The sequence below is a fragment of the Cavia porcellus genome, unplaced genomic scaffold (assembly GCF_034190915.1).
Source record: "Cavia porcellus strain 051 isolate PalLab524CR breed Dunkin Hartley unplaced genomic scaffold, mCavPor4.1 scaffold_2, whole genome shotgun sequence".
NCBI lineage: Eukaryota > Metazoa > Chordata > Mammalia > Rodentia > Caviidae > Cavia > Cavia porcellus.
The window spans coordinates 145,276,859-145,421,037 of NW_026947485.1; the positions used below are offsets into that span (position 1 = coordinate 145,276,859).

The 144,179-nt window shown below is 34.3% G+C and overlaps 1 long non-coding RNA gene across 1 annotated transcript; it reads right to left on the reverse strand.

Annotated features, from left to right (window-relative positions):
* Positions 1-19,040: 19,040 nt before the first annotated feature.
* On the reverse strand, positions 19,041-91,918 carry LOC134472938 (uncharacterized). The gene is made up of 3 exons (XR_010042972.1): positions 91,869-91,918; positions 91,352-91,416; positions 19,041-19,069 (listed from the first exon to the last, which is right to left on the reverse strand). It is a non-coding gene; the product is annotated as an uncharacterized LOC134472938 (long non-coding RNA).
* Positions 91,919-144,179: the final 52,261 nt, after the last annotated feature.

The following is a 144,179-nucleotide window of genomic DNA, read 5'->3' on the forward strand; positions in this document are numbered from 1 at the left end:
CCTTATCTTTGATAAAGAGCCAAGCCCGTTCACTGGAAGAATGATAGTCTCTTTAATAACTGGTGTTGGAAAAACTGGCTCTCCATATGCTGAAAATTAAAGCTAGACCCATGCCTATCACCATAGAAATGCTAAATCTATTGGAAGATAAATTGGGTAGAAACCTAGAAGACATAGGGATAGGTAGAGAATTCATGAACAGGACTCAAACCGCACGGGAAATACTTCCCAGAATCAATAACTGGGACCACTTCTTATTAAAAAGTTTCTGCATGTCAAAAGAAATCTCCAGCATAGTGAAAAGAAAACCCACAACTGGGAAAAGATCTTAGTGAATTCCCCCTCAGACAAGGGACTTTTGTCAAAAACATATAAAGAATTAAAAAAATTCAGACCCCCAAAATTCAAAGATCCAATCCAAAAATGGGCATCTGAGATGAATACACAATTCTCAGATGAAGAAATACAAATGGCAAATAAATGCATTAAAAATGTTCATCATCATTGATCATTAGAGAAATGCAAATTAAAACCACACTGAGGTTCCATCACACTCCTGAAAGAATGGCCAACAACAACAAATGCTGGAGAGGCTGTGGGGAAAAAGGAACTCTCCTACACTGTTGGTGGGAATGTAGATTGGTACAACCTTTGTGGAGGTTAGTCTGGAGAATTCTCAAAACTTGGGATTGGAAGTCCCATTTTTTCCAGCTATTCCACTTCTAGGCATATTCCCAGAAAAATAATAGCATCATACCACAGTGATATATGTGCACCTATGTTAATAGCAACACAATTTGTAGTTGCCCGATCTTGGAAACAACCCAAGTGTCCATCAACTGAGGAATGGATAAAAAAGTTGTGGTATTTCTATACAATGGAGTATTACTCAGCTATAAAGAAGGATCACATTGAGATATTTATCAATAAATGGGCGCTGCTTGAGACCATACTCATAAGTAAAATAAATCAATCTTGCATGTGTGAAAACCGAATAGTTCCCCTAAAGTAAGTAATGATTCAAATATATAAAAGTATGTGGTAATCATGATTTCCCATTATGCGGCCTTGAAGCCTTATAAAGTTTTCACCTATTAATTGGAAAGGCTTTATTCTGGACTGATTGATATTATGGCCTGTGATGAAATGAACAGCAATTTTGAAGAAAATAAGTCATCATAATAGCTAGTGCTGATTTACTATCATCTTGTTTTGAAGCCCCACCAAACTATGGCTCTTCTGTCTCCATTGGTTTTATCATGATGAGTCTTGCTGGATTTTATTATATGTGATAGTATAAACAAAAATTGTTATAGGCAAAGAGATAATATAGAAGCCATTTTTCATTTTCTGTTGGTTGGTTCTAAAACCCTACAATCCTTTTATCCACTTGAATGGTTTTACGCTGACTTGATATGTTTGAAGCTATAGTATATGAAGTTATATTCAAATACTATTTTTTATGATTTTTTTAATGAAGGGGAAAATAAAAAATTAGCAGGATATGTTATAGTAACTTATTTGATTTCCTATTAACTTGATTTGAAGTCCTGTAATACTCTCACTATCTTGTTTTGACTGATTAGATGCTGTTCCGTTCTGTATGATAGTATCAAGTTTGAGGGTATAGGCAACTACTTTGAAGGCAATAAGATTCACTAAGATGCCCATTCTGATTTGACTATTATCTTCTTTGGAAGTCCTGTAGTGTTTACAAAGTTTAGGTTTTATTGGTCTTGTTCTCTACTGTTTTGTTCAACTTTATAATACCTTATGAGTTAGACAATTCTTTTTAAGGAAGCAAGAGGCATTATGGTAACCATTGTTGATAACCTTTTACTCTGTTTTTACATCATGTGCTATGTCTATTCTTGGTTTGGACAGACAGATTTGTTTTGTCATATTTGACTTTATTCTCTTCCAAAAAAAAGTAATAAGAACTAAGCAGTAATAAAAACCCAAATTGTGTAAATTTTGTTGTACAAAAGGACAGGAAAAAAAAGTGCTGTAAAGTATACAACTGCAAGTGTGTTTAGGGGTGTTAAATAAATGACCATATTAATGTTTTTGGTTGTATCATTGAACACAACTGTTAGCAGTCTCACTGTTTGAATGTCCACTTTGTATGTTTTGATACTGTGACTTGAGTAACTATCTCTAAGATGATAATTGTAATCTATTAACTTGTGATTTCTTACTGTTTTTTTTGTAGCTGTGTATTAATTGTACTCTTACACTTCTTTGTTTTGTTTTGTTTTTCTTCTTTTTCCCTTTAAACGAAAAAAAAGAACAATGGTATAAAATCATAAGTCATAAGTGAATATATTTTCAGTAAGATAAAATCATAATTCTGGAGAGCTAATAATTTGCCTTGAATATTCTACTTTCTCCAAAATAAAGAGTATCTAAAAGAATGCAGTCTTTCCAGAGGTGAAAAGAACAGTGGAGAAAGGCATAAGCCACATTTTACATGCTGGAAGAATTTGCAGTTTACATTATCTAATAATTAAATTATAAAAATATGCTATCATGTTTTGTTGATGTTATATGTAAAATACAATATAATCGTAGTATATAAATGCCATATTATTGAGAAAATTACCATAAATTTTAAAAAGACACATTTAACATAATGATAGAGAAGTCTTCATTAAAATAAAATATTTCCCTAAAAAATGACCAAGACTTTTACACAGAAATCTACCAACATATTGGCATTTGCTTTTGGATAGTTGGATGACCTGAAATATATATAGTAGTACCTATATTGTCTCTTTAGTATGAATTAAATATTTACCTTATAAAAGAATTTCTATTAATCCAATGTTATTTGTATTTCAATTGTCTGTTCAAGAGTAATATTGCTTTAATTGTTTTCAGCCTACACTACTTAAAAAGTTACCCTGCACAGGCACTGTAGGGCATGCTCTTCGGAAGAGTTTTGCAAGCTATAAAACAAAAGGGTGCTGAATAACTGTAAGTGTGGAACAGCAAAATAATTATTCGAAATCTAAGTAGTAAGACATATCTTACAGCTCAGTGACGACTAGAGTGTCACAAGATTAGTTTCCCCAACAAATATCTGCTAAATTTGACTTGTTTTCTTTCTCTCTTGCCCGTTTCTTCTTTATTTCCTTGATTTAGATTTAAACTGTATTTTGCAAGTTGGGAATTTTTATCAAATGCAGTTTAATTTCTTTTATATTCTGCAAGTGAAAGTCTTATGAAAGACAGTACTGTCCCCTAGACTCAACATTTCTTCTTGATTACTATAGAAAACTCCGAAAGTTTGTTGAGATGTTGAAAATACTAATTAAAAAATAACCATGACAACATAAAGTAGATCAGTAATTATGGTACATCTGAAGATGGCTCTTGGCTGTCTAGAACTCACAAGCAGAGTTCTCTGTGGAATTAAAGGCCAACAAAATTATTAAAATGTGTGCAAAAATAATTTTCTGTTACATACTAATTAGTTTTCTGCCCTCCAAGTGTAGATATTCAGAAGTCAATAAAAAACACAAAAGTGAATATCTGGAAGGCTTTGGAGAGCAAGCTAGTGAAGAATTACTGGCCAATCACTAAGGAAAAATAGAAATGTTCTGTTGCCTTTTGCTTCTAAATGAACTGCCCCAAATTTAGCAACTTACCCACTTATCAGTCCAATTATTTAAATACAGGATGACCAAAAGTTACATATTTTCTCATTAATTTTATAAGGTCCTCTAAAAGCAATTATAAAAATTATATTTTATCGAATTTATTCAAAAACAAGAATTGACTGGCTAAAATGACACCTGACCCAGTAACACTTGGAATTGTTAATATGTAAACAAATACATTTCCTAGCCCAAGAAATGCTTAAGGTAAATCGTTAAATGACTAAAACAACAACCTTTTTATTATGTCTCTTCATTATGTGAATCAGGAATTTTAGCCCACTAATCGTTCTTCTCTGTGTGGCAGGAAACAGGAGTATGGCTGGGTGATTAATTTGTTTCACTTGGCCTTGGAAGATGTCACCTGGTGATATTTATTTTTTTTATAGCATACTCTTGAGGAACCAAGAAAATCACCTGAGATCACCTAGTAACTATTCTCCTGGGGTTGTCAAGAAGGCTGGAGCTGCTGGAGAGACCATGGTAGACTTTTTTTTCAGAGTGGCCTTAATATACTTATTATATTTGCTTTAAATTGCCTTTCTTGTAATTCCATTTCAACACATATTGTGTTCTCTATTTCCTTCACAAGTTAAAAAAAAATCTTGTTGAGGCTTTAGGGGTGGAGATGTAGATCTGTTCTCGCTTGCTCTGTCTCTCCATTTTCCTATGATGTCACCTGAGGCTCATGAAATAATTTAGTATGGCTCACTTAATTATCTCCTCTCTTCTTGTCCATAGTATTTATGTATTTCTTCCAACTGGTAATTGTTCCCTTCTAACTTTTAGCCTAGAGTTCTGCCAGACATCCCCGTTGTTATTAACAATGAAAATATTTCATTTCAGGGACACAGCTTCAATTTTAGTAAATGCTGGGTGAGTTACAAGAAAACAAGAGAACACTAATGAGAAAAACTAGTGCAGTAACTTCTAAAATACATGTTAGGACATGATAAAGTCCTAATGATAGCAAAATTCTCTCAGCTTAATTATAAGAGAATTGGAGCCTGCAAGGAATAATTTGCTTTTCCAAATATTATACCAAAAATATCTTTTTTCTTTTTTTACTTCCTAACATTATTACTTGTCTGTAAATGTACATCTACCCAGAAAATGTAAGGACTACACGTTTGGGAGACTTTCTGCATCTACAAAATGAAATAGACACTGCCAAAATGTTTAAAAGTATTCTGCTTGTAAGACACTTTGATAGAACACGGTTGGTTTACTTGTTTGTGTTTGTGGATCCAGTTGATGAAATTTAAGAACAAAATGATTGCTGATTAGGTAGCCTGTGACATATATATATATATATATATATATATATATATATATACATACATATATATATATATAATGCATACATAAATATATAGTATACACAAATATATACCATATATATACATATATATATATGTGTGTGTGTGTGTGTATATATATATGTCTTTTTATATTTTGCTTTCATTTCAATGAAATCGTTTCTTTTGGATAGGGAAGAATGGTTTTAAAAGCATTATGGACATTGGACATACTTTGTTAACTGAGGTATGAGACATACAGTAGGCTTCATAATGAGTAACAATTGATGTCAAAGTAACTCCTAATTTTATTTAAAGATAGTAAATAAGCAAGTTATGCTTAATTCAAATAAAGTTAAATTAGATTCTAGACATTCAATTTTTGAGGATATTATTTTTCTTCTATTCAGGGAAAAAAAAGATTTAAGTTTATTTGAAGCAGTGATTTGCATTTAGATACCATTTTGTTTACCTTCTCTGCTTCTTCAGCTACACAAGATCACCTACTTAAGAATGAAAATGTGTTTGTGTGTGTGATTATGCATGTGTTTTCTTGTCCATTAGATTGTAAGCCACAATGGCAGAATATTGCCGTATTTTTTTCTCTCATAAATTTGTGAAGAAACTGCAAAAAACAAAATAGCTATAAGCATGTAAATTATTCAAGTGGCTAAATTTGACAGATGACTTTTAAGAACAAGTTTTAAAAAACGAAAAATTCCTTTCCAAAAGGACAGAGTCTGTGTCTTGTTCATCTTGTTTTCTGTTCAAGGCTCAGTGAAATAGTACTGAGAGAATATATCAAGAAATTAAACCAGAGAATATGAACAAATAAAGAGCTATTTTGTCTTGCAAATTCAGATTATATAAAAATGGACTAGGCATTAACCATTCATTACACATTTTCACCTTGTATTTTAGAAAGCGCTATGAGAAGTAAAAGTAATTAGCTTACGAGTCAGTCGTCTTTATTACGTTTTATTTTCTCCATTGGGATTTCTACAATTAGTGTACATTTCAGGAACAAGTTTTCTTTAAAAATAATAAGAGAAAGAATATGACTCTTAAATTTTAATATTTTATGATTTTTATGTTCATCATTTATCTGAGCAGAATATTACTGTATTCTACTTATTTTTTGAAACTTCCTATGTAATTAAAATCCTTGCTTAGTAGGGCTGAATGTTTTTTTAAAAATCTACCTTATTTTTCTACCCTTGATAAACAAACCAAAGCACAGATTCAACTTTTAAACAAATATGTGAAGTCACATTGAGGTAACTATCACAATTTAGGACTTTAAGATAAAAGTGCCACGTGAGGTGGAAATTTGTAAATTAGGGAAATAATTATGTCTTTTGTCCTCAGTTTTTTGAAAGAAATGCAATGAAAATATTTCACTGTCCTGACCTTTCATTAGTAAAATCTGCGTGTATTTCCTTTTAGTCTCAGAAAATGGGACATAAATCACTCTCCTTGGCATTTTGCGTGGTATGCCATGCAGGCAGCCAACTTTTACAGATGTCCCTCCTGGCTTCAAAAAGCAGAAGCCTGCAGGTAGCAGAAAATGCCAGGTTTCTTCTCACGCCTGAGGAGGTTCTGTTTGCCGCAGATGAAGCCTGTGCACTGTGATAAATGCCACTGTGCCGAGTCAGCATGGTGGACAGTTTAACTCTGTGACCTTCTGCAGGTAGACAGCCTCCCCCATAGATTGTCTTTGACACAACCTATAACATAGAATGTCAACACCAGTCTAGCGAGTGGGATCTGTATTCACTTCGTGTGTTTCTCAGTGTGGAGCCCAGGAGCCTCACATTCTCCACGCTTACTGCTTAAATTTTATTCTTTTTGTTCACTAGTTATGTATGCATGAAAACTACACTGGTAAAGACTTTACCAGGGTGTCCTCATTCTGTTCTTTTATATATCAAGTGTAAAGTACACTTTTCATAGAATAAGTTTACGAAAAAATATTAAAAGCCGGGCTGCCAGTACATTTCTTGTCCAAACAACCTCTTTTGAACGGGTGAATTCTCAGTTCCATTGCTGTGGCTGCTCCTTATCCAGTTAGAATGACTGAATCTTATCCCAGCCAAGTATCAACAGCTGACCTGTTAAAAGAAAGAAGACCACACTTGTGGGAAGTTGACAAGTGAAAGGAAACCTGTGTAAGACAAATTTCATTTTAGTTTTCTCTTTATATTAAAAAAAAATTCTCAAGGTATTTCATGCTCACATGTTTTTTCTTTTTTTTTTTTTTTTTTTTTTCCATTGACCTGGTTCCTCTGGAATGATTTAGGCCAAAATTTACTGTCTTTTAAAATCATAGAATATTCTATGTATTTCTAAAGTTTCAAATTTAAGATGTTAAATTAAAACAAATACTGATACCTTTCTTATTGATGTATATTTTAAAGTGTGGCTTTAAATGTCAATCTTTGGTCTGAATATGATGACATTCTGAACTGGAAACTCAGGTTGAAAATTTCTTTGTATATACTCTAAAATAGCCGCTCAGGAAGCCAACAAGCAGGTGTGGCACATTCTCCCATCTAACTCTGCCACTTTTTTGCTGTTAGTGAGTGTATTGCTAGGTTGGTTTACTGCATCTGCAGAGCATGCTATTGTGTGTGTATTAGGAAGGATGAAAGTTCCCTGTCTCATGCCAAAAGTCAAGATTTGTCTAATTAATCTATGATCCACCTTCAGTGTGCCGCTTGATTTTGTGAATAAAATGTTGTAATAAAGCCATACTGTTCATTAACAGATTACCTGTCACTCTGTTATTCCACCATGAGTGAGTTGGGCAGACACAGAAGACAGCAAGAGCTACAATGCCTAAAAGGCCATCTCCTCAAAAAGTTTGCCTACTTTGAGGTAAGAGTTTTCTCTTCATAACAAACTACTTGAATGTCCTTGGTGATGCAGTTAATCTTTCTTGACTTTGAAAAATGAAGAAATAGGATTAGTCAGTGTTTACAAAGTAGAAAGTGTCCTCCAAGTTTGTGTACTTGATACATACATCCAGGCTAAACTCAGGTCTCCTGCTTTCGGGGGTGTAGTCTCTCAGGCATTCTGTGTGCTAATTTATATTTCACCGTGTACCTTATGTATATAACTAATTTGGTTTAACTTAATTCATGTTTATTATCTAGGTATTGGAGATGTTTAGAGGAAATATAAATAAACTGAATCATTAATGATGAAGTATTGTATATGTAATTGTTTTGCAAAAAGAGATCATATAAGCAAAGGCTTTTTGTATTTTGTATTTTTTGCTTTTTGTGTTTTTGTATAAACATAACTTTTAGTATTACTACAGGACATACCTTTTAAATGCTCTGCTGTTTTATAAATATTTAAGAAAAATAAATAATTATCATTCATTTGTTATATGTTCATGATTATGAAATTCAGGCAGATTAAAGAATGTATAAAAAAGCTCATTTTATTTTTGATAACATATAACAAACCACATAGCACATTGAAAGAAAGCCATTGTGGACACATCATTAAAACTGAAGGATCCCTAATGTGGACAAAGATAAGAAGTTGATCTGTGCAGAATGTCTAAATTTTGGACATTTCAATCAAGCAAACCATGAGAATTAAAAAAAAAAAAAAAAAAAAAAACTTGACCTCAGATAAGAATGTATGTACTTCATGTAGCCTAAAAGGAATGTTAGTCCAGCTTCAACCACTCCCTACAGTTAGTAGAAAACATTTGAGTTATAGGGGACACTCTTTTTGAGGTTTCTCCAGTAAATCCAAGTTCTATTCTCCTACTTATTTCCCATAAAAACTCCTAAGTTCCAAAAACATAAACATTATGTGCCAGAACGTATATCAAGTCAACTGAGTATTTTGGGGTTACATATCTAGTAGTATTTCCTCACCCAGATTTACTTGGTCATTTGTGAATCGGTATAGATCTGTATATTGGGTGCAGTGTGAATACAAAAATCTAATGTAAGTAGAACGAAAGCTGTATTATGATTTTTGTATTTAAGGGTGTTACATATACTGCTTTACATTGTCTGAGAAGGAAGCAAACATCTTTGTTACAAACAGTGCTGAATTCTAGACTCTCTATGAAGGCTTTGCAAAGAATGTGGTAGTGATATTTAAGATCCTAACAGAATATCAATTGACATTAGAAATAAAATACGATTGTCAATATAAAATGAAAGAGAAGGCAGGAGAAATGAAAAAAAAAGGAAGAAGGAAGGAAAAGTGAGAGAGAGGAATGGAGGGAGAGAATGTGGGAGAAGGACTTCAATGGGAGACTACGGAGCTAGAAGGAAAGAAACCATTCTAAGGAGAATGAGAAGAGTATATGCACCTATCTCAAGGATAAGGTCACTGCCTCTCCTTGAACCCATTCAGACTGCTTCTAATGAGCCTTTGGAGAGCTATGCATGTGGTCATATGATTGAGGAAAAAGAGCTTTACAGAAAACAAATAAGTTGTCATTCATATTGTTTAATATCTGTCACATCCTGTGCAGCTCTCAGGGTTCCCAGGTTGAGGATAATGAGAGGATGGAGAAAAAGGACAAGAAATCAAATACAGAAAACTGAGGCCGTATGGAGCACTCTCTCCTGATGGGAAGGAAGGAAGGAAGGAAGGAAGGAAGGAAGGAAGGAAGGAAGGAAGAAAGGAAGGAAGCAAGGAGAACAAGCAGGAGAAGGAGCTGGAGCTCCGTGGCTGCAGCATGTTTACTTATACCCTGAGGAGGCTGTGAAACCTCTCCACCCAATGGCCACATGGCTTATCTTAGGCCCTCAGGGTTCTTGGGACTACTGCAACTTATTCATGTGACGTGTCTCAGATGCTCTGTGGTCCTGAGGCTGGCCTTGCTCGGCCCACACATGAATGATCTCCAGCTTCAGCTGACGTCTGCATCACCTGCTTCCCATTTTACACTTGTAGGCAATGGGCAGTTAGTTGAAGTTGGAGGGGCTGTGCTTGCGAGACTCTGTGGAAGACCTTCTCCTTCTTGAATGCTCTTCATTCTAGATGTTTAATTTAGGCTTAAGATTCCCAGTCCAGGTATTTTAAATTCCTGTTGTACAATTTAATCCTATGCACTGCATTATTCCAGAACAGTGATCAGTTACTAGTGTAGGTGGCAGCAGTTTTATACCTCTTATGCTTATACTTTTCTGCTGAATGTTCAAGATCAAATTAAGGGAGGAGCTGTGTTAACAAAGTTTTGTAATTTTCACAGTCAGTTAAGGTTCTTCAGGATTTACCTTGGAGCCATGTGTAGTCTTTAGTTCTTCAGCCAGTGTCAGTCATCTTGGTGAGTCATAGTCATTGCTTGACCAAGATGCTTTCTGTGAAACCTTGGAAAATATTTTTCTCCTACAGATTCTCCTTAGGCACACTATACCCTGCAGATCTTTATCCTCTGTGGTCCTACCATCTCCTTGGTCAAGAGATTGTTGAATTAAAAAGGCTGCAGGATATAGCTGAAAAGGTTTCCCCTTGTTCTGGGTCCTCATTGAACTCTCAGGCTGAGGACAAAATATTGGCTGTCCTGTTAGACTGCCTCTATTTCTAGATCTTTGTCTCCATACCTCGGTTGTTGAACATGTGGAAGAGAAGGTTAATGACAGAACATTTTGTAATGAGTATCAATATCTGAACATTGAACACCATAGAGTAGAACTGTTTTTTTCTAACAACCATGGATGGTCTAAAAGTTGAATTTTTCTAGAATGCTAATAGGCAACAGTTATAATTTTACATTGAAAGTTTTAAATTAAACTGTATATAATATTTTAGCATGACAACCATGGTGATATTTTTGTGATGTACTTAAATTTCCATTTTGACATAGTATAGCTCTTTTAATCAGTCATTTCTATCTAATACATAAGAAGCTTTTGACTAACACACTGAGCTTTTATGGGATGTCACTGAAGAAATTTGTGACATTGTTTGAAACTCTTAATGTTTAAGCATCTCTATAAAGAACATATACTATGTGTGTGTGTGTGTGTGTGTTATTATTACTGACTGGTGACCTCATTTTGGCTTGAAAAGAACATCCTATCAAAATTAGTTGGAGCACAAAATAAAGGCAAATGTCTGAATCCAAAAGAAAAGGACTATCACCATAAACAATTCCTGTTTTACATTTTGGAAAACCTGTACATCTGGAGGCATGAGTAAATTATCACAGTCATATGAACACTTTTTGATTTTCAAATTTAGTTTTACCAAAGCATTTATAAAGTATAAAACCTTATTTTCTTATTGTTAGAAACCTAATCTTTTGATGATGAACACATTATATCACAATAGTATATTCATTAACATTTATTGGAGTATCTTCCACAAAGTTATGGAGAGCATCATAGCTTCCTATTTGTGAATAAAGGCCAGAAGAATTTTTTCCCAGGCGGCTGCTACGTTAGTCACGAAAAGAAAACTTGACCAATACTTTTCCTATCATGAAGGGTCCCCATTTAATTAGCATAACAAATATCTGATTACCTATGAGAAAACCAAATATGACATAGTGACCAGATTGAAACTCAGCCGGAAACATACCTCTAAGTCAAATTAAGCTATTAACAAGTGATCAAAAAAAAAAAAAAAAAAAAAAAAGGAAAAAGAGAAAAAAAAATATTGAGCTTAAATTAAAGAAAAAGAAAGCTTCTCACAGATAGGACAAATGAATAAGCAATATATACAGACAATCTGCTCACAATATCTAATAGCAACCGATTATATTTCTGGGCAATTTAAATTTAATAAATCTTTTATTACTTTAGAAGTTCATAATTATAAATTTATAGACTAGTCAGAAATTTTTTGTAGGTCTATTAACAAAGATCTCTTACAAGAAAATTTGGAAGGAATAAAAACTTACCTATAAATAATATATACATTTGTGTTTAATTTTGTTTTAAGAAACCTTACAATTTTCACGTCCCCTTTTATGTAACATTCAACACAGTTGTCTCTGTTTACTCCGTCACTTACTTAGATCTTCTTTTTCCATTTTTGGATACCATTTTTGGGGTATCCTGGGTCAATTTCTTTAATTAACCTTATGTGGGATCTGGTCCTGTCTTTGTCTATTGACTATGGAGTGGTCTCTGAAGCATCACTACCTTAGGACTGAGCATCACCTTTTTGAAAGGTGGAACCTACTCCTTCTCTGTGTCAGGATTCATGGTACAGTTAAATAGCACACTCTGTCACCCAGATCAGTCAGCATTTTCTGGAAAAATACAAGCATATCATCAAATTAAGCACTGGACAAGGTCCCTTCCATTGTCCACTATGATGGACCCTTCTTAACTTTCCAAAGGACTCTTCCTGACCTTCCAAAAGATGATTTCTAACTTTCCAAAGGATCCTCCCCATCTTGTTTTCCTTTAACTAACTGAATTTAATTTCTGCTGTTCAAGTCTATCCATTATATGATTTAAAAAGTTAATAGTATATAATGCCAAGTGAAGTCTATTATGAGATGTAAATTTTGTAGAGAAGGATTCCCCTTTTTGTTTTTATATTTGAATTTTGAGTGTACTATGAGCATATTCAAATATTCCTTGACATTGTGGGTATAAGCAATTCTTGTGGTAAGGGAAATGTGAAAATTTCACAAAACATTTGCAAAGCAGCACTCATATAAGCTGGGCCACTGTCAGTCTAGTGTCTCTGTGCAGCCAAGGGTACTAAAGGCATCCAAGCAATGAGCTATGATATGTTTAGCTACTTCATCAGTGTGGGCAGAAGCAAAAATAAATGCCAAGGAAGTAACCACTGAAAAGTGGAACCAGGATAGAGAGCCAAACTCAGGAATGTGAATTCCATAGATTTGCACAGATGATCTAGGTATAATCTTCAAGGTATAATCTCCCATAGGGAGTAAAAGAAGATGAATTATGCATAGGAACATGTTTAACAATTTGTCAGGAGTATACAGTGACAGTGGGCACAAACTGACAATAGTGGCATTTCCCTTAATAAGAGGCTCTGGCAATTGGGAATGAGAACATAAATACTGATTAAATGGGGACATGGTGCGATTCAATAGCAAGCTGGAGAATGTGAGGCAGATGAAAAGGATTATCCTGATAAGAGTGAATGATGACAGTTTCAATGTGGTATATCATACCACAAACATAAGCACTGTCTGAATAAAGGTTAATTGGAATTGATGAATAATCTCTTAAGGTCCATATAACAGCCTGCAATTTAGTCTTTTTTATAGAATAAGAATCCATATCCTGTATTCAGAAAGAGAAAGCTGTACCTCTTGAGCTTGATGCAGAGCCACCTGTGAAAACAGACACCTGCCACTACAGAAACGGAGCTTTTTCTAGAAGGAATGATAAAAAATGTGTGAGGGGAGGGGCTGGAGATTTAGCTCAGCGGCATAAGTGCCTGCCTTGCAAGCAGGCAGTTGTGAGTTCGATCCCTGGTACCGATAAAAAACAAAAAAGACAAAAAAAAAATGTGTGAGGGAAGCAAATTGAATTAATATCCTGGAGGATAATAATAATCAGTAACACTAGGGAGGTTAGCTAATGTGGTTTGCCAAGAGGATGAGAATTGCCATAACCATTGCTCTTGAACAGAAGAAAAGGAAACAATGATATTTTGAACTGTCACAGATAAAATGCTGAGCACATATTTGCCCTTGTTCAACCAGTCCTGCCACACATACAAGCTGTATAACTATACCGCTATCTCTATTAGTTCATCAAAAAGAAGTTTGTGCTTTCATTGTTCGATTGCTTGATCATTTTTTTCATGCCTATATCTTGTAACATGAACAACTACTTTGAAAATAACAACAAACAATATACTAACCAGTGTTAATCTCCTATTACTTTGTTTTGAAATTTTCTATCATTGTTTTTATTCTTTTTTTGTTTTTAAAATAAAAAAAAAATTGAAAAAGGAGTTTTATGTAGACCATATGGCAAACGTAGCCATTGTAAAGGGCCTTGAGACTGCCAAAGGACCTCAGTGAATATATACTGAGCTGGTAGAATAATTAAAAATATTGACAAAGATGGGTCAACTCTAGAGAAATGAGCATTAAAGAGAACCAGATTAACGTTGTCAAAGGAAGTTTTAGCCTCCGAAATACATGCTGTTGAGAAGTGGAGAACAGATTCCCCTTAAGGATATCAAAGAGAGTAGCTAATTCATGAGTTGTGAGCTTAAGAGCTGGGTGGAGCCAGTGAATATTATCAAGTAGAGGCTGAAAATCAGATAGGGCTGCAAGATGATTAACCTGATTCTTAACAATTTGGAGCACAATATGTCTCTGTTGGATAAGGTGACCCAAATATGAAAAAGGTGCCATAGTTTACATGTTTTGGGGGCTGACTATGAGGCCTGAATTATATGAAGGACATCATTCAATTTGAGAACTATCCGGTGCATAGTGGATGAGGATTTATCTGCTAGAATAATGTCATCCATGTAATGAACAAAATAAGCAAATGGGTGAGCTTGATGGACTGGTAAAATGGCTGCACTCACAAACTCTTGACCTAGGATCAGACTATTTGTCATTACTATGGCAGACAGTGCCATTGGTAATCGCACATAATGGTAGGTAAACTAAAGGTAAAATACTTTTTATCTTGAATATGGAGAAATACTGTAAATAAGCAGTCTTTTAAATCAAACACCTTGAGGGAAAAGTGCAGAGAAATAGCTACAGTACTAGGCAATTCTGTTTGAAGTATTCCCATAAGTTCCATGGTTTGATTAATGACTGCACATTCTGTAATAATCTCCACCATCCGGACTTACTTTTTATCACAAAAATTCGAGTATTTCAAGGGCTATTGGAGGATTCCAGATGTCTTTCCATTGTCTGTTTATTAACTAGTGAATGAGTTGCTGTAAGCTTCTCCTGAATGAGAGGCCATTGATCAACTCAAACAGGGTCATCAGGTATCCAAGGCACCTTACACAACATCCATGGTGTCAGAGAAGAAGTCAAGGTCCCTCCTGAAAATGTGAGTGAGTAGTCTATACCAAGATGTCCCTTTTAGGGATACCTGGAAGAGCTTCTCTCTTTCCTTGATTGTTTTTAACATGCCATTGAGTGGGAAGGAAACCTTGTTATAACATCTGATGAGTCAACAAAGAGTTAGGATTTACCAAATATGCTCCCTTAACCTGCAATTCTTCATGGCCTTATAGATTGACTGATGCATGGAGAAGAATATAGGTGGAAAATGTCTAAAATGAACTTATGCATCCCTCCACGTTAACAATTTAGCACTTCTGTAGTGTGAGGAATACTGGGTTCCCACGTAAATCTGCAGTTGCTATAACCAGGGGCCATAATACAGGCCAGTGGTGTTGGGTACTAACTGAACCTCTGCACCTGTATCTAAAAACCCTTTAAATATTTTCCTGCAATAATCAACTCCTCCTCACGATGATCCTATTTAATCTGTTGGACTCAAAAGGCATGTGAAGATCCAAAACCCTTAAATCCTTTCTCCTTATTTATAGAATTTTCTTTGTCCAAAGAATAATGACCAATTGAGCAATATGAGAGTCTGGAGAATTTCAGTAGTGTTTTGAATAGTTTGAACTATAACTTTGATTTCCCCTGTATAATCAGCATGAATGACACAAAGTAAAATCTTGAAATCTTTTGAAGTGAGATGCTGAGGCCTAGCAGGAGGCCCACTGTTCACTGAGGCAGAGGTCCCAGGACTCTTATATGAATAGCCTCCAGTAGGAATAGGGTCCCATTTCAAATGTTAGTATGGATCTGGGTGAGGAACTAAGGTCCAAGACTTCACTGTCTTTTGTCACTCAACAGAGATCAGAAACATGCTTGAGGTGGAACGTAAGGATGGTGAGAAATTAGGGGAAGTGCTGTCACTGTTTGGTGGGCCAGCATAGGCCCTGCTGGACATTTCCCAGAATGACTCTGTCTTCCACATCATTTTTGAAACTAAATTCACTTACCCCGTGTTTATTTTGTCTACTTTTTATACATATACAAGAAGGTTTTGTTGAAGGGACACACAATGGCTATGTTGCCCTTTCCTGGGCAACAGAGCAATTATAGGCAAAATGTCCCCCACATGCATAGCTGAAACAAATCATTTTGTTGCTTCTTTTCCTCCAGACTGTGGGTGAATAGCCTGAGTCCTAGCTGCTGCCAAGGCAGCCCCATGTACATACGAGGGCTCCATGTCCAGAAATCCAAATCATCTCAGACAGTGGCCCATTTTTATGGGTTTGTAACATCTCTTAAACCATTTATTTGCATTTCAAAAGGCCACTTATTGAACAGCTAATTTGTTAACCTCTGAATTATTGATAATCCTCTCACTAGCCTGCCATAGGTTTGCCACAAAATCCTGCAAGTGTTCATCAGGACCCTGCCAGATGGAGGTCAGATTAAGAGATGTCTCAGCCCTTGAAAGATGTTCCCTCAAAGCCCTTATGGTAGCTATTTTAGCTTGTTCATATACTTGTAATTTAAAAGTAAGTTTATTATTTGTGACAACAAAGGCACCTTCTCCAGTTAACATATCTTTTTAATTGCTATACTGTGAGTAGCATTGCAAATAGTCTGATTTGCACACAATTCAAAAACTATTTTCCTTCTACAATAAATAATCCTCAGACATAAACGTGCTTTAGTTATTTCATTCTAATTGTTTTGGTGTCATAACTTGTTCTATAAGTTCTATTATACCTAAGGCAAAAGAGGCCGTGGCACTTATGTAGCAGCAGCTTGTTTGAAGGCCTAAAGGGCCTTTATGAAGATGTGTGACTTATCCTAGATTATTAGAGACTTGGAGTTCAGCAACAGGATAGACATGTTGACATCCGTCCTTAGACTCCCTCACCAGTGTGGCTTCTTTTAATACTATTTGCAAAGGAGAAAAAGAGAATTATTCTACTCCTTAAGAGGTAGAAGTTTCAACTTGTGATGTAACAAGGTTTCTCTGAGCAGAAGAGGCAGAAGCTGCCACTCATGGTAGTTAATGTTAGGAGTTTTATCTTGGGCAGCTGTGAAACTCAGGCTGTAGTGAAACACTCCTCTAAGGAGGAACGCTCTTTTGCCCCGATCATTCTTTGCGTCTCTGACTGAGCAAACACAGATGGTTCCAGCTCTAACAATGGGGCTGTTACCTTCTTATTCCTTTTTTTCTCTGGAATTGGTTTTAAAATTCTCTATGTTCATCTCAACATATGCACCACAATTGAGACAGTCCCTGATCCAGGTCCACAAAAGAAAAATAAGTATGTGAATTAATAATAGAACAAAGATTTGTGTATACATTTGTTGTTCTTGAAAACTTACTTGCCTAATATCTGATAAAATCAATATACCACTCTCTCTTTGGCTTTTCTTAAGCTTGCTTCTCTCTATACCTTCTCTTAGCCTGTCTCTCTCCTGTGTGCACACATCTGGATGTCTCCTTGTTATGGTTTGAAAACTGGTGGTCAACTTAATGCCAGCTGGATTACATCAGCATGCATTGAGAGAAGATTCTCCACCTGAGGAGGGTTGCCAGGATAAATAGGTGGAGAAGAAGAGAGGTGTTGAGAGGGTTGAGACGTTAAGGAGGCATTGTGGATTCTCCTACGAGTTGCTGTCTGAGCTGTTGGTTAAGCAATGTTGAGCATTGCTTCCTGGCTCCGGAGGGGAAGACATGTGCTGCCTGGTCTCCAGGATGAACTCATCACGCTGCTTCCTGGCATGTACCCAACTGTGCTTGTTGTCGGAGGAGCTCAGGGCCTCCATGTTGCTGAGGACGGCTGTGGTGCCTTTCAGGACAGCCCCGCTCTTTGTTGTGAGTGTGAATTCTCAGCTCCAGTTCATCCCAGTCCCAGCTCCCTCATCCCACTAGCACAGCTCCTTCATCCTGCTGGCATAGACTTTCTGGCTTCCACCGCTGGCCCTTGGGTCTTCCCGGCACAGATCTGTAAAAGAGACTGGCATGAGTCCTTCTTGTGGGCTCTGGACCTCCAGTTGGACTCATGGGAGGCACTGTCCTGAGCTCTGGGTTTTTATCTGGACTCATGTGGGACATTGCCGTGGGGTTTAGGCTCTTGACTAAATAATCTATGTCTTTGGTGTTGTGGATAGATTTCCTGCATTTTCTTGTGTTAACTTCCAGTGACCATTATAAAAATATTATGAACTCCATGTCCTAATCCTAGTTGTTCTCTGTGTACAACCCCTGACCACAACACTCCTCTTACCTGCTATCCACTGTGTTTCATTGTTCCATGGGTTCCCATCCAGGCACCAAATGCCATGTATGTGTAGCTCTCAGTATTCTCAGGGTGAAGCTGGTGAAAGGATGGAGGAAAAAAAAAAGAGTCAGAAAACTGATGCCATGTGGAGCCCTCTCTCCTGGGAAATAAGAAGAGGGAGGAGGAGGAGGAGAAGGAGCAATGGATCCAGGGGCTGCAGCATGTTTACTTATACACTGAGAGGCTGAGTATCACATGAAACCTCACTGTCTAATAGTTTATCCTCATGGCTTACTTCTGGTGCCCAGTGTTCTTGAGACTAGAGCACGTGACTTGCCTCAGATTCTTTGTGTTCTTGAGGCTGGCCTTGCTCCAGCCCAGCACACATGCAGATATCACTGCTAAGAATACACTTACCGTGGATATATAAACATGCCAACAATTTAATAACTGAATCAAATAACTGCGAGATATATAGCAAACTGATCTGGAGCCAAAATGAGCCAATCTGGTACACTGTTGCGTATGCCCGCTGTATTTTAAGAAAGGGGGCACTGCAGTCTCATGATCAATTTAGCACCTGATAATGTTTATAAAAAAACAAGACTTGCAAGACATACCTGAGGAGATGACGAGATGCACAAGAGGGCAGCTTTGCAGAAATGGTGGGAGAGTAAATCTCTGCTTCCATCACTAGAGTCCAGCTTCTTTACTAACTCAATATATTCATTGTATACAGTCAAACCTAATCTCCTTTGCACTTCAGCCACCGTCATTGCCAAGAACATCGGTCTTCCCATTATATACTACTCCCTTTCATAGTAGGAGTATTTTGTGATAAGTTGAGCAAAGAATGGCAACTAAATCCATCTGTAAAGGATTTGGGTTCTAGACAACAGAAGTTATTATTTCAGAAAATCCATGCACTAAAACCTATAACTTTTTTCTCATTGATATAATTAGTTCGTCATTAAAGACTGCTGTCAATATTGAGTAAAATACAAAATGAAAGCATAAGATAAAAGAAAAGTCTTACTTCGGAGAGCTTTTAGGAGTCTGTCATAATTTTGCTCCAAGCCCTGTTTACTCTTTTGTGTAGTTTTGTTTAGTTTTGTTTCCTTTTTTGCCCTTAAAAATGACCAGCAGTTATTAGAATAAATGAAGAGATTACTATGACCACATTTAAACCTCATCATTTGTCTTGATTTCCCCAGTTAGCAGAGTTTCTAACAAAAGGTGGAAATTTTCACTTTCAGAGAAAAAAGCAATTAAGAAAGTGCTGAAATTACTTTTTAAGATTCTAAATTTATTGCAAATAAGACATTAACATCATTATCTATCAGAAGTCAAGTGTCTAGGATCTGCCAACCATTTGAGTGGCTAGGCTACCTCAAATTAACCACTTAAATTAGTATACCATTATTTATTTAATGGTCCTCTGTATTCTTTAACATCATTAATCAAACCCAAGTGAACTAGTCAATTTCTTGTCTAAAATATGGGACAGAAAGAGGATTGATTTGCTTTTCAATATTGCTGTATTTGTAATACATGAAATGAGAATTTGCAGTTCAGCTATTCTAAATTCACATGAGAAAGAAACATGAAAACTAATCATAGGAAACATGATATGCAATTTGGGGAGATAATACTCTAGTCTCCTGTTATGAGTTGTATCTAGCTCTTCCCCCAAAAGCCTCAAGGGTGCATAATGGAGTTTTATAGAGCATGCGAATATAGACGAAGGGTGTGTGATCGCTAAACCCATCAGTTTAGCACTCTTCTGGGTGACATAGTGGGAAGCCCCACTCTGAGTGTGGGGGGCACCAACCAAAAGACTTAGAGCCTGGGTAGAATATAAAGGGAAGTGGAGGCTGCTTCTGCTCCCTGCTTACCTTGCTGTGGACTGTTTCTCCTCTGAAAAACCTCTCTGCCTTGCTGCCAGAGGACTATGCACAGAAACCTCTAAAAATATGGGCTAAAATAAACTTTTCTTCCTTTAATTTGTTGGTGTGCATTATTTTGTCAAGAAAGGAGGAAAGTAATCATTGTTTTTGATTTTCTCAGATACGTCTTGAGCCATGTATACTTTTATTGTGTAAATTAAAAGCACAGATGTCTAAAATTTGTTGTATTTAATCTCCCAAGTGATTCTACTTTTTTTAACTTTTCAAATCATGTATTGCATAATCATTTAATGTTGACACATCTCATACATACTATTTTTTTTTAAAAAAAGAAGGGAAAAGTAAATCAATTTCAAAATAAGATAACAGGACAATAACAAAAATTAATACACTGCATATTGTTATCTTCAGAGTAGTTACTCGGGGTACAAAACAGAGACATGAGTTATTGTCCAGACAATACTATCCCAAACATTTCTTTTCAATTAACTAAGAGAAACTAGCAGTGTAACTACCTTAACTCTCTTGTGTTTTATACATATATATGTATGTATATATAACTATCTTGTTATATATTATATATAACATATGTTATTATATATGTGATATATATGTTAAGTATCTTGTTATACATATGTATATGACTATAAATATATATGAGGTTTACCCTAAATCAATGTCAGTTGTTTAATAATTTAAGAACATTTCTATTAAATATTAAGTTAAAAAATGTAGACATTGTAGATGTAAAGCTTACCAAAAATGGTCAAAGAATATTTTCTCAATAAGTTATTTATCTCAGAAATATAAATAAATGCACCATTAGTTACCATAGTAATCAACTTTGTTTATATTTCTGATGCAAATGAAAAGAACAAAAATTAACTACATGTTAAAATATTACAATATATTTATTATAAACTCTTCCCTTTGTTTATTGTAAAGTCAAAACTTTGCTTTTAAATAAGCATCACAGAAAAATGAAGTTTCCAATGAAAGAAAACATAAGGCCTTTCTTCTGTGCTTTTGGAATCACAGGAGGAAGGTGATACCCTTGAGAAAACAATAAAGGTAAGATTATTTTATTCCATCAAACTCTTCTCTTTTTGGAAGAGGCTAAAACATCATGGTACAAGTAAATCAGAGTGGACACAGTATAAAAACCATTCTGCTGTAAAAGTCTTGTCTGTAATATAGCTTAGGTTTATACTTAGGTTTACACAAATGTAAAAGAAATTCTTTTGGAAATTTTTCAAGCAGAAGAGTTAAGTAGGATTCATTTAACAAAAATTTTTGAAGGATGTATAAATGTTTATGAAGGAAAAGAGAAGAAAAAATATTAGTTAGGTGGTAAATATCAGACATAAAATGGCAAGTTTGGAAATTCCCTCTCTGTTGGTATATTCCAGGAAACATGTAAAAGAAAGAAAGAAAGCATAGAAAGCCCTGCAGAGGAGGAGCTGGGCAGATCTGGGGTGCCCTCACCGGCCTCTCTGCGTGTCTGGAGGACTCTGGATATCTGCGCCCAGACTGCTGGAGTTCCCTCAGGCTTCCAGGTGCAGTGAAGGAGAGAGGTGGGTTTGAGGCTTCCACATCAGCCTCCCCATTCCCGGCTTCATTTGGAGACCTGCTGAGCTCCCGATAGGTGGGCTGGCCCACACTACCAGCCTAGCCCAGCCTGTTTAGCTGCCGCGCCTGGCCATAGGTCTGCAGAGGAGGAGCTGGGCAGATCTGGGGTGCCCTCACTGGCCTCTCTGCGTGTCTGGAGGACTCTGGATATCTGTGCCCAGACTGCTGGAGTTCCCTCAGGCTTCCAGGTGCAGTGAAGGAGAGAGGTGGGTTTGAGGCTTCCATATCAGCCTCCCCATTCCCGGCTTCACTTGGAGACCTGCTGAGCTCCCCATAGGTGGGCTGGCCCACACTACCAGCCTAGCCCAGCCTGTTTAGCTGCCGCGCCTGGCCATTGGTCTGCAGAGGAGGAGCTGGGCAGATTTGGGGTGCCTGCATCGGCCTCTCCATGTGTCTGGAGGACAGTGGATATCTCTGCAACCAGGGAGGGTCCACAGGTTCCTGAAGCACTGTGGCCTGTGGTGAGTACCCTAACCCGGGTGCGATTGAAGAACTGTGGAGCTTCCAAGGGGCAGGTGGGCGCACAGTGTCCCTGAGGCCCAGCTTGTCTGGAACTGCGGAGTTCTGAGCAGGCAGAGGAGGGCCACTGGTTCTGTAGGCCTAATGGCTTGGGGTAGTGCGGTGCCAGAGTCTCAGTAGCTCCAAACATAGAAGGGGATTTTCAACAGATCCTGAGGAAGCTTTCAAATAACACTTGAAACACAGAAATATAGGAAAATGACAAAACGAAAGACCAAATTACAACCTCAAACCTCCAGCCCATCTCAAGAAACCCTAGGAGCGATGTATATAGAAGAAAATATATCCCATCCACCTCATATATCGGACACAATAGACACTGAAATTGACAAGCAACTCCAGGAAGCTTTAAAGAAATTCAAACTCGAAATAATCTCCCAGATAAAAGAAGAAATGATAAAAGAAATGAAAGAGATTCTAAATATATCTAAAGAAAACACAGATAAAAAATTGGAGGAACTAAACAAAAAGATAGAATCCCTAGACGAGCAATATAAGAAACAAACAGAATACATAATGCAGATGCACAGAGATATACAGGAAATAAAAAACTCCACTGAAAGTTGTAAAAACCGCCTTAATGAAAGTGAAGATAGAATTTCAGACCTTGAAGACAGGATTGCAGCTAGTGAACAGGAAAGGAAAGATCTTTTGAAAATAACAAGGAACCAGGAAACAACAATTCAACAACTGCAAGACGATGCAAAGAAGAATAACATAAGAATGATAGGGATTAATGAAAGAGAGGGAGACAACATGAAGGATGTCAGGAGGATATTTAGAGAAGTAATAACTGAAAATTTCCCAAGCATGAGATCAGAAACTGACATCAGGATCAGTGAAACATATAGAACTCCAAACAGTCATAACCAAAATAAAACTACACCCAGACATATAATAATCACCATCCCAGAAATCCAACACAAGAATAGATTATTAAAAGCTGTCAGAGAGAAAAGACAGATCACTTATAAAGGAAAACCTATCAGAATCACAGCAGACTTCTCAGCACAAACGATAAAGTCAAGAAGAGCATGGAGTGAAGTATTCCAGATCCTAAAGCAAAATGATTTCCAACCAAGACTGATATATCCTGCAAAACTATCATTCAAAATAGATGGTGCAATACGATACTTCCATGACAAAGAACAGCTGAAGAACTTCATGAACACCAAACCAACCCTGCAAAAAATATTGAAAGACAGTTTAGATACACAAAGGAAAAAACCACTAAGCAAAGCAAATAATTAAACAGAACCAAAAGATAAAGATGCAACAGCAGAGAGATAACATTCCTACAATTAACCAGCATTTAACAGTAATAACCATTAATGTAAATGGTCTCAATGCACCAATCAAAAGAAACAGACTAGCAGAATGGATCAAGAAACAAAATCCAACCATATGCTGTTTACAGGAAACCCATCTAACCCAGAAAGATACTCACAGACTGAAAGTCAAAGGATGGTAAACAATTCTTCATGCAGCAGGAATCCAAAAAAAGGCAGGAGTAGCCATTCTGTTTGCAGACAACATGAACTTTAAACCAACAATGACCATAAAGGACAAAGAAGGTCACTACATACTCGTAAGGGGAAAACTCCAAGAGGAAGAGATAACTATCTTAAATATATACGCACCAAACTCCAGAGCACCCAGTTATATAAAACAATTATTAACAGAAATGAAAACTCAAATTGTCAGTAACACAATTGTAACAGGAGACCTTAATACACCACTGACACCAAGGGACAGATCAACCAGACAGAAAATGAGCAAAGAAATAACAGAACTGAATCACACCTGTGAACAAATGGGTATGATAGACATATACAGAATATTCCACCCAACAACATCAGAATACACATTCTTCTCAGCAGTACATGGATCATTTTCTAAAATAGACCATATATTAGCTCACAGAACATATTTAAGCAAATGCAAAAGAGTTGAAATCATCCCTTGCATATTATCGGATCATAGCGCTCTGAAATTAGAAATTAATGACAAAGGATACTGCAAAAACTCCGCAAACACATGGAAACTAAATAACACACTCTTGAGTAATCAGTGGGTCACAGAAGAAATTAAAGAAGAAATTAAACAATACCTGAAAGAAAATGAAAATGCAGATACACTTACCGGAATCTGTGGGATGCAATGAAAGCCGTTCTGAGAGGAAAATTTATTGCACTGAGTTCCCACATCAGGAAAACAGAACGAATACAAATAAATAACTTGATGTTACACCTCAAACAGCTAGAAAAAGAAGAGCAAGTCAAGCCCAAAGCCAAAAGAAGAGAGGAAATTATAAAAATCAGAGCAGAAATCAATGCAATAGAGACTAAGAAAACAATCCAAAGAATCAACGAATCAAAGAGTTGGTTCTTTGAAAGAATAAATAAAATCGATAAGCCCCTAGCCAACCTTATTAAAAAAAGGAAAGAAAAAGCTCAAATTCATGCAATAAGAAATGAAAAAGGAGAAATCACTACAGACCCAATAGAAATACAGAAGATCATCAACACCTATTTCGAAAACTTCTACTCTCAAAAGTTTGATAACACAGAAGAAATAGACAGATTCTTAGAAGCATATGAAGTACCAAAGCTAGATCAAGAGGATATAAAACTGTTGAATAACCCAATCTCTGCTAATGAAATTGAGAATGTAATTGGGTCCTTGCCCACCAAGAAGAGCCCAGGCCCAGATGGATTCACTGCAGAATTCTACAAGAAATATAAAGAAGACCTAATGCCAACACTCCTCAAACTATTCAATGAAATTGAAAGGGAAGCAATCCTTCCTAAGTCATTCCTGGAGGCAAATATTACTCTAGTACCAAAACCTGAGAAAGACCCAACTATAAAAGAGAACTATAGACCGATCTCCCTAATGAACACAGATGCAAAAATCCTCAATAAAATATTGGCAAATAGGATCCAGCAAATCATCAAGAAGATTATACACCATGACCAAGTGGGATTCATCCCAGGAATGCAAGGATGGTTCAACATACGCAAATCAATAAATGTAATCCACCATATCAATAAAGCCAAAAATAAGAATCACATGGTCATCTCTATAGATGCAGAAAAAGCCTTCGATAAGGTCCAACACTTATTCATGATAAGAACTTTACAGAAAATTGGAATAAATGGTCTTTACCTCAATATAATAAAGGCCATTTATGACAAACCAACAGCCAGCATCATACTAAATGGCCAAAAATTGAAAGCCTTTACTTTAAAATCGGGTACAAGACAAGGATGTCCTTTATCACCACTCCTATTTAAAATAGTACTGGAAGTACTAGCCAGAGCAATTAGGCAAGAAAGAGAAATAAAAGGGGTAAAGATAGGAAAAGAAGAAGTTAAATTATCATTGTTTGCAGATGACATGATACTCTACATAGAAGACCCCCTAAACTCCATTGAAATACTCTTAGATACAATAAATAAATTCAGTAATGTGGCTGGATACAAAATCAATACTCAGAAATCAATAGCATTCCTATACACGAACAACAAAATTACAGAGAGGGAAATAAGAGAAACTGGACTATTCACATTAGCAAGCAAAAAAATGAAATATTTAGGAATTACTCTTACGAAAGAAGTGAAAGACTTATACAGTGAAAATTATAATACACTGAAAAAGGAAATTGAAGATGATCTCAGAAAATGGAAAGACATCCCTTGCTCATGGATAGGAAGAACAAACATTGTGAAAATGGCCATTCTCCCAAAACTGTTATACAGATTCAATGCAATCCCAATAGAAATACCATCAACATACCTTATAGATCTAGAGAAATCACTCCTAAATTTCATCTGGAACCAGAAGAGACCTAGAATCGCAAAGGCAATTCTAAGAAGCAAAGACAAAGCAGGAGGCATCACAATCCCTGACTTGAAGTTATACTACAAAGCAACAGTAGTAAAATCAACATGGTATTGGAATCAAAACAGAGCTGAAGATCAGTGGAATAGATTAGAAGATACAACCACAACTACGAACACACTCAACCACATTATTTTTGATAAAGGAGCCAAGCAGGTTCACTGGAAGAACGACAGTCTCTTTAATAAATGGTGCTGGAAAAACTGGCTCTCCATTTGCCGAAAACTAAAGCTAGACCCATATCTATCACCATGTACTAAATTAAAATCTAAATGGGTCAAAGATCTGAATATTAAAACAGAAACACTAAATCTATTGGAAGACAAAATAGGTAGAAACCTTGGAGACATAGGAGTAGGTAAAGAATTCATGAACAGGACTCAAACCGCACGGGAAATACTTCCCAGAATCAATAACTGGGACCACTTCTTATTAAAAAGTTTCTGCATGTCAAAAGAAATCTCCAGCATAGTGAAAAGAAAACCCACAAACTGGGAAAAGATTTTAGTGAACTCTCTCTCAGACAAGGGCCTCTTGTCTAAAACATATAAAGAATTAAAGAAACTCAGACCTCCGAAATTCAAAGATCCAATCCAAAAATGGGCATCTGAGATGAATATGCAATTCTCAGATGAAGAAATGCAAATGGCAAATAAATACATGAAAAAATGCTCATCATCATTGGTCATTAGAGAAATGCAAATTAAAACCACACTGAGATACCATCTCCCTCCTGAAAGAATGGCCAGGATCAAGAAAACCGACAACAAATGCTGGAGAGGCTGTGGGGAAAAAGGAACTCTCCTGCACTGCTGGTGGGAGTGTAGACTGGTACAGCCTTTGTGGAGATCTGTCTGGAGATTTCTCAAAAAGTTGGGACTGGAAATCCCATTTATTCCAGCTATTCCACTTCTAGGCATATTCCCAGAAGAACTGAAAGCATCATACCACAGTGATATATGTGCACCTATGTTTATAGCAGCACAATTTGTAATCGCCAGATCTTGGAAACAACCCAAGTGCCCATCAACTGAGGAATGGATAAAAAAGTTGTGGTATTTCTATACAATGGAGTATTATTCAGCTATAAAGAAGGATCACATTGAGATATTTATCAATAAATGGGCGCAGCTTGAGACCATACTCATTAGTGAAATAAATCAATCTCGCATGTGTGAATACCGAATAGTTTCCCTAATGTAAATAATGATTCAAATATATAAAAATATTTGGTAATCATGATTCCCCATTAGGTGGCCTTGAAGCCTTATAAAGTTTTCACTCATTAATTAGAAAGGCTTTATTCTGGGCTTCTTGATATGAAAATATTTGAAGCTAGAGTATATGAAGTTTTATCCAAATATTTCAAGGAAAAAGACACTATGGTAACTACTATTAAGTCAGGTTATAAGGTGGTGAAGTACTAGGTTGTTGAAACAGTCATGCTGTGACCTCTATTGTTATATTGTTATGTCCTGTTTTATCTCAATCTCCCCCTTATTGTTCCAAAAAAAATATTTAGTCATTTCTTATGTTTGTCTTAATTAAAGAAAAAATTCAAAAAAATTAGGATATATAAATAGTAACTCTTTTCGATTTCCTATTAACTTGTTTTGAAGTCCTGTAGTACTCCCACGATCTTGTTTTGACTGATTAGACTCTGTTCCATTCTATATGATAGTATCAAGTTTGAAGAAATAGGCAACTACTTTGAAGACAATAAGATTCACTAAGATACCCATTCTGGTTTGACTATTGTCTTCTTTGGAAGTCCTGTAATGTTTACAATGCCTAAGTTTTATTGGTCTTGTTCTCTACTGTTTTGTCCAACTTTATAATATCTAATAAGATAGACAATTCTTTTTAAGGAAACAAGGGACAACGTTGATAACCATTGTTGATAAACTTGTACTCTGTTCTACACCATGTACTATGTCTATCCTTGGTATTGACTGATAGCTTTGTTTTGCCATATTTGACTGTATTCTCCCCCCCCCCAAAGAAAGTAATAAGCCCTAAGGAGTAATAAAATCCAAGATGTGTAAATTTTGTTGTAAAAAAGAGAGGAAAAAAAAAAAAAGAAAAAGAGCTCTAACGGATATAACAGCAAGTGTGTTTGGGGGTGTTAAATAGCTGACTTTATCAATGTTTTTGGAACATTGAACACAGCTGTTTGCAGTCTCCCTGTTTGAATGTCCACCTTGTGTTCTTTGATACTGTGATTTGAGGAACTATTTTCAAGAAGATAGTGTGTAATCTACTAGCAGGTAATTTCTTACTGTTATGTTTTTTTGTTTTGTTTTGTTTTGTTTTGTTTTGTTTTGTTTTGTTTTGTAGTTCTGTATTGCGTGTACCCTTACGCCGCTTTGGTTTGTTTTGTGTTTTTCTCTTTTTCCTCTTAAATAAAAAAAAAAAAAAAAGCATAGAAAGCCAAGAGTGGAATAATAATACATCAGATAACATATCTAATCTAATAAAACAGAGTTGGGGTAAATAAAAGTGTGACCACGTTTAAACTCTCTTGGAAAGTTGTGGTAATGATATGAATCACATTGTTAACATTTTTGTTAAATGATTTATTTTTTATTAGATTAAATTTTGTTCTTTTGAATGTGAAACCATAAAGGAATCCACCACAGCTGACCCTTTGTTATTTGGGTTACATTCAGTTGCTTCAATACAAACTTTTCGTTCATAGCACAAATTTCTGCCATGATACATAATCATCTTTTACCCATTTTGACATTCTATTTGCTTTCTCATTTGTTTTTTGAAATACAGAGCTTCATATATTTCTCAATTAAACCTCAACTTTGGAAACAGTCAATGTGTAACATTTGCTAATTGAGATTTTTTGCCTCTGGTTCTACCATCCAAACTACTAAGTTAAATTCTATTTGCATGTCTCCTGAAAATTCTTTAAACATGAAGTCTGTATTCTTTCTCCAATGAAAAATGTAATGAAAATTTGAATAGATCAATTTATACAATAGTCAGGAAGCAATTCCTCAAAACTCATGTTCAAGGTACAATGGAGTTAATTATTATGTCACCCAAAATATTATAAATTCCTAGTAATGCCATTCAAGTCATTTCTTCATTTTAGTTACAAGAAGATTGGGTAAAACTTTTCCAAATAAATTTTTTGAAATCAAAGAGACTTTGATAAAGAAAGCCTGAAAAAACTATTCATATTAAAACCATAATGACTCTCGGTGAAAAATGATTTTTTTCTCTTAAATGTTCTCCAAAGCCAATGATCTATCAATGGTATATCAGTTTATTTCCCTTGAAACTTTTATATATCTTTCTAATTTTTTCAAAACTTACTATATTTAATTCAGTGATTTATCTTACTCTTATACAAAATAACATTATAAAATGTAAAATGGGATTTGTTCAATTATTTGACACTATTTAAAAAGCTAACTTAAAAATTTGCCTACTTAATCACTTGTTCTATGGTATCCAGGCTAATCTTACCTATGTCAGTATAAAAATTATCTTGAAAATATATTGAAAGGAATAGTAAATAAACTTGACCAAAAGTGAAAGTTTTATTATAAAAATACAGATTTTAAAAATCGAAAAATAAAATTAATGCATATAGCATGGCATGATTGTCATAAGACTGTGAATTTAAGTAATATACACTACAGAATTTTTCTAAAAAGATCATTTCTATTTCTATACTGTATACTACATAGATTTATATACTACAGTACATATATAGACTATACTGTAAGCAGCAAAGTTAAATCAATCCACAAATCTATGAAAGATGATAAGTCCCATTACATGGAAGGGTTACTTATTAAAACATAACCAGAAGTGTTCTCTCTCTGTCTTTCTAGAACTCTCAAATTCTTTCTTGGTTATGTTCCATACAATAATAATTATTTGAAAAGGTGATGTACAATTATATATGCATAAAACAACTTTATAAGCAGTTATCTATTAATGCACAAAAGATCAAATTTTGAGCATTCTGGTTAATGCTTTCTTAAAATATTGATGTTTTGATACATTAAAAAGAATTACTGTTAAAGATAAAATTTCAAGTTTGTATTTTAAATGTTCTTCAAATGTGCATACACATTTTAAAATACTTATGTTTACATATGAAAGCCACTTGTATAAGAAACATATTATTTCCGAGTCCTGTTCTCGCCCTGGGCTTCTCCTGTATTGCAGCACTTTTCCAAGCTCATATGACTCCAGTTTGGGTTTGGCAGAAAATATGAGTTAGTGAAAAGTAGAACCGCATTGGAGAAGTAACACGCTGTCACCTTGCTTGAAACTCAGGTAGTCATGTGAAGATCAAAGTTCCAATTTTTCTTAGTATATCTTTGATCTTTAAACAGACTCATTTAGGCTGTGTTTTCATGGATCTAGGAGGTCGACAATTTTGATTCCATTGGTGATAGTTTCTTTCATTTTTCCTAAAACTTAGTAGAGTCTCTGCTGACTAGTTAAGTCTCTGACAAATATGATAATATCATGGTTTGTTTATGCCCTACAGATATCAAAAAGTCTCACATGTCATCACTAATTTTTTCTTGTTTTCCTTTTATTTTGTTAAGGCGGATTTATTTATAATTACTATAAAGCTTTTATTCTAGTAAATTCAAGTTTTAGTTACCTGTGATGTACCCTTTCCTTAATGAAAGGATATAAATATATATATTTTTTAAAATTTTCACTTCGAGATAAACACCACTTAAATCACTAGTAAGATTTCCAAAAAATGAAATATTTTTGTCTCAATATTGCACATGAGTGAAAAGGAAAATATTATTCAACCAACATAGATTTTCACAAAAATTTTCGAATGAAAATGTTAGTTTCCTCCTCTTACTGTCATCAAGAAAAGATCAAAGTACTTGGGGGTAAAAATAATGCAGCTCACATTTATGGTAGCTTGTGATCAGAGGTATCCCGAAATCCATTTCTATCAGGCTGCAAAATGCTCTATTGTATATGGCTAGGGATAGAATTCTGCTTTCATCATACTGTCAGAAAATCTCAGTGACAAGATTAAAGTTTGACCATTTAAAAAAGTTTTACTGGTAACAATATATCATATATAAGTCATTTATAAAAGTATATCGTTGGAGTAATGTAGCAATTTAATCCTCAAGGAGATGAACAAAAATTTACACATATTTTTTCATATTCCTTATATTCATTCATAACATAATATTATTGTTTTATAAATGTAATTGGAGTATTCATTCATCTATTATTTAAAAATCATAATAAATGTTAATTATAAAAAATAAGAAATCCCTGATTCACAAAAGAAAGAAAGCTTTCCTAACTCATAACTTTATCACACAGATAAAAACGATATTACCACTGTAGGGTGTAGTTTTAGAATTTTTAGCTCCCTCTCTGGCTCATCTGTCATATATGTAATTTCTATTCCTTTTTTTGAAGATTATATTATCTTTGAATTTGAATTTTGGAATAAACTACATGTGAACATGCTTCATGTATCAAACTGTATTTTATCTGATTTCATCACAAGACTATGATATATTTTATATCACAGATTTATCTAATCATTCAAATATATTTTTGAAAATAATTTATTTTGAATGAACTAAAGCCATGGTATATTATGAGGAAACAATACAAATGAAGCATTAAAGAATTATAAATAGTTTCATTTTCTTACTATTTCTTAACTTGTTGATTTAGCAAATATTACATGAACACAAAGTCTTAGAAGAACTTAGTAAAATTTACTTTTCATTGTAAATATATAATCCTCTTTAATTCTATGAGTAAAGAGATTAGGGTAAAAGAGCAAAATTTTCTAAATAGGATACATCAAAGTTACTTTTAAAAGTACTGAAAGTCAGGGAAATAAATGCAGGTTGTTTTTATGTATTGCAACCACTGAAACTGAATCTGGTTTCTCCCCCAAAGTGTGTACACACGCTTTTAATGACTTTGCCTGATTGTGACACCATCCATATCCTGAAAAACACAACTTCTTCCATCTTAAATCATTACATCTTTCATTCAAAACTCTCAAAGTTTCATTGCAAGCAATCCCTTGCCTTTTCTCTCTGGGTTCTCCTAATCCTTCTGTGCAAGTTCAGATAAAGTTCTGCAATCATAATATTATTTGTATGTTCTCAGTTCTAAAAGCCCTGACTCATCTGGTTTACCCATCCTACAAGATCTTTTTTGAAAGCAGTTTTGAAATTCAGCCATGTGGGAAACTTTGGTTCACATCTTTTCTCTTTTCACACTCACATGACAGTCAAAAATAGATAATCAAAACTCATTTTCACTCTGTATTTCCATGTTCACAATTCTTTTACGGATGTGAGGGTTTAGACGGCCCCTGCAGTCTCATACGTGGGACCTTTAAGAAGGTGATAGGAATACATTGGTGTTGTAGCTGACTTGCTTAGGAGACCTGGCCAGATTGGAAGAAGGAGGTCATTCTGGGCTTGACCTGGAGTGTCTCTCTCCTTTCCCAGTGCTCCATTGAGTCCTTTTATTCTGGGCTGCCATGTGGTGAGCAGTTTTCCTCTGCCTTGCCTCTGCCGTGCCATTCTGCCTGGCACTGACTGGTGAGGCATAATAATCCTCTCCTTCCTTAAACTGTGAGTGTTGAGTGTTTTGTCCCAAAACTCCGGAGGTAATTAAGATGATTGCCTTTTTAAAAGCAATACAGAGAATTGGAGGGAGACTTCTACCAATGTCCTTTACTGTGTCTAATTTTTAAAATAACATTATAACATTATAAACTAATTAATATTTTGCATGTCCTCACATTTTACCCATGACTCTATTTTTTTTTTAATTTGATCCCTGTTTTGAGATCAAAGGGGTAGAATTCTGAGATAGAATCTCTCTTATTTGCATCATTTAAAAACTAGAAGATGGAAACAATGTCTAAAAATACAACAAATATTTACTTGTAGTTTAGCATCCACATCTTTAATGATATAAAATTATCGATTTCAGCATAATTCTAAATTCTTTAAAGAATTTTCACCAAAAATGTTATTTTCATCACAAGACATAAATATTAAAAAATGTTTTATATTTTATACAAAGATATCAATAAAAGGTATGTCTGTTTACATTGATTTCTCCCGATGGTTTCTCTTCGTTTCTTCCAGGGATCTCAATGTGCTGTGAATTGACCAGGCTGCTACAGGGACCACTGCCTGCATGCACAGCATCTTATTGCTAATGGACATACAGAGGAAGAGGTCCATTGTCAGACAGAAAAGGACGTCAGTTCCTTCCACTTCATGTTCGATGCTTGTCATAGTGTATCTCACATAGGTCACTTTGCTGGTAAACAGTATTATATGCATGGAGCCTGGTATAGAGATCAAAATGTAGGTTTCACTATCAAAAAGGCCAAATAGATTACTATTACTTAGTACATGTTTTGGCATATCAATGACTCTCTCTTCATTTTCTGCTCTGTACAATTGTAGTGATAAGTGCACCCCTTTGGGCTTTCTTCTATGTACGCTGTGAGGCTGGCCTGATTAGAAGAGCTTCATGACTGAGATTGTGTATTCTTGTCCTTGGTCACTTGTCTCTCAGCTTCTTGGTCACCATGAGTTGAGAGTTTTCTTCTCCTCATCCTTCCACCATACCTTATCTTCCTTTGAGCTCTCCATTGGCTGAATTCTAAAACCATGAGTCAACATGAACATATCCTTAAATTGTGGGCATCAGGTATTTCCTTTCTAACAACAAAAAAGTGAAAAACGTATACTTGCTTTCGTTTACTGATTGTTTAGGGGTACGTATGTTCTAAATTTGCTTCACTTTTCATTGGAAAAATTTAAACTTTATCAAAATCTTGCTTTTTATTTTAAAAAGAAAAAAATCAATTTCAAAACAAGATTATACAAAAGTAACACTAATTAATACAATGAGTAATGTTATCTTCAGTGTAGTTAGCATATAAGATAGAGGCATGAAATATTGTCCAAACAGTATTAGGAAAAACTTTTCAATGAACTAACCAACTAGATACATTTATGTTAACTAATGCATATATTTCCTCTTTCTTCCTTTCACCTTTATTTTTATAATAATGTCATTTAACTATGTTTGGATAGCTGCCCAATGGATTTGTGTTTATAAATGTTGGTGGTTCCTGCATTCTTTTTCTCCATCTGTTTTATTGTTAATGTGGTCATAAGAAGCCATATAAATTACATTTTTATTTTTTACACATTGTAGTAGGAGTGAAACTTAGAGTTACTGTTACCATCCTTTTTTGTGTGTAGAATCAGGGGAGGCACTCTTGGCTCAGATCCAGAACAATTAAATGAGAATCTTTAAGTAGGATATGGAAACTATGCCATGTGTTTGTCTCCTCAGGCCATGCAAATGTCCTGTCAAAGGTGAGATTCACTGATGAAGGGGCTATTGAAAAGACTGCCTTTCCTCCCAAGAAATCAAAATTTTCAGCAAGGTTTAATTATGTAAAACCTTTGAGTTTAACAGGAGAGAAATTGGAACATTGAAGACTCACGAGAGTCTGGGTAGTTTTAAAACTATCCAAATGTGTGTAGTTCTCTAGTGATTAACATTTTAAAAAAATAAGTAATTTAAAGGGAAATATATATATGCATTCCAGTCAGACTGCAGCTAAAGAAGAAACACTGAAAGACAATACAAAAATTAGAATTATTATTAGATTATTTTACAACTTATACCTCATTCATGTGGTGAGACCTTTAAAGCAGTCTTCAATCATATATGTTGCAATTACCTTGTGACTGGTTTATGTCTGCTGTACAACTGTATATCATAAATAAGAAGAAATGGACAAACTGATTTTATAGGTATTATAGTTATCAACTTTAAGATCACCTGAAGCAGTAAAGGTGCTAAATTTACCTGACGTTCCCATTAATTTGGTACACAATCCTGAACAACTAAAGGCCACTGTACAAAAATATTAATTTCACCATATGTTCCAATGCTAATGGAATTGCCATTGATCATTAATTCACATTCTCATTGATAGATGATTAACAAATTATTACCCAATTGTCCCTAGTCCCGTGTCCAATGTGAAAAGTAATGCTTGAATATTGCTAAATAAAATTATATAATATTATGTGTTTTGTTAAGAGAAATGGAAAAGATTCTTTCTAAGGTTGTCTATGAATTATTTTCTGTGTTTGCTAAGAATATATTATTGCTAATATCTTGCTTATTTTAGTTTTGAGGAAATAGAATATTCCTTTGAATTTTCATAACCTAGTTTTACCTCGGGTTTAAAATATATTGGACACCTTACGAACATATTTCAGGTCACAACACCAATGGTATGAAACAATTCATCTCCAACTAAAGTGTTCTCCACTGCCTCAAATATATACTGATTGCTAATATACAGCCAAGATAATTTTATGAGTTTTCAATGTTTAAAACACATGATTCCTGGTTCTCTCCCCAAATATCTATCTATCTATCTATCTATCTACCTATCTACAATCTATCTATGATCTGTTTGACTATGATTTCTTCTGCCCTCCATGTTTCTATAAAAAAGTGAGTCTAGGGGAAGTTAGTACTTTTACAAAGTTCTAAAATGACATTTGGGAGAGCTAATCCTCTATGTGCCCTTCCACAGATTTTGTCTTAGCCTCTGTCATCAGCATATGCTAGTCAAGGAAGGCTATCAGCTGTATTGAAGGAGGGATAATTGGCAGCGTCATGTACGAGTGATCAGGGAGATTTTCCAAGCAAGTTTGCTCTTTGTGTGTCCAACTGAGAATTCTGCAGCTGTCTGTAGTTATCAAGTGAAGGTGCCCAAAGAGGACTGTATAAGGCTAGCTGGTTCATTGAATCACCCTGCGAAGGTAACACCAGCTAGAAAAAAAGAATCCCTGACTTAACCTCTGTTCTACAGCATTAAAAAGTGTCAGTGTTGGACTTTAAAAAGAAAAGAAGAAAAGGAATCTATCAGCCTCTTCATCTCACGGCTAACAGGGTGGGAAGACCTTTATGGGGTCACCAAATCCCAGAGCTATTCCTGGCTTTACAAGTAATGAAACTCAGTTTAGTCGCTTCAGTCAAGGATGATTTCATGTCTCCATTCCTCGCCTAAGAGTGGGTTCTCAGTTTCAGATTCCTGCACTTTCATTTTCTTGGTCCAGATTCCCACAGATTTGACCTAAATTATTGTGTAACAGTAGTGGCTTCCTTGCTTCGTAATTTTCTCCCACCAATTTATTTTATAGCCCTGTAATCATAACGGATAATCTGAATTGCAAATCTTATCATGACATTTGACTGCTTAAGTATTTGCTCCCCTCAATTTTCTTTTGGATAAAATCTTTGTTAGGAATGTTGGCAGGGCCCTTTGGATCTACCTTATCTCTTAACACTTCTCACCTTATCTATTTATCTAGATATATAGGAAATATTTTTTCATTCTTAAGTCACACCATGTCCTACCTTACTAAGTCTTCACAAATGTTCCCTCTTTACCTTTCTCTCTTCTTAGATGTGTAGCTCTTCCTAAACTTTTTCATTTTCTCAAATGTTACTGTTTGTGAGAACTTAGTTTCTCATGCTTTCCTGAGTGGTTCTACTTGCTCCCTCAGTGGGGATTCTATTTCAAGGCATAGTTCCCCTTTGGTTACAATTCTATGTTTGCACATTGAGCTATAAAGTACAGGTTCTTTGAGGGTCTGTATATGTATCACATCTCCATGACCCGGAATAGGCTATAAAATCTAATGAGTGTCTTGTAGAATCTGTTGAAAACACAACACAACATGAATTTGACAAGTCAGTAAGAATCAATATATCTTAAATTCTCTTTGCTAATATTATTTGGTGAAAGGAAGCTCAGATTATTTAATTCAAAGTATATATATATATATATATATATATATATATATATATAGTCAAGGTAGATGTTTAACAAATCAATAAAGGAAAATTTTATCTCATTGAATTAAATATAGCATTTTATCAAAGTAGGTATCATATGAAGATTATTTTTATTTATGAGACTTTTATGATTTCCATTAATTTTTAATCAAACCACTGATGGAAAAATAATTGATAATGAGTGGATAATATGCTGCCATATGGCAGCAACAAACATTTAATTTTTTCTCTATCAATATTAATCAGTCATTTTTAATTTTAGTATGTTAAATATAACATTGGATATTTACTTATTGCTTTATTAAGCATTAATTTGAATGTACTTAAAGGTTTTCTAGAAGCTAATGTAGTGAAGTATAACTTTAATTTCTATACAATGTTAAAATAGAAATTATGCTTTTAGCCAAGAAATATTTAGCTCTCTAAAATTATGCTTATACTACAGAGGCCAGAACATTTTCAAATATTCACATATAGTTTTCAGTTTTTTATTCAGTGTATGCATATTGCTCCATACTTCATGCATTTCTCTGTGCAAGTTTTAATCCATCCTTGTAATCTGCTGATGTTTCCTTTTAAGATCATGAGACTTCAAAAAACGAAATATATAGATCAGTATCATCTGAGTGATGTACTCAACTGGTGCTTAAGCTTTTACTCATTCTAATATATAGATACATGGCTATGAATATATTTTCACAGCTATTTTAATAAATGTTTTCACTTCTAAAGCTTGTATAGGAATTCATTCAAAAGACTTACAATTATCCTTTATATTTTCAAATGCTCAGTGATTTCAAGACAATTCAGTATTTTTCCAATAGTAAAACAGTTGTTTTTCTATTGTGGATTACAATTTCTGTTTTCTGAGCATGGCAGCACATGCTTCCCATTACTTTGAGCAGAACCTGAAAGGTATTCAAAAATCACAGTTTATTAGATCAATTAAATTGTACATAAGTCTTTAAGAAATCCAACATGTGTGTACTGGACCTGTGACCCTTAAGAAAATAAGATTAAATTTGCACCTTACTTTTAATATATTACATGCCTTATGCTTTAGTAATGACAAAAAGAAGCATTTGTGGATGAGTTGTGCTTGTGAAAATATTCTGATGCAGTTTCAGTTCACAGTAGCAATAATCACCTTATGCCTGTCGAACTAAACTGCTCTGACACATAGCAAATACTTCAATGAAAAGGTAAATTGTATGTCTTTAATCAATGCCCCCGAAAGGTGCCATCCTACTAAACACTGAATTTTGTTTTCATTAAGACTCAAAATGAGAAACATCATGACATTGTCTTAAAATTCTATGATCACATAAATGTTTGTGTTTAATTTTAGCTTGGGACACAGCAGATGAACTGCATTAAATTCCTCAAATGCTTTGTGTGCCTTTGCTGCCCCCTTAAGACAAGTAAACATAAATAAAAAGCTAGTCAGAACTGAGGTTCCTGAATCAGCTTCCACAGAAAACAGTTCCTGTGGCCCTTATACATTTGCATAAGCACTCATGCTCACATAGAGACTACCGAGATGAGAAACTAATTGATTAAATATTATTGGATAATTAAATCAGTGTTTTGCTTGATTCTGCTCCATAGTCAATTAAAATATTAGTTTTGTTTAATGACCTGAGAAAACCATGTTGTTCTAAAGGCAATTGATATACCAGTATATTTTAAATTCATAAAGACTGAAATTGAGTGGGGTTTATCTTGAAGAAAATCATTTAAAAAAGACAGCACTTTTTATATTTTTATATCTTGATTACAAAAATAGTTAAAAATCTTAGATATAATTTATAAACCATAGCAATTCAAACAAAACACATGTTCATAATTATTTTTACAAGGCTTTTCTTGAAAAGAAGAAATAACATACTGAAGTTCATGAAAGAAACAATGCAATCTAAGGTAAAGAATAAATTATGCTCATTCTTCATAATTTTTGAAAGAGTCTGGCTAAAATGTTATGTTTACTATTGTATTTGTTTTAATATAACAAATATTAGAATAATTACTAAAAATTTTTCTTGTAAACTAGGTTTTCTAGATAAAGTATATTAAGTTTTAATGAAAATAAATTTGCTTTTATTTTAAAGAACATTTCTAACCTATAAAAAGTGATCACAGCATAATAGTAGATACTGCTACTATAAAATATCCTTGTCTTTATTGGAGCCATTATGATTTTGGATAGATCTTTATTTATAAAACATATTGAAATGTTCAAATTCTGCAGTACATTATCATCAAACAACTTGTGTTATTTTCATTTAGATTCAAGGATTTATGCTATTTTTGATCAAAATGGTAATATTTGGTTGCTAACAACATTCCATTTTTCTAGTTACATTTTATTTTAGATGATACATATTTAAAGTAAACATAACACATTTAAAAATATATATAGCCCAGTACGTTAATGTGTAAATATAGTGTTTTACAAATGTATGCTTTATTTTTACATTCTTTATTTTTAAGCATAAAACTAATGCAACTTATACCTGCCAAAATATTTCCTTTGTCATTCCATTCTATCATTTAAATAATTATTGATAAATAAAAGAAATATAGTGGTTCATGTTTATTACATAAGAAGAAATGCATTTAAAATGATTTACTTTATTATTTCACACTGATGGTGAGTATAGTCATTTAAGAAAAATGTGTGTATGTGTGTGTGTGTGTGTGAGAGAGAGAGAGAGAGAGAGAGAGAGAGAGAGAGAGAGAGAGAGAGAGACCTGGGAGTTCAGACATATATTGAACAAGTATGGAGAGAGCAGTGTGGAAGTCCTCTCCGTGGAACACATCACCGTGAAGGAACACACTTTCATGTATCAGAAGGGTTGGCCCTGAAAGGTACCAAGAGGCCAGGGCAGGCCTGATTCACACGGATGATAGCAGTTGATGGTGGAAGTAAAACCAACTTGAAATTGTATTTGTCCTTAGCTTTTTGACTTTAAGTTGCAATCCCTGTGGTGAAACCAGTGTCTCCTAACTCCTGTCCTTGCTTCTCTCTTATCACATACCGAAGATTAAAAACAGCTGTCAGAGCTGGGCATGCCCAGTAGCCGCAGGCAGGCTTTGACTGCAAGCAAAAGGCTGTATCAATTCCCTTTTACATCTGCATCGACTACTAGCGGGCAATCAGATGTACCCCGGGAAGCCTCTCCTCACTGTGAATGGACTGACCGGTTCAGGCAGGACATTCCTGCAATCCCTCGCCAGGACATTCAGGGCAGCCAGCGGGCTTTTTAGTTCATCCACTAAATTGATAATCCCTTCAAATGGCCGGTCATTTCCTTCAACGCATGCTTTGCTTTCTACACAGGACTTTAATGATTCCATTGTAAAAGAATTTTGTTATTTTGTACAAAAATCTTATTTTGAGCCACAGTTATTCATATTCGTATTGTAACATTTATTCAGGTTTGTTTTAATGTGATAAGCATTTCAAAATATATTTTCTCATTTCTCATTATACTGATTCCTTTTTATGGCATAAAAAGTTGTTATTGTTTTAGTCCTATGAAGATAGAAAACAGAAATTTCTTACAATAAGAACACTGTATAAAATATATTCCACAACCTGAATCAATATTCTCTTCAGTAGAAACAACATCTCTTGGAGTTAACCACTGTATTGATCAGATTATGAAATGCAGTAAACTGTTGGTCATGGTGGTTGCTGACATATAATCTCAGTAATCTGCAGGAGGATCTCAGTTCAAACCAGGTTTGGACTACTGAAGGATTTAAAAACACATTGTACCAAAACTAATAATTTTTAAAAAATCACTCGTAACGTAGCTCAATGGATTGGACCCGGATTTAATTCACAGTAATGCAAAAGAAAAAATTTAAAAAAGAAAAGCAAGACAAAACAAAATGACAACCAATGGGCCTTACATGTTAGTGCCAGTCAGTGTTATATGATTTTTATTTTTATTTTTTTGTTGTTGTTTTTCTATTTTTGTACCGGGAATCGAACTTACGATTTTATGCTTACCATGCCACTAAGCTAAATCCCCAGCCCTATATTTTTCCTTTTTCATGTTATATAGTCATCATGGGTATCTTGATTATTCTTCTCCTTGCTGAGACAAAATATCTGACACCCAAAGTTAAAGGCAGATGAGTTTATTTAGCTCACAGTTTGTAGAGGCTTCAGGCCATAATTGGCTGACTCCAAGGCAAGGTGGCTTAGTAGACAGGCATCCCACAGGAAAAACAAACAATGCATGGCAGGCACAAGGTACTGAAACAGGCAAGATACAAAATAAAACAAGCAAGGGACAAAGAATTCTGGCTTCCACTATTAGAGCTGTACCAAACTGATTAGTGAACTAATTTAGTAACCACCCACACTTAATCCTAGTACTCTTAACCCTAGAATTATGCCATGAATCAGTACACTTTAGAGTCTGAAAAAGCCCCAATTATGACTGCACAAGCATTGAAAGAACATCTAGACACGATTCATATAAAATGGGTCGGCTGTTAGCTGTACCTTTTCCATATCTGTACTAAGCCCTTTAGAACAATCTTATCCACATTATTGCTGCAATAATGAAAATTATAGAAAAAAAACTGTATGGTTGATAAATGTCTTGTTCAGAATTGACAAATACTCTCTCATTTATACTTCACCACCCTAGTGAGGTACTTGGACAAAACTGCTATCCCTGGTGTACACTAAGTGTTATCTTCATGGGGAGAGGTGGTCACCCAAGTACCATAGTCACATAGTCAGCTTTGACCAGAGAGGAAAAGAACATTTTCCCAGAGAAAGAAGAAACATTTTACAATAATAACATGGTACTTAATAATTATGAATGTGTCAAGATAGTCTACAATTAATGTTTAAGCGGTGCATACCACATAATGCTCTGCATGTGAAGTAGGCTTAGACTTTGGGAGAAAATCATCTGAATAAAATGACTGTAAATTCTTGTTACAATTTCAAGCCAAATTCAGAAATATTTTAAGGGAATAAATTAAATATGGATAGCTTTTTGTACCCAGGAGCAAACTTAATAAGTTTCAATATCTTATTTTGGAAGCTTTACAAAGCCCATATATTTTTTCTTTACTGTTTTTAGTGAAGTCTTTGGGGCTTTCAGACATCTACGAAGCAAAAGAGCTTTGTGAACTACGCTGATGGAAAGTGTAAGGGTGACCGGAGCATGCTAGCCTTTCTGTTTGTTAACAGCAAAGACGATGAATGACAGAGATCAAGAGAAGATATTTTGGATGAACGAGTTAATGCCTCTTGCTCCTGGTACTTTATTTCTGGAAATCGTAATTCTGGGTTAAATAATAGAAAATGTCAGCTTTTTTATTAATAGAAGCAGTGTGCTCAGGTAAACAAATGACTCCATACACATAGGGTATATGCAATTTTATGAAGAGCATTTTGTGAGTCAATTTGCATTTTTAGAATGATTTTTATAGGAAGTTAGTAAAAGTGGACCTAGAATTTTTTGTTTTTGTAGTAATAATTAGAATATATGGGATACTTTTGACATATTTAATATCTGTGTATGCAAAACAATAAAAAGGTACAGGATAATAAAATTTAATATGCTGAATTAAAAGCAAATTAAAATTGAAGTCCATTTTTGTTACCTTGCTGTTATTTTTGTTTTGTTTTGTTTTGTTTTACGCAATTGATTGTAAATAATCACTTCAAAGTTCAAGGTTCCCAGAAAATCTGACAATCCTTTTTATCAGGCCAAATATTCTCAAGTGTTAGTGCTCAGAGAGCTCCCAAGCCCAGATCTGTTCCACTCTTGATATCTTCCAGGCTTTAATCCCCTCTGATCCAGTAACTGAAAAGAATGGAGCTCATAGAAATGAAACCTGGGGAGGTCTGCATATAACTCACACTGAGGAGTATAATTGAGCTTAGATTTTCACAGTGTTCTAATTATATGTATTCAATATTCTTACTGCTTGAATATCTGAGTCAAGGCTATTTTGCCAGAAAGATGGATGCTTCTCACCCATCCATCTCATGATGAGTAATTGAGTCTTTGTAGCTGGTATTGGAGGGAAAAGGATACGACCTTTAAAATAAGTATATGTGTTTTCTACTACTTGATATGGTTTGGGTATCCATTGATAAAATTAAACATTAATGACAAAAAATGTATTTTTTGCCAAGTAAAATCAAAGATGTCAACAAAGCCCATATGTAAATTAAATTAAATATTTCATTAAAATTAAGATTATTTTTTATTTTCTCTGGGATCACACAAACAAAAAATGTTAAACACTAAACAAAAAATGTTAAAGTATTGCTAATTAATATTTGTACTGTTTTTATTCCTCTGAGTGTGATGTTGTGATTTTATTAAGCTACACATATCAAGAAAACAATTATGATTAAAATTTGATATTAAAGAGAAAATGTTTGCATCACATTTATCAGCCTAAACTGCTGATTACGCACAGGAAAATAAAGTTTATTTTGGTAATAAAACTATAATAAAAAATTGCTGAGGTATAATTCAGAGCCTTTAATTCAGTAGTTACAATGTCAAAAAAGAGAGAAAAAAAGATGATCTATGTAATATTTCTAAAATTCTTTTGAATTTTTTTTATTTCAAGCATGACTTTGCCTACAGCCTTTGGTAAGCTCTACTCTGGGAGAACTTGGCAGTAACCTACATTCTGCATCCACACAGAGACGTGACTGCACAAACACCAGGAAGATGCTCCACATGTGGGAGGGAGGGGCGGAGGGAGGGGGCTCTGTGCAAGCTGCTCTTTCTCAGGCCACAGAATGTTGGAGTTGATTTAGGAACTCCAGGAAACTCTGGGTTTGAGCCAGCAAGGTACAACTAGACATTCTACTCTACTTTACAACAGACAAAACATTTTCATTCTTTTTCTTTGGAATCAGCCTACTTACTTCTTCAAAGGCAGATGTAAGCCTTCATGATCCAGCCTGACACTTCCTGGGTGGAAATGATGTCACTGTAGTATGAATGGACATTATTTTCTAATTTTCTCAATGTTTGTGCAGCACTCACTTTTGGTATGTTTATTTCTTAGGATTTATCATATGTAAATTGAATTAAATATTCCATTAAAATTAAGATTATTTTTTATTTTCTCTGTGATCACACAATATTTTTGTTAGTGCATGTTTGCAGGGCATGCTGTCTAGATTCCTTCTGTGGCTGTAGTACATATATGTAACACATGTTAATTCTGTTTCGTTCTCTTTCCTTTCTTTGTTGCTCTCATCTGCCCTTCTCTTGATCCCCTTTCCATTTGAGAAAGATCTACCTCGATACTTCCTAATAATTTTATTTGGTGCTTTATTTAAAATTTAAGTTTCTCATATAAGAGAAATCATGCCATTTTTTAAAAATTTGTGTATCTGATTTATTTCACTTAACATTATGTCTCCAAGGCGCATCCATTTTCCTCCAAAGAATCAAATTTATCACAGTGCAGTACTACAAATTATGAATTGTGCTGCTCTAAACATGAGTGTGCAAGAATAACACTAATGTGATGCCTTTAACTCTTTTAGGAAGATACCTAGAAGGGAAATAACTGTGTCAGGTGAATTTCTATTTGTGGTGTTCTGGGGAATCTCCACACTGTTTTCCTTAGTGGTTGTCTAATTTATCTTTCCACAAACAATATAGAAGGATTCCTTCGTCTCCGCCCCCTCTCCAGTTATTTGTTATTTGATTTCTTGATGATGGTTTTTCTTTCTGATGTATGATGAAATTTCAGTGTTATTTTAATTTGCATTTCTTTAATTACCAATGATGCTGGGTATTTCTCCCTATTTTTATTGGCCAGTTGCGTTTCTTCTATGAAATCTTATTTCCATGTTTTATGAGTTGGGTAGTAGGTGTATTACATACTTTTTGAAACTCAATTTTCTTGTCTGTGAGATGAGCATGATCATTCGCAATATGAAAAATAGAATAGGTAATCATAATAGCTCCAGTAGTGTTTCATAAATTCTGAGACTGACAATACCGTTACAGATGATATGGACTTTGAACGGTGGCTTCAAGTATGGCTTGATTCAGGTCTCAAGCAAATTTACAAATTTCTGTCTCTCAAATTGTGTTATGTCTGTGTAATCTACATCCTGTGTCTGTGTGTTATACCCTAATTTATTGTGTTTATCTATCCTTAGCCTCAAGATTTCATACTGACAACATACCAAAATACCAAATATAAAATGTCTGATGACATAACGGATGCATGCCGCAGGAATCTATCTTTTGGGGCTAAATGAGTTAATATTTTAACTAATAAGGAATTACTAACTACTTTATGCCTGAGTCTCAGGGTCATTTCTGAGATTAAAACTATGCTAAAATACAGAGATAAGAGAGCGAGAGAATGATGCTCTTAAAGAAAAGGCAAAACACTGTCCTGTGTTAGTCTCTTTCATGTTACATCTCGTTGAGGATTGTCAGGATTACTTTCTAGGCAATCGACAATGATAATGGGGAGTTGACCAATAATCTATGAATGCTACAGTTTTATCCAACAGACAATTATTTTTGCAAAGATAAACATAATTCAAACAGCTGTTTTTCTTTTGAGTATTTAGGATGTTTTGAAAGTAATTAAATATAACTTTCGTTATAATGTTTTAATTACCTCAAAGTTCAAAATAAAATAAAACTAGTATGTAGCAACCACAAAAAGACTAGTATTTTATGGTATCAAAAGTTGTATTAAAATAATTGCATTTTAATATTTATTTGCTGTATAAATAATTTGCAAACTAATGATCAGCACTGTTTCTCCATGATATATGGATAATGTAACTCTCACATCTGGCTTTTTCACCATAGCAGCTACTGTTGCTAAATTTTCTGCTATTATTTTAAATATACATAAAACAAAAAAATAGGAAATTAAAAAGTCAGTAGATACTGCATTTATACAATATATATCAAAATTATGTGTGTATTAGGCTGTTAATAGAGCATATTTTAAAGAGACTAGAGTATAATAGTTGGAGGGGAAAATTCCAATTTAATAACTTTTGAGCAACAAATATTTTTCTATTATTATAATTAATACTGTGTATAATGATATTCTATTTAAAATATATATTCCATTGAAACAGTTGATCAACACAAAACAAGCTTGTGAATTCATAAAAATTGAAGAATAATATTATAAACCAAAAGAAAGAAGCTAGGAGACTTTTAATTGGAAATAAGGAGAAAAGAAAAAAGACTCCTGATTTTTCCATCCAAAAAAGTGTTTCCTACCAGTCCGGCAGTTCAGATCCTTTTATGGATGAGCAGAGCTCGGGAACTGCTCAGTTGTTTAGTGGTCACTTAGCACACAAGTGGCTTTGTGAATTTGAAATGACCATTTGGAACTCAGGCTCTTTCACTAGGTAATTAGCATGGGTGTTTAAAGAAAAATTATTGGTGTTTTTGGTTCCAAGAACATGGGATGGGCCGCATCCCCTTTAGCAGGGAAAGAACTGCCTTCCATATTGCCTGAGGAAGTTGGTTCTTGGTCCAAAGTCTTAGTTCACTACCTACTTTAATTTTAATTCTTTATCAATTTGGCCGATCGCCCATCTCTATGTTGGGGCCTTTTCCCTACCTAGCTGCCTAATCATAAACTAACAGAAGAAATTATCTTTTATACTTAAATAGCATAATTAGTTATGAAATACTTAAATACTTATGCTGGAATGTAGTAAAATTTTAAATAATTTGGGGGAAATGTTTGGTCAAACATGTTTTGAACAGAAGGATCAATAACAATATAAAGCAAGAGTCATTTGTAAAATTCATGCATTAATTTATATATTCACACGTGTAACCACATAAAGGGAAGTGGTGTACGGGAACAGTATGTGTGCCTGCAGGCAGCACCTGCCTAGGGGCAAAGTAGGATGAGGCTTTTTCCTTATATGGACATGGTCTCTTCAGGTGAAAGCTTGTGATTCGTTGAAGCTTGATTACTGTGACTAAGACTCAGTTTTTACATACAGGGTTATAGGTTTGGGTTATGCTTATATGTTAAGGTTAGTTTCAGTTTGGAAGTTGTCTGAAGCCAAAATTTTCAGTTGATAATTAACTCTAAACAGGAAAATTACTCAGGATGAACATAAGAGAAAATCCTTGACCACTGAAATGACTATGGGTTATAAAGAATTAATAAAAGTTCTTTAGGTAAAACAATTAATAAAATGTTTTAAGCACCAGGGCCAACACCAAAGAAATGTCAAATATTAACTCACATTATCAGGCGAGTTTCCTGTTTAACATTACTAGATTATGGAGCACAATAAAATGAATGGAAAAAAACGAAACCAAATCACTCAAACCAAAATGAAACAAAACCTTCCCAGTAATTCAAAGGGTTTTATTTTGAAGTTACAGTAAACCAATGATACCTTAAAACTGAGGAGCACTTTTACATATGAAAGACCATGCTGAGAATATTACACTAATGAATTGATATTAAGAGGGTACGAAAAGAAATACAATTACTTAATAGAAATATATATCAGCCATTTAGGTAATAAATAATGGGACTGAAGCAAAGTCAATAACTGGGGATAAGAATTAATCAAAAAAAAAAAATTCAAGTGTTCCTCAGTAAGGATTTAATTGTAGGAGGCCAGAAATAGAAAGAAGTTAATGGTGGTTTCTAATATGATAGAAATAATTCCTCTTGTATGGAGACTAAAGAAACACCCATGATCTTGTACATACTAATAAGGTTGGAACTTCAGACGACATACATTATTTACAAGACAGAAGCAGATTGAATAGCAACCAATTAGACTCGAAAGTTCTTCTGATCTTAATATTATGTCTTTAAAAATATTCATGGTATTTTTTATTTTTAAAGTATAATGATCAAAGGAATAACTTTAATAAATTACATTTCATAAAACAATATTGAACCATTTAGTATTTTTAATCAAAGCTAGGTGCCCTTGTTCAAGGTGTCTTCCTATTCATTGATCTGTTTAATTTTTATTTTTTGCATTCAATTGCATTTAACATGTACATACAGATGACTTTCTTTTTCTCCATGGTAATCACTATATTAAGACATGAAAGATAATTAGTCAGGACACAAGACAGTATCGTTTTAATCCATTTTGTTCTCAAGTCCCTGATTGGTGGTCATTGTCTGGCTGTTCTTAAACTTTAAGAAAATAGTTGGCTGGGAAAGGAACACTTGACAAAACTCAAAAGAAGTTGAGTAGCTTTGTGCATGTTTCTACCATCAGGCCTACAATGAGGGCCTCTAAAGCTGTGAGATGAAGTTAACCGAAAGTACGTAAAATCGTCTTTTATTTTTTAATAAGCATTTAGAGTAGATCTAGAATTATAGCAAAAATATGAGGAAAGCTTAGCAATTTCCCATTGATGGGATATATAAGTTTAACATTAATTTACCTCTGCAGTGGTTCCAGGATTAGAAATAATACCCACATTTCCAGTCACAGTGGTAAATTTGGTACATTTGATATATTTGGTACAGTTGCAGCATTTGTTACCATTGATAAACCTGCCCTCATACCCTATAATCACCCACATTCCAGAATTAACTCTTGATGTTGTGCATTCTTTGCCTGGACAAATGTGGGGGACATGTACCAGCCGTTTCATTTTGCATAGAGTAGTAGCTTAACTGCCCTAAAAATCCTGGGTTCCCTGCTTGTCCATCTCTCCCTCCTATCCACCACTGGCAACTACTGATCTGGTTATTGTTTAATGTCTCCCTTTTCCAGAATATCATAAAAATCGGGGTCATACAATACAGAGTCTTTGAAGAGAGGTTTCTTGCACTTAGTAATATACATTTAAGGGTCTTCCACGCCTTTTTATGGCTTGGTAGCTACTTTCTTTTTGGTACTAATAATTTCCCATTTTGAGGTACTATAGTTGATTTATTCACTCAGTTACTGGAGGACATCTTTATTGCTTTCCAGTTTTGACATTTTTTTTCTTTGCAAGAAAATAACAGCTGTTTCAGTTATTTGAAGATGTAAAAGTTCTCCTGCATGACAGCCAAGAAAGATTGTAAATTGAATAATGCATTGTAGAAAAGGTTATTTGGCAAGAGAAGCTGAAGTACAAATTTGTTCTGCTCATTGTTTCCATTGACTGTTGGATGGGATTCCTATTTGAAAAACAAATACTTGGACACAAGAACAAGGAGCACCTGCAGCTTAGTTATGTCAACGTAGCAAAATTATATATTCCCTTCGCTACCTGCGTGTGTCACAGGGACCTAAATCGCATGAGACTCATCATGTTCTCAGGAAGTAAAGTTTCATTCGTGGTCTGCTTAAGGAAACAAGAATAAATATATAGTGTTCTGGATGCCACAAAAATATCTAGTCATAAGAACACATTTATCCAGAGGAAGTAAATTTTATTTTGTTTTAGCAGGGGAAAAATGTGTGTCATATGAGAAAAATAAAATGTAAATCCCTAGCGACTGACTGCCTCTTGTTTATACTGTGAATACTCGTAGCAGGCACATGCAACTTGACTAAGGACCATGGCAGGTAGGTAATTGCTCAAGTAACAGAAATTTTATCAGAATGAAAACACTGGAAATAGCGCAAAAGATTTAAAAATCTATTAAACATCATCATTGTTCAATTAAAACACAGTGTTCAAAGCGTAATTTTATTTACTTGGCATATTTCCTTTTCTAGTGTTCATATATTTTAAAATATACCAAATTCTAAGATGACTCACAAGTTTCCTGTATTTCTGTTCATGAAACTATGTGAATTCTGTGCACTCTACTTGGAGTAGCAAGTTTAGCATGATTAAATCGGTATGAGTTCTAGATGATATTAATTTTCAGCTGTGAATATGGTTAGATTTCCTACAGCTTCACACCCAGGAAATCTTGCCTCTTGTCTTCAGTAATTAATCTGCTCCATAAGTAGTATTCTCAAAGTTCGTGAGATCAGAATGCTTTCTCACATTATGCTACCACTTTGAATAGTCTTGAGGGTTTAATATTTTTAACCCAATTTATAGTTCTTTTGTAAACATCGCTACATTCTGGGAAAAATCCAGGTTTGTAGTATTTGGCATTCAGAAACTTTAATTAATTACAAACAACCCCAAAGCAAGCATCATTTTTATCTTGACATGTTTTATTGTGGTAAATATAAGTTCTGTTTCTTTATTTGGCAGCGTTACAGGCTGAAACTAGGGAGGGCCTCAGGCAGACAGTTGAGCCCTCTATTCCCGAGCTCTGTTCCATGCTTTACATATTTATCTCTATTTAGAAATACTCCTCATTCCATCTGCCATTTCTATTACAGTATCTTACCATTTCAAAATTAATTTCAGTAAGATTAACAGAATCGGACAAAAACACTTAAACTAATCAATGGCAAATGAGTAAAACTGTTAAAATATAATATATTTGCATAAAACAATTATTTTTCACACTTGGGCAGGCTCTTCCTGTAAGATCTTCAGAGTTTAAAGATACAATTCAACAAGCAATTTACTCCTCTTCTAAATGCTTGATGAAATTATTTTATCAGCTTAATTTATTTATGACATTAGCAGTTTTTGTTTTCCAGGTTTCTTATTACTTTAGTTGTCTTTCCTTTTATAGAGTTCCTAGTTACTCATCATCCCAAATACAATCACAAAAATAACTTGTTAATCAAGAACAATAGAGTTCCAAGTAAACAATGAAGAATTTCTTTAAATTTTTCAACCATAATTCCTTCAATGTTTTATCACCTTAAAAGGCTTAGACAGGCTGCCCTAGTTTGTTTATTTTTAAAGCTTACAGTTCTGTTATTCACTTCTGAATTGAGGCTAATTGATATTGATCTCTAAGCCTTGTAGATTATCATTGTCTAGGGAGGAAGTTATTCTAAGGATGGTATATCTGAAATAAATAGCATTCTTGGCAGAAAAAAAATCAATATCTAAACCTAGGATGAACCTTTATTCTGTCTTGTTATTCTTAAAATGGTTGAAGTGAGGAGAGCATAATTTGGGCTGTTACTGTATGTGAAGCTTTTAAGAGGCTCAGAGTACTTTGGACGTGAGACAGAGTAAAAAACAGAAAAAAGTGCAAAGGAAAGCGTAGCCATTTCAGCAGGTGAGTTCTTGACATGGAAACGAACTGATGTAAAGTAGCTTGAGCCCGAGGACATTTTCAAAATCATTTTCAACATGTAATGTGGCAAAGCAAGCTTACATTTTACAAATATAAATGAAAACTTTGGTCTTTTTCAAAATTTATTGGACATTTTGCTAAAATGTGGCTCTAGCCGGGGATGTACCTCATTAGCACCACACCTGCCTAACAAGAACAAAGTCCTGAGTTCAATTCCCAACACCCACCCAAAATAAAAAATAAGAGAAAAAGCAAAAATGTGGCTCTTTTTTCACTTTTAATAAAATTATTGTTTTTCATGTTTCTTTTTCAAAATACAATGATGAAATCTTCAGTCGTTAAATCCCCATTAAATACCAATAGTTTTGTATACTTGGATACGTGAATATATGCATAAACAAGTAAAATGTTTAGATATGCAATTCTGGGATGTACTTAATTCTCTATGAAAATAGAAATATCATACTGGAATCCACAGTGATTGCTGCCAGGATATCATAAGTAACCTACAATTTAAACAATTACAGCAGTTAGCTTGGCAACGAGTTTCAAAAATCTGTTTCTTGGTCTCAGATAAATGTCATCGGAAGTGTTTCTTACCATTTATATGTGACATATATTCGGTTTGTATAGTTTGGCTGCCTTTGCTCTGTCTGGGAAAGCTAATGCATTTGAGAAATTTTGGAAGAAGTTAACTCAAAGATCCATTGCATTTGGGTTCAGAAGGCTTCATAAAGACCATCTATTCCTACAACCAATTTACAGAGGGGATTAGGAGTCCCCGGAGACATCACATTGATACTGTTGCATAAATGGTAGAGGTGGCATTTTAACATGATGCATTGAATTGATATGTACATATTGTCTAAAGCATTTTTTAGCCTAGATTTAAATCATGAGAAAAAAATATTGAAGTGATACTGCAACTTGACTTCCTTGAATAAATTTGTTTTTCCCAAATGTTTTCCATGCACAGTACATGTAATATCCTGGGTATTCTTTTTTTAATTCTTTCCAATAAAATTTACAAGGGGTGATCAAAAATATGGTAAATGTTTTAAGTGTTAAATAATTGTTGCACGCAGTAGAAGACACATTCCTATTACTCCCCATGAAAATATTCCCCCTCATTTCCAAAACATGTATTCTATCATTCTTGACACTTTCTGAAGACACTTTCTGGTAGTGAAAAACTTCTGACTTTTCTGCAAAGTCAAAAAAGTGATTTGGATTGATGCGGACATCTGGGCAGTTCAGAAAGCAATATACAGACACTCATGGAAGACTTCCCGGACTGCTTCAGAACATGACAAGAAAAATGACTAGCTATATTCAATCTGAGGGAACTCATTTGATGGGGATTAATAGCAACTGATCTTTTACAGTAATTTTAAAAATTACTGCAGATGTATGCTGTATTACTTTTCACTTACACCTCTTATTCTAAAGTAATACAACACTCAATTGCCACTGCTTAAAAATTCAGAACATTTACTTATTTATTTATTAGTACATATGCTCACTTTGGCAGCACATATACTATTTACTAGCACATGTTTGTGGTACATACTATTAACATTCTTTACGTGGAGTTGGTGCATATACATAATACATCTTCATTCTTTTTTTTTTCAATGTATCCCCAATTCTTGATCCTCTTACATTTTGAGAAAGACATCACTGTCTGTTGTGTATCTTTCATTTCGCACTTTATTTACACATTGGGTTTCTCGTGTGAGAGAAACCATACCTTATTGAAGGTAAAGTATCTGCCTTATGTCACTTAGCGTTATGATCTTAAGGTGCATTACTTTCCTACAGATGTCTCAAGTTTATGTTTCTCATGGCGTAGTAATACTCCATTGTGTGTAAATACATTTTCTTTATCCTTGACTACACGGGTGGAATATAGGCTGAGTCCAAGAATTTTCTCATACAAGATGTGCCGCTGTGAGCCTGGGTGTACTGCGCATGTAGCACCATAATATGATATGTTTAACTCTTCTGGAAGGTGTCTGGAAAATATCTATGTTGGATGGAATTTCTAGTTTCAGTTTTTTGAGCTATCTCCACATGCTCCTTTCCATAGTGGTTGTACTATTTTATATTTCCAGCAGCAATGTGACCCCTCAAACCTGCAGCCTTGCCAACATCTGTTATTATTTAATTTCTTCATAATAACCATTCTTTCTAGGTTAAGATGGAATCCCTGTGTTGTTTTAATTTGCCTTTCTCTAATTGTCAGTGATGTTGAACATTTCTTCGTGTATTTAGGGACCATTTGAACTTCTGGAAGCATGTGTTTATTTTACCTGCCCATTTTTTGATTTGGTCTTTTATTTGGAGGGTCTAATATTTTTGAGTTCCATATGCATTCTAATAGTCCTCTCTCTGAGGAGCAGCTGGCAAATTCTTTTTCCTATCATGTAGGCTGTCTTTCCACTCTTGCCTGTTGCTTTGCAAAAGCTTTTTAATTGCGTATGATCCCATTTGTTGATTCTGGACACTCTTCCCTGTTCAGAAAGTCCTTAGCTATGCCTATGATTTCAAGAGTTTTAGCTATTTCAGCTGGTTAATAGTTTGTTTTAACATTTAGTGTTCTAATTTATTTTAATTTGAGTTTAGTACACGGTGAGAGGATATGGGTCTGAAATCAATATTCTGCACGTGGATAGCCAGCTTTCTGAATGCTGCTTATTAAAATGGCTGTCATAATTCCAGTGCATGTTTTGTTTTCCTTTGTCATTGGTAAAATTTGGTTGTTCCTGAAATCCAAATTTGAACTGTTTCAAATTAAACATTTTATTTTTATACACTTTCACATTGCCTTGCAATTGTAAGTAAGATCCCATGTACCCTTAACAAAGTTTTCAGTGATTATATAATGTAAATCAACAACAACAGCAACTACAAACATGTTGTGGCTCTTATCTAGATGGTCCCCCAAGGCCTCAGGCAGTCCTAGGTTTTTTTTTTTTTTTTTTTAATTTTTTATAGGTGGCTGTAGCTAAGTGTGTAGTGCTGGAATTGATTCATGATACTATGCTAGGCTCAGGGAGGTGAGCACTACCCTCCCTAAGTAGTCTGAATAGGATGAAAGGGGCTAAAAGATACTTGTAGCTTTGCTACCTACCTTCTGCCCACATGAACTGCTCTCCTCTGCTAAGCCATCCTGCCTTGGAGCCAGCCAATTATGGCCTGAAACCTCTACAAACTGTGAGCCAAATAAACCTTTCCTCTTTTCATTTTGGGCATCAGATATTTTGTCACAATGAGAAAAGTAACTAAGATACATGTATTAATTGTATATATTAAGGGAATTAAATGTGCTATCACCATGCAGACATATTGATTGCACTAATCAATTCCAACATCCCTTTAATCATCTCCCCAACATCTCTTTTAATCTCTGATAATCATGTTTCTAAGTTTAAATCAATCTTTTTTTAGGTTCTATATAAGAGAAAATATATGCTATACTTATCTGCCTCTCTCCGGTGTATTTCACTTAACGTAATTTCCTCCAGCTTCATGCATTTCACTTTAAAAAACATAGTTTTACTTTTCTGTATAAAAGAATAATACTCCATTATGGATCTATACCGTATCTTCTTTATCAGTTCATCAGTTGATAGGCAGCCAGGCTACTGTGAATACCTCTGAAATACAGATGTTCAGGCATCTGTGTAGTATATGGATTTAATTTTATTTGAGTGAGCATCCAGACATTGTGTCTCTTTTAGTTTTCTGAAAATTCTCCATGTGCTTTCTATGATGGCTATAATAATTTACATTCTGACCAACACTGAAACTTTCCCAAGTCAAGAATTTTATATTACAGTTAATACATTTAGAATAGCACCATGACCACTAAGAATCCTACTTTTACCATTCAAAGCAACCATCTCCTCTTCCTCACCGTGTCTCTTTGCTGTTCTTTGACTCCTGGCCCAAGTTCAGCACCAGGTGAGCTAATAATCGTTGATTGGTTGAATGAACTAATCTGAGCAATGGGGATCAGTGTAGGGAGAACTGTCAAGGGCACTCTGAGCTCCTCAAAGTCAGCCCACAGCCTAGAACAGGCCCTGACATCAACCTTGGCCGCCACTAATGTGTTCTTCATTTCTGTGATTTTTAAAGTAAATTTAACAAAAGACATGCATGGAATGAACCACTAGAGTTCTAAAGCAGTAGATAGAAGATTTAATAATGAACATAAAATTGGGTTCTCCTAAATGTCATTTTAACTGAAAATTTATTGTTTTAGGTCAATATATATTCATCAATTGATATCTTTTTAAAATCTTTACATGTCACCTCCCTTCTGTATTCTTTATATAACTTGGTAAAATTTCCAGAACTTAAGAAAAATAATATGAAGTATAAAAACACTAATCTGAAGTTTAGAAGCCTGATGGTGTTATTTCTCAGTGAAGGTCGTTGGGAAAAACAAATGCTCTTGTTTTTTCTCATGTTGTACATTTTAGAAATGACAATGATCTTTAAAATCTAAAACATGATTACATTTAGAGTAAGGTAAAGTAATTCACAAAGAGGTTATTCTAATCTTTTCTTTGGTAAGTTCAGGGTTTTTTTTTTTAAGCAGTAGAATGGCATAGGAATAAATATTAAATGTAGTTTGCACACTTCAACTGCATATTTGATTTGCACTCATTAGTGATATTTACCGGAATTCAAACTAGTGGGATGTTATCTGGCCAGTTACTATAAGAGCTCACCTGTGATTAATTCACCTTTTCAAGAGTAAAATTTCCAGAAAGAAACTTTAGGTCATAAAAACAGTCAACAACTGCCTTCATGATAGAGTCATTCCAAAATGCCAAATTTCAGAGTCTAAATCTTATGATGTGTCTCACTCAAACATGGGTGTTTCTCACTACACTCTCTTATCTTCCCTTCACTGCCATGGACTAGTATTTAGACCGAGAGTGAAAAGGCATGCTATGAGTGAAAATGTAAAAGAGTTTAACATTATGCATGATAGTCACTCATTCATTCAAACATCGGGCAGAGTACATACAAGATTTTTTTTTTTTAACATGGTGAAATTATAGCAGTGAAAAAAGCAACGAAAAATCCCTTGCAAAGTTACCATTCATAGGACCACAAAAGCAGCCATACTATGGCAATGCAAAAGTTGCCTAAGAAGGAACAGAAAGATTTTTCAATATTTTCAGTTCTACAGGAAACACAAATTGCTTTTAATTCTTTGTAGATTGTATGCAGCCAAAATCTGTTACTAGGATGAATGTTGTTTTGTTAGAAATTGCCTGACACTTAGTGAATGTGTGACCCTACCAGGCACTAGTTCCTTATTAACTAAGAAAAATCTAAGGGAAGTACCTAACTAGGGCATCATAAGCAGATGCGACTAAAATGACTCAGATGCTTCCAGTATACAATCAAGTAATCAGAGTAGTAATTTAATACAGCTAAGATAGATTTTTTTTTATCTTTTTCTCTTTTATTGGTGTGGAACTCATGACCACACACTTGCAAGGCAAGGCACTTATGCCACTGAGCTAAATCCCCAGCCCCTTAAAAGAAGTCAGGTTCTATGTAATAATAAATACATGTGAAACACACCTTTTAGGAATCCCCAATATTGCCTAGGAAAGCTTTAATTAGATTTCAACGTTCTTGATAGTTACAGTATGTCTCCTTGACACCATGCTCAGCCTAACTAAAGCTGCCCTGAATAATTCCTGCGATTGCTTACAGCATTTTGATTACATCACCTACATCATTCAGGTTTCTCTGCCTTTTGGCCTTGTAATGCCTGGGAGCTTTCTCAACCTTGTTTTAAGATTTGATGTTGAAAGCCCCAAAGCCCTTTCCAACCCATAAAAGATGTGTGGTGGTATGTGAATGTTTCAGACTAACTTTTCAGAAGGACCTTTCTAAGTGCATCCTCATCATGATAGATACCTCATTGCCAAGTGTGGTATATAAAAGTAGTGTATGTTATTATTTACTGTTTCTTTCCCGACATATCTCCTTATGCCTTCATGTCATCATCTTGAGATTATCTTCCAGTAAGTGCTCTAAGGAACTAAGTAAAAAGGAAAATTCCTCATTGGAATAACAAAACAATGAATGAAATACTAGCTCTGTATGCATATATTTGGCCCATCATTGTTCTGCTTTGATATCATAAAGATACAAAAGTCTAGGTAAGAAATCCAATAGTACATCTACTTTTACCTATTTTTGATAAAGAAAGGTAAAGTTAATTATGAGTGAATTAGTAATCTTAAGCAAAGTTAGTCAAAACATATAGTTAATAAATTCATATAAAATTTCTCTGCAAGTTAATTGCCTAATATAGAGTACATGGAGTGTTCTCTTGATCATAAAATCATTATGTGGTTGGAATTCAACTAACAAAAGTGGAAGTATTATCTAAATTTGCAACTGATAATATATCACTTGTTATTCGCTGAGGACATTTTTATTTAGGACAGTCTACATAGAAAAACAAGATGGAAATTAAAAGGAGGATGCCTGTTTTACACAGCAGAAACATCAATAAAACATCAATAAAAACATGGAATGATTTATAACATAGAGGTTATATCTAGACTTGTGAAAATTTAGTGTCAAAAATGCGACTTTATAATGACCACAGAAGAAATAATGAAGTGATATTACCTGTGACAGAGCTTATCCAAAGCTACTTGTAGGCATGGAAAAGAATATGAATAAAAGCACCATTTACAATGAATTTTGAGGAAATTATTAACCATTCAAGTTAACTAGAAAAAGATACTCTCTTGAAAGTGATTAAAAATAACTGAGCTCAATACGGAGAAATCCTTAAAAATAATGGTTGTGTTACCTTTTTTAAAAGCAATGTAAAACCATTAAATAGATTTTATTAGATAAATTTACCAGCATATATTATCCTTATATAGCTTGTCATGTATCAGTGGGGAGAGTGAATTGAGGTAGGAAATTTTATTCATGCAAATCACAAGAGAAACAATACTAAGACAAGACATAGTAATCTAAGCCTAGGAGTAAAAATTGAAAATAAAAATAGTGGGTGAATGAATGTAAGAGAATTGATTCGCATGAAACCATGAGTGCCTTTCACGTTTACATGCAAGTCACACATAGGCTTGTCTCAGTCATGGCTCATCTGTGTATTGGATGAATGTCCCATGAGCTTCCTCACAAGATTTTATCTTGTAGAAAGTTGTCACAAGGATAGCCTCTTTCCACTGACCCTCCTTTCCTCACCTTTTATTGACTGAGTATCACTGTAGCTCAAAGAAAGACTTGGCTTTAATTTAGAGCTGACTCCCCAGTAGCAAAATAAGCCATGACCACTGTTGCCTGTCACCTGGTCCACCCTCCCAACTTGACATTAACATGTAGGGCAAAGGAAGCAAGGGTTTCATACTGTGGTGAGCTCCCTTTTCTGCATTTGTTATGAGGAATTAAAAGTCATTAAGTGGATGAAACTTCTCTCAATGTATGGAGCTTATTGTCTTGAGAACAAGAATGGGAAAAGCTGATGATAGAGATAACTCAAGATTGGTGGTCTTAAACTAAGAACTATGGTACAATTGTTGGCGTAATTTGAGTGGAGTTGTCAGAATGTCTATTTATATCTCCAGTCTTGGAAAATTGAAGTTGACATTCTGAAGTACAAAATATCTAGGAGACAGAGTGAACAAAGAGCAGAATCGAATTGCTCCTTAGTGTGTTGAGGTTCAAGAAAAACAAACAAAGTGAGAAAGATTAGAAAACCAAGAAAATTGTGGTGTGAAAAGGAATTCCATTCTGAGAAAACCTAAACAGTGAGCTGCTAGAGTGTGTTAAACATCTTAGTTATTGCTTCATGCATGATTGATGTAGTTTGATGTTCCTTATTAGCTAAGGGAAAAATAAAGTATATAAATAGTTGAAAAAAATGAATTCTTCACACAGCTGCTACAAGTACCTGCTTAAAAATGTAAGATAGAGACTGCATTTCTTCTCATCAAATCTCTACAACTTTCCACATTGCAAAGAACGAAATTCTGAATTCATACATGAGGCTTCATTGTCCCAACCTCTAGCTCCAAATTTCCTCTCTGGTCTCCTCTTTTGATCCCTTTCTCACTCAACTCTCCATCTGAACTGTGCTCATAGTACTTTTACTCAAATACAGTAGCTGGGTCCTATCTCCAGGCCTCGGCCTTTACTAGTTTTCTACTGGCAATGGTCCTCCACAGAGATCTTCCTGTCTTATTTTCTTACTGTATTCAAGAATCAACTTTAGGTTAGTGTATCACAATTTCCCTGGCCAAGTACACATACATAACATCACACTCAGTGAACCATGTATTATGTTTTCCTTCATGTCAGTTATTTCTACCAAATACATATTATAGGTTCCTTGGTTTTCAGTTACCTATCATCCAAAGAATGTGCTCTTCATGATATGGAGACTTTGTATACTTACATAATTTCTACCAGGATATTCTCCATTTATGATAATATTTCATTTACAATAATTAATTAATGCATGTATTAACTTAATAAAATATATATGTCTTATATAGAAAAAGAAATTGATCATTCTAGTGATGCTAACATTTTTATACTGCACTTAGACTATGATGGAGTCCATTCAATAGAAACTCAGCATTGCAGCTGGGTATGGTGTTACTTGAATGTAATCCTAACATTTGGGAGGCTGAGGCAAGAGAATGCCCATGAGTTCAAGGCCAGCCTAAACTACAGGCCACACCAAACTATGTAAGGAGAACCTGTCTTAAAAACCACAAAATAAAACAAGAAAAAAAACTAGGCCAAACATGATGGTGAAATTACTTTCAGAAGTGAATCAAATTAGTGTGATGACTGACATCTGATACTTCCAATGTATTCTATGAGGGAAAGAGAAATAATGCAGTAAAAACCTGAGCTGTTCAAAATAAATTTCAAAACTAAAGTTTCAATACTAAAAGTTGAGCCTGAAACAATTCAGCTATCCTTAGTGAGAAGTGACTCAGTTGTCCTTAATGATCAAAATAATGGTTCCTAGAATTTGAAAATCTCCTCAAATTCTTATAGAAAAAAATAAGACTTCACTTGTTTTTTTATTGTTCTTCTTCTTTATCTTTGCTACATCATAGAAGAAAATTAACAGTAGTAGAAAATGCAGTGAATATGAATAAGACGGAGCACCAAGACAAAAAACGTGTTCCAGGAACACACAATTCCCAGGAAAGAAAAATGAATAAAAAAAAAATCTAAGAAACTTAAAATACCTTCAAAATCAGGTGAAAAATAAAATGAGAATACACTGAATCCAAAGTAAAATAAATTAGTTACCTCGTTAAACTTTAAATTTGATAAAATTATGCAATTAATTTGACAAGATTCTGTGGTTCAAACTAGACATCTACTAGCTAGTATATCATATTCCAGGTTTTACCTTCTTTCTTCACTTGTTAAAGATCAAAGTGGTAGATTAAATTGGTGGTCAACTTGAAGAACAGCTTAACTCAATCAGCACAGTGCTGAGCACAGAGGCACCTGAGGGCTGTTCCAGCATAGAAAGGGGACCTGGGGAAGGAAGAGTAGTGGTGTGGGTTCTCCTAAGTGGTGGTGATGTTTGGAGCTATTGGTTCTCCTGGGGGAGCTTGTCATGCCAGTTCCCCTGATATGAACTCAGCTGTTATGACTGGAGTAGTTCAGGACCTTGTTTCCGAGACAGACTGATACTTTGAGGAGTGCTGGTTCTTACTTTGTGCATTGCTTCCTAGCTCTGGAGAGGAAGCTGTGCATTCTTTAATCTCCAGGAGAAGCTTGTCAGTCTGGCTTCCTGATATGTACTCAGCTGTTATCATCAGAGGAGCTCAGGACCTCCCAAGGATGTCCCTGAGGATGGCTGTGTACTTTTGGGGGGAGCCCTGTTTCTTATTTTGAGTGTCACTTTCTTGCTCCAATGCAGAACCCTTAGCCTACTGACACAGTTCCTTCACCCCACTTGCACAGACTTTCTAGCTTCCACCACTGGAACCTTCCCACCTGAGAGCTTCCCAACACAAATCTGTGAAACAGACTTCATGAGTCATTGTTGTGGGATCTAAAACTTCAATTTGACTTGTCGGGGGAGCATCGTCATAGGTTCTAGATCTTATCTGTACTCATGCAGGACATTCCGTGGGATCCAGGCCCTCAGTAGGATTCGCTAGGTCTTTAGTGTGTGAACAGATTTCCTGCAATTTCTTTGTAGTTTACTTTGGGTGATTATCATAAATAATCCTATGAATTATTTGTCCTGTATTGGCTTGTTCTCCTTGTAACTCCTGACTGAAACAATCAACATCAATAAAATAGGCTTGTTTTAATAATCTTTCATCTGTAAGACATTTACAGTACTGCTTTGAGAAATAACAAGCTATCAATAAATTAGTTATTTCCTCAGCAACATTGAAAAATCACATATCAGTAGTATTACGATTTTTGTATGAAGTATGTGTTCTCAAATACTTCCTTAATCCTTGCAGATATTTTTGTTTCCCAATTCCCTTTCAAATCAAATTTTGCAAAGTATAACTTATTTTATGTTATAGAATATTTTCTGTATTTTGATTATTTCATGAAGAAATCAGTAATTATAGATAAATAAGTACATGGAATATTAATAACATGAAATTCTGTCTTACTATAAATACATTTTATGAACATTGTCTAAATCAAATCCTATAGGCAGACCTCTTTCTCAAACCTCACTTTTCAGAGTTACTCAGAATTTAACGTGGATTTATAAACATAAGTACTGGCAAAATATTTGATTGACATTATTCATTATCACCAGTTAATCAATAAAACTGAACCAAGAAGTACTTTGATGACTTTCTTGGTGATGAAAATGAGCGACCAATTAAAAATGAATGGATGTAGAAATTTTTATTTATTTATTTAAATATTTACTACATTTTAATTATCATTGACCCCTAAACCCATTAGTGTGATCAAGGCTGTGGAAATCTTTCCCAAAAATCCTCACATTCAAGTACAGTAGGAGAAAGCAAAGAGAAGTCAATAACAAATTCTAGAACAAGACAGCACAGTCCAGTAGGTGAGGACTTCCATTTCTTCTTCAAGGAGAAAAGGTTTTTTTCACTTCATAGAATATCAACATAATCAAAACAAAAATCCTTTTAGGGGAGCTGTAAACATAAGAACACAGAAAGTTGTATATTTACCACACTGTAGTGAAATATTTTGTCATAACCCGCATTTCAAAGCATTCCCAAGGCTTTTGTAAGAAGTAGTAGAAATACTACTTAGTATGAATAAGAAACAGTGATTCTTTCTAGCAGAAAGATGAAGGATAGAATTCTTTAATACCGTTGCCAGAAAATTTCTGTGGACAAGTATAGCCATATAATTCACAGTATGACATAGCACATTGTATTGCCTTGTCAAATAAGGAAGCATTTTAATTTAAGACTGCAAACTGGTGCAGTCTACATAGATCATTGATCAAAGTTCTAATCGTTAAGAATATTTTTTAAGTTAAAAATGAAGTCTCAAATATTATGGTATTAAAAAAGTGTTAATGGTAGTCATTTCCTTAAGAAAATAACCTGGAAAGTTAAATAAGTAAGATTCTTTATGCAAAGAGGCATCTTTAGTAACATTTTCTAAAGATTTAGAAAGTCTCGTATGAGTGCTAGTTAATTTGTGCTAGTTAATTTCTTTTGAAAAACAATTTTGATATGCTCCACTTAGTAAAACTGTACATAAAATTATATACCATGGGGATATTTTAATCACTCTTATCTCAATCATGTAATAAGTGCTATCAATAGAAACTGAATAGTCTAACTCACATTTCAAGTTTGAATCAGTAAAGTGTGTGTTTAAAATTACCAAAATAAAAGGACACACACTGATTGTCATGTCTTTCCTCTAATAGAGCAATCGTAATGATAAACAATATCTTAGAGATAAATGCAGCTACTTATATCTCATTTCAGCGTAATAGAATTTATTTAGTGATGCACAGGAATCAGGAGCAAAAATAGTTTAAGGTGATAACAGAGCAACTGAAAAGTGCATTAATATGTAAGTTAGCAAAAAGGACAGTATTTATAATACTCTTAGATTTTAGCTTTACATTAAAAGGGTTAATTTACTTTTAAAGTTATTTGACTAATCTTGATTTTTATAATTTATGTGGATTTGATGTTCAAATTGAACAAGATATAAATTTGTATCATCTAATATAGCAAGAACTTTTATTAGACATAAAGCAATTTTTTTAAAGTAAGTTTGAGTATTTATGTGGTTGGTAAGTATGTCAATAAGAAAGACATAAGTGAAATAAAAAGAATAATGTAATAAATGAAAGGACTAAATAATTGAGTTTACCAAATCTAATAAAGTATCAAACATGCATCTTTTAGTAAATTCTATAGATATCCAAAATTTTACAGATAAATTTGTGTATGCATCAATTTAAATGTTAACTGTTATTGGTGAGAATAACTTTCAGATATTTAAGGCATCATGTGTAGTAGATGAAAAATGGGCCTAATAATTTTAATGTAAAAGTACATGAAACCTATGAATAACTTTGATTACATGTCAAAGAGATATAATCATGATTAAATGTACAAGTAGAATTATATAGTATTATAGCAGTCAACCATTTAAACTCCACATTGGGAGATTATATAGGACTGTACACTCTGGCTCATTGTAATCAGAAGAAGGTTTGGAAGTGGAGGTGGAGGCAAAACAAGTGTCACCACCAGAAAGATGAGAAATGAAACTCATCTTGTCTTTCATGGCTTTCCTGAGGGATGCAACCAAAACCAAAGAACATGGAGAATTTCCATAAGCGTCAAAAACACAGGACTGCTGATACCTTGGTTTTAGACCAGTGAGACCTCATTAGACCTCTTATCAAAGAATTTTCAGGTAATGTATTTGTTTTATTTAAAGATTTAAAGTTTTTTATAAAAATGTAAAATATTCAACACTATCAAAACAATACTGAGAAAGAGCTTGTTTGGAGATCTCAAATACTATAAAAGTATGCTCTGACCTATTTTCATTGGATTTGACCCAAATATGATTGATGCAGTAGGAGTTATGCAGTTTCCATTATTGGTTTATATTAATTTATGTAACACTGAATAATATTTAATATCATTATGTAGCCTTTGTGTATTTAACATCACTTTAAAATATGTATATATAATTTAAATACCATTAAATTAAAATGTAGAAAAATATTTAACAACTGTAGGAAAAATTTGATTAATAATCTAAGTGCAAATAAGTAAAACTCTAGAGACTTGTGATTAAAACATTTGATAATATTGATATTATTTGTATTATGTATCTATAGCATATCTACTGCACATTCAAAATAAATAAGCACAACTCTTCTGTTACATGTGGTATAAAATACTAATTAGAATTTGTGTTAGCTTTTCCCTTAATGAGACACCATAACGAATAACTACAATTTAAAGATGACATTTAAATAATTCAGTTCATGGTTGTCTGGATGCAAGGGAAAATTCCATGACTGCAAGAGTGCTGTGGAGTAAAGATGATTAGTTCATGTCTGACAGAGCAGACAGGGCTGCTGTGTCAGAGGGGGACAGGCGAGGCAGCAGAGTTCCTGAGATCAACGACACACCGAGAAGGATGTTGTGCTAATCCTAGGAGGCTTCCATGCCAAGGAAGTTGGTAATTAATCCTAACCATGATAGAAATAAACCTTGATAAGACAAAGATGACTTAAGAACATTGATTTGGAGAATCGAGATTATTGGGAAATTACAGATACAATTACAGAAGTAGTGGTCTATAATGTTTTATGCAACACGGGGGTTTCACACCAAGTGAAATGTAAGAACCTGAATGTCTGTTGGTTTTAGGAATAATTTCAAATGTGTTCCTTTACGTGGGACAGAGTATTAGTGACATCGTCATAATAAACCTTGTAATGTTCAGAGTGCTTCTGGTGATATTTTTTTTTTCTCAGCTCCAAATTACAGTTATAGGGAACTTTGCAGGAGACTGTACAAAATAAATAAAAGCATGTACATTGTGGTAAACAATGAATGTTAGTCCTTACAGCCATCTTTAGTATAATCATCAATCTATGTGCATGTAATATAAAAGAGTATATATAAGATACAAATCATTAAAACATACTAATTTAAAATATTCCCAAATGTATAAATTTATGTGTTTCTAAAAGAAAGAATAATTTATTTGAGACCTACATGCATGTTATTGGAAATAACACTACCATCAATTCAATTTCGTGAAAACAAGTTATCTCTTTCAGTTTTCATGTAAGAACTAAATATCCTATGGTTAAAATCGCAGGCATAAATTTGCAGGTCACATAAAAGAAATTTTTTCCAGAAAATTAGATTTTCTAAGATTTATTTGTTAGCAAATTAAAATTTTATTGACCGATTTTCTATGAATTAGATTTTTGAAGACTTCTAAAATCTATATAGAAAAGATAAAAAAATTCAACCCATGAATATTCAATGTTTTAACTGGTTCTGTCACTGAAAAGGACTCTCTTTCTCTCTCTCACTATATATATATATATATGCATGTTTTGCATCTGTGATGATTTGCATTCTATCCTTTAATGTACTGTTTCCAATATGTCCTCTCTCTGTTTCTATCTCTGTGTATCTCTTTGTGTCTCCTCTGTCTCTGTCTCTCTGTCTCTGTCTCTGTTTCTCTCTCTCTCTCTCCCCCGTTCTCTTTCCTCATTTATGTACTCTCTTCTCATCTCAATTAAATGAGCATATCTAAAATATTTTATGAAAACAGATTAGGTAGGAAATACCAATTGTTTCCACTTAAAGTTGATATCTGTTGAATATACATGAAATAATATAAAATGATGAAATTAAACAATGTATTTTTCTACAGAGAAATTTGAGTTGTTTAGGTGCATGTATGATCAGAAACTTATGCAGTCAGTCATACTATTCAAATGAGTTTTGTCTATATCTTTCTGTTTTCATTCCAATCCTCTGGTAGCGGGTAATTGAAATGTCATGTATTTAACTCTGCTCCCTATCACTTACCCTCCAAATAGAAAAATAAATTTTCCCTGTAATTAAATTCCTTTAATAATGTTGTTTCAGCTTAAAAATCAACTATATTTAATGATTAATTTTTATATTTTATATATCTTCATCATTGTGTGATGCATGTTTTTATAGTAGTGTATCCTAATTTTAAATGACCATTGTGTTTATAGAAATATAACAATCACACAAAGTTTATGTTTAATGAAATAGCTTACTTAAATAGCTTTTTTGATATGCTTTTCCCTTTAATAATATGCAAAAGTTGAACAAATAAATCTCAACAAATAAATCTCTTTGGAATTTATTTACCTTAAAGTGCACTTTAAAATGTATATTTTTGATTAAGATTAAATCACATTCAAAGAGACGGAGAGCAGTTAGAAAAAAATTTGAAATTTGGACATGACAAACTGTTCTAGCCATGAGATATATAGAGAGAAATTTAAGTACAGTATTAATGAAGTATGTGTATGAACCTAGGTACTAAGCTTATAAAACATGTTATATGGTCATACCACATTTTACAAAATGAAATTAATGCTCCAAAATGATAGGTAAGTACGTATAAAGATGACAATTGATTAAGAGGGGTTTTCCATCCTTTACAATGTTTTAGTATTATGAACTAGGAAAAATCAACCATTAAATTAAGAGTAAACATAATTTATTGTAAATGGATAACAATTTCCTGCCATAAAATTTGGATTTTTACATCAATAATTTGCTAGATTACCTTCAATTTACTAAACTTTCTAATTTAATTTATCTTTACAGTTTAAGATATAGAGAAATAAATAAGATGGTATTTTTATTACAAGACTGAGTTTAAATTGTTAAAAAAATATGCGTCAGGAAATCTGTGTCTTCATACTTTTGCTTTTAAGACTGTACAGAGTAAAATATAAAAGTTCTATGAATGCATAAATACAGGAATTATTCTCCAATAATGAGTAACAAATTTGAAACTAATTTATTGGTACCAACCTTAGTTTAAAGTCAAACTAAACTGAAAATCATTCTAGGGCATATATAAAATATGTATTCTCTTTTTTGGAGGGAAAAAAGTTCTATTAGTCATGTTAGATCATTTACTGTGAAATTTGCTCTGAAAAAATTAAAATAAAACTAGGATTTTAACCATTTTCATGACAGACTCAAAGACTAATCTAAGCAAATTAAAATGTCTTTGAAACTGTTTTTACCTAACATGCTTGCCACCCATTACCTCCTTTTCAGCCTTACATTTGGGAGGAGATTTGAGGTTTTGAGAGCTTTCACTTTGGAATTGCAGAGTGACTTAAGGCATGCATGTTTTTTGTTTTCATGTGTACTGATGGTATAAGAGTTCTAGATTGTCAACAAGCACGGCGAGATTCACTCTGTTCTATTTGACCTAATATAGATGGAAATTCGGTACTTAATAGGGTCAGAGATGACTGAATGTTAACATGAAAATCATCAGAAGTAGGTTACTATTGTCACATTGTTAGAGTCATACTAAAGCCTCAAATATGTATGATTAGAAAGGTAAATAAGAATTGGAAAATACACCTTTTTGGCTTGTATTAATGAATACAAAACTGATATCTGGCAGGAATATGAGTGTTTCATACTTATGTGGTAAAATTGCATTTCCATAGTAGGTTATTTTTAATACATGGATGTCTATGAAACTATGATTTGGCATTGCAAATAATGAAAAGAGATGAAAGTATAAACAGTCGCATTAATGAGAACCTGTTGCGTATCAGACCTTGTGCTAATACAGGAGAGAGAACTAGGTTCTAAGCTAGGTGTGTCGGGCTACATGGACACACTGTACCCTACCAATAATCCCTATATGAAGATAGGATTTTTGGTAAGTTATTTCTCTATTTTGCAGACACTGAAAATAGATAGTGAAAAGTTTAAATCTAAAGTAAAGGCTACTCAGAATGAAAGAAAATGTATGTTATTTACTTTAGATTAAAAATGTTTGGCTATGTAAAAAGAGTTCCAAATGACTGAGGGCCAGGTGTCACGAGGACTTCTATCATCTTAACAGCAGAAGAAAGACAGTCAGTTCTATTCACACAGCAAGAGAAATGGAATTCTGAAGGAAATCTTAATATAAAGAGATAAAATGGAATTCTGAAGGAAATCAATATAAAGAGATAAAATGGAATTCTGAAGGAAATCTTAATATAATCAGAGATGAGATAATAGGATATTGTGGTATATTTACTACTTTTATATTTAAGATTATAAAACTTCAATGGTGACTGTAGAACACTACTTCCTTACAAGTTTATAGAATAATTTCTTTACTGTCACTTACTCATAGTTTTGTTAAACTATTAGCTCATTAATAAAATAAATATGCTTCATTATTCACTGATATAATATCAAAAACATATTTTATCTAATTGTTAAGGTCTATACTGTTCTAACCTAAAGGTCAGACAATAAATAGATTTGGTAATTATGTCTAGCAAATACATATGTTTTTCCTTTTGATAAGTAAATCTGAATGTTTTTTGGAAATCAGAGTGATGGATTAAGCCTTACTTTTTATAGTATATGCTCAAAAGCAATATTATGACTATTTTTATTAAACCCTTATGTAGAAATGTTCTATCCTAATTATGAATGATAAATAGTACTTCAAATTTTGTACCTCAGTTTTAAGCTAGATTTGTTTTGGAAAATACATGGATGGTTTGGTGGGAGAAGTGACTTAATATATGTCGATGTTAAACTGACAAAGTTAACACTAGTGTTATTCTTTAAAATAGGGTCAGAGAAAGAAATGCTCACAAAGATTTTTTTACATCATTAAAATGTGAGAGATCGCCAATAACCTATTTCACAAATATTCTGAATATTCAAAGTTAGTTAGCATATGATCTAGAAAATGGAAGTGGACTTTCCTCTGAAATATGTTTTCAGCAATATGAATATTTCTGAGGGATTTGGAAATATTGGTGCAGTCTAAATACAAGACAAAATTACCTAAGTTCCTCTGAGTTTACTTGAACTCTAATGGTAAACACTTCTTTCTACAAATCTGAAGAATACATTTTAGAAAAATAACCACATAAATCACAATATCATTTCATATGCTTTGCTAAATAAAGAAGACACAGACGCTGAAGTCACACTGTTTTGTAAATAGCAACTGTACTAGTCTGGTACTTGCCTGTAGCATCCCTTAATTCATGAGCACTTAGAGGAGGCTGCAGTGATAGATGTGGGAGTGATGGATGTGATCATGAAGAATCTGATGAATCGTCCTAGGTGAAAAGAGTGGGTAAGCATTTTCATCACTGGACTGTAGGGAAAGTCAAACTCCTTGAAGCACTGAAATTACCAGGTTTATCTAATGTAGGTAACTAGATATATAGCTTGTGCAAGTGGCACCTAGATGAATTATTCATGTAGTGAGAAGCAGTATGAGTTTCCTTTTTTTCTCTCCAAGAAATTTTTAAATGCCACATTTATGGTTCTTGGTTTATAAAATATGATTTCAAAAATTACTTGATGATGAGAAAACAAGGAAATGTATAACTTTTTAGATGAGTGTATTAGCTTCTGTCTTGTTCCAAATTTGGGCCTTAAGACAGTTGGAAAGGTTTATTTTCAGTTTAGAGCACATTCTCTTATTTCCTCTAAATTTTCCGTATTAATTTAGATTCAACGATGAAGCACATTAACCCTTTTATCACACAGTGATGATATTTAATGGTATTTAACAAAGTTGTGCTGCATGAACTCACCCACATCATTGTTTTATATCTAGATATAAATGATTTAGTGATAAGAGTGTAAAGGGTTTTTAAAACAAAACAAATCATGAACTTTCGATTGCATCTATATATTCATAAAATTAAAGTAAAATATGACATCACTTTCTGACTACAATAACTCAGATTATAAAATTGATGCTTTTTATTGTGCAAAAGCCAAAGACAGCTCTGATTTTTTCCTTCTCTTTATAGTGTGCAGGCATTATTCCTGCTGCAAAAGGCCAAAGAGCTGCAAAGACAAATGGACTTTAAAGTAACCCATTGCAATGCTGAAGACAGAGTACCAGGGGAAATGGTGTATTCTTGGACAGTCATAACTATGGTATTAAAGAGACACCCCACAGCTGACCTGCTGTTAATATAACCATAGGCTGGCAAGTTCCTTAAGAGCTTCACAACCTTCCATCAGTCAAGATTCATGGGCAACATATGTTTTCCATCAGACTGATAGTATTTTTACACCACTTTCATTAAACTGTCATTTTTTAAGCTGCTTCAATTTCAGGCCCCTTTTATCGCTTTGTTAGTTCTAATGTGTGTCTCTTTACCTTGTGTGACAGGGAGGTAGCCCTAACTTTAACTGTGCGTGTGTTTGCCAAAGATTGAGCCATATGTGCTTATGGTAGCTCCTTCTAGAATTGTGCCCAATTGTGATGTGAAAGCAATATGGGAACAAACAGTAGCTTAAAGATCACTAGATATTCACAGCGTGGAGACTGAGAAGTTTTATGCATGTATTTAAGTGCTTTGAAGTGAAACATTTATGCAACACACTGGGGAAGAAACAATAGCTTTGATATATTAGTGCAATTGGAAATATTGTTCATTTCACACAAAATAGATGTGAGGATGAAATAAAATGGATGTTTAAAACTGACAGCTATCTGACAAGCTCAGAGATACCCTCACGAGCCATTTAACTAAATGATCCTTTCTAAAAGTTTCTCTTTAATGAAAAAGTTTCAAGATGTCCATTGTATATCATACTGATGACAATTTTAACTTGATTTTTCCTTCATTTAAATGCCTTTCTGTTTGTTTATTTTCCCTTTGGTTTGTTTGCATGTCTTATGAAGCACAACCACTAGGACCTTTTTTCATAGGCATTTTTCAAATGGTGAATGAATTCCTTTATCAATTTGAGAAGAGGGGCTTTATCACTTCTTCTGCACGCCAGCCAATCAGTTCCAGAAACTGTGCCACATTCGCTCATCCTAATTTTGTTCTAATTTTGCCCTCTACCCCCTGAGAATTATTAAGAATGAAGTTTCTGAGATGACTTCATTAGAATAAAGTGGAAATCCCTTGAATTTGTGATCTGAGTATATACATTTTAGAGAGCTATACAAAAAACTCAAAATTAAGAAGAAACTGTATTTAACTGTTAAATATCCACATTTAGAATTCTTAAAAATAATGCTAAATTACCCCAATGATCAGTGTGACAAATCAGTCGACTCTTCCTACCGACTCTCCATCTTTTTGGTAAGTCACACTTTTGCATTTTTATCAAAATAATGAGAGTAATCAATCAATGTAGTTTCCACTCTTCCTATAACAAATTTATATTCTATTAAAAGGAACAGACAGCAAATTACAGGTCAATTAGATATTGTCATAACATGAATAAGTATGTTTCATAGAAACTTGTTTTCTAGATAACATTTTTATTGCATTAAAAACATTATTTCTGTATGAAAATAGTTTATGACTTTTATGTATTTGTATTTTAAGTATCTTATCCACTATGATTATTTGAACTCTACATATGATACATCTAACATCATATACGTTTATGTAGCCCAATATTATATATATATATATATATATATATATATATATTTTACAAAAAACTCAGTATTCTAGTATTTTCTCTGTGGTATGATAAGAGCCGTTCTCTAGTATGACAGTATGTGAGCAGCAGATACAAGCTTTGACATATAATTGATATATACTGTAATTTAATACTACTCAGTTCCAAAGAAGGATAAACTGGAGACTTTTATAGCCAAATGTTTGCAACTTGAGAGCATACTCATGAGTGAAGCAAATTAGATTTGTATGTGTAAACAGCATATTGTCACTCTAGTGTAAGAAATTGAAAGAGTAAATAAGATCCAAAATCTACAACAGATATTTTGAAAGGGAAGGAAGCTGCTCAAATGGAACGAATAAAGGGAGAGAGGAATGGAGAAAAGAAGGAAGGGAAAAGGAAAACATATATATATATATATATATATATATATATATATATATCTCAAGATAATTATACTACTAGTTTGTTTTAGTTCATTGAAAATAAAAGTTTGTACTTGTAGTCTGATCAATTTTGAATGCCTGTACTTTGTATCTGAGCAACTAATTTGAAGGTAGTAATACACAATATATTAATCATTGTAGGTTACTTATTATCTTGTTATGAAAGTCTATCACTATTTTTATTGTTTTTTCTCCTTCAAATAAAAATAATCATTAACAATAAAATATAATAACTGTATTTGTGGGAAATTAATGAATAACCTATCTTGACAATAAAATGTTACATGTATTTAAATGAGACCTTAAATATTTTGAAACATCAAATAACAAAAAGAATATTTAGCTTTTCTTTGTGTTTATCTGAGTAAAGATATCATGCACCACTTTTTAAAAGAACATTTAGAAATGCATAAAGAGCAATAAGAATTAAGAGTTCAATAGTTAGCTGCAAAAGTCAGACACATCCATGTGTATCAACATAGCTCGACAAACAAGTTACTTATTCTCTTTCAGCCTCAGTTTCTCAGCAATGAAGTAGGAAGATTCAAATCTATTTTATGCGATAGTCATTTTTAAAATGCATTTGGAATAGTTCAGAGTTTCAATAAAGGTTAGAAGCATTAAATTGATAAAGTTCAGAAATGTGAAATACACAGCTATTCAGAAGATGGCATAAAACATAAGACTTTACAGAGGCAGTACAAATCTTTGTCTCTGTAGCACTGTTCTCTTTTTCATAGGTTATACAAATATAAAAATTCAAAGTAATAGCGGATATTATAACAAATATCTATATACTAAACATTTGTACATATTAAACAGTTAAATACATTACAAGTGAAATAATTACAGCTTTTAAATAACTTTCCTATTCCCTAAAATTGTTCCTTAATATGCTTATGGAAATCTACCACTAGAATTATGAATTTATCTTTCCATATGTGGTTTCACATATTCATTCCATGTATAAGTTTAAAATAATTAATACCATTATTTATCATTTTATCCATATTTTGTAAATGCTAATTGTCAATATTTTTATGTTCCTTGATTTTACTGTTGTATAGCATTTCAGCTTGGTAGAATCTAGTACTAACTGAACACTGCCAGGCTTCTATCAATGTATCCACTAACTAATATGTTTTAATTCACTGGGTGCTCACAAATCTGCTCTGAATGTCTGTTGTTAATTTTATGCTTTCATATGTATACTATGTTTTTATAATATTTATAATATTTGTATTTTACATATAAGCAAACTACATCATTCGAGAAGTGAAGTTACCTATTTATTGCTACAGGAATAGGAAGCTGTAGGGTTGAAATTTACACTCAGGTTGTATCTATCCAGAGTTCACACATGTGTCACGTGAACCCATGAGTTTACTTTTGTATAACTGGACAAATAAATTATTTCCATTTTTCCCCTTTATAAGCGAAGCTACAATAAATATCCTTGAATGTGTGGTCTGTTTCCCACTCTAGAGCTCCCTCAGAGAAAAGGCTCAGGCTGATGATCCCGGAGTGGCTGTGTATCCCTTAGAGGCCTGGCACGCCAGCTTTTCTAAGTCTAACACGTTGGGCCACAAGAAAGAGAGAAAACTAATAATATTCCTTTTAATTAAGTATTTATAAGGAATAAACTACCGTCTATGCCAAATATGTCTGATGTCTTTCACTTGTATTTGTCATGTTTTCAAAATAGGAAAAATATCTGTTTAGTAAAGAAACTTGTGATACCCCAGTAACAATTATAGGTGCTGTTTGCATAAAATATGGAAAATTTCAAGACAGATTACATAAAATATAGGAAATTTAAATTATCTTCTTTAGAAACAATAAACCTAAAGTGTATCTTTGCCTAATATTTCCTGAGAATCAAATTTTAGTTCACTGTTATATAAATTGCACTTGCTAACCAATGGAAGAACCAACCATTCCTGGTTAGTGGTAGATGTTAAACAGATGATCTAGCCCTACATAATCTAGTTACATATTGGGTGAGAGTAGCTTCCTTCTAATTGAATTCCATTAAAGTACATATTGACAGAGGATATTTTACTCGACTCTATCTCATAACAATTCTATAAAAATGTTTCCACTTTTACATATGTGATATAACCTCTTCCTCAATTCAAGACACATCGTGATTCTCTTTTTTTCATGGAGACCTAGTAAGATACTTCTTTTATCCTTTATATATATTTTGTTTCCAAGGACAACAGCTAGAAATATCGTTAGCTTCTGTCCACTTTTCCTGGTTTGCCTCCTCTATCCTACACCCAAATTTATTTCCTCTCTTTTCTATGCCACCCAAATGCACTCTGCTGGAATAAAACTGAGTAACATGAAAGAATGGTCTTTGTGGGTAAACTAAACTGACATCACAATAAACGATGAGGGATTTGCAAGTAGGAGAACCCTATATGATCCCACCAACACCTTATTTTAGGATGAAAAAAGTGAAAGGAATTTAACACAATTTGAATCCTTCTCTTTAGGAAATGAGGCTCCAGGCATAAGCAGAAACAAGGACAGCTAGTGGGTAATAGGCATTGCAGCTGCCAACCATGGGATTTCTGCTCTAGGGCATATTCATTTCACTAGTTAAGTGCTACTTGAACTAATAGCAATTTCTTAGGTGAAAAGAATTTTGATCCTTTTATTATTTTTCCATTATAGAGCTTTGGCATTTCATCAATTGGCATATCCTACCATACAGTACTGAAATGTTTTGGAGGTTTAACACAAAATACAGAGTGATTCCTTTGTCTATAAAATAGACCATCAGTTCAATCTGTGATTTTTAAATTTTTTCAAAAGACCTGGAGTTGATTACTTGGCATCAGTCCCTCTATCACAAATACCACTGAAGAAACAATGGATTGTAAAAAAATAAAACTGAAGGACACCGAAACCTGTGGGGAAATAATGAAGTACAAGTGTTACGGAGAGCAGACAGAAATGGAATAATATTTCTTCTGTGAGGACCTCAGAAATAACAACTCACAAGTGATGGGACTTATTGCAAATGGCAACAGTGCCATAGAAGAAGAATGAAAAATACTACATTGCAAAGCACAGTTTCACATGCCCTATTTTCTTCCCTTTCTTCACAGATCATTTGAGCTCTCCTTTTTATTATTCTTCTTTTCAGACAACAATAAATATTCATGCAAGGCCAAATATGTGCCAAGGACTAAAAGGCACTGCTATGGAAATGACATGGTGTCTGATTTTAGAAAGATCCGAATTTGTTGTAAAGTTGAGTAAGAGCAGCAGTTACAATACAAGTAAGAAACAGTGTTAATGTGGTATGCAAGAGATCAACAAACAAAGGGAAAATGACGCTAGCTTGAAGTTCGCTAGGAAAAAGTCACATGTTAAGTGACATGAAATATGTTGGGATAGAAGAGTGGGATTTTGTCAGGGGAAAGAAAATTCCAAGATTTAGGTCAGCCAAAGCGACATATGTATGACTGCAACTAGAAAGACGCTGTCACAAGATTCTGAGGAATATATATTTTGTATGAATATAGGGAATGGAAAGTAAATGAGACTCTAAAGAAAAGAGTGTGACATGATTTTTTGGTGCACTGTGAAGCATAAGAATTCAGAGGTAACTATAGCTGAAAATTTTAATTCTCCAAACAAAAGAGATAGTGAACGTTCAGATATCACATTGGCCACAGAGACAAAGTGTAGGAAGTAGACAAAGCAGTAAAACTGACAGACTTGAGTGTCAGGTTGGGTAAAGTAGGAGCCAGGGCTGGAGCTGGAGCCTGATGTTGCTGTGGGAGGAATGGATACATTGATTCCTTGCAAATGAAAGGAAGATAAATACTCAAGTTGGAATCCAGCTGAAAATCACATCTATCCTGCACTCAGCAAATTTGCTACAGATTTGAGTCCATGTACCTCCTAAAAGAATAAAATGAGCGATGATTGCAAAATCAGTTAAATAGATTTTTTCTATTTATTTTTCTGAGCTGTAAGTTTGGGTCCAGGTATCCTGGAATTGTAAGATATTTCAGGTCAATCATTAGAACTACATAGCTAAGTCTACAATATACGTAATCAAATTGAACTATTTAAGTTCCTGGAAGGTGTCTCACAGGGAATTATGTATCAACTTTATTAAACACAAAGAATTATGTATATATATATATATATATATATATATATGTGTGTGTGTGTGTGTGTGTGTGTGTAAAAGTTTAAGTTAATTTCAAATAAGTAATTGTTAAAATATAATTTAAATTATGCAAAAATTAATCTGCTTCAATTTTCTGCATCCAACTTTATATTTATGTAAGCATAATAATTAACATATTGAAAATTGTAATATAGGAAGTGCTATTAAAAATAAGTTATTTTCCAATTTTTTATTGAACTTTATACAAAGCTGAAAGTATCCCTATGAGAGAAAGTAGAAATTAAGAATATTATGGTCTCAGACATAAGAGTTCATTTTATCAAAGGTAATATTGCTTAAGAAAATGTAGTTAATATATAAACCTCATTGTATGACTCCAACACTTTCAAAGCACTGATAACAGCAGTTGAAAGCAACTCTGAACAGGTATTTAGTAAGTTCCTCTTGCATCCTATTTTTGTCTTTCAATGAATGAACTTTTTCTCTAAATTACACAAAATAAAGGACAGAATGCAAAACAGCTATGCAAAATAAAGTTATTTGAGAACTACATAAAAAAGGGCTCCAAAGAGTTGGGGAAGGGCACTGAAAGAGACAGCATGTTTTAGGGACAGTGGGAGATCAGAGACACATGGGACTGGGACTGGCATGTAAATGTTGATGTCAAATCTGGTAAGATTTCATAAAATAAGAGTATTACATACGTATCTGTCAGAAGAAAGGAGAAATGAAAGGATACAAGAAGAATGGGTCATGAAAGATGAAGAGGAAATATGACTCATTTTCATGGCATAGACTTCTATTTATGGATATGCACAAATATGATTTGTTTTTAAACTCTAGCGATTTTAATTTCTGGTTAATAAAATGAGTCCGTGGTTTTCCAGTTATAAATACTTTACCAATCAAACTATGGTTTCTAAACAAAATCTTGTATGAAAGCCTGAAATATATGAGTATGTTAAATTAGAGAATCATTGAAGTTGAAACAAGGAGATAATGTATAGCTCTCCTTATTATAATAAGTATAATTACATAAAAATAACGTTTATACCACAAAAAATCCCTACAGAAAGAAAATTCCTGGCTAAAATAAAAAATATTAAAAAATTGCATAAATATGACAGGCTTACATCTTTAACACAGAAACATAATATGAATTTACAAGAAAAAGAAACCTCATAACTTTAATGAATAAAGCACATAGAGTAAGAACTTTATAAATAACACATACATTCTTGAATATTATCTAACATAACCAAATTTAAATTAGAACTCAGAAAGATTTTCCCTATTACAGTAACGACTGCTAAAAATTTACAAAGCATGGTATTAATATCAAAGTGAGGAAACAGCTCCTGTAATATACAAATGAGAAAGAAAAAATCACTGACATTTGAAAGGCCAAATGAGAAAACACTATTTTTGTATGTGCATGAATAGACCACAACTTTTCTTAGATATTATATCTCAGTATATTCAAAATATAGTCTTTAAAGAAAAGTTACTAATTAGTATAAATAGCAGCAGTTTTATCTTATAGAATAAAAATAATTATCTGGTTAGCAAATTTTGAACCTACATGAAGAACTGCAAATGAATATATATGTGTAGAAATATTTCATGTTGTTTGAGTGTCAAGTATTTATTCTCTAAATTTCTCTTAGTTCATTCATGGAATACATATTGTTTACATACTTTGTGAGGAGTTGGTACACGTGCATAATATATCTTGATTCCTTTTTCATTCTCTTCTCTTCTGTTTTATTTCTTGATTCCTTTCCTTTTTGGTTTTAAAGGTTTTTTTTTTTTTTTTTAAGTTTCTAACTGATACATTAAAAATAAAAAAATTATAGATATCAAGGAGTACCAAATAGTACTTTGATACATATATGCAGGCACTTGTCATTAAATGACCAGATTCTGTTCCTGTGAATAAGTTGTTGCATGAATTGGGAGCTATGAGGAATTTTATGTACTATGCACTTTACAGTGTTCAGAACAAAAAAGAAATGGCCAAAGGAAACTCACTGGTAACTTTGCTTTTATTTGTGTAATTCTTACATGCAGTACTTCAGTGTTTAATAGAACATAAAACTATAATACTATACCATATAGTAAAATCAGTAAAAATTACGGTACTGTATAAACAAGGTGTACTGTGCAAACAAAACCCAAGCAGTGGGTCCTAAATCTGAACAGTCATTAAAGCAGTGGTCCTTAAAAGCAGAATAAGTGTGCTTTATTTAATGGTTACACCAAACTAAACACATCTATCTCTTCCAATGTGTATCATTTCTAAAAGCTTTCAAATATATCCTTCTTTGAATTGTAAAGTGTATCATTTGAATCCACACTGACTTACAGTGCATGTAGACAGTTTTTTTGTATGAAAACCATAAAGAAACGGAACATCACCATGTCAGGTAAACAGAACTGAAGAGCTGGATGGGAGCTTATTCGAACCACAGGCAGGCTGTAATGTGAATTTCTGTTTCTAGGTAGTTAACTGAGCGGTTTCAGGTTTGTTTGTTTGTTTGTTTGTTTGTTTTTTTTGAGAAACTGAAGAAATTGTTTACTTGTGTTTCATCCTTGTTCTAAAATGTACAGTTGACTTATTTGTATATCCATTACTTATAATAAACTATGTTTGTAAGACTTTTTAACGCATAAATGAATTGGATTATTCCAACAAAATGTGAGGAGTTTGCCTCTGGATCATTGAAAGTTGATGCATGTGATTTATTGATACTTGATAAAAATAAAGCAGCTAGTTTGGAAGTTCTGTCTGATTGTGATCTAGATAAAATCTAGATAAAGAAGAAAATCTTTCTTTACTTTCTCGCAGACAACTTCTACTTCCATTAATGATAAGGCATCTGGTACAGGCTGAGTCTCCCCGTAAATAAAACTCAGTAATAATCATGCATTGTTACCTTTGCTTCATTAGGACAAAACACTTAACACCCACAACTTGAAGGAACAGACGTTTACTTGGCTTATGGTTTCAGAGCTTTCAGCCAGGAGTTGACCGTCTTCCCAGGCAGAAATGCATTGACAGAAAGGTGTGGCTGAAAAATGTTATTTGCTATGCAGTAGCCAGGAAGCACAGCAGGAGAAAGAGTAGGAAGGAGCAGTGGGCAAAAAAGTCACCCTTTCAGTCACTTCCAGTGAAATGACCTGCCCATTCTAATGGGGCCCTCCTTCCTAGCACCCACTTCAGCGAAGAGCTCAGTAGTGAATTAACCCATTGAAGAGGATAACATGTGCCCCATTCACCTTCCAAAATCCCCTCTGAATAGGTGAAAATTTGGGGTACATATTAGATCTAAATCTTTTAAAAAATTATCCTTAATGTAGAAAGCAATTCTGTTTATGCATTGCATAATAATAAATTTAACTTTATAATAAATGAGAGATCAGCACAGAAGATGAGGCAAACATTCACCATCCTTCTCTTTGAAAAAATTGCCCAAAAAATAGCAATGTGTAGAAAAAGCTCAAGAAGAAAGAAGAGATGAGAACTGACTGGATAAAAGTGAAAGATGTTGAATAATGACACTGTGCAAGTCTGTAATATTCAGTAGCACAGGTCCTGGGAGAAGACACCAGAGAAGCAAAGCTGTGCTGTCTTCATATTCTCAGTAGAATATAGGTATTTCAAGACCAGAGAGAGTACAAAGATTTGAGAAACAAAATAAATCTAAAAGATATAGTCTGGAGATGAAGCCCAGCCAGAATAAAAGGACATTAGTGCCTATCTTGGAGTTCTTCCCTGGTAAAACATCAGAAAGATTATGAACATGAATGAAAATCACACACAAGGAGTAATATTCTCAATTTAGGAATATAGAAGTAGACCTACATTGGCAAATATCAGTTTTTATTTTGTCAACATACCTAGGAATTTTAAGTACATGACAGGAAATAAGGTAATAAATTTTAGATCTCAGTAACACTTCCAGGCCTTGCGTGATGGTGCACGCCTGTAATCCCAGCACTTGGGAGGCTGAGGAAGGAGGATCCTTGCAAGTTCGAGATTAGCCTGAGCTACAAAGTGAGTTCAAGGCCAGCCTGAACTGCCTATGGAGACCCTGTCTCAAAAAAACAAAATAAATAAATGAATAAATAACATTTCCATGACTTTGTAATACATAATATATAAAATGAATGAGTAAATAATTATTGGTTATTTTAAGGCAATAGCACCTGGACAAGAACAAATCTGCATATCGGTTTCAGCAGACAAAAATGTCCTAAAGTAAAGGTTAACACATTTTTTAAAAATATGAAAAAAATGGAAACTATTTCAAAATATATTTGAAACCAGTGAAAATAAGAATCCAAATTCATTCCTTATATTCAACCTACGACTGGCTGAAATTAAGGACTTTATCAATAAATTAAATCAAAACTTCAATTCAAGAGAAAATAGAATAAAACAAATATTGGTTGATCTCAATAGCAAGAATAGTTTGTTAGATAATGTAATGCATAAAATAAAAGAAACTATTAGAATACCTAAATTTGGAGAGTATGTGGAGTTTGAGTATAGCATCACTTTGAAGTGGGTAACACATTGCTTCACAAAAAGATCTGTTAATAAGAGTACTTTGATCCAATAAAAGCAATAACTAATGGAGTAAAAAAAGGAAATAGGAGCAAACATTCTGTTAGTTACTGTCATTCTGTAGACCAAAGTGCACTTATTAATCCACAAGATAGATACTTATACCACTAATCTCTGTTAGTTCTTCAAAGAGAAGGATATTTGGCTTTTGTTTATTTTTCCATGCCTGTATCTTATAATCTGTGCAACTACTGTGAAGATATATAATATACAATATATTAACAATTGTTAATCTATTATTTTGTTTTGCAATTATACAACATCTAAAAATGATGTAAAATTCAATAGATATCAAATAGAAAACAAGAGAGAACTTGTTGGGCAAATTGAAAATAACTACAATGTGGAATACAACTTTAACCTCTAATAATATTAAAACTAAATTGTACAAAATCCATTTAGAATAAACATTACCAGATTGGCTAGAGATAATAAGTGAATAGGTTTATAACTTAAATTGGTATTATATACACATATATGCATATAGACACAAAGAAATTACTTTTGTTGTCAGGCACATTTCAGCTAAAAGCAAATATATAGCATGAGGGCACTGCAGAGCTGAAGACAGGTCTGTTCATACTGCTCTCATTGAATATTACAGAAAATACTCTGAAGGCAAGAAGTTCACAGGACACAAAGAAGGTATTTCATCGAACTGAATGGCTTAATCAATAAGAGAATATCATTTGTATTGTCATGAAATTATATCAGTTCAAAATATACAAAGGAAGCCTAAAGAATTGCAAAGGGGGAGGAAGAGACCAAATCAATAATCCCATCTGGACATCCTGACAAATACATCTCTGGTAACAAAAAGGAATAAAATCATAAAAATACTCATTAAACAAAATGTGGACAATGTAATTATAATTTATTTTGATAGATACTTATGGGTGACTGTGCTCATAGTTTGTAGGGGAAAAAAGTTATTTTAAAAGCCCACATAGAACATTTACTAAAGTAGATCCTATGAGTAGCCATTAAAAACTTTAATTAAGGGTGAATAGTCACATTAAAATTCACTAGTAGAATGTTGATTTTGTATACCAGTGAAGATGTCTGCAAATTAAGGAAGCTACAAGTCAACTATAAGTTAATAAGAGAGAGAAAGACAGACAGAGAGACAGAGACAAGAGACGGAGACAGAGGAGGAAGTGGATAGAGATGGAGGAAGAGGAAAGCTGCACAAAGTAAGATGTATTTTAAGTAAGTAATAATAAATAATAGATGTAGCACCTAAAACATGTACAAGGTAGATAAAACAATATTTTTATGGAAACCTATAACTTCAAAATTATACAATCAGAGCAATAAATTGTTAAAATAAATTTGCAATTGATAAAAAACCAGTCGAAAGCAAAGATAAAGCAAAATAATTTGTGAAAGCCAAGAAAATATCAAAGAATAGAAATAAGCAGAGTTGAAAATCACATAAAACCAAAGGATAACTATTTGAAAAACTTGATGTAATTGATGAGCATAAGTGAGAACATCTAGATTATTTGTAGTAGAAAATTTTTTGTGAGTTTAATTATCAATACTGATACTGAAATGAATATAACAGGAACAAAGAATGATGATCACATTACATAGTTAATAACTGGTACTGAAGTGAGGTCTATTTAAGGACAAATATGCATTTTAACTTACTGCCTCGACACAACAGAAGAAATTATGCAGAAAAATTATTTGCTAAAAAATCAACATTATTTTAAATATTCTCATTTAATCTACAAATAGAACTTTCTTATTATGACTGAGATTCTGGAAAATTTTCTGTATATAAACTTTGCTGAAGAATAATTGAATATTGCTATCATGTTACTATTTAATTTGACTGACAATTCGAGCTACTAAATTGATGTAAGAAAAATTGTGATTGGAAGAAACGGAACTTGTTTTAGATGATGACATTTAAATTGTACACAAAGAATATAAGCATGTAATTAAAGAATATTGGTAATAATAAATGTAGAAAGTTTGCAAAACATACATAAAATGTACAAAATTATGTGTGTGCATATATGTGTGTGTGTATGTGTATGTGCAATATTTTATTTACAGTAATGAAAAATAAAGTGAAACTGAAATGTCAATTACAATTTTCTGAAAAGATACATAATGTCTGGAAAATATATAATGTAAAGTAAATAATACTTAAAAACTGGAAACTACACAGAATTACAGACAGAAATTCAAGATCAAGGTCAATGAGCAGTTAATCCACATTAGTGAATGGAAAAACAGGGTATGCACAGAAGTAAATGGGTGTGTAGATTCAGCACAACCCTACAAGACTGTTTGAATTTACACCAACCTTGTAAGAGCCACATGGAAATGCAAAGAACTTAGAATAACTCAGGCAATTAAAAAAAAACGAAGCAGAATGGTAGAGGACTTTCACTTTCGAAGTTGAAGGCACAACACTTTTGACAGTGTGATAGTGTGATAGTGTGATAGTGCTCCGGGGTGTCCAATATATTTACCTGTGCCACATATAATTGATTGAATGTGCAGACTTTGCTGCGATTTGCTGTGGGAAATGATCTTTTCAGTGAATTACATGAAAGACAAATTAATCTTAACTCCTTTACACCATAACACAAAAATTAATTAAGATAGAAAAGAAGACTAATTGTGCAAGCAAAACCATCTCTCTTCTAGAATACTACTCTGGAAAATTTATGATTTATTAAAAACAAAGTTTTACCGTACAGAACATAAAATTAAGAATTATAAAGGACTGATGAACATTGCTGAAGGAATTTATGAAGTTTAAATGATTCTGCTAACTCAAACTAGGGTTACCAACTGCTCTGGGCATCCCAGAACGTGGAACTTTCAGTGTTAACATCAGAAGAGCTTCGGCAAAACCATGATGAATGATCACAGTACATACTGATGGGATGTATATATTTATAATGGATTCAACCAAAAGGAAGGTAAAAATGAAGTCCTCTGCTTTCTAAAGCTGTGTTACATAAGGTCTTGCTCAGTCTTGCTTTTGAGAAAAGCTAGAGAAATCCCAGAAGGAGAGATCACATGGATAAACCCAAAAAGCACAAAAAGAGACGTCTGGCAAGCCTCTAGTATTATGTGAGCTCCCGTCATCTCACTGCAATTGTTTCTGTTTTGCTTGTTCTAGTATTGGGAATTGAACCCAAGGCCTTTGCACAAAACAACATCCCCAGAACTTTTGTTTTATTTATTTGTTTGATGTTGTTTGTTTTAATAATTAGTTGCCAAGATGGGGTTCAAATGTATAATTTTCCTGCCTGAGGCTCATAGTAGCTACATTTTTTTTTTTTTTTTTTTTTTTTTTGGTCTTTTTCCTTTTTATTGGTACCAGGGATCGAACTCACGACTGCCTGCTTGCAAGGCAGGCGCTTATGCCGCTGAGCTAAATCCCCAGGCCCAAGTAGCTACATTATTAAGGGACTTGATCTATCAGGACATTCCTAAATTCCTAACCCACAAAAAGCATAACAAAGAATAAATCTCCTGTTTTTGTGCAGCATTAGTAGGAACAATAACTTTTTATATACCTTTATTTTTTTTTATCATAGTTAACACTTAGCTTGTCCGAGTGATACATTATGTTAAAAACTTACAAGAAACTAGGTATTCCATTTATGTGGATACCATGTGTCATGTTCTTACACCAGTGAATAATATGTTCTGAGGATTTAAGACCATACTTTCAATCTATATATTTCTGCATTATGTTTAAAACATAATTTGATATGACTTAGATACTTTAGGGGAATTTATTTCAGAAGGAAACTTACTTAGGCAAACTAGAACGTGAAACGTGAAGTTAAGTAGGAACATCTGTAACTACAGAGGAGCTCCATGAAGAGAAGCTAAAACTGAATTCCCACTTATCCCCCACTGGGTGTGAAGTTCCTTGCCAGACCCAGTGTCAGTGTCTGGGTGTTGACTGGCCGGGTGGAAGACTGCAAACTCTGAGAAGCTGGGTCATTTTGAACAAGGGATGTTTTGCTCCAGCACAGATAGGCCTTATACAGACACAGGGAACCTTCCCAGAGAACAGTCAGATAAAAATGAATAATTTAGCCAAATTGTCACCATGCCTAGCTAACTTGAAGCAAACGCCTGTACTTGGCAGAATGCTTGCTTTTGTTCCTTAATAAATCTGGGTGTTAGTAGTCAGTTTGGGACTTCACTTCGCTGGAGTTCCCTGCAAAGTTACTCTCTGTCGTTTGTGTTTTCATCTCTCTCTTTGTTGGGTTTGCTGGCCCCAATCTGGAGGTGAATATGGTGTCTTGTGGTTTATCATTTTAATTCACAAGTTAAACCTCAACAATGATTTAAGGAATCCCAAATATTTTTTTTCTAATTCTTTAATTTTTAGGTCATAAATACACAAATTAAATGCCACATTATTTTATTTATTAAAGCCCTATTTCTTAAAATGTCATATGATTTTCAAGCTAAAGAAGTGTTAAAGTAGACAATAAAACTTACGCTTTTGAAATATAGATCTTCGATCATTGAACACAACTGTTTGCAGTCTCACTGTTTGAATATCCACTTTGTATGCCTTAATCCTGTAACTTGAACAACTATTTCTAAGATGACTATATGTAATCTATTAACTAGTGATTTCTTACCGAATTTTTTTGTAATTCTGTATTACTTATACCCTTATACTGGTTTTTTTCTTTTAAATAAAAAAAAGAAAGAAATATAAATTTTCAAATGCAACTCCTGAGTCTTCTCTGATAATACTAAATGTAATCATTTATGTAATTCATTTTTAGTGTTACACTGAATGCTTTGGTAAGGTGTCTTAGCATTGCTTTAAAAGCCCTTGTGCATTTTGAATACTCTTAAAGAATAACTGTATAATGTTTTAATAAAATGCCTATGTTGTTCATAAAACAAAGTAGAAGACTAGTACACCTGTTGAGTATACTCTTAAGGCAGGCTTCAGCCCTGATTTTCACTCACAGGCTGAGATATCTAGCACAGGGAAGGGAATCAGGTAAGAAAAGATGTGACACTCCATCAACCTTTCTTATGATCCAGGAAGAACAACCCAGAATGAGCTGCTCAGAATGAAATGACAGTTAAGGTAAGTGGAAAAAAAGATATTTTGGACATATTTATTAATGCATCAAAAAATAAAAATTAAAAAAAGAGAAACTAAGGTCTGGGATATAGCTCAGCGGCACAGTGCCTGCCTGGAAAGCGTGAAATCATGAGTTCAATTCCTGGTTTAAAAAACAAAACAAAACAAAACAAAAAACAGAATAGAAAAGAAACAAAATGAAGAAATGCAATCAGCTGAGTATGTTAGTCATGGCTTATATCTTCCTCTTTGTAAATTTTTGATTGGTTTAAGTCAAAACAAGACAAACACTAAGCTATCACTGCAAGTGATTTATACTCACCTGAATATTTTAATTATTTACAGCTAATGTAGAATGTCTTTCCCCTCCCATTTAAAACAAATTATAAATGACTGGAGAAAATAACATCATAGTTATGATTTCTAGATGTAACATATTTAAAACTTAAGCATTAAATTCATTGCCTCATTTTATAAAAATTTAAAATGCCTCATCATTGATAAAGATGACTTTGAAGTAAACTAGATTTCCACTGTACCAAGAAGAGATAAAATTACTCACTGACTCCTGAGGACACATGGCTGGATAGAAAATAATTTCTTTATTATATCAAATATATATATATATATATGTATATATATATATACATATGCTATATACAATATATATATATATACATATATATACAATATATATATATATTGTATATATGCTATATACAATATATATATATACAATGCTATATATACATATATATATATAAATAAATGAACAGAGTATGCACCTACATAATTATTTTATTAATATGATCATTTAATAGTTTTATAAAACAAAGTACTAGAACAAATTTTGTTCAAATGTTCAACAAAATTCTACAAAATATAGTGCATTAATAATAGAAGTGTATCAAAAATATTATTCAGTCCAAATAGTTTAGAGCTAGCTATTCTAACAATCTGAATTCTGTCATTTTTTTAGATAAAAAACAAGCAATTAAACATTGGGATATTTTTGTTCTAGCTCTGGCTTTATAGAAAACCTAAAGTCACCTGGAGATTCAAATACAAATGATCCCTTTTCATTTATTTTTTTCCTAAATTGTGAGTCACCTCAATTCTTCCAGGATTTTATCCTTCCTCTCTTTGGTTTTATAACATGTTTATTTTCTTTTCTTGTATAAAGCATTACATGAAATCTCAGAGCTATTAAGACTCAGAATTATTTTTCAGGACAGGCTTTGCTTATAAGAAACAGCTGTCAGAAATGACAGGCTACAATTGCCAAAATGTCTGAAATAAAGGCTAATAAGTGTCTACATATAAAGTGGTATTTTTCTGGTATGTCTAAACAAAGCATTTTTCTCTCCATTCACGTTGGGGGACAATCTGTGTCACCTGTATCTTTCTTCTTAAAATAAAGCAGCAGCGTAAAGTGACAGATTATCTGTGAAATCCTGGGGAGATTACCTATACTATCTAAGACATAGTATGGAATCATTATATACTTTTAGTGTTCTTAGGAATTATACAGTAATTTCACTGGTTGAACATATGTGCTTGTTTTTATAGAGATCATAAAATTATATTTTGAAATGTGTAGATACTTAATATAAAGTCCACATATCCCTGCTCAAAAATTCATAAATCATAAATCCAAGCATCATTTCATGAAGGATATTAATAAATAGAATTCAAAATGCATGAAATGCCATGTGTGATGGTGCGTGCCTGTAACCCCAGCGCTATGGAGGCAGAGGTAGAATTGCCACCAACTCAGGGCCAGCCTGAAATACACAGTGACACCTTGTCTCAAAAAAAGGAAAAAAAAAAAGTAAAGCAAACTAAAAAGAAGATGAAGAAAAAAAGAAAAAGAAAGGCCTGAGATTCAGACAGTTTTCTGCCCCAGAGCCAGGGTCTTACTGCATTAGGTCTCTGAAAAATGTCATTGTTATACTTGAACACAGTGATGCAGCACAAGAACATTATCTAAAGAGAAAGGAGAGGCAGGGACATAAACTTAGCTTAATTCTAGATACAGGGCAAAAGAAGAGAACGGACTGTGTTTTCCAAGGATTATAACTCCCACTGTAGAAAGCCCACATTATTTGTTTACAAAGTTTATATAGAGATGGATAACATGAGACCTTCCTACACACAGACGAGGTGAGAGATCTGTGTGTCTGTAGCTCTGTAGCTTTAGAACAATGTTCCCTTCTGCCTAAGCAATAAAGAAGGGCAGGAGCAATGCCAAGAGGAAGGGGTCCTTGGGTAACGGGGGAAATTTCCAAAATTACCTATTCAGTGCCCTAGTCAATGTCTGGTATTATATCTGTATGCCTACATGGATAAAATTTGGTAAGACAACATTTACTGAAGAAATGCAGTAATATACTAGGCTCAATAATTCTGTTTCAGTAAAATTTTTGCATACTATCTGTGGGATTGTGAGCTGTTTTCCTATCCTTTGCGTGTGATCCCATGCAGATTGGGTGTGAGGACTGAGTAAGTACACGTAATTTAAAACTAGCAACTCTCAGCACTCTTGGAGTCTGAGGAAGGAAAATTGGAAGTTTGAGCCAAACATGGGTTATTGAGGCATCTTAATGATTTCACAAATGCCTATCTTAAAAAATAAACAAATTAATAAATAATTAAAAAGAGGTGGACTGGAATGGGACTCCATACTAAAGTTTAATCCTGAGTAAAATTATATATACATATATATGAGAATTATACATATATATATATATCAGAATGAATCTCATTTTCTACTAGTTAGCATTATTATCGTCATTATTCTTCGTAATTAGTAACTAGCTCTTTTAGTTTCTAAATGTCTTCCCTTTTGAATTACCAACCACAGCTAAAAGTTCAACTAAGTTGATGTTCTGAAAAAGTGAGGAAACTATTTGTTAGCAAACTCACATCACTGTATTCAAACTAAGGAAACCTCAGCTTCAGAAGAGGTGCATCTCTTCATGATCTCATTTAGTTTACGTTTCAGCCAGAATACAGTCACAGGGAAGAAAAGGAAGAACAATTTTCCATTGAAGAATCAGTAGCTAGTTCACGTTAAAAAGAAATGAAAAACATACTCCACTGTAAAGGATTTTAGTGAGAGAAGTACTATTGCCACATTGAAAGAGCCTTTCCTCAATTGCTTTTCAGTTTATATCTGATCAATTACATGTCAAACAGGAGTAGATGAATCACTGGGTAACAACTACGTGTGTGTACTGAATTCCGTGCCACAGAATACTAGAGCCAGAGAAAACAATGCAGTAGTCTTTAATGTATTAACTGAACACATGACTTGCTTGTCACAGGAATTACTGGTTGCTGGAATAATACTTCCAGCTTCTTTGTACAGATAGAACCCTCCTATGGTGCTAACTGCTTTCCTCTTGCTGATGACGGACTTTGGAATCCTCAAGCTTGAGAGAGAAATAAATGTGGTTAAAGGCTGGAGGAGCCCCTTGGACCACAAGCCCTCCTTTCACGCGGGAGTCACAGGAGGGATGACAGTTCTGTTTTCATGTGAGCTTGTGATGTTTGAAAGGACAGCAATCATTGTGCAACCCAGAGAGGGCGGAACGAAGGTCAAATGCCAGCCTGCAGGGGATGACAGACAAGAAAAGTAGAAACATGGAAGACATAATTTGGGAAAAAATCTGGAGTAAATATTGATTCTCATAGGTTTTTTTTTTTTTTTTTTTTTTTTTAAACTGTGTCCAGTACATCAAGCAGCCGCGATGACTCTTCCCTCCAGCCTGACATTTATCACACCTGGGCTGCCGCTACGCTGGCATGAGCCTGTACCTAGTGTAAGGTGGTACTCATCATAATCTCCTTATTGCTTTCCTATTGTGCCTCCCTCTATGCTCATGTTAAACTCAACATCCACAGTAACTTTCTCAGTACATAAGCCAGATTTTCTCACCCTTCAAATTCAGCAGCATTTCCTTTCTTCACTAGGAATGAAAGACTAATTCATACAGCATCTATGTAATTAACTCGTCCCTGCCACCTATGGGGTCCTATAACCCTTCTTTTCTCCGTTGCTTATTCCATTTCAGCTCCAGTGGCCTCCTTTATTTCTGCGATAAATATTCTACAGAAAATCCCATGTTTTCAAAGTAGTTTTGAATAATAAATCAGAAGTAGTCCATTTAAAATTGTCATTTCCGGTGAAAATTCTTTACCATTGAATACTAAATGCAGGGGAAGAAATATCAGTGGAAAGCAGAATATTGGAGCATAGTCAAAATACTCAGATGTGGACAATAACTGTTATATGGGAGAAATTTACTTTTAAAATGAAGAAGTGAAGCCAAGTGAGGGCACACATCTGTAATTCCAGTGCTTGGGAGGCTCAGTCAGGAGAAGGGCTTCAAGTCTGAGGCCAAGCCAAGGTTACAATGTGAGTCCAAAGCCAGCTTGAACCACACAGTGGAGCCCCGTCTCATAAGACAAAAATAAGTAAATAAATAAATAAGATGGAGAAAAACAAATACAATAAGTGAAATAGATGAATGTTTGCTCATTTTGCTTTCTTTTTTCCTTTATTAGCTTTTTCCATGTTATATGTGTGAACATATCCACCTACGACATAAAATACTTGCAAGTTTTTAGATATCACCTGGGAAATTATTTTTCTATAAACAAAGTATCAATGATTTTAATCAAGTCCAAAATTCTACTTTAACCCTCATGCTCTGCTGAGGTTTTTACTCTCTGTTCATTTTCTTAGCTTTCTACTAAGTCATCACCTGCCACATTTTGAATAACAAAACAATATAATAAAACCCTTCATGTACCCCAAGAGGTGTATCACTTTTCCCATGCCACACTGGCCATTATTGCAACTCAACAGTCTATGGTTTTATTTAGTAACATCTCTCAGCAATTTCAGCTTGAAAGACTTGACAAACCACATAGATACAATCTATTGTGTCTACCTTGATGAATACTCATTTTGACAATGGCATTTATTGCACTGGGAATTAGAAGAGTACAGTTTTTAGCAGAGGCCATGGGAAGTAGGGGATGGAGGAAAGGTGGAGAGATCTTGTTCAGTGGTTACTGAAATATAAGCAGAGAGAAGCAAACTCTTACCTGGTATTGTGCAACGGACTGAACTAAGATACCGATAACGATAATGCACTGCATACTCCAAAGATCTAGAAAAATATTGAAACTTGTCTCTATAAAGACATGATGATATTTTGAGGAGATAGAAATATTCAACCCAAGTTAAACATTACACAGTGCATACATGTGTCAAAATATCACAGGTTAACCCATAAATACATGCTACTTTCATGTTTGCATGTATTAGTTAAAATAACATTTAAAAGGTTAAGAAAAATAACTAGAATAAACTCTTTCAATTAAGTGAAAAATATACTTTATAAAACTAGTTTGCAGTATAGTATTTAATAAAAATAGACTCAAAGGGAATTATTACTCATTTTTGAAAACATGGATTTTCACGAACTGTACTTGAAATGGAACATACCTATAGCTCAGTATAAAAAAGAACAATGGAAAAAGTACAGAGAAGAGTCTCCTCTTTCTGGGATCGTATCCTGGTGCTTTGGCCCCCTGTACCTTCCGACAATATTCCACCTACCGTATGAATCTGTGCTTATGATGTTTGTTCTTTAAAAGCTTTCTATGAACAGCTCTTCCTTTAGGTCTTTCATGATAGGACCTTTGGCAACCTTTCCAGGAACAGCTAAATAAATGAAAAGGTTTTCATTTCTTCTTTGGTCTGCAAAAATAGCTTTTGTTGATGATGAAAAGTGCAACCTCCCAAATTTCTCATTTTTCCATGAAGCAAAAGGTTTACTTTCTGAAGGTTTTCACAAGTACTATGAATCACTATATTTATCTTCTCTCTGGATGTTGAAAAAATGAGTGGCAATTTAAGTTCAGACCTTGCTTGTTTTTCAAAATACAGAGCCAAGGCCATGTCCAGGCTTTCTTGATTACTCACTAATGTTATTGTTTTATCCAAAATGCATCCTTAATTTTAGTTACAACTGTATATTTTTCTTGTCAAGAGATACAGTAGATGCTCTAGCTAAGCAAATTATTCAAACTTCATCTCCAGATTGGAAAAATCTAACAGTGGCAACTAAAATTAAGCCTATTACTTAAACAGGCAAGCTACACCTACAATTTTTAAAAATACTGTCTTTTATATCTAAGACAATAATACATTCAATGTTGATGGTCAATAATACATTCTCAACAAGTGAAATAATTATATATAACAGCAAGTTTTCAAATGGATATTTCTTTTTAAAGTATTGGGTGAATACCATGAAATAGCTTTGCATCTAATAATTTGTTGCAATTTCATTGATACACTTGCAGTTTTCTGAAATATCTGGAAGTACAGAGCTCTATAAAGGGAAAAACAATCTTACAAGTGGGTTTTTTCATTTTGAGGTTATACAAGTAAAGTTTTTTGAAATATTTAATGCTGTAACAATTCATTATTAGCTCTTAATATAGCTTTAAAATGACAGATAAGGTTTAAGTATTTGAAATTATCACGTACCTGCAATAAATCCTCTGATACTTGTTAAAGTTTGTAATTGTTATAAAATGTGCATATATTCATAATTCTATTTGTATAATGCATGTTTTAATAAAGTACAAATAAATATTCATAAAATACATTCTTTGCAAAACTATTTGTGTCCATAAAAGAATAATTAGCACATTAATTCATTACTTTGTTCTTATTTTAATTATGCAGGTAAATAGTTGTTCATATTCTGCTTGAATATATTTGCACCTTATGCAAGTGTTGTCTTACTTTTGTTTTAGAAATCGAGGATGTCTATAATTAAACATTGTGAAACCAATCACAAATTCAGTTCATCCAATGACTAAATTAAAGAAATTATGCATTAAATAAATCACAAAGAATGTTAGCACAAACCAAACCCCCGCATATTTGAACCTTGTTATTTATTGGGCTATTTCCATAGCCTCAAAGTGGTAGACTGTTGTATATGCTCAAATATGTGTTAGCTGAATTTACAAATGCACAGTGATTTGTTGTCAAGTAATTATCTTTCCATGTTAAGCTCTACATACTACTATTCTTTTTAAATGAATATTTTTAAATAAAGTTATAGGCTATCAGATTAGTTATTCATAAATTCAGTAACAAATTTCACTTCTGTTACTATCTCCCTAACTAAATCCTTTCCCCTCAGGGTCTATTCGAGCAGTGAACATGCACATTCATCTCAATTCACCATCTTAGCAAAGTCAGGCTCTAATATTTTAAGGCAATTTGAAATAGCTACTGATTTTAAACATGACATTTCAACAGAGCCAGGCATTATAATTCAGCCTTTCAGGCCTTTGTGAAGCACACACATTCACACACACACACACAAACACACACACACACACACACACACACACGTACACGTACACACCCAAATTAATTTTATATGATTTTCAGCTCTAGTTAGAGCTTTTGTCCCAAGGGCTTGTTAATCTTGTATCCCATTCCTGCCCTGTTACAATTTAAAGATTGTCACAAGAAGGATAAATTTCATGCCATTTTCTGTTCTCATTACAATCTTCAGATTGTTATGAGAACGGATTAATTTTGCTCAATTTTCTGCCCTCGTTACAGACTGTTATGAGAATGGATTAATTTTATGACATTTTCTTCTTTCATTATAATCTTTGTTATGGGAATGAGAATATGTAATGAGAATGAGAGCATATCAAGCATTAAAAGATCTGTGAGAGCTCATGACAAAGATTGTAACAAGAAGAGGAAACGGCACCCAATCCATTCTTGTGACAATTTTAAGATTGCCAAGTGAACCCAGAATGACACTGCATTTATCCACTCTGAAGACAAAGATTGTTGAGAAAATGGGAACGAGAGCAAAATTAATCAGTTCTCCTGACAATCTTGAGATTGTACTTAAGCTTACAGTATTTTTTTAGTGATTCAGTCCTTACATGGAAACATGTGCACTTCCATTAAGTGTTATTTACTCCAAAAACGATATTCCACATTTTCTCTAACTTTTTTTTCTTCCCTCTGAGTTTCTCTTCATTGTTATACTTGATATATACCATGAACTATATTTTATGACTATTATTTTATTTGAGTGAAGACATTATCATCAAGCATGTCAATTAAAAGCAAAGGTACACCCCGAGAGCCACGATAAAATAGGAGACAGGATGAGTCTTTGTCAGCCGTTGGTATTTCGCTTCATCTATAAAATCATCTCCATGAACCCAGGGGAGAAAACTCAATTTTACTTCTGCAAAATGTGCTGGGATATTTAAAATAGTTATTATCCTGCATCTGCAGATGTATATTATATAATAGTTTATTAGTAAGTATGTCATTGCTTGCTCTAAATTTGAATGAATTTTATTTACCACCGATTCTGAACAACATCAGCATTTCCATTTTATAACGAGAAACACAATAGTATGAAGGTAACTTCATTTCTCTTCACTCTGTTAGGAAATCAGCTCATGTGATACATTATAAAGCTTGTTCATGAGCACAATGATCCATAACTGTAATGCTAGTCTCTGGGAGACTAAAGCAGAAGGATCACAAGTTCAAGCCAACCCTGGCACATTGTGATTTTATGAGACTGTCTCAAAACTAAAACAAATGCAAATCAAACCAAATCAAAAGTAAAAGTGGGTCTAGTTAAGTAAGACAGGACATAAAAATTTTCATCTTTCCCACTTGAAAAAAACTACAAAAAGTCATTTGACTTCTGTATAGACACATGATAGCTGTCTGTCTGCTATCTGCCTGTCTATCTATCTATCTATCTATCTATCTATCTATCTATCTATCATCTATTTGCCATATATCTACACAGAGAAAGACTAATCTCAGTTTAGTATTGCCAGGTGATTCTGAAATCATAATTAAGATTTTAGTTACAATATTACTGAAGTCTAATTATTTTAATACATGAGATTTCTTAATCATTTTCCCCTAAGCCTCTAGATCATACCTTGAACATTGAAAATTTGATTGCTACATGATCTTCACTATTGAAAGCAGACATTACCTTTATTCTCCCCTTTTCTCCAAAAAGCTGCGCTCATATAAAATATTCAATGTACTACACTGCTAAACTAAATTGTTTGAATTGAATTTTTAATAGTTCTTAAAGAACTCTCTCTCTCTCTCTCTCTCTCTCTCTCTCTCTCTCTCTCTCTCTCTGTGTGTGTGTGTGTGTGTGTGTGTGTGTGTGATATGTTGGAGAATATTTTCCAGGGTACTATACTGAAAAACATTCTGGAAAAAGTTACTCTGGCACAATTTAATATGTGTTTTGTTTTTGTTTTTTTTGTACTGAGACTCAAACTCAGGACCTCACACTTACTAGACGGGTACTACGCCACAGATCTATATCCCCTGTCCTTTATATGTGTTTGAAAGTATTTCTCGTTTTAAATATTAATGAACTTAAAAATCTCCACACTATCAACTCTTCATCATAATTATGTTACTCTAATTTTATTAATTATGTATGACAAAATTCTTAACCATTTATTCTCTAGGTAGGACCATCAAATTCCATGCTCAGTTGTATGTGTGTGCATTTTTATATTTTTATGCATGTGTAACCTGTTTATAGTTAATGTTTCAAATTGACTCAAGTACTCAGGTTTAACTATAACAATGCCACTTATTCCATGCTTTAATTTTTTTGTTTTCTTTTCTTTCTTTCTTTTTTTTTTTTTTAAACCAGGGATCAAACTCATGACCTTGCCTGCCAAGCAGGCACTTATGCCACTAAGCTAAAACCCCAGCCCCTAAAAAATATTTTTCAAATACATTTTGTTCAGGAGAATTTATCGAAACAGTTACAACAGAGTTTATTTGAGGTGAAGTAGAAGTAGCATTTGATGAGTAAGAGCAGGTGTTTGTGAGTTCCTGTGTGTGATTTACATGAGAACAGGAAACTTGTATCAATCCCCTTCCAAAAACCTCTGCATCTAATTTATTAATTCAACACCTATATTTGATGAAGGTTTTTGACTTGAGACATCATATCCTAAGATGATTAAGAACTACTAGAGTTTGCAGTTTCTTGTTTCTTATGTGCAAAGGCGGGCCTTTGAGAAAGTGATGGGATCATGAAGGGACTCTGTTCATCTGTGAATCCATCCATTGATGAGTTCAGAGCTAAATGTCCTGCTGCAAGGTGAGGCCTGGTTAGAGGGTGCCACTAAGTATGTGGCTTTGGAGAGGACACTGCCCTCTCCAGCTCCTTCTTTCCTTACTTCTAGGTGGCACTCTTCGAGTACTTTGCCTCAACCATGCCTTTTTACCAAACCATTTCTGCCTTGAAGCTGTGGACCATGGAGTTAATCTTGAAGTCAAAATAAACCTCCTCCTTTAAGTTGCATGTGTTAGATATTTTATACCAGTGACTTATAATATGTACTGGAGAAATGTGGTCACTGTTGTGGCTGTACATAAGCAGCTGAATTTGGGACACATTACTAGGAGTTTGGAAAATTTAGGGCATGCAGACTTTAGAGGGTTGATCTCCCCCCTTTCTCGCTCTCCTTCTGCCTGCTATGGGTTGAGCAGATTTTCTCAAACTTTTGCCTTTCACCACCCTCATTTCTAACTTGGAAACAGACAAGGCATGAACTGAGCTCTCTGAAGCACTGAGTTCAGATAAACCTCTTCCTCCTTTACATTATAGGTATCAGGTATGTTGTTCTAGTGGCAGGAAAATGTTTCATATAAGAAAATAGCTAAAAGAGGTCATAGAGACCCTTGTGAACACATCCCTTCCACTATGACTGTAGTGATCTTTTTGCAGTGTAAGGTCATGCAGTGTTTGTCTCTCTATGTCTGGCTTATTTCACTTAACACTATATCCTCTGGGTTTATGCACATTGTCAAAAATGACAGAATTCCCACATTTTAAAAAGATTTATAATAATCCATCATACCTATATGCAATAAATATAGTTTAACCTATTCATTCATCAAAGAGCACCTAGTTTCATTCCATGCGTTGTGATTTAAATATGAAGTCTCTCTGCAGAGATCCATGTATTGAAGACTTTATAACAATGTTCTGAAGTGAGACCTGCTAGGCTTCTTGAACTATTAAAAGGATAACCTCATCAATAGTTGAGTGGGTTGATATGAGATGAAGCCTACTTGGAGAAGTAGGCCACTTACTGGATGATTAAAGACAATACGTTGCTTCCTTCCTCTCCTGGCTACTATATGGTAGGCAGTTTTCCTTTATGATGCCACCTTGGCCATGATAGTCTACTTCCCTGCAGACCCAGAAATGAAGGAAACCAGAGATCTTGGATTGAAAACTCTGAAACCATTAGCCAAATCAAGCTTTATCTTTTTCTTTAGATATTTTGTCACAATGATAAAAAGCCGACTAACATATCATATTCTGGCTATTTTATATAGTTCTACAATGCACTTGGAAATACAGCTACTCTTTCAACATATAGATATTATTTCCTTTGGAATTTTCCAGAATTGGGATTGCTAGATTGTATGATAATTAAATTTTTCTTTTCTGATTAAGGTAACATTTTCTATGTGGGATGCTAATTTACATTTGGAACCCTAGTTCCTGAGTATGTACTGGGATTCCTTTTCCTCCACATTCTCACCAACACTTGTCACCTCTTGTCTTATTGAAAATACTTATTCTCCCAGGTCTGGAGTAGTGTATCATCAGGGTTTTCGTTTGCATTTTCATGATCATTATAATGTTGAGTATGTATGCTCATATCTAACTGCAATATATAAGTCTTCATTCAAGAAATCTAACCAGATACCCTATTCTCTTAGCCAAGTGATTTTACATCATTTGAATATAAATCTTCATATGTAAATTATATACATGAAATAAACAGAATTACCTCTGAAAATGTAAAGCAATTTTAAAAAGACATAATAACAGGCCCTTGACACTACTTTGGGCAACAACTTTTTGCTACAACCCCAAAAGTACAGCTAACAAAAACAAAATCCATAAATTGGATTGCAATTAATGAAGATTAATGACAATCTTCTAAAAAAAGTATAATAAGGAAAGTTAAAAAAAAAACAACTGAAGTAAGGACAAAAACATTTTTAAGCCATATATGTGATAAAAAATTAAAAACTAAAATGTGTAAATCTTCCCAAAATTATTTATTTTAACAAAAATGGGATTTATCCACCTTTTAAATTTTTATTTCCAAGATAAATTTAAAAACCTTAACTGAAAATAATTTGGCTATTTAAATAACAGAACATTCTCAATATGTTTTAAGGGATATATACAGGGTTTTTAACAGTTCACATTAGCTAACCTCACTTATAGAATTGGTCAGTTAATCACTTGGATTCACAATTCACTTTATGGGCATAGGCATAGTAGATATATTTGCAAAATCAGTTTGTAGAGACACCTTGTCTTACTTACTTTTCTCTCATTGCTGTGACAGAGTACCTGACACCCAAACTTAAAGAGGCAGAGCTTTATTTAGCTTACAGTTTTTAAGAGTTCAGTCCGTAATTTGTTGACTCTAAGACAGGGTGGCATGGCAGAGGGGCACCACAGAGAAGACTGGCTCATGACAAGCACAACACAGCAAATAAAGAGCAAGTAAGGGACCTTAACAGCATCTGTCTGCCCCTTTTATTTTATCCACACTACTTAGGACAGGTGCGCTCGCACCCTTAATCCTAGTGTCCTTCAGCCTAGCATTGCGCCATGAATCAATCCTAGCATCCTACATTCCAGATACAGCCACCATTGAAAAAGCCTTTCCTATGAATTCATGAGGCTTTGGGGTGACGTCTAAACACAAGCCAAAACATACCTGTCATATGGGGATGCTTTCTCTGACTAAAATATTAATGTATTCAATATTATGCTAAGACACATTTAGCTTGATAAGTAAGTCTGGGGGCTTGATGCTTACATATGAGAAAGCGTGGAGGATATGAAGAATATTCTTTGGCATACGAGAGGCAAAGTCATGGGAAAGAGGAATGTATTCCAAAAATGCTCCTTGCAGACAGCTTTGCCTATTGACTACAAGTTTGTGTTTTATTAGGAGTGGAACATGTGTAGGAGAATGTCTGATTACCTGACACAGTTTCTTTCTTTCCTATCATATGCTCTGGTGTTATTTTTTTTTTTTTTTCTCTTTTGGGTTGTTTTGGGGCCTTGATTATTTCCTTTATTGCAATTCACAATAGTACTATCAACCTTGGCATTCTCTGCAACCTTTAAACAGAGAATATGGATAAATATTAAACACTTAAAGTAAAAACCATGAAAAATGTGTTCGGAGAATTATTATATTGTCTAACTTGGAAACTACTGAGAAGTAATAATGTTATTCCTTTGTTTGTAAAAATCGATTGGCTTAAGTGTTTAGAATTTCTTTGTTATGCCATAAACTATTGACTATATTGATATGAACACTCCAGAGTAGTGCTACGTATTAAAAATAACATCAGAAGAAGCATTCCCAACATGCCCTGGAAAAAAATCATGAGATTTACTCTGTTTCTCATGTCAGATGTAAAATGAATAGGTCTGTTCTGAGGTCAGAATGAGAAGAAAAATATCAACACGACCTCTGGGAAATAAAGGTTATATGACATCCTTGGAATTATCTGCTAAAGGCATTGGCCACATATCAGAGTGAAGTCTTGACAGGCTAAGGAAAGACTTCATTTTGACCGAAGTTAAATATAAAGCCAGAAGCTTAGCCTGCACCTCCCTTCAGTAAGAGCTGTTGCTCAAATCAGTAGCCATGATCGATGATGCATTTTCAAAATCAAAACAAGCATCCGTGTCTCCAATCTAATCACATCTCCTAAAGCGGCTGCTTCCTGTGGGAATTTAATTGCTGTGACATTAGACTCCAGACAACAGACACTTCTCAAGGCTACCCTTCAGGGCAGGGACAAGAATCAGTGTGATAGTGTCGAAGCTGTTAGACACAAACCTGTTTCAGACCCCATGAGTGTAATTTTCTCCCTCGGATTTCAGCAGTAAAATTTAATGGTCTTCTCCAACAAGTTTAAAAATGTCCCAGCATTATACTAACCATGAAAAGAACAAAATGCTTTTTATCTAGTAAAATCTCAGCTTCATTTTTTTCCTATGTTCTGAAATGCACTCTGACACACAAAACTCTATGGCTTTCCTTTGATCTGTTTTATCATCATTTTATGGGAAGCCATGGAAGCGGGAAGGTTAGACTTTTTTTAAGGCCTATTGAATTTTTAATCAAACTTTTTACATGAACTAACGTTTTTGGTTACTAATGAAATTGGGGGGAAAAGGGGGAATTTTCCCTAAGGAAAGCAACAAAAAAAAACAGAAAACAACTTTTTTGATTTAATTTCTATTATAGTTTTTTAAATAAACAACACTCTTTTTCACTCTTCTATCAAAGTGTTCTGCAAACTATTCACTTCCTTTCTGAAGCATAGGAAGACCTACAAGCTGAGTGTTTGTTTACCTAAGTTATCTTCCTTATGTGGCTCACGTCACAGAGCAAAAGAACGAAACAAGATAACTTGAAAATTTAAAATTAAAACAAAATAAATTTTGGAACTTAAAAATTTTGGAAGTAAAAAATCCATGGAAAAATGCAGTCTCATGTACAAAATATTTTTGTAAACGTAAAAGGATGTGTCTTGTGCTTCTATGAGGTACCTTAATGTATTCAAATAAGTTAAAATTGATGCTACATTTTTATTCCAGGAGTACACATCAAAAAAATTGTATTAAAATATATTATTAAAATCAAATGCAACATTTACCTTCTTCTTTGAGGAAATTTATATCCTAAACAAACATGTTGTTAAAATTAAAGACTAATAAAAGGATAATGATTGCTGATTTACCTTTGACACAGCAATTATTTTTTGTATTTTATGTAGGACTTCTTGGTTTAAAAGATTTTGTGTCTGCATTCCCTCTTTTGGCAAGTACTCAGATTTTATAAGGTATTATAATCTCTGATTTATTAAAGAAGTGAAATTGATTTGTTCAAAACTGCTCAGCTAGCAAATGAAGATCTACAGATGCAAATATGTGTAGTGACTGCAACTCCAGTACCTTCCCTGCATTCAAAGTTTAATATATATAGGAATCTATTTTTGCATACTTGCTTGTGACTCACTGCTTCCATTATATTGCTGCATTACAAATGATCACAAAAATGAAAAATTAGAGCGACAACCACAACTGCTTATCTCCCATGACTTGTGTGGAGTGACCCATGCTGTCGCTGTCCTTTACCTCCTGGAGAGTCATTTAAGGTACAGTATGGCTGAAAGTTCCCAAATGGTCTGTTTCCCAAGGCTGTAGGCTACCCACTAACTGGGAGCTTGGCTGGCGTTCTTGGCCAAGGCCCTTCCTCCTCTTACGCAGGGGTCTCCTAATGTGACTTCTTAGTTCTCACAACCCAGCAGGTAGATGTACAATGACGTCTAAGCTGTGAAGGCTCTCAAAGCACAAGCTTAGAAGTTAGCTTACTTTTGTCTTCTGTTTGTCAACTAAAGGAAAGAGAGGATTACCAACCTCTAGAGCCAAGATGTTTCTTGGGATTCTAAATGTTCATTGCGAAAAGAAGTTTGTTACTAGCAAATCAGCAATGTTCCATCATTCAAAAAGGCTCAAATTCAAGGGTAGGGTAAATAGATATCATCTTTGGGTAAAGAGAAGGAAAAACACATTGGAAAAAGCAGAGAGTGTGGATATAGTTGGTTATCTTTAGAAATACAACTTCTTGAAACTTTTTTTGTGTGGAAAAATATTGTTAGTTACACTTAAAGTTAGCCATTAAATCAAATAATCTAGACATAATAAATTACTATTTACCAGACTATTTTAAAGTAATTTTAAATTTACAAATTTGTAAAATATACTAATAAGTATATAAGGTCTTCTTGCCTTTGTCCAAAACTATTGCCAAAAAAATCTCATGGTCAAGAAGAATCTGGGTGTACTATTGCCAATTATTAACAAAGTCTGGTAAGGTGAGTGGAATGTCTGGATTAGACAGAACATCCACCAAACATCCATAACCTTTGATTTTGTCTTTGCAAAAATTAATTCCGAATTTTTAAAATTCAATTTAACTTTATTTATTTGGTACCACAGATTGAACTCAGGACCTTGCACTTGCCAGGGAGCTGTTTGTGCTGCTGAGCTATGTCTCTGGCTGACTCTGAATTTTTAACCATTGATGTAATATTATCTATTAATGCATGTTATTATTTTTTTTTGCTTACAAATAACCGGAAACTAACATAACCCAACATTTTAACATTTTAGCTGAATAAAAATATTTTCAGCTTAATGCTTTCCAAGACAAAATTGGTCAACAGAATTTTGTAGTTTACTTTTTACTTTAAATTTAAAATATAGATACCAGCACAGGCTGCACAGTGCCTTACATATGTTTGTTTGCATATTAGAGTTTACTTTGGGAAAAGCTTTAAATTTACACCAAAATTGGGCAAATAGTACAGAGAATTCTTATTTACCCCAGCTTTTACACAACCATAGCCTCTGTCTTTACCATTATTTTTGAACAGAATAAGGGAAGTGTTGTAATAGAACCTAATCTATTTATACACTATCATTATCCACAATTGATATTTTGCATTATAGTCAACTGTTAAGTTTTGAACAATCTAAAGGTCTGAACAATGACGTATGTCTACCATTATAGCACAACAGCATTTCACTGCCTGAAAACCTCTGTCCCTTATGTAGGAATCCCACTGTTCTTTTTACTGTCTCCATGGTATTAGTTTTGAAGAATGTAACGTTATTAGACTTTAAATGAATCTCACTCTTTCAGATTAAGGTTATCTTAATTATAAGCAATGTTGCATATTTTTATGGTGTGACAGCTCATTACTTTTATGTAATGAGTAATATATTTCATTGTCTGAATGTACTGCACTTCACTTATTCATTCACCTAATGAAAGATATCACATTTCCTTCAAATTTGGCAATTATGAATAAAATTGATACCGATTGTTATTAAATATGATGGTAGCCACAGAATTTTGCATGTATTCTTAATGAATTAAGAACATTTCATCTCTTTTCCTAGTTTAATGATAGTTTTCATCATGAATCGCTATTAGATTTCATCAAATGTGTTGGTAAATCCCACTGGTTGTGGATTCAACAATGATTCAATTTGCTGCTTAAGAATTTTTGCATCGAAGTTCATGAGAAACATTGATCTCTAGCTTTTTTGTTTTTACAGTGTCTTTTTTTGCATCTAAGTTCATGAGAAATATTGATCTCCAGTCTTTGTTCTTGCAATGTCTTTGTCTGATATGGTACTAGGGAAACGTTGGCCTCATAAAATGAATTATTTACTCTTTCTATATTCTGAAAGAGATTGAAGAAAATTGATGTAACTTACTCTTTAAAACCAAGGCATAATGCACCACTGAACCTACCTAGGCTTGGTGCTTTACATTTTAGACAATGACTATTTTTTATCCTGTTTCCTTAGTAAGTCCATTTAGCTTGTTTCTTGTGTCAGATGTACAAAGTTCACAATTCAAAGAGTTGATCAATTTCATACAGCTTTTCAAATTTCCTTCTTTAGAATTGCTCATAATATTCCTTTATTATCCTTGTAATATTTTTGGATTAAATACTTATGTTTCCACTTTCATTTGTGATATTAGCAAGTTGTGCCCTTTTCTTTATTCACCAATTAAATAATTATCAATTTTACTGATATTTATAAAACTCATACGTGATTTCCTTCAGTTTATTGTTTTCCTATTTTCAATTTCACTGATTTCTGTTCTAAATTTTATTTTGTATTTTTTCCCAAATGCTCTGAATTTAAGTCTATATTTATGGTTTCCTAATGTAGAAGCTTAAAATATTGATCTAAGATTTTCTTCCATTCTAGTAAATGTAACTAATACTGTGTATTTCTGAGCACGGCTATCACCATTTTGCACAAATTTTGACTATTTTTTTTTTTCGCTTTTTAGCAAATTTTTTAGAGTCTCTTGTTGGTTTTTCCATTACTTATATATTGTTTTAAGAGTGTTGTTTAATGTACAAGTAATTTGGAATTTGCCAATTATCTTTTTGTTATTGATTCCTTGTTTAATTTCATTCTGGTCTGAGGAGAGAAACCTTACAATTTCTATTCTTATAAAGGTCTAAAAGTAAGTTTCATAGCACTGTGTGCAGTCGTCCTGGGTAATGTTCTATTTAGAGTTAAGAAGAGCATGGATTCTGTGAAGAGGTTTACAGATGGCAGTCAAGTCCAACTGATCGATGAGTTTGAGTTTAGCTTTGTCCAGAATGATTTCTGCCTGCTGCTTCTGTCCATTTCTGATAAAGGGCTGTTGAACATTCCACTGACGATAGCAAATAAATCCTTCCAAATTTATTAGTTTTACTGCTCACATGTTTTGACACTGTGCTGTTGGGCAGGTGCACACAGCAAGTGTAGTATGTCTTCTTGGATGATCAAAATATTGATCATTATGTAAAGTCACTTTCTGTCTTGAAGACATATTTCTCTAAATTATGCTACATCCAAGATTAATAAAGTAACTCTCCCTGCACTTATTTTTAATCTGTGTGAGTCACTTTATTTAAAGTGTGTTTCCTATCCACAATAATTAGGTTTTTTTAGAGATTCACATTTAAATCTTTTTCATTGATTTTTCAAAGTGATTATTTAAAAAGAATGATATCAACTAAATCTGTTAGTATTATCTAATTTTTTATCCTTAGTATTTACTATTATTACTGTCTTCCACATTTATCTACTTCTGTTTTATACATTTTCTATTATTTTATTTTCTCACTTGTCAGGGTACTGATTATTGTAGAGTTGGATATAAGCTTTCACAATTGAAATCTACCTTTGGCTTAACTATACTACTTCACAAGCAGAGAGTTTTCCCCAGAAATTAATGATAATATAAAATAATTTTAACTCACTGCTCTTCAATTTTTTTTCTTTTTCAAAAACTTTATTTTTGACGACACATAAAAATACATGTTAATGTGACATTTCAATATATGCATACATTGGCTTATATCTGAATCAAAAATAGAGACATGCCGAGCTTTTCAAGCACTTACCATTTCTTTATGATGAAAACATTCAAAATTTTGTTATTTGTAAAATTTCTACCGTGTAATTCACTTATACTTAAGTATATATATAATCTTATATAATGCATTCTTGCTATGATTTTTAAATAAACTAGAATCTGTTACATTATGAAAAATGGTTTGTTTTATTTCCATTTTTCTTTCAACAACGTTTCTTTTTTTAATGGACAAAGTTTTTTTTTTAACCTACATTTATTTTTTTCCTCTACTCTAACGAAGCATTTTAATTAGAAGAAAACTCTAAAGAATTTATTACACACAGCTATGTTGACAAACAAATACCATGATTTTAGATATGAGAATATCTTTATTTCTACTTGATTTTTGAAGAACAATTGGTGAGGTACAGAATTCATTGTCAGTGGTTTTTTTTTTTTTTTTTTTTTCTTCAAAGCTTAGATTTTACTACTTTTTTTTCTTGTACACATTGATAGGAGAATTTCAATGTAATTTGCCTTTGCTTCTCTCCTGATGAGATGGTCTGTTGTTATGGTCTCATCTAGATCTTGAACTTTGTCTGTTATTTTCTGTAATTCTAAATAATATGGATATATATGTTTTCTGTTGCTGTTGCTGCCGTTGCTCCTTTGGAAGGAAGTTGGCATTTGGACAGCTTAGTAATTCGGGATCTGCGTTTTTGTGTCCTATATTAATTTGTAAAAGTATGTCATGATTATTTCAAATACTGTTTACTTTACTTTGTAAAATATTTTTACTATTTCCTTAACCATGTGTTATACCTTGCATATTTGACTCATATGTTGTGAGTATTCTGATTTATGTTTCAATTGTGTTTATATGTCTTCCAGTTTAGGAGGTTTCTATAGAGATATTCTCAGGCCAAGGGATTCCTTTCTTCACTATAAACAATAATTTTAAGTCCTTCAATGTATTCTTCATTTCTGATACAGCATTTTTCCCTCTTAACTTCTCTTTTTGTCTTCTTTTTTAAATTTTTGTTTGTGTTACTTCATGGATTTCCATTTCCTTATTTACCCTTCCCATCTGTTTCTGTATATGGCTTACTTTCTATCCCTTTTTTTCCGTTAGGATTCTAAGGACATGCATTTAGCGATTTTAAGGTCCTGATCTAATGATTCCAACTTATTTGCCTCATCTATGTTTGGTTTTGGTGTGTGTTTTTCTTTTTTCAACCTAATTCTGTCTTTGTCATTAAATATATCTTGTAGAACATTTTTGGTATATATATATATGGAATCATTGGATATTTACTTTTACTAAGTTGGTAAAAAACATGGAAAGAGAAATATATTTTCCTGTGATTCGATATCAGCCCTGTGTTGGTTACCTTTTTCACATTGCTGAGAATAAATTAAAGACAGGAAGTTTATTTTAATGTGTTTGTAGAGGTTTCAGTCCATATGCAGTTGGCTCCATGGCAGAGTGTGTGACAGCAGAAAACAGCAAAGCAACAAAAACAAACAGACAAGACTGAAAAGAAGACTGCCTCTGCCCCTTATATTGTGTGCAGGCCACCCACCTTAGCATGGTGTAGCACTCACACCTATAATACCAGCATCTGACCATGATCAATCACAAATTCAAGAAGCCTGCCCTCATAACTGCATGAGGCTTTGTGGGACATCAAGACACAAATCATAGCATCCCCCCCCACACACACACACAAAGACTCATGCACATCCTTTATGCAAATGGCATTTAGTCCATCTCCAAGAGAGGCCAAAGTCCTAACAGCATTAGCATTGCTGAAAAGTCCAGATCCAAGTGTCCTCCCAGATCTAAGGCAAACTCTTAGATGTGACCTCCTATACAAATAAAAATTAAACACTTCCAACATTGAACTGCACAAGATTAATCATTACTATTTCAAAGATTAGAAACAGAGGGATACAAAGCATTGAGACCAAAACAAGTCCAAAATCCAGTAGGGTAAATAGTAAATCTCACAGTTCCACATGAAACATCCCAAACAATCTGTGGTAAATTATGAGCTTCAAAGGGCTTGCATAACTCCATTGCTATGGCATTTCCAGTGGTTGCAGTTCCAAGTTTCTCTCTTAGGCCTTCTCTGCTCAGTTCTTGCAGCTTCCTTAGATCATCTACATTCCTGGCTTTCCAAAACTTCTGGGTTCTCCACTGAACCTTTGGCTTCACTCTCACAGTTTCACACATTGCCCTTTCAGGGGCACACTGCCTGGCCTCTCAGGCCTTCTAAAATTAGGGTGAAACCTTTTTAAATGTCAAAAATCTTGCATTCTGAATGCACCTAAAAGCAGGACAACTGTAGTAGTAGCCAGCTAGATCAGGCTTTCCTCTCTCTGGTCTGTAGGGGCCAAGTGCCTGGTTGCTGGGCATTCTGAACCTGCTTCTGGGAAACAAATTCTCTCCTCTGTTGCCATTTTGGAACATTAATGGATCACTGTCACCATTCTGAAATATAATGTGGCTGCTGCCATTCTGGAACATGATGTTGTGTGGCTTTCTCCTCAGAGCAGTCTTCCACTTTTACAGTTTTGAAGCTGCAAAGGGTAGAGGCATGCTTCCTCTTTTGATGCCTCAGGCCATGTTTTTACTTTCTTGTTCCTTCCCAGCAGTTAAAATCCAGCTCTATCTTTGCAGTCCACAACTGTATTGAGCATTCTTTCTGGTCAAACTCACTGTCATGATTTATATCAGTGGCCCCCAGGCCTCACACATTTGCATTGTGCATTTGTGATTGGTTCATTGTCTAGTGTTTGGATTGATGATGTCAGTGCTATACTCACCTAGGGGTGGAGCCAGCATACAATGTAATGGCAGAAGAAAGGTATGTCATGCTCTCTGGCTGGTTTCTGCCTTGCTGTTTGCAGCTATCATGAAATGCAGCTCTGCCATGCCACTCTGCTTTGGAGCCAACTGTATATGAACTGAAAAGTCCAAAAATTGTAATAAATAAACCTTTCCTTTCCCAACTTTGGAGATCAGGTATATTGTCTCAGCAAGGAGTAAAAAGTAACTAAGACACTCACAACGTTTTAAATCATTCTGCTGGGCTGTACACTCTTGATTTGTAGCATAAATCTGGCAAAAAAAAAAAAATAGTCTTGCCACTGTCTCAATATTAGATTGCCTTGAATTTCTTTTGCCTGATCGATTACTCCACCATCCTTAATCTCAGTGTTGAACAAAGTCTGCAGACATGAGCAAAATGCAGACAAACTTTCTGTCAAGCTATAGAATGTTCTATTTGAACTCCGAAAGCCACTCAAGATCTTCTACCCAGCAAAACCCTCCAAGCCTGCTCATTCCTGACAGGATTTCTATAATCTTTTTGGTCTTCTGAGTTCTGACCACAATCTCCTATGCAGAATATCCTAAGGTATCCCAGCTCTACTCTTTCAGGTGACATCTCAGAACCTTTCTAAAATTTTCCCACAAGCCATTCCCAAAGGTTACTGAATCACATTGTCAAGTAAATTCATTGCAACAGTCCCACTTGTCTGGTACCAAATTCTGTGTGGATTACTTTTCACTTATTGCTGAAACAAAACCTTTATGCCCAAAATTAAGGAGGAGTCATTTATTTTCACCCAGTTTTTGTACATTTCTATCTATAATCTACTGGTTCGAAGGCACATTCATGGCAGAGGGCAACAGTTCATGAGAGTGGGAGACTCAAAGCAAGAGCAAAAGGGAAGGAGCATGGAGAGAAGACTCTGTGTTCCTTATATTGTATATAAAGCATACCCACTTGAGTGTAGCACTCACACCCATAATCCCAACCTTGAACCATAAATCATTCACAAGCCTGCCCCATGCTTGCATCAGGCTTTGGGGACTATCTAGACACAAATCATAACAAGTCCTTTTAGTGAGTTGGTGCTTCTGAACTTAGGCTTCACATTTGCTACCCTTTTCTCCACCTCTTGGGGAAGAACAAGATGGCTAGAATGGAGTGAATTCAGGTACTGCATTTGTATTTTCTCCCTTGAGGAAGGTTGACAAAAACTGTAATCTGATATTTCTCTTCCAGAATGTCAGTTAGGCTCGAAGAAAAGAATATTCTGTCACAACTCAGAGTCATTCTAGTTCATTTCCTCTTGGCAATGAAGAATTTTTTTTTTATTATTTATTAACATCCTAATGAAATTTCAGAAATCACACTTTCAAACAATGGTGATATGTAATGACTGGGTCATTTTAATGTTTTAATCTCTTGGATTTATCCATACTGCACTTTGAGTAATTTATCAATTATAATTCAAATCGCATTTTCTGGCACTAGTTCCAAAAGAATTTTCCTTTTCATTACATTAATTTTTCTGTGTGGCCTGTTAGTCTTTTCAATTTGGGAGGACAAGTGGACAGTGGACTGTATGTCTTTGACAAATCTAACAAATGAACCTTTTTAACATTTTTTAAAAAATATTTTTATTTGCTCATAGGAGTACTGTTTTATAAACCCTTTAATGCCAAAATTAAACTGAAAATACCTAGAATCAGAGATTTGACATGATGATTCTTTTTAGTCAAAAGCAAAAAATGAAAACAAGTATTTAATATTATTTAATTGCATGGAATACACTTCACCAAGATGATGAAATAGAAGATTTCAGCTCTCAACCTTCCACAGAAAAATTGATTTCATAAAACATCCATGTCCATCAATAGATCTAAAGGATTCCAAGAATCCTGACACCTTTTAGGATCAAAATATCTTAAAAATATGTGTACTGAAATGATTTTTTTAGATTGACCTTATTATTGATTGCATTTTTTATGTATATTAGTAATACAGTGTAATGAATTCATTTCTGGTATATTGGTTTCTTTATACAGCATTTTTGTCACTTTAACCTCTAGTATTTCCTAGCCTTTTCCTGATCCCCTCTCCCAGCCTTAATTGCTATTACATTTTTAAACTGTATTAGTATATGTTTGCAGTACATAATAATTACATTTATCATAGAAAAGTCATATATGTACATAACATATCTTAGTTTTGTATCCTATTTTCCCCTCCCTCCTCAACAATAAGAAGCAGTGACAGATATTTTGCAAATGGGAAGTGGACCAAGATATATTGAAATAATAATAACAACTTCACTTTACCTGTAATTCCTCACCCAAACTAACTCAGTTTAGTGGTAAGGGAGACTCCCTTGACACACAATTTCATCCATTAAGGAAAATTAGACTGAGATCAGCACCTCACTTTCTTAGAAAGGCTTAAAAACATTATTCAAGAAATTTGCCTCATCTCACCAAAATCTGAAGGAATCATCACTATAAAAATTCCCTGGGACCAGTTAGAATCAAAGAATATTGGAAGGACTCTCTAGTAGCTACAGTATGAATCAAAACAATTGGCCTTACCTGCAAACTGGCAAACTTGTACAGTCACCCAGAGTGTGGCCCAAGAGCCACCAGTTACCAGCTTATACAAATGTCCTATGCTTTCTCCATGTTTTCAGATTGAACATTTTCCTGGTGATGTGCATTTTCCCACCAATGGTATATGTGAGCCTGGAAAGCACACAGATTTCAGCTTCCGGCTAAAGTGCAGAGAATAAAAAGAAGACAAAGGCTTACAACTTTGAATACTTTAGAGGCCTTTCACTGGGAAAATAAATAAAAGGCTCCCAGTGCCTGGATTGGACACGTATCAAGAGAAGGCACACTTGTCAAGCATCCATACTGTCCAGAGTGAGCAAGAGGACTATTACAAGAACATTCATAGCAATCCTGAGAGACTCTCAGAACCTCAGTCCCAACCAACTGATAAAAGCTTTTGTTTATTGCTAAGTAAAGATTATAAATGACCACTAGTTGTTGAAATGCAAAGACAGCAATATAAAGTCGCAATGAATCTTTTCAAAAGAGAAAGAAAACTAATGCCATGAAGAGACCAGAAGAAATCTCTATTGACTGACCTCAAAGAAATGGAGATTTCTGAATGGCCTGAAAAAATGTTAAACAATGGTAAGTTCAACAAACCTGATTCTCCAATAAGAGAACATAAGAAGATTACTAGAAGAAAAATGGAAAAAGTATATAAACAAAATCAAAAGCCTAAGTAGCGAAAATATGGAACAAAAATACAGAAATTTTGGAGCTGAGAAATTTTATAACTGTGTTAGAGTAAATTCAGAGCTACAACAAAAAGGTTTGATCAAGTAAAAAGAAACCGTCAGCAAATCTAAACAATTTATTTAAAATTACATAGCCAGTGGAAAAATAAGATGAAGAAAATCTATGAGACACATGAGTTACCATTGAGTGAACCAATATAAGCATTATAAAATTTCCAGAGGAAGCAAAGAAATGCAATCAGATAGAAAATGTATTTACAGAAGTAACAGCACAAAAATTCTCACATCTGGAACGGAAAATACCCATACCAGTGGGACCCAAATTATTGTAATTATACGTAAAGAAATCATTACTGAGGCATTTTATAGATCAATTGTCAAACACCCATGACAAAGATAATTTTGAAAGCGGGAAAAGAAATGTAATGAATGCTAAAACACATGTAGGAGGAACACACATTAGTATCCTTGTTCTATCAGACAGTAAAAGGACTAACATTTGCAACAAATTGTTACACATTTCATAATAAGATAAAGGAAGAGTTTTAAATTTCCTCACACACACAGAAATAAGTATTTGAGGGCAAGGAAATGCTATTTACTCTGATTTAATTATTATCTATTGTTTGTCTGTATAGAATTATCAAAAGGTATCCTATAAATACATAAAATTAAAACATGATTGACAAAATCCAAATCAGCTGTAATGGAATATTCACGAGATTATAAGTGATATTTAAGCAGAAATATTGCAGGCCAGGATGAATGACCAATATTCTAAATTTTGAGAGAAAGAAACAAAGAAGAAAAAAAAAACTAACAACACAGGACAAATCTATCCTTCAGAAAAGAGAAAGAAATGAGAATTTGCCTAGATAAACAGTACTGAGGGACTGCATCACCATTAGCTACTGCACACAAGGTCAACTAAAGAGCATTCTTTAAATTGAAATAAAAGAATATTCATCAGCAACATAATAAAAAAGAATGCACGGAAATCACTGCGAGGCAGGCATGGTTACGCACTTATGCAGTCCCACCACTCAGGAGGCTGAAGGAGGAGGACTGCTGCGTGTTTGAGGCCAGCACAGGCTGCAGGAATTCAAGACCAGCCTGCAGCTCACAGCAAGACCGTGACAAGACTGCCCAGGCAGAACACTACCAAAAAGAAAATAACCCCAAACAGTTCCTCACACGTGCAGCAATATCTACTCAAATTTGGAATATCTTAATGTGTGTGCATACTTAAATGTTAATAATCTACAATTCTTTAGAACATTAAAGTTAGAAGTTGATAACAGTAAAAGTAACTGTAGTTAAAACTTTTGATAATGAGAGGGCAGGGGATATAGCTCAGCAGCAAGGCAAACACAAGGTTATGAGTTTGATTCTCAGCGTCCCTTCAAAAAATCGAAAATGAATAAAGAGTTAAAAGATGCAAATTGTGTTATCAATAACAAAAAGGGAGAGCAAATGTGTAGAATACTTATATGTGATAAAACTTACTAGTTTAAAATAGATCATTACAATAAAAGATGTTTCATGTAAACCTAAAACAAAAGAATCCATATGTAAAAATAGAATAATAAAATATAAGGGATGGATTAAAAGTGTATAACTGTAAGTGATATGCTTCAATGGAAGACAGCCAGAGGGGAAAAGAGAAAAAGGCAACTACAAAACAATTGGAAAAAAATATTAAAATAATAATGGAAAGTTCTTAAATAGCAATAATTATTTTAAATATAAATGGAATAGCTTTCATCACCAAAATACACACAAAGCCAGACTAGAAAAATAAAATGGGTCCCAATTGTGTTTCCTGCCAGTGGCTCCCTCATCTATAAGGAAAATTGGAAAAGCAAGCTTCAAATGAAAAAGCAAAAACAGTTAATTTATGCAAGTTAGAATCAAAAGATAGCAGGACTAGTACTTAAAATAAGCAAAATAAACCTAAATCAAAACCTTGAAAAGCAAAAAATAAAATCATTATGCTACTAAGAATTCATTTCATCAGTGAGACACAGCAAATGTAAGTATTCACTTAACAGTGAAGTACCAGAATATGGAAAACAATAGTACCGGAACTGAGAGGAGAAATAGATAGAAAAACAAGATTTGTGAGGGATTTGTATAACTCCTTTCAACAATAAGTAGATCAAATAAAAGTAACAAAGAGTCAATTTGAACAAGATTGTGCACCATATATACTTAATAGGCATACATAGAACATTCACCAAGCAGCAATGAAATGCTCATTCTTCTCATATGTACACAGAATCATTTTGCCATTTAGGTCATATATTGGCTTATAAAATAAATCTTAAAAAATTCAACATGAGTGAATTTTTTTTGGGGGGGGGGTCTTTTTCCTTTTTATCGGTACCGGGGATCGAACCCACGACTGCCTGCTTGCACCACAGGCGCTTATGCCGCTGAGCTAAATCCCCAGCCCCTTACATTAATGAATTTTATACTTTTGCATACTTTCTGGTTTTTAAGAATAAGGGAAACAGGAGACATGGTAACTGATATGGAAGAAATTTAAAGGATTGAAAAAAACCTACTGTGAATAATTATATATAAGCAAACTGGTTAAACCTGTAGAAAGGGTAAATCTTTTAAAACACAACTTATTAAGATTGTCATACGAAAAAGCAGAAAACTTGAATAAACATCTATGGAGAATGAATTAGTAATCAAATACACCAAATAAAATCTAGGACCAGATATTTGCACTGGAAAATTGTACAAATCACCTAAGGAGGAATTAACAATCCTTTGAAAAAACTTTCCAAAAAATCAGATAGAAGGAATATTTCCTACTCTTTTTGAAAGGCTCCTATTATCTGAAGTGAAACCCAAAGAAGAAAATTACAGATTAATATCTGTGTTGATAGTAGAAGCAGTCTGTCTACCATCAAAAGCTGACCACTAGTAAATAACAAAAGCTGAAGTTCGCAGCATATCCAAAAGAGACTGTGCTTCAGACACAAAGTTCTTATAATCAATAATGCAATACAATAAATTAAGAGAATGAAGGATAAGCATCATAATTCCCTCAACAATTATAAGAAAATATATTTTACAGGACTCAACACTAATTCAGGATAAAGGTCAACAAATTTTGTAAAAATAACAAAATTCAGCTGGGCTTAATGACATGCATTTCTAATCTCACGTACTCAGGGAGCAGTAGGATCACAAATTCAAAGGAAGTCTATGTGACTTATCACATTTTGACTCAAAATGAGCTAATAAATAAAAAGATATAGAGATGTAGCTCAGTGGTAGAGTGCTTATCTAGCCCTGGCTTGAATCTTAGCACTGGAAAACAAGAAACAAACAAACAGAAAAAAAAAATAAAATAAAAAGAATGAACAATAGAAGAAGGAAGGAAGGCAGGATAAAAGGAAACAATCTAGATCAAGAGAAACAAGTTGGAGACATCACGGGGTCTGACTTTAAAATGCACTACACATCTATAATTAGCCAAACTGTATGGTACCGAAATAAACTAAGTCCCTTAGATGGGTAGAAGAGAATAAATAACTCAGTTGTACTAGGCACATATGGCAGATGGATCTTTTGCAGAGACCTAATTATAAACAATGGTGAAAGAATATTCTTCAATAAATGTTCTGGGAATAGGTACATGAAAAAGAATAAAGGCAGACACACACACACACACACACACACACACACACACACACACACACTAACCACAAAATGAGTTAAAAATATAAGCAATAGCCCAGAGTAAAACTACTAGAAATAAACATAAAAGCTGTTCTCTTGCTAATACAAGAGGCCACAACTGCATTATTTATGAAGAAAATCTTATGTCTTGCTGTTCTGAAGACTGAGAATACCAAAACGATCTCCTGGCAGTCATGATTTCAGGTGTTATTATTCAGATCTGAAATGTTCTTCCAAACTTTCATGTATCCAGGTGTGGGGCTTTGGAAGGTGATTGGATCACAAGGATGTTGCGTTCATCCGTGGATTAGTCCACTCATCAGTTCATAGCTGAATGTGCTGTGAGTGGTTGGAAGAGGTGAGTCTTTGTAGATGTCACCTGGAAATGTGTCTCTCTCTTCCAGGATGCCCCTTCACCCTCTCAGCTCCCTTTCTGGAATGAATTAAGTAAGATTTCCATCTCCATCTCCTTTTGCCATCCTCATGCTACTTGGAGTCAGTCAATGAAGGACTCAAAACATGAGGCAAAACAAACCTCTCCTCCTTAAGATGGGCATCAGGTGTTTCGCCTCAGTAACTAAGAGATCTGGGGAGGTGCAGTCTATCCCTCAAACAGTATTTTTTCATTACATTCTCTGCTGTGGAGGGGTAATGTGTCCTCACAAAGTAAAGAGGAAAGGTGTGAAAAGGAAATGAACTATCTCTGGTCACTATATATATATATATATGTGTGTGTGTGTGTGTGTGTGTGTGTGTGTGTGTGTGTGTGTATACATATATATATATATATATAGAGAGAGAGAGAGAGAGAGAGAGAGAGAAAGAGACAGTAACAAAAACACTGAAGCGTATCCAAATGCTGACTCATAATATTATTTCTAGAATAACTTAAATCAAGTTAAATAAGTGGGAATTTTTCCTCTTTTCTTTTTAGTAATTTCAATTTATTTTATTAACCAATATATATACACGAATTCACACATAAGGGTGACAAGGATTTTTGAAATTGATCTTGGCAATAATTTTAATAAAGAGCAGTATAACACAGTTAAACTCATATTACCGTAGACACTGCCATTAAACTGTTTCTTCCCCAACTACTGTGCATTTGCATATGATTTCTCTTTTTAATAATGTTAAATATTTTTTTTACGTATATCCATCTTTTGGGGATCTGCATTTTCATAGTAATTATCTCTTGCAACTGACTTCTTTTCAAACTAGTAAATTATGTCCCTGCCAAAACAGGCATTTAAATTCTTGAACTTTTGCTACATGTAACGAAAATTAAGTAAATGTCTTGATTTATAACTGCCAGGAATTATTAGACATGTACATTTATTCTATAACATCTGTCTTTCTAATGGTAATGGAAATCATTTATTATTGCAGGAAATTTCCCTGCACAGCAGTAAGCAGAAAGGAGTAACAATATTGTTTGTTTTAACTGATTCTATCTATTTGTCAAAGGTGAGATTAGTTGAAAAGTAAAGTATCTCAATTTAATTTTATTTAAAAGCACATATTTTTACTTCCATAATATATCAATGATATATTTTTAAAAGCTCTTGGATCACAAAATACTTTTGATGGTTGATTTTTTTTTCTTGTAAAGATAATATAATGGGAACTTGTTTAAATAGAAGTCTGCGGCTGACTAAGCCAAGAAAGACTTATAATTTTTTAGTTTCTTTTTTTGGCCCAGGATTAATGTACAAAAAGGAAATATTTTAGTGACTGAGGATTGGATAACATGTAGGAATTTTTACATGCCTTAAGAGAACAATTTCTAATTAAAAGAGCCTTCTATTTGGTCTCAAACTCTTTGTCGTAGGTGTCAAATGAGTCCCAGGAGAGTTACTGGGCATCTGTCATTTCTCACCTTTTTTACACTTTGAGGAGTTTTAGCTCCAAAAGTTGCTGAATTCACTTCCCTGCTTAACTGCTTGGAAATAAAAGATAAACAGGGCAGCAGAGATTCTTCTGCTCCCTGGTTCCAACCACGGAAACACGCTGCATGCACAGCTCTTGTAGAATTCAGAGGCACTGAGGATGTAGTCTCAATTCTTCAAACAAGAAATTTTCATCTATGCACTTACTCTTAATTAACCTAGAATAGCAGTGCTTCCTCTATTTCATTGGGTCAATTACTACTAAGTGTTATTTTTGACCCTGGAAGACATCTAATTCATCATGTTCTTCTCCCTTCCTCCAATTCCTTAATCTATTTTCAATTCCATGATCCAACACATCCACCACTATTGTACCAACAGTGTAAAACCCCCTCAGTATCTCCAAAAGCTAAAGGCTCAAAAACAACTTCACATCTAAACAGTCAATTTGTCTCCCTGGAAATTATGCATTCCAACTCCTATGTAAATTTTGCTGCTCAATCCTGGATATATACACATCTGTTTTTAAAGAAAGGAAATAGAATCTGTATCCTTGTTTCCATTTGTCCAAAAGACCCTTTCACATGGCTACCACAATGACAGCTTCCACTGTTTTTGATGAACTATTTAGTTACCTTAATTCCTGTATTAGTCACTTTCCTGTCCCTGGAATATAATGCTGACACCCAAAGTTTAAAGGAGGAAAGGCTTATTTTGACTTATGTTTTAGTTGAGACAGTAGATGCTGCCCCAAGGCAGCAATGCTATGATAGAAGGGTATGGAAGAGGAAGACTCCACAAACTCAGGCAGCCAGGAAGCAAAGAAAAGCAAAGAGCCCAGGACAATAATCCTCCCTTCAGTACTGTGCCCCCTTGACAGGCATTCTCTGACCAGACACCAACTCCTAACAGTCGGTTGAGCGGCTGAAATCATCAATGGAGGAATCCACTGATGAGCGCAGCATTCCCATGTTTCATTCACCCTCCCAACCCATGAGATATTCGGGGAACATTTTAGATATAAATATAATATTCTGCCACCAACCCCTAAGAGGGTCAATGCTCATCTCATTATTTAAAAAGTATTTAGTCCAGCTGCAAAAATCACAATAGTCTTTAAAAAATCCAGCATTCCTGAAAATAAATTCCAGTTCAAAGTTTCTTCAAGACTCAGTGCAAACTCTTACCTGATAGTCTCTGTTAAAAAGCAAAAAACAGAAGCAAACAAAAAAAAAAAAATAAAAAAAAAAACCCAACTAAACGGTAAATATTTCAATACACAATAGTACAGGGTGAATATTCCCTTTTCAAAATAGAGGAATAGGGAGCTAGAAAGGAGTTGGAACAAACAAGCCCAAACCCCAGCAGAAAATATATTAAATCCTGTGATTTCATGTTTAATGTACCTGGAGAATTTTGATGAGATGTGAGCTCCAGAGGGCTTGGGCAGCCCACCCTAATGGCCTTGCCAGTTGCAACCCACGTGGCCTTTCTTTGGCTGGTTCTACTGATTGCCTGTGAGTTTTCTTGGCAGACACCCATGTCCCTGGCATCTCCAAATTCCTGAGGTCTTCATTGCAGTCTCCACTTCACTATCACAGCTTCAAACACCACCCTCTCAGAGACTCCTTGCAGGGGCTATGACTCGGTCAAATACTTTTGCCTGGCATTCCTGACTTTATTCTGAAATGTGTATGAAAGCCTCTATTATTCCACAACTCTTGCATTCTGTATGCATTAAAAAACCAGCTGCAAGAGGATGACATGAAACTTGCCTGCTGGCCCAAGCAGTAGCCAGGTACCTTTGGGCCAGAGCTACAGCTGCCTCTGAGTGCCTGGGTAATGGAACTTTGGAACATAGTTCTTCAGGTGGCCATGAATAAGATTGAAATGTGAATGAGGATTTCACTGGGAAATCCTTCTCAAATCAACAGAGGGTTCTCTTCTCAGAACAAACTCAGTTAAAGAATTTTTCATTTTAAAACCATTAGCTTGTCAAGAATGGGGTCTGATCAGTTCTTAAGATGTGTTCAAATCATCTCTCTCATTTCACCTATGCCAGGAAATTTAATTCTTTTTAATTCTAACTCTTCCAACAACAATGCTCTGCTCAACCTAACTTTGTAGATGTTTCCTTTTGGGTGATACTGGTAACTTCTCAGAGTAGTGGAGCCTACCAGAGAGGAAAGTGTGAGAAACACATACAGAGATCAAGGTCAGGCCTCCATGACCCACTCAAACAGATCAATAGATGTGGTCCACTAATCATCAGCATGATCCCAAAACCAATCAGTTCAATTATCTACCTTCACCTTCACTTCTGCCACTAATCACACAAACATATCACCTTCCACCATATGTAATCCCCAAGTAAACCTAGCAAGATAGTGCTATCTTGTATACAACCAACAACAATAATCTCTACCCCAGTCTCAGACTTTACAACACTGTTCAAAGCTCAAGTTTCAACAGCATAGAGTAAGCGTAACCCTTTCAAAAAGGAAGAATGGGGCATAGAAAAAGATTTGGATCAAACAATAGCATATCCCACCAACAAAACCATTAGGACTGGACCTTCACCATCGGTATATATAGTCACAAAGTGGTGAAATTTTCATTCTAAAGGGTGGTTTGCTGCTATCTCCAGGGCTTTGTTGGATGCAGCCCATGGCCTCTCACTAGTGTTAACTCTACCCACAGCCTTTTGCATTCTTGGGTGTATGTTTTATGTTCTTGGCACTTCTGAGTTCCTGGGGACTCCTTAGCACCTTTGGTTTCATTCCAATAGCTTCTCACACTTTCCTCTCAGGAGTCCTTGCCTGACTTCCCAGATATTTGTTTGAAATCTGAGCAAATGCTTCCCCACAACACAACTCCTGTATCTCGAAGCTGATAAAACCAGCTGCCATGTGAACAACTTCATTGTCTGCAGTCGCTGAGGGCTGTAGCCAGACCCCCTCACAGTGAAATGAATTTCTTTTTGACTAGCTTTTGGAGAAAGGTGCTTTTCAAATGAGACATTTATATTTCTGTACTCTCAAGCATTTGATGGTTAGGGGCTTGCTGATTTCTGAGATGCCCTCATTACTCTCATCCCTTTAGACAAGACTTTTTGTTGTCCCCATATGACACTCACCTTTGCAGCAACCACACTACTTTTGACCTCAGCTTCATGCATGCATGCTCACATGGGCCAAAATTTAAGTTTTATAAAACATTTTACTCTGCTTTCCCTCACAAAGCTTACTCTAAATTTGTCTAAAATCATCAAGCAGTACTTATGCCATGGCTAAATGTTTGGAAGCCTTTTAATTTTATTTACCTGATAAATTAGCCCACCACCCTTAATTCCAGCTTCCCACAAAATCTCAGGACATGGACAAAATATAGACAAACTTATTTCCTGAGTACAGCACACAGTGAAAATTCCCAGTGAAATCCTCATTCACAATTGAAACCTTCACAAAAGTCTGTCCTTTGCTATCTATATTTCTGTCAGTATTCTGATTTTCTCAATTCCAACCAGAATCATTTACCAAATTCTTCAGTCCTAAGGTTTCTTTAACTCAATTCTCCAAATGCTTCCAAATTCCTCCCACAAACTAGCTTCAAGGCTTCTTAACCACATGATGCTGTATGGTCACAGAAATCACCATGTTCCAGATACCAATTTTCCATATTGGTCAAGTATTCTGTTGCTAGGACACAAAATCCAACATCTACAATTTAAAAGAAGAGATATTGAATTTACCTCAGTGTTCCAGGGGATTCCAAGAAAGAAATATCACATCAGAAGGGTGTGGGAGAATAAAACAGCTTAACATTTTGTGGCTGGGATGCAGAGCATGAATAGACACCAGAGAGGAGTGGGTAGGGAACAGATACATTCCCCAAGGTCAAGCCTTCATCTCCCACACAGACATTCCCAAAGCTCTACTACGTCAGTCCCCTAGGGAGATACCAATGCCAATCAAGTCGGCACTCCACCTCCACTCCACCTCAGCTGTCAGACCACTGGTACCTGAAATGCTCACACCTATCGTAACTTATTTTAGGTCACTTCAGAATTTCCAGGAGGAGCTGTATTTCAAGATTGCATACCAAATAGACATTTCCATATTTGTATTTATATGTATCATCCTGTTCATTTTCCAGAATCATAAGATTCCATTGTTATGTTTTGTGTTACAGTCTTGCCCTAAAATTTAGTCCGTGCTCTCTGTATAATCATTTAATTAATGAATTGTGACATTGGAGTTTGGCGAGAGATCATAATCTTTTGTCTTTCTATAATAAATATGAAAACTGAAAACAAAGCAGCTTTTGTATAGAGTTAAGAATACTCATCAATTAAGAAAATTACAAACATTTTGACTGAGTTGTATATATTTATTGCTTCTCTGCAACAAAATTGCTTGTTTTCAACAATATTTAGCACTGTTTGGCAGTCTACAAGAAAAGAAACCTATTGCTCCGTACAGTTCTTAAAGGCATTAGAGAAAACATATTCATGACTAGAAATCCTTTCTAAAGGTCTCCTTCTCCCATAAACATACTCAGCCACATAAACCTCCACACTGTGCTACATCTGTTTTCTAGGTGAGCAGAAGTGTGACCCAGAATCAATCCAGTCTTTCTGTGTTAATCCTTTTATAAATGTATCCCTAAGTTGCTCAGGGAGCACATTAATTTGAATTTTAAAGTCTTTTTCCTAGCAACTGAGCTTTGAATATGGAAGGTCACGATAATGTTATTTCAATTGAATTTTTTTCTTTGTAGCTTGGTGAGAACAATAGAAAAATCAGATTATCATAACCTCAAACATAATATTAATACAAGAGTCCTGATCCCTATTCAAATCTAGCCATTCTTCACAAGAAAGGTTAATGTGAAGAAATAAGGAATAAGAATGGCCAGTAACCAACCTATAACTATGGCAGACTTCTAAGCAATGAGTGAATAAACAGTTATGACAGTCATCAGTGTCTGAAGTGAGCAACCCTCATGAGTGCTAATTGTAGCCGATTCCTATTTAATGACCTAATAACAGAAGTGGAGAAATGGTCGCAATCTCAAGGAAGTTAGTCAACTGGTCACTTCCTCTCTCCCTCCACTGCCACCTCAACTGTATCAATGTGGTCTTATACCTTCTCATATCATGGCAACACAACACCTATAAAGAATACATCTTTTATAGACAATATTTTTACTGTAAATGCAAGTCAGGATCATTGCATTAAATATAACATATGACACTTGTTTTGTATATTATTTACTTGATTTACATTCAATTAACTTTCTATGCATACAAAGGTTTAGTTGAATTAGTTAAAGAAAAGTTCTGTTTTCCACATAAAACCTGAATCATACAGAATCTAAATTATATGAGGCCTTGCATAACATATGATCCAAACCAATATCGTAAATAGTGTGTAATATTTCTGATTAATTTTCTATCATAAAATATATGAAATATTATGCATAAAATTATTTCTTTTTGACTGTTGTATTCAGGAGAAGTATTAAACACTTACTTTGAAGTCTATTAAGGAGGAAAAATCTGATAACTTTTAAAATGCTTTCAGGTTTTATCGGAACAATAATTTAAATATTAATTTAGATTAAGATATGTACATGTATCAACTTCCAAAGTTAAGAAATTCATATGTACTGCAAACAAGTACTGATATAAATTAAAAGGACAGAAATAAAATAAAAAATAAAAGAAGGTAACTTTATAATACATCAGATGAAACAAAAAATATTTTCTATGTCCATTAATACCGGAAAATAATTATTCACATTTTTGTATCAGTACAAATACGATTACATTGTCACTTTAATGAATGTAGTTGGAATGAACATTAAATAGCTACTTGGAATTTCTGAAACAATGTTGTTTAGTAACCTCCAAGTTTTAGCAGTTTCATGGTAGCAGTGAACTGTGCTTATTCTTGTGTTGTCTTTGCTTAGCTTCAAGCTCCAGGTGAGGTTTTTGTCTTCTCTGTGTACCTTTCCTTCAGCAAACCAGTCACCATTTCTCAAGGAAGACGATGGTAGATGAACAAATAAAAGGACAAATGATCAACACCTACGCTCCTGGGAGAAAGTGATTAAAATTTGTGTTATATTAAAATCTTTCCAAATGAGCAGTATTGATAATATTTATTCTGATCTTATGCAATAAATAGTGTTTAAGAGGAAAAGACAGAGATACATGAATAACCTCTCTCATATATCAGGTCATTAAATAATGGTAGTATAGTCATCAAAGCAGACGATACAGAGGAGATATAATGTGTTACGGTTGGCTTATTGTGTCAACTAGAGTTTACAAGCTTAACTAAAGGATTTTGCAGTTCTACATGTTAAAGCATAGAGGATATGCCCTAGGGGTGCTAATTATGCCTTAGGATATTGTGATGATGATTCATTGCATCCACTTTAGAAGTTTAGAAGTTTAATTGACTTAACAATTCTACCTCCTAGGGAGAAAGGGACCTGCCCTCAGTGGCAATGTATAGCCCAGAATGAAGAGGATCCACTCTAGAGTGGTTTGTACCTACATGATATAAAAGGAAAATGAGGAAAGGAGTGCTTGCTGGTTTTTCGCGGAGCTCCAATCTTTGCCTTCAGCTGAAGGTCATCTTCTGGCTCCTAGCACAGACCGCTCAGCTTTTGTGTGGAACTCTTCAGCCTTCCAGCGTAGACTCTTTAGCCTTCTGGTGCAGATCCATCAGCCGCCTGACATGGACTTGCACGGAAGACTGCAGCGAGCTTCAGACTTTGAACCCTTCAGATTCCAGTGTGCAGACATCCTCTGCGTAATTCCTCAGGCTTCCTCATCCAATCTGTGGTTGATCATTGTGAGCCAGTCTTATAATTTCGTATGTATTTCTATATCTAGTGTTATGTCTGTAACCCTACTAAACCCTGAGTGATACAGAATTAGTTAGGTCAAAGTTTGTAAAGCTGTAGATGTGCAAGGCGAATCAATCTAGAAACCTGAAATAAATGTGAGGTTTTGTGTTATAACGTAGTAGATAGCTCTTGACAGACTAGGTTTTAAGCATTCTTACCACACATACATACACACAGCAAAACCTGTCTCTTGAAAGTTACTTACTTATTATAATCATTTAGCTCCATTTCTGCTTATAAAACATACTTTCGTATTATTAAATTTATATGATAATAAAATAAGTCATCTGGTTAAATAGATAGATTAAAGAATGGATGCAGAAGAACAGATCAGGTCAATTGAGACCTAGCAAAGCTCCTCCGTGAGCACAGAGAAAGGTGACACACAGAGATGGTGGCACATTGCAGGTTCTAGGGAAAAGTGAACACGGCTGAGATTCAGTTGTTTACCTGAGCATGTGCTACAGACATCGGGAGGTAGATGAATCCTGAGCTCCTCTGACTGCTTGTGCCCATGTCTGAGGGAATAAAAGCAAGGGGAGCCCGATGCCCGCGGCTCCTCTGCCCACTGGCTGTTGCATTCGAAATTAACTCTGTGGCTGTTTGTCTTTCATCCTCATTTGGCGCTGCATCAGGGGAACAAACTAGCAGAGTTCCTGTCAGTGGTGCCTGGGAGGAAGACCAGAGTAGGCTGCTTTGCCACAAATAGATATCAAATTAAAATTAAAAAATGGCTCATTAATTTTTTCACTCAATTGCTTAGGGATGATTGAAAAGTATGTGTAAAGCAGGTTTCAAATGATATGAATAAAATGGAGAGACATAATGGATACAGTCTTTATTATCCTAAAGCAGTCAGAGGAATAATACAATAATTTTTAAAATGAACACCCAGTTATGGACACAGATAAGGACTCTGAAGGGAATTAAGACAACTGTATGAGAATATGAGATTGCTACATGCAGACTGGAAACACTCTATACACCTTCCCAGAGAAGTGAATCTTTAGGCAAGAATTTATAACAGATTAATGAAGGGAGGGAGAGTTTTAAGCAGTACCAAAAGGCTGGTTGTGAAAGCAACAGAATAGCATATGATCAGGCTGTGGAGGAGCGAAGAAGAATGCTTAGTCTATGCATTTTGATGTTTGATGTCTTCTCAGTGTGATGTTACAGTCCCTCACGTGGGCCATAGTCTGAGGCTGCCCGAGTGTTTGTGTTGTAATATGGCTTCTCAGTCAAGTGTCCATCTTTATACACAGATAGCTGACATGCTTCACAGTAAATATAAAATAGCCATGGCATCTATAATATAGTTATTCTCATAACCTATATTCTAAATAATTTGAATGTATAAATATTTTGGGTAAAAAGTATTAGAAACATAATTTTAATTAAGTTTATTAGTATATTTAAGTGTGTTTAATAATCACACCCCTCATAGCAGATTTGTACATGTACATGATTTATCTTGTTTCTTTTTTCCCCAACTGCATACCGTTCCTTCAATCCACCTCCCCCACCACTGACAAAAACTTTGTTTCCATTTTTTCCTTTTCCTTCCTTCCTTTTTCTTAGCCTCCAACCCAGCTCCCTTTCCCATTTGAGCATTTTCTTTCTCCTTCACAGTATCTATTAAATGTTTTGGTCTTTATTTAAACTTTGTATTTCTCACATCAGAGAAACTATGCATTACTTACAAATATGTGTTATTTATTCACTTGACTATGTTCTGAAGGTGCATTCATCTATCTAGAAATGTCTCAAAATTATCCTTCTTTATGACTGAGTAGTACTCTGCTGTTAAAATTACCACATCTTTTTTATCCATGCATCATTTGATGGACTCTTGTTTTTGAGATTTAACTATTACATGCTGTGCCATAATAAACAGGGGTGAGCATATATTGCTGTGGTAGGTATGAAGCTTTTTAATTCTTTTAGGAAGATACCCTAAAGCTGCTCCAATGGGACTTCAGTCCGCATTCATTTCCACAGTGGTTGAACGAGGCTAAGTCCCACCAACACTGTAGTGTCCCTTTCTCCCCATAGCCCCGCCACCATGTGTTCTTGGCTTATATCTTAATGATAGCTATTTCCTGGAGTGAGACAGACTCTCAGCATAGTTTCAACTTGCATCTCGCAAATGACCAGTGATGTTGAACAATGTTTTCAAATACATATTCACTGTTTCTATTTCTTCATCTGAGACATGTCTCTTTATGTGAGATGTCCATTTTTGGATTGGGTCTTTAAATCTGGGGATCTGATTTTGTGTGTGTGTGTGTGTGTGTGTGTGTGTGTGTGTGGGTGTTATTTATATTTTCATTTGTTGAGGAACAATTGGCCAAAATTACTCATAAATCCTTGCCTGCACCAGTATCTTTAAGTCCATAATGCACTCCTGGAAGCAAGTGTTACCCTGATAGCAAACACAAGTTACCATCCCTTGCCTGATGCTGGGTGCAGTTGTCAGCCTGGTAATATGCGTCTATGTCTACAGTCTTGTGAGAGGTTAGTGGCTCCCGTGAACTCCACAGTGCCTGCCTAGGCAGGGAATGCTGCCGCCAGTGGAAATTCTGGGGTTTCTGGCATGGCAGATGCTCAACTGCTGCTCCAACAGAGCCGAAGGCTGTGGCTCCCAAAGCCCTATAAATTGGAGCCTTGTCTGCCAAGAGCCTCCATGTTATGGCAATCAGCAAACCCTGGGTGTCAGGGGACTTAAAGGACTGTGTACTGAAGCCTGGCAGGCAGCCACTTGGGTTTAGAACTGATGGTGTATTATTGCAGGATTAAAGAAATACCCACATGTTCCCATTGTGAAAGCCGTTTCATCAGCCATGTTTCTTTTCAAAATATGCTTTGTCAGAAAGGTTTAATAATAGAGATACCAAAGAACTAAGAATAGTTTGGTTTTTATAAAGACAGTTTAAAAAAAAAAAACTAGTTCAGTTCTCCTAAAAGTCATCTTTTTCTAAGAAAGAAAGAGAACTAAGGATAGAATCACAAATATAATTCCTATCTACAAAAATAGCAGTGAAACATGAACATATTATCACGGATTGAATCAATGCTATATACTACATGTTTGGCTTTGTGTTCTTTTAAAGATAACGTTTCTGTCTGTTCTTACTCAGTTTGACTTTCTCCCAAGAATTCCTTTGTGGCTAATTTCATACCTGTGAACTCACAGTGATGCTAAGTATAAATTTATTGCCTAATGGATGGATAATTTTATTTTACTTCAAAGTTATTGCATTAATTACTGACATTTCATAAAAGTGTTTTTGGTTTATATCTCTTTGTTCATTTTTTCCATCAGGAATTCATTAGAGGAAAATTGGTCACTGTTAAAAATAACCTCTCATTTTGTATGGAATTTAAAAGGTATGTTGGAAATATAATTATTTAACCACATCTTAAAAACTCAAAGTAGTACCCTGAGCATTTGGAGTTAAAATTAAAGACAACAGGAAGTTAAAATGTACTGTTTTTTTCCTTCTTTTTCACCTTTTATTCTCTTTTGAATTATCGGTAACATTTTGTGTAATATTGAGAAGGATTGAAATTATTGATCTAGCAGTTGTATAAGGCTACCAGGAGATATGTCTATGTAGAAATTTATTTCAAATTTTATAAGCTACATACTTTTATTTCTCCCTGTTATCTTACACTTGTACCATTTTGAAGACAGTGGAAATCACTGTGGGTAAACATGCTTACAGGCCAATAGAGTAAAATACAGCTGGGTAAAGCTAAATGCAACAGATGAACATGCAAATAATTCCGACTATGAAAATATAAGTGCGTTCAATGGATTTAAAAATATGCTTTTATTAAAAGCAAGCTAGAGCTAATAGATAAGTTCTAATTCATGTTTAACAAGTTGAAATCTTTAAGTGAGAAGTTTATTCTTATAAATTTAAAATACACTTTAAAATAAAGGATGAAAATTATTTAATATTGTGTTCAGTGACATAACATTTTACTTAACATATGTATCTCTGATTTTGGAATTCAATTCATATGATACTTTGTTTTAACTTTCTTGACTTGTAATAAAAATAAAGAAAATTGAATAGAAATTGCCCGTATTACTGAATTTTCCTCTGTTATGGATTCAGAACTGGTGGTCAACTTAACGCCAGCTGGATTATATCAGCATGGCACTGAGTGAAGATGCTCCACCTGAGGAAAGTTGCCAGCATAAATAGGTGGAGGAGAAGGTTGTTGAGGGGTTAATGAATTGTTGCATTGAGGCATTGTGGGTTCTCCTACGAGTTGCTGTTTGAGCTGTTGGTTCTTCTGGAGAAGCTTTAGTCCTCACATCAAGCATTGCTTCCTGGATCTGGAGGGAAAGACGTGTGCAGATTTGTCTCCAGGATGAACTCATTATGCTGGCTTCCTGGCGTGTACCCAACTGTGCTTGTCATTGGAGGAGTTCGGGCCTCTGAGGATGGCTGTGGTGCTTTTCAGGACAGCCCTGGTCTTTGTTGTGTGTGTGACTTCTCAGCTCCAGCATAGAACTCTCATCCCACCAGCACAACTTCTTCACCCCACTGGCATGGACTTTCTGGTTTCCACTGCTGACCTGGCACTCTCTTCCTGGCACGGATCCGTAAGAGAGACTGGCGTGAGTCCTTCTTGTGGGCTCTGGACCTCCAGTTGGACTTGTGGGAGGCGTTGTCATGAGCTCTGGGCTTTTATCTGGACTCGTGTGGGACATTGCTGTGGGATTTAGGCCCTTGACTAAATATTCTATGTCTTTGGTGTCACAGATAGATTTTCTGCATTTTTTTTGTGTTAACTCCTGGTGACCATTATAAAAATAATATTATAAAATGCATGTCCTGATTCTAATTGTTCTCTGTACAACCCCTGGCTACAAAATCCTCTATTTGTCAAATATTCTTTTTAGCTGAGCCTAATTAAGTATCATCTAAACTGAATTTGTGATCTCAAAAATCCAAGCATGTTTAAGTGAATAGAACAAGATTCCATAAAGGAAGAGTAAGTGGTAGGGACACTTCAGAAGAAAATAATACATTTAATTAAAAGCACTCAAGATTTACGCAAAGACACACAAATACAAACACAGAATCAGGATTAACACAACCATACTTCAAGACTTATATCTGGCAAGAAGATAGAAAAAATAATTCTTTTACCATTCAAGGAGAAAGTCATACAGTTACCAAGTTTCTCACTATGATAATAAAACGCAGTCATTCAAGACAGCATGTGTGGAATATTCAGTCAAACTTAGAAGCAAAGAGGGCAAATAGGTCATATATATTTTTCCATATTTTTTTTCTACAAATAAGTTTGCATGATTTCTATCACAATGATACATTTTGGTACACAATTGAATGGAAAAAGCAGTTCTGCGTCTCTGTACTTTAAACTGATAGTTAATCAACACCAGGGGTACAAGCACACGGCACCCACGTGGGGAAGTCATTCTGAAGGTCCATGACCATCCCTGTGTGCTCTGCGCCTGTGGTTATTACCTGGGGCACACCTTGCGGAAAGGTTAGGAACACGTTAAGCGTCTGGTTATCACAGTGAAATAATGTTTCTTGCACTGAGCCAGCCGGGTAGGAGACCTCCGTATCTGCAGTGAGCCGATGGGTTACTTACCTCTGGTGCACGGTTTTTCATTCCAATGTGTCTGTTTGCGAATCATTGCTCTGGATCTCTTCATTTTTAATGAGAGAACCATGCCCATAAATTTTTATTACAATCGTCCCACTGCTTGACCTCAGCTTTCTATTTGGTAAATCATTTAATGCCATTAGTGCATGTGAGCTTCAAAGGAGTCAGCATCTCAGCTTTATGATGCCATGGCTTTCTCTTTTCCTTCAAATGTTTCCCTGTGTGTTTTATTCTCTTTATCTTTACCACCTTTCATTTCAACACTGAAATCCATCCCTTCCATCCCTTCACTCCCTGTTTCGCTTCCTTAACCACATTCTGGAGGCAAAATGCAATCCTTTTTTAAACCGTTTCATCTTTTTTCAGATTCCCTGACTTCAGTGGAACCATTACATGTGGTATGTGTACAGAAGATAATGCAAATAAACTGTCACTTTTTATTCCACTCTCTCAGATTTCAAGTTGGTCTTCTGTACTGTGGTGCTGATAACACCACAACATTCCTGTAAGAAATAAATGATTTCAGGTGCTGGGAATTTAGCTCAGCGGCATAAGCGCCTGCCTTGCAAGCAGGTGGTCGAGAGTTCGATCCCCGGTACCAATTATAAAAATAAAAAATCAAAAAGAAATAAATGCACTCCCCAACAAGTGCATTTTAAGTGTGTTTTCTTGATAATTTTCAATGTCAGTAGACTTGTATCTCTCAGGTTATGTGTTTTGGCATGTATTTAGAAGGGAAAATGATCAGAAAAGATATTGCTTAATCTTTTTACCTAAAAGGTACATCTGTGTGCCTCTCTACATTAATCTATTTTCTCTGGTTTAATTTGACCGGTAGTTTTTGCTGTCTCCAAGCATAAATTCTACTTTATCCCAGGTCTGACTCCAGTTAATATAGGGTTACTTTGTTTAAAAAAAAAAAAAAAGTCAGAGTCTTTACGTTTATGTTTTACTCTCATTGTCTTATAACTTGTTCTTTACACAATAAGGAATTCATTACAAGAATGCTACCAAGCAAAATTCTTTAAAAATCTTTTTATCACGTTTAGAATGAAAGTTAAACTTTTACATTGATTTCTCGAAAGAACTGACCTAAAATGTTATGTCTTTACTATTACTTTCAATAACTGGAGTCAAGGTTATTCCAGTCCCAAAAATTAATTACAAAATGCTTTGTCTTTTTTTCCAACTTATTTAATTAATATTTTTTCTTACTGTTAATCCATAAGAAATGTCTTTGGGGCTTAGGCTTGTATTTTGAAAAAAACTACACTGGAAAAACATTTCTTTGCATTACAGATGTCTAACATGTATTCCATAACTCAAAATGAAAAAGACAAAAAAAAAAATAAAACATAACTCCAACAAGAAGAATAAGAAGTAAATTTTTAATTCCTATTTTGGTCTGTTGGGGAGATTCATTCAGGTATTTTCATTTTTCATATCTTGAGTTAATCCATGTAGCTTTCTCCACATTATTTCTGTCACGTGAAGGATCTATAAGGTGTCCACTTTTATACAGCACAGTTTATTATATTTTTGTTTAAAATAAAAATAATTTTAGACGTGGCATTGCCAATTCTCTGTTGTGTATACATTTCTAATCCTTTTGCTTTTATACTTATTTTTAATATTTCCTCCTATTTTGAAGGCAATATAGTTTATTTTTCCTAACTTCTTGAAATATAAGTTTAGATCATTTATTTTCAGGTTTTTAAATCAATGAATCCACTTAATATCCATATATGCCATATAGTGTATGTATATTGTAAGTATGATCTTGCTTTCATTTCATTAATTTTGATGTGTTGTGATACACAAGCACTGGGCCAATATACAACTATATTCCTAGCTGTATATTTATAAATTTATTACTTTTATAATATATAAAAATAAGTCACAATTCAAATTTCAATATATATTTGTATGTATATGTCTTATTCATATATATTTAAATTTTTATTAATTTTTAAACTTTAATTTCAGTATTTTGAAATATATTACTTAACATGGAAATATCTGTGGATTTTCAACACATACACTTTTTCAAATATCAGCATTTGATCAATGATTGTCATCTTTTGTAAAATCATAAAAACTTGAATATAATTCTTTATGTATATATGTATATGTATTTTTAAAGTGATGTTCTAACCTTCTGTATCTCTCTCATTATTTTTGCTGGTTCTATCAACTTTTAAAAGATGCATAAATTTTCTACTATTAAGCTAATTTTTTTTCTTACTAATTCCTAATTTTTGCTTCATAAAATTTGAAACTGCATTATGAATTGTTCTTGTCTTCTATATTATAGACTTCTAAAATTTTACAAGTGCAGTCTAACTTCATCATTCTTTGTAACCCTTATTGCTTTAATATGTAGTCTGTTTTATGTTTGTATAATGATAGTGCCTTAAATTTGTCTAATATTTCATGTTTGTCTTAGTAAGTTGTGAATCTCATAATTATGTTTTTCCTCTATTATAAACAATGTACTCTTTTTAGAAAATTATTAGAGTTTCTGTTTTATTGAAATACCTGGTGTACTTGTATTTGCCACTGAATAAGAAGTTTTACTGATATTAGATTGTTATTTGTTTTTGTTTTTATTTTTTTGTATCATATTTTCATTTTGTTTTTGTCTCTTGCATTTTTGATTCTATTGGATTAGCAAGATATTTCTGTTACCTTTTTTTTCATTTTTCTCATCTATCAGATTTTAGTTATATTTTAATATTCCCCCAGAAGTTACAAAGGAAATTGCAACCTACATTCTTGACATATTAACAATTACTATAATTTATGATTTGTAATATATCTAAAGATACAAAAGCCTTAGAATGATTAACAATTATTTGGCTTTTCAATAAGCAGTAAGCAAGTCAACTTGATTGTACATATTTCAGGCCTCACTAGATCTTTAAATTACTCTTTCATTTTGTAAACTTTAAAAATTTAATTCTTTAGTTTAATCTTTGTAAGAATGCTTATTTCCTTCTTTATTTTCGTGTTTTTTCTAAGATAATTTTCCTGTAAATACCCTTTTTTAATTTTTTTGTGGAGTGGAATATATTTTGTGGATTTTTGTTTTATTTTTACCCAAAAAAATTATATTTACTTCAGTTGTCACACAAAAGGCAGCTTTCACACATGACAACAGCATGTTCTACAATCGAATATTGTTGACACTGACATTATATGTTTTTTGCTTTCCTGGTCTTTTTGTAGGACACTTTTGATATTTTGCTGTTTTTGCTGTTTTGTCAGGAAGTTCTTATTATGCAGTATGCAGTAAGCAGGAGCATAAAATACCAGTAAAATAAAATCTTTCATCCTTAATATGTATTACACAGCTATGTACTTGCTTACAAAATCCAAGAGATACTATCAGAAATAAAAAGCTATGTGAACAAAAGTCTAACATAGAAGTAATCTTTGCCTTAAGTGTTGCACTAAGGGCAGAGAACTGTACTGTATAATTCTATTTTGAAATTGCAGCATCTCATATGGAATTTCTGCTTTGTATCCATGCGCAGTTCCTACACTGATGAACTTGTGCTCTGGTAGCAAGTATAATGTCAATTGGAAATTGACGAACCAGTTGCTGAATGTCACATTCTGATTAGTTTGAGAGGTAAGAGTAACAAGTCTGTTCACAACATCATTGTGTTCATTGCTATATGAATAAGGATTTGACAGCTGAGTTCTAGGGTAAGTTTCTAAACTGAAAACATCACAATTCTTCACATACACAAGGGCAGAAATTTTTATGTCATTCTTTGACCCATTACTTTTCCATAAGTCTTTTACGCTCCTACAATTATCATGAGAATGAATGCTTTCAGTTCAGTCATTGAGGTGTCATAATAAATACAGTTTTAAATATGGCTATTGGTCCACACAGAATATTTTGCTTGTGTTTCAGCCTCTGTTTGTTTCACAGATTGTTGTACTATTTCATCTGTTACAGTTTCCAACAGTGAATGGCAGTGGTGGCATTCTGTCCACCACTTGTCATGCCACCAAAAAACTCATTGTATTTTTGTACCTAGTTCTAACATTGGATTGTTCCATTTGGCTGTGTGACCATTTTTGCAACATTTTGACTCATCCAGTATGTACTCACATCGCTATGTTCTTCCTCATCTGACTTAAGGAGATCTGAATTCCCTGTGTCTGTATCATTTGATTCTTGCCCCATATCACTGTCACAGGAACTTTGCCTCATAAGATCAACTTGAACATCACCATCATTGTCATCACTGTCATCGTCATCATCATCATCATCATTATCATCCACATTCATGCACACCTCTCTTCTGTTATGAAAGCAGGTAGTTTACCATAACGGATCATCCATGCATGAGTAATCTTATGATTCACTTTTGGCCTCCTTTAAAACTCCAAAATCTGTTTTTTCATGTTCCATTGTAGTGAATTTAGGGACTTCTACCAGAAAAATCAAAGGAAAACTGTTTTCCAGAAAAATTCTTACAGTGATGTGGCTATATTTACCTTCTGTGATGCTGAGGTAACCAGACCAAACCTATTAGATGAACATCATGTTGGTGAAAATCCTGGTTTGACACTTTTGCACACAAGAGTACACCCTGTGTTTCATTTTACAAAATGTGTAAACACAAAGATTGCTCCTGCTGTTACTCAGGCAAAGGTACTGACACAACTGAATACTATTAGGTAAAGTAAGACTTTACAGTAGAAAAGTAAGGGTGTGTTTGTGGAATCCAGTGTTATGCTCTCAAGCTTTAAAGAGATAGCAGAATTTGTAATGGGAGAGGGATGTCACGGTTGACACTTAAGCTGTATGTCCTACAAAAGAGAGCAATCAAGCAACCCCATATGTAGTCAGCAAACACTGAAGCAGGGCAAGAGGCCTCACTAGATCTAGGTCCATAGTGGGAGTGGGGTGTAAAGGGGAGCCAAGGGAAGTGAAGTAGAGGGTTACGACAACCCCCTGAGCTCCGTGCACAAGGGAGAATCAGGTGCTTATCCTGTCTCAGAATGACATCTGAATGATAAAGACGTTATGAAGACAGCTTTCGGAAAAGCTGAAAGACTGTACAGTCTACAGATATAGCTAAGTACATGAAAACAACTTTTGAGTTAGCTGGGTCTTAAATGCTTTTGGTAGACTCTTAAGTAGAATGCAAGCCGGGTGACAGTACGAGGCCTGGGCGAGGGTTTGCGGGTGGTTCTTTAATACTGGGTATTTCTACTTTGCTGAACATTTTTTAAAGGAGTATATAGAACAGTAAAGAGAAACGAAACAGAACAGTAGGAAACCCACAATTGTTACTATATTGCATAATCTTCTCCTCTAATTAGTTGCTCAGGCCCAGGCTGGCAAAGTCAATCAAACATCTTAAATGTCAAATGTCCTTACTTCAGTTATTATCACCGTCGCCTAATCGGCGTCCTGTTGTTTACGGGAGAGGGAGGAAGGAGGTGGCTTCCTTGAGGGTTCTCGCTGGCCAGCAGAGCTTCCACCAACACACAGGGAGGCCACACAGGTTCCTTAGTACTTCTCTCCAGCCAGCAGGGCTTCTGCCAGCACACGGAGAGGTTACCCCATGTCCTTGCGGCTTTCCCGATTGGTGGAGCATCCACCAGCATGTGGGGTGCGGGCCTGCGTTCCCCACTTGCTCTGTCTCTCCCCCAGTCCACAGAGGGTGGGCGCTGCGCGGCTTCCTTGCCTTTCCGTGCTGCAGGTGGGGCCTCCACTGTGCAGGGGTGCGGAGACCGAGTTGCTTCGATGCAGTTTCTCCCCGTCCAGCAGGGCCACCCCTCAGCTTTTGTGGTTTTTACAGGATTCCTGAATTTTATCTCTCTCCATGAGCTTCAAGTCTCAGTTCAGATCCCTCTAGGGGACCCAGCTAGCTTCTCTGTCTCCTCTTCATATTTCTGTATTCCAGGGTCTACATACCAAACTTGGAGAGGTTCTTGGTCTGCTATTTACTGTGCCAACTTCTTTCTGGAAGTTGTCTTGTTTTTTTTTTTATTATTATTATTTTTTGATAAGCTATTTGCAGGAAATTCTCTCAATTGTTGTTTGCCAGTAAATGTTTATTTTTCATCTTAATTTTGAAATGTTATTTAATTAAGCAAAGAATTCTATAACAGCGTTTCTTTTAGAATTCTAAAATCTATTTCAATATTTCTAACTTTATTTTGTGGAAAAGTCATTCTGTATATCTTTTTTGCCATATCTTTGTGCACTTTTAGGATTTACTTTTGATTTTCAGGTAATTGCTAATAATATATATGTTTTTCTTCCTGAATTTGCACGTGTGTGTGTGTGTGTGTGTGTGTGTGTGATATGGATATGCAGTTGTCGAGAATTCTATATCACTTTTGTTCTTACTACTTTTCTTTCATTTCTGTGGTCTCAGTAACCCTTACTGGCATGTCTTTCAGTCACTAGCATGTCTTGCATTTGTCTTTTCTGTTATTAAATCTTATATTTTGAGTACTACATTCCATTGTTTCCTTGGCCTATTAACAGTATTCCACAATGACATATATTTTCTTCAATGTATTAAAAACTGATATTTTAGTACCACTATTATAAAATGTGGATGTCTATATTTTCCATGAGTCTGTTTCAAATACATCACCTTTATTTCCTTTGGTTCCAAACATTTCTTTCTGCTTTTTATCACACCTTGTAATTTTGTTTGTATATTAGGCATCACATATTATTTACTGGTGTGTTTTCTGCCTTATGTATATTGTTAAGTGATGAAATTGATTTAAATCGTGTAGAAAGTTGGAGACAAATAGATCATCTTCATCCATATCACACAGTTTCTTAATGCCAAGGATGGGCAACATTTTCAAGGACATCAACAATTTCAGGCTCTCGAGAGGCTCTGTGAGACAGAGAAATCTGGGTACTGAATATGATTTCCAAATTCTACATCCATGCATGAGATGGGCACAATCTATCCAAGTAATTTTTAAATTAGTGTTCTTTATTTATTTTTTGGAAATTCCATTCAAATCTGGAGAAAGTTCTCTCAGGAATAATATTTTTTTTATTACAGCAGACACACAAATTTTAATATATTTATCTTTATAATCATTGTCTCTTGCTAAATTCCAAACCTCTTTCATGACATGCAGTATTCTCCTTAAAGGGGAATTCTACATCTCAGAAATTAATTCAATTTGTAAAACCCATTTATAAGCAGAATAGTCAACACATTATCATTTAGAATATAAATATTGAACTACTGCTCGGTGTGTCAGCAGCAATTAGGACTTTTCCCAACAATGGATTTTACTTTGAAAAGTGAGAAGATGGACAGACATTGGCAGTACAAATTTTCCTGAATCAAAATTTCTCTAGTGTGCAGAAGGCCAAGGATATAAAAGAGAGTATTTCAATGCATGTTGTCTTCGCAAAGCTGAAATGTGGGCAGACAGCTTATTGCTGTTTTAATGGCACCTTGCGAGATGAAATTAACATTTGATTTACATGAGTGTCCTTGGGCACAGCCAATTGTGACGACTCATATCTACTGATAGGTGCTGAATGAATTTTAACCTCTCAAAGAAATAATCTGGAAGCCATAATGAAAAGCTAAACGCAGATGTCCAGTTAATATACAGTGATACTTCAAGCAGTAAGAAAGAGATTGCAAAGTGACAGTATTTTATACCTATTAAATAGCTGTCCTCTAAAGAGTCAAAGGAATTTATACCATTTTCAGATATGATAAGCTACTCAAGGAATGAGAAGGTATCATTTCTAAGGCCATTTGTAAGGACACAGAAGACCACACAATTAGAAAACTGGGGCCACTAGTTAGACTTCAGGAGTCACTGGTGACCTAAAAATGATGTAGTCAACTAAACATTTTACAAATAATAAGTACTGTGATTTCCTAGAAAGCATAGATCTTATCTAAAAGCAAAAAGGTTCATTGTTATGAATTACCTTGATAGCAAAATAAAATATGCACTAAGAAAAATTGAATCTAAGTCTACTGATTTTCTGTCAACAACTCAGATTTTTTTATTTTTTTTTTTAACGTATGTCACACAATTTTTAAATTGGCAGGAAAGTCACCCAAGCTCAACAAGAGATTCCCTAAAAAGAAGTAAAAATTGTTCTTATTCCAATATTATTAAATCACTAAACCACTTTAGTACAGAATAGTTATATAAATTTCTGTTTTGAAATTTACACGATCTGAGGCAAATTTACTGTGTTTGGGGTTATCTATCATGTTTTATGATAGGTTATAAGCACTAAAATTTAGTGACTTCCTAATGCAGGCTACAGTATTGCATAACATATTGAGTACCATATCCCATGAGGATCACATACTTTGGTACATTTCCATATTCTCTGAACTATCCTAGAAAAATTTCTGTTTCTAAACCAACATTTTTGGTACTTAGTTATGGCAGCCCAAGAAGAGTAATACACAGAGGAAAGACATACTTTTATTTTACTGGAGAAAATACTGAATATAGGGGGCTGGAGGTTTAGCTCAGTGGCATAAACGCCTGCCTTGCAAGCAGGCAGTCGTGAGTTTGATCCCTGGTACCGATAAAAAGGATAAAGACCAAAAGAAAAAAAAAAAAAAAAGAAGAACATTCTGAATATAAATGTTATAGTAATCCTCATACTTACCTCAGAAATCTGAGTGCAGGTCCAAAATTCCTTTAATTTATTTTAAAATATCAAATTTTTATGTTTAAAGGGACATATTTACATTGATTGCAAAACTGTCTTCTTTAGTTTTAAGGTTGAATGACATTTCTTTCCAGGTTGAAGGACATTTCCAGGAATATTAGTGACTGTTTTTTTTTTTTAATGAAATCATTTATATTTCCAACATCTTAAAATCCACATAATCCAAATCGTGATCTTATTCGATTATTGTGTACATCGATAAGCAAAGGCCAAACTACCTTACCCTATATTTTCAAACCCTTAGTATTTGGGCTAGTAAGGGGAGAATAATAGGGACAACTATTATAGAATCTCCATCAAGACAAGTGACAGGGCCTTTGGGTTTTGAAATATAGGTGTTCAAGTTCTAGATGAGCTGATATTTGGCCAATGATCATTTCACCTAAAAATGGTGATTGCAATACAGAAAAATTTAAAGTATTCAGAGAAAGATAACAGGTATGAGAAGTGTGTAATATTTTCAGTAAAAAAAGAAAAAAAAGTAAATAGGTACGATGATCATACATAAAAACCGAATATAGCAAAACAATCTTGGCCGATAGTCTAATTTATATCCCAATTGAAAAATAAATAATTGTGTTCAGTATAGGACTTCAGTAACATTAAAATGAAGACAGTAAATATTGCATTGTCATTACATGAAATAGGCTTATAAGATTTGTTAAAATACACACAAAGGCAAATATTCCACATTCTCATGCCTCATCTAAGGTTTATTAAAGGATGACTGACCACCATGCTAAAAGTAACATTGACTCATTTGTTAAATGTCTTCCTTGAGTGAATCTCTTGGTTTTTTTAGTTACTAACTTTTACCAAACTAGTCTCTATGGTATATATTTTCACTAAAAACTTACATTTGCATTCAAATCTTTCCAGACATGGGAAGTGCCTGAGAAAAAGTGAATTGGGTCATCTCTCAGTAGTAAATGTTTTTCAAATTGGTTAACAATTAATGATGATGATGACATTGGCCTTCATTAATTAAATCTGTGTGTTAGTAATGTTTCTGAACACCTTACTTATATAAATGATTTTCATTATCACAATAATGTTAACAAATATTTGAGATATTCCATTATTATAACATCCATATAGCATGTTACAATAAATCTTTCAGAGGCTCGAAAATATATATGAAATGCATAGAATAAGTGATTTCCAGACTGCTGTTGGAAAAATATGTAAGCAAGAGACCAAGAAGCAGGAGGCACAAGCACAAGGTTTATCATATGAGACTTTGATTATTCTGTGAGTTGAGATGTTTCTGAGTGTCCCTCATAAAAGAAGTATGTCAAAGGCTACAGCACAGGCTTGCTACGCAGAAGGGGAAAGGACACGGACTGTCCTTTGAAAGAACAGTAGTGAAGAAAGAGTTTATGTGCTATATTTCAGCAGAACTGTAGGATGTCTGGGAGACAGAAATCTGAACCCTAAGGTTTATAAAAGAATGGCTCACCAAGAAGGCTTCATGGGGCAGACAAGATAAGCACATTCTACTGACTTAACATTGCTTGTGTGCACTGTTTTGAAAGAAGTTGTTGTATTAGTCAGCTTTACATCACTATAATGAACTACCTTACACAGACTAAGAAGTAAAACAATGTAAATTTTGGCTGTGAAGTTCAGTTCAACATGAGTCATCCTTTCTGCTGTGTGACTCTAGTGAGGGTAAAATATTGTGGGAACACTTCATGTCGGGTGAGTGCTCGCATCTTGATCCAGGAAGCAGAGAAAGTCTGGGATCCCACAATTTTGTTTGAAAACATGACCCTTTTGACTTGAGTAACTCTCATGGGGCCTATCTTTAGAAGGCTCTAAGAGCATCCCAATTCAGGAATAAAGACATCTACTGTGTACTTTTGGAAATACTTATCCAAACCACTGAAGCTGGGAGTATAAAAATTTGAATTTGATTCACTAGGTTTTGAGTTGATTATAATCCATTATAAAGGCATAATGAACTTAATGCTCAACACAGAGGCCACTGTTTTTTCTCATTTATGTCACAATCTTATAATAGCATTGATTATTATATTACCAGTTTCCATAAAATATATTTATGAAAGAGTCATAGGTGAAATTTAGGAATGTACAGTACTTATCATATTGTTCTTTTAATCAATGAGATTATGATCTATGGCTTAAATTTTAAATATTCCTCGATTGAAATTTTGAACAAAGTTAAATTGATCTTAAATAAATTTCCAGACAGTTCTTTCTGCTGTAAGTTAGAGTTCAATATTGACACATCATTAACCTTTTAGAGAAATTTACATTTTATCATTAGCTTAATGGTAACACATTCTACAAGACAAAGGTTAATTATCAGATTGTATATCATTACTTGGTGATGTTTGAAGTCACATGTTGGTTTATCTACATACTACTTTGTCTCATGTCCATATACAAATTTAAGAATAAATGTCAACTAAATACACATGTGGTCTTTGATTTATTCAGTATTTTGATTGAATGTAAAAACCTCAGTTAGTTGACTAATGTAAATACTGAAAAATAACCAGTGGAATATATTAACTGATGGGAATGTTTCAAAAAGAAATAAAGGCAAAAACCATGTTGATTACAATGACAGCAATCATAAGGAATACAACATCCCATAAGCTATGAAATACAATAAAGCATATCTTGTTGGTAACAATCTCTCTTTATTCTGTTTCTACCCTGTCTTAAATTGTGGATTTATAACCTTTCAAAAATTTAATTACGTCATTTCTTTACCCGTATATCAACATCAAAAATACTAATTTTGTGTCAGCTTTCTTTTTAGTCTAAGTAGGTTTTTCAGCCACATCCTCCACATTCGCATGATAGTACTTAATTGTGAAATCAAGTCTTTACAGAAGAATGAAAAGAAATAAAGATAAATATGACATTGTCGTGTTGTCACTAGTGGGCAATTATAGTAGTACCCAGCTGTGACATCAAATTATCTCTCTTGATTTATCAGTAACAATGATGCCTAATCATGTACCTGTAAGCAAGTTCTAATAGTTCCTAATGGTCACTCCCTAATCTATACAGGGAGAACAGTATTACCTGCCTGAGATATTCATTTGGAAAATTTAAAGATTATTCAGGCAAATTTTTTTAGATCTATGCTTATGGCATATTGCTTGTTACTGTGATGATTTGATGAATCATTTTCCAAGAAAGGAGAATAAAAGTTGATTGCAATATTACATAGCTGGTAGCACCATTAACAAAGTGTAAGAACACACATTAACAATAATTAAATCTTGTATGTTTTAATAGACATTAATAGTAAACTAATTTGACTATGACTCACTAGGTGAGCCATACTGGAAGGCATGGAGACAGTCTCAACTATTGTTGCCCGTGACATCCATGTGAACTGCACAGGAAGGCTCAGAGACCAAAAGAAAGGCCAGCAAAGCAGTAGGATCCTGAATAGGTGCACAGGCTCGACAGAGTGGATAGACTGTACTAGTGGCATAGAAAAGTCCAAAACAACAGTAACAACAGTAACAATCTGAGCCAATATGTGGTAAGTTAGATGAACCAATGTTGTTGGGGACAAAGACATGGCATAGAAGCAGACAGGTGGGGCTGCTACTTTTTTGTTTTTTCCTTTTTACTTTATTTTTCTTTCTTTCTTTTTTCTTATCTGTTTTTTTTTTGTTTGTTTGTTTGTTTTTTCTAAACAGCTGGAGAGAAATCCAGACACTGTAAACTAATCTCATCCCTCAAACCCAAATACCAAGTTCAGGTAATTCCTTCCTCACTCTTTCATTTCTTTCTGCCCTCTTCTCTAGTTTTCCAAAGCTTGCATGATCATCTTTGTCCTCCAGCCTTATATATACTTTCTTCTCAGTTATCTTTGTTTTTTCCCCTATGCTTCTTAAATTTCCCCAAAACAAGGTAAAACCATTCTATGAAGAGATAGAATTTTACATAGAAGCTCTCAACTTATGCTTGATTCTGATATACAATTTTAGACTTTGCTTCCATAGTTTGAATCACTAATTATTACCATAGTTTCTAAACTGTGTTTGCTACTGATATTGTTAATCATACTACTTTTGCAAGTGTTATAGTCAGGGGTTGTGAGGAGAACAATTAAAAACAGGACATGAAGTTTATTTTAATATTATAATGGTCACCCAGAGATAACACAAAAAACTGCAGGTAATCTATCCACAACACCAAAGACATACAATACTCACCCAACGGCTTGAATCCCACAGCAATGTCTTGTATGAGTCCAGATGAAGACCCAGAGCTCATGACAATGCCTCCCAAAGTTCGGCTGGAGGTCTAGAGCCCATATAGGACTCATGACAGTCTCTTTTATGGATTCATACTGCGAAGACCCAAAGGTCAATGGTAAAAGCTAGAAAGTGTATGTCAGCAGGGTGAAGGAGCTGTGCTGATAGGTTGCAGTTTTTATGCTGGTGCCGAGAAGTCATGCTCAAAACAAGAACCAGGACTGCCCTGAAAAGTACCACAGTCACTCTCTGTGACATGGAGGCTCTGAACTCTTCCTATGATAAGCACAGTTGAGTACATGCCAGGAAGCCAGCATGATGAGTTTGTTCTGGACATTAAGTGGCACATGTCTTCCTCTCCACAGCCCAAAGGTAAAGCTCCATTTAAGGAACAGAGCTCCTCTAGGAAAATCGACAGCTCAAACAGCAACCCACAATGCCTCAAAACCTCAATGCCTCTCTTCCCCTTCTCCCCGTCTCTATTTATGCTGAGAACATTCCACAGGTAGAAAATCCATGCTTAGTACAATGATGATTTAACTCTGCTGGCATTAAATTAACCACTAGTTTTAATCTATAACAGCAAGGATGTCTTATCCGTGTACTCAAGTGTTCTCATTTCTGTAAGAATACTTGGAAGATTTAGTAACCTCACCAATGCGCAGCATCACAGTACTGAAGATTGAACTAAACAGATACACAAATACCACTATTAGTTAATTGGGAAGGTAGGATCTTGGAACAGACACAAACGGAACCATCTACACATGAAAGACGTCCCCAGAGATTGCCATTGATACTATCGAGAAAGTTACCTACTACAAAAACGTTCAAAGATTAACAGAGAAAAGACAATAAAAATTTTTGAAGTAGAAAAGCAAGACACTGAAGCAAAATCAACCTCAGACCTCCTGAATACCCAGAACAAGTCCAGGAGACAGTGAGACAGGAGAAAATGGCAGAAACACAGCTGACATATCTGAAATGATAACAACTGAAGCAAAGAAACAACGCCATGAGGGTATAGAGGAAATCAAAACAGATGAGTCTCAAGTTAAAAAAAAAGAAATGTAAACATTTGTAAAGGAATTGCTGTAGAGATTCACAAACACAAATAGGTGATGATAGAAAGCAGATAGAAAGTGTGAATGATTGATATATGAAAGAAATGAAATACATGGAATGGATTCAAATAAATATCCAGAAAAGTAAGAATTCCATTGACATCTGACAAAACTACTTGAATGAAACGGATGACATTCACATCTTGAAGACAGGATCATGACTAGCAATGGTGAAGGGAAAGACCTATTAAAAATAAGAAATATTAAACACTTACAAGACTATACAAAGAAAGACAACATAAGATTAATAGGAATCAATGAAAAACCAAGAGCTAACACAAATGACATAAAAAGACTATTTGCAGAAATAATAGCAGAAAATCTCCCAAATATCGAAACAGAATCTGGCAAAAAGAAAAATGAGGTATGCAGCACTCCAGTAAGATATGACAAAAATAAACCTAC